We start from the raw sequence: 112080 nt of genomic DNA, 5'->3' as shown, positions 1-112080 counted from the left end.
AATTTGTTCTTTCTAGTTATGGTGCTGTTACTTGCTTTAATTTAAGTTAGATATCTAATTTTATATGCCATTCATCATTTAGTTCATCAGGCACATTAATCTTATAGCAGCTCATAGATTATGGATTAACTCTGACACAGCACAGTGGCAAACGCTCGAAGTCTGGGATGAAGCTGAACAGAGATATTAAAAAGAAGAGACTGACCTGTGGAAACATACCACAGTGATGGTGTGTGCAGCCAAAACTATAGGAATGTCATAGAGGATAAGTGCAAAAGATCATCAGTGTTTTACCACACTGACATCATGATCTAGCTTTAAAGGATGGCTTGGACAAAGTGCAATAAGTTTCTTCTTGTTATGTAATGTAGTTTTGATATATCACGTCATATAAAAGTTTACTTGGTAGTCAATTAAACATGTATTTATACTCGCTCTTGTTATGTTTCTTGTACAAAACTTCAAATATTTTTTATCATCATATCCACTAAAAGGTTTTGTTCCGTGTCTGATGAAAAAATAACAATGTTTCATATTTTTCTCATTATTACAGAGACTGTGGTCAAACTCTCTGTCATTGCGACAAGAATAGCATTATACACTGAACAATCTTCCTAAACCATCTGTTGGCATTTTCCCTGAGAAATTAAAGCAAGCATGCAGAACAGTCTTTCAAATAAAATGACTTAATACAGGTGATGCTTAATGGTGACCAAGGAATAGTCCATTTTTGGGTGATTCATTATTTCAAGAATCTGAGGATCAGATTTGTAAATTATTAATCCTGTTTCTGGTCGAAGTGAAAATATTTCATGATCCAGAGAAATCCCCAAGTGGAGAGCAAGCGATATCATTAATGATGAATCAATAAAACGTTTCTTGACCCGTCTGTGTCTAGAAAGTGTGGTATATGTATTTAATAAATTTTTTTTTAAGTGATGAAATGGACTTCAAACTGAAGTAAAAAGTTAGAATTAACCCTTTTGTCAACCCTGGTCGGTATAGTTTCGACTCAAAAGCTGAACACTTGTGCAGAACAGATAAAAGTGAGATTTACTCATAGTCAGTGTTCAGAGAAGTTGTCTGTGAGTCAACAAGAACAAACAAATAGGGAAAAATCGAAAACAGGTAGCCAGAAAAGGAAAAGCAGGCTGGAGCATAATGACAAAAGGCTTGATGATCTGACAGAGGACTACTGTTTGTGGGCAAGTATACACAATATACAGAATACTGAATTTGAAATAAGGAGGTGCAGGCGTGCTGGCAGCCCAGTTACATGGAAAGGCAGGAACACAGACGCCACTGCTGTACATGGACACAATCACTGTGTCACATTCAATTTCTGGGTTTCTTATCAATCTCCTAATAATCAGAATAATCTCGGGACCAGTGTTGTAAATGATTCACTCTGCTTCTGGCCAAAAGTCAAGGTTTCCAAATGTGATAAATGTGCTGCTCAGTAAAGTAAAAATAAGTCCTGTACTCGCGTCTGTGCAGGATCTTCTTGTTGCAGACATGACATACAGTATAGTGATTCTTGGATATGGTGCCCCAGACAGGAAAAAATAACACATCAGTACAATTCAGATTCATTGTTGTGAAACCTTTCATGCATTACGTAATTGTTGGAAACAAAGTTTACACATGACACTGTAACCACTGCAAATCTCTTAACATGCTTTAAAGAAAGGCTTTTGCAGTCAATTCGAACACTGTACTTCACCTCTCACCCTTCCACCTTAATAACATAACTTTAAAAAAAATAATTTCTTAACCTTAACCTCCACTAGTTTCATTAAAATATGTAAAACAAGTAATGGTAATATCTCAACACCACATTACATCCACAAATCATGTAAAGACACCCTTATAAAAACACATTACTGCATTTTAAGCTGATAAATTGACCATTATCTTGTCAAATTACCATTTGCAAGGTCAAGTGAGCTCCATATAAATCTGTGATGAACTATCAGGAGTTTCTCGCCCTCAGCTCAAATAAATCAAACTGATGTTCTCCATCAAACTCTTATATACCCACCATGTCCAAGTTGTTAAGGATGTATCAGTGCTTTGAGCCTGAGTAACACAGGCAAAGACCATGAGAAATAATAATTGCCTTGCCATTACATCAAAGCACTAAACATGCAGAGAACCACTATGAATTGATTTAAGAGAGGTTGACGTTATTGGCTGAAACCCACAAGTTCTATTAAGTGGAGAGCAGGCGCTCAGCCCCCACTGAGACTGAACAGTCACCAGGTTTTGTCACCTCTAAAATTGACAAGCTTTCAACTTGTATGCTGGATTTACTGATTTTCATATCTAAATTCCCACACGGGTCTCCTTAGCTGTCTATGAATAAGTCAAACACAGATCACATGCCTGCTTTAAAAATCACATTTCTGTTTCTGCAAGCAGAAAGGAAAGAGTGGAGGAAATCCATCGAGAGAGCACAAACAAACAATCTGTTTCAAGGATAAAGTGGGACCATGTTTATCCTTAGAGCAGGCATACACAGGCTACAATATGTGCCATTCATAAGGGTCACTAAGGGCTTCTTACCCCATTATTGCACTTGTACTCTTGACATTTATGTACATGCTAGTTGGAGAGATGTTTAAACTTGACAGCTGCAACCTCTTTGTGTTTGCTGTTTGAGCAGAGCAGTAAGTCTTTACTTCTGTATTTTCAACAGTTTTTCACCCACACCACGGCTTCGAGGGATATTAGTCCAAACATTCCAACTGTGAAATGTTCCCACATGATTAAAAGACTAGTAATTAACTAATTAAATGATTATCTTCCCTCCAACCGCGCTGTTCAACATTTCAATTTAGGTTCACATCTTTTTAGCATGCTGTGACTAATAGTAAACAACACAAATGTTTGCCTTTAATTATCTTTCTCTGATTTGAAGGCAGCATGAAATGTATTTGGTAACGGAATACTTACTATTCATTCTAAATCAAGTCGAAAACTACATTGCATTATGGTAAAAAAAAGAGCAATGCCTGATTGGTGTAAAGCCCCCTGTCGTTACGGTCTCCATGGTCAGCTCCAGTTTAGTGTAAATGCTCTGCCTTTATTTAGTCCTTTCTGACTAATAAACAACCATGTTTCACAAGCATCATGTCCAAAAGGTTGAGCGTAGGTTCTTGACATTTTCTATGTACATACTGTGTTTTGGCAAAATCCTCCATAGCAATGCTGTTCATTTTCACATATGCATGACGCTTAAATCTACACATAAATTAGACCTTGAAAGGGCACATATCATGCGCATTTAAGGTCCCCCTCCTTAAGGCCCCACTCTGTTCTGATTGGCCCGCTCCTGGAAGCTGAACCCTGGCAGACTTCTTTTACGTGAAATGGAAACTTCTCAAATACACCAATACATGTTTGAGCCCAAAGTTCGTGGACAATATGAAGAACACATGGAGTAACCTCAGCAAAGTACAGATCAGACAGCTGTTTTTGGGCATGCACGTACAATCTGATGTCATCATGAGGAGAAAGCTGAGATGAATTAACAATTTAACAAAGCATTCAGAACAGGTTGAAGCCAGAGCTTTTGACTTGCAGGGAGCCTTTTTACATATGTTAACCTCAAGTTTTGGAACTTTGACCATGTTTAACATCCGACATCACTTGGTTATAAAAAATAACCTAAAACTGTAAAAAGCATGATATGTGTCCTTTTAACTCGCTTGAATATCTCAAATTTAGAAGGTTGAATAAATTACATTGACTATGTGTGAACACTAAACTTATTTAAGTCTTTAAAACCAATTCAACACTATTCTACTACAAAGTTATTGCTTCTGGATATAATAAATTGTGCTTCATTCCCACAATCCTCTTAACATTTGTCCTCATATTTGGGCTTCTTCATTAATCTTCAAGTCATTATGACCAATCAGGAGGTTTTCAAAATCCTGCAAGAAGCATTCTGGTAAAGAGTTCAGCTTCATAAACACACAAATCATCATATTTAGGGCAGTTTATCAAGTATTTAGGTTTGTCATTTTTACTTTTTTTATTTCATGTTTTTAAAATAAGAAAAACAAACACAGCCTATTCTTACATGCAGTTGACCTATCTATGAAATTTCAGACAGATAAAGTTTATTAAGTTTATTAACCTCAAACAGTAAACAGTATTTATGGCACAGCAGTGGCTGTAGTAATTATGATGATTGCTGAGGCAGAGGAGTAGCCAACCAGCAGGCAGAAAGCCTATTAGCATCGGCTGTGAGTGAGCGGTGTGGTAATACTCGTCTAAATTGACTACACACAGTCGCAGCTCCATGCATGTGAGAAGGAAGGACAATGCTTTATTGTCATCAGCATGCAAATTTGCAGCAGCCATGGCTAAAGTTTATTCATGATCACCTCATTAAGATTCATACGAGACTCGTCGTCCTTGTAGATAAACAGATAAATACTGAAATAAACACACCCAAAGAAGTGTCCTTTAAGTGAAAACTGGACATTCATATTAATAAAAAAATACCTTTAATTTTTCATTGAGTCTTTAAATAATATGATAGAAGTATTTCATTTGACTTTGGAAAATGTTTGTAGAGGCCAATTTTCAATAAACTAAATCAAAAGTCAATTAATGAAAGGACCACTGATGCAGCATGAGGATGTGATGTACACAGGCAAATATGAACCCTTTGTCTTTAAGATTATTTGTCAGCCTCAAGCAAAGAGACAAAAGAATGAAGAAATCATGGCTCCTGCTGCCTCTCTTGCTCTGGTAAAAAAAACAACAACAACCCACAGATCCTCCCAGCTGCATGCTGATCCTAAACCTGCATACAAACATACCTACTGTATATAACCTGGTGCCCATAGTATTACTCAACTCTCACAAAATACCATAAAATAATCCAAAACACCAGTAAACTAAAACTGAATATGCTAAACAAGCAAATAATTAAACTAAACTAATAATTAGCAATAAAATACAAAATCAAAATCTCCAAACAAATACTAATTATTATTAATAAAATAAAAAATAAATTGCTTCTACAGCATTGGTGTGCAGTTAAAGGAAACTTGTGTTATTATGTTCTCATTAAGATGCAACAGTAACGCCTTAATGTATACCGAAATTGTTGCTTAAATATATAATAACAACCTCAACCTTGTCTGAATACATATTGCTTTATTTAACTGAATTCTTATCTGCATGATTAATATAACTCAGGAGAAAAAGTGTAACCACATAGCGAAAAGTAGAGCAAACGTTTTTGTGACGTGGACGGGGGTCTGCAGCTATGAAGAGGACAGGGAACATTTAGTTAATTTTTTTTTTTAATAGGCTATGATAAAGTATCCCTGACATATAGGCTCTGTGAAACTTAGCATATGAATGTCTGTGCTGTTCAGAATGATGAATGTGCCGCCGTCCTCTGCAGACTCTGTGTATGAGCCATGAAAGCTCTCGCAGGTATTTAGGTATGCTCCAGTCATTTCAGATATTGCTGGAGAACGAGTCCATTTAGATTGTGGAGATCAATAATCAGTCACTACTCTCTGCCGTCATGTTGAGTTACCGGTGGAGAACATGTTGTTGTTCAGTGCGGTGGCTGAGAGTTGAGAGTTGAGACAATGATTTCTACAACCCTGCACAAATTAAGATCAATACAAGATGTAACTAGAAAATAGATTTAGTCTTGTTTACATGTACATCCATGCACTAACTTTTCAGTGAAAAGGACATGATTATGAAGAATATACTTTTAATTCTTATTACAGCTCATGATCTGCTGTGTTAATCTGCTGAAGTTCTCCTTAATAATGAATTGTTCAATCATGATAAATGACTAATTCAGCCCTCTACAATTCTATAGACTCCATACTGTCTAAAGTTATAAATATATCATAAAATAGGTGTGAACATCTGCAGAATCCTGTTTGTAGCTGCACATAATAATTAGAGGATCCTCTTTTAAACTGCAATAGTAAATATTATTTTTTATTAACAATGGATCAAGTCACTACTTGCATGTGAAGGAAGTCTCACGAGTGATGAATTCACAGATAGTTATCATCCAACTACTCCTGTTGTATTCAGCTCTGTGGACCACTGTAACATATTTTGGCCAATTATTTAGGTTTTATGGGCAAAACAAGTGTTTTAGTTCATTCTCACTGCAGGCAGCTGTTTTTATTGTAAAAGATCTAAAGGCCCACTGAAACAGACAAGTCACCAATTAGCTGGTGAACACAGTGGAGAATTTAGCAGCTAAAGACTTGTCTGCATTGGTTATTTGTAATAATGGCTTCCGTGTCAGGATTTTTTGGGATGGCAACAGTGGCATTTGTAGCTGACTGTTAAACAGATGAGCTCATGCATATAACTGACCATTACAGCATTGTTGTTGCAAAGAGAAGATGTAAAGGTGAGATTAGAAAAGCGGTTTTGTTGTCTTTGAACATGTGTTATAGAGGAGTGAGTTTTGGAAAAATGGGGAGACACAACTGGAGTTGGAGAAACTTTGGCAGACGGTTACTCGAGGTGCGGAGCCAGATTGAGTTGGAAGAAATTCAGCAAAACAATGAAAGATTGAAATTGAAGTTAAAGCCGTTACTAAGTTACAATTAATCAGAGAGTTCAAGCTTCCTCCACGGTGGTCGAGTATGGAGGATTCTGCTTTTGTTGTTTCTGCACTGGGTGGTGTTGATGTTGTTACATTTGGTTTCCATGTTTAATGTGCGAGACCCCAACACTTTTTTTCACTCTTCCTGAACGTATTGCTGATGCAAAAAAATAATAATTCGGACAGAGTGCTGATGCTTCAGTGTGTCATCACTCAGAGAGTTTAGAGGGTGTATTCAGCTGTATGTGCTGTATGAGGATTTGGATTAAGGTACAGAAAGGTCGGCTGTATTAAAAGCATACAAGTTGGTCCTTGAAGTGTATCGCCAGAAGTTCAGGAATTGGATAAAGGACAATGAGCAAACAAATGTGGAGTTTGTCCATGATTTTGTGTCCCCTTTTCACAGTTGGTGTGCAGCTGCAAAAGTTGATACTTTTGACACTCCTTGTAAGATGACTGTGTTAGAACAGTTAAAATACGCTATCCCTCAATGCATTGCTAGTAATGTAAAAGAGCAGAAGTCCTCCAATGCGCTTAAAGCAGCTGAATTATCTGATGATTTTGTGTTGACACATAAGAGTCATTTCTCAGAGACACTCTTAGAGTGACAAGAAAAGTGGGGATGACAACTGTGGTAACTTGTGGTAAATTTTCACCTGGTTCCTCGTATAAGCCTGCATACCCGGGGTCACCTGAGAGTACCAGAGTGTGTAATTACTACCATGACAAGGGTCACTGGAAGGTCAAGTGTCTGCTGTTGATGTCAAGAGCTAAGCATCATTCATCATTACCTCAATGTCAAATTGATTGGGTTAGGGTTAGGGTTAGGGTTAGGGTTAGGGTTAGGGTTAGGGTTAGGGTTAGGGTTAGGGGTATTGTCAGCTGGTATCGTCTTCTGTGACTATTTCCAAATAGTCCGCTAGTGTCTGTGGCACTGTGGCGTCTGCACAGAGCTGTGACGTGTCTGATCTACACCCGCCTGTTTCAGGGTAAAGTAAGGGTATCATGCAGGATGAAAGCCTGGTTTCAGTACCTGATCTTCCTCTGTCTGTGTCAAGGTAGGATTGGATGAAGGGTCAGAAGGCTGGCTCATCTCTATTTGCATAGCCTGAGGGTCCTGTTGGCAGTGTGGATGGTTAGAGGGACCTAAAAGCTCCTGATCCTGATCAGCAGGATGGGATTTGTCAGCGAATGCTAAAGCCTCGGATCCTCCAGCTGCATGCCAAACTCTTTGTTCCAGCCGGGGTTGGGGAGTGCATTAAGTGAGGGATATTGTGATATGTTTGGGTTTTGATTCAGTTTGCCATATAATCTGATTTGTTTGGACTGCTCTTGCCTCACCTGTTGTCTTAATTTACTTCTCAGGTATCAGATGGGTGGGGCAGGTGGCGGTCCAGGGCAGGATTGGAGTCATGTGTTTATACTTTTTCTTTTTTCTTTGTGATTACGTGACTAGTTTAAATTGAGTTTGTGGTGATTCCATTTTGACCCCATCTTTAGAGAGGGAATGGACGACCCCTGGTGGCATCTTTGTTTGGCCTTCTGATTTACAGTTTTTTCAGTGTGTAAATTTCAAGTTAGTGCAAAAAAAGTGGTAAAAAGCAAACACAACCTTGAACACACAAGTGCACAGTATTAAACTCCTCTGCAGTTAAATGTATTCTTCCTTGTAGATCACAATATGTTTGCTTTTGTCCACTGTTAAACTGTTAAACTTATAATGAAAGTGTGATTTCAAAATCTTGGTCTCTTTTTTTATTTTTTATTCAAGCCTAACAATGTTGTTCTGCGTTAATTTAATCAGCTGGAAATTACAATCCAACTCATGATCCTTCACACTGATAGCTCAACTGGTCAAGCTCTGTGTGCTCTTCACTGATGAATTTGTCTGCAGAGGGAAAACATGCTCTGTCTCCGTCTCCGCAGGTGTTTGTTAGGGTAACTGGTGACACCTGAGGGCCCATGATTGTCAGGTTATTATTGCTGGGCTGCAGCTGAGGCAGTGCTCTCTCCCTCCTCTGACTGCTGGTCATTGCTGCTGCTGCTTGCAGTTCTCTGCTGTCCAGATATTAGTTTTTGGTTTAGTTTAGTTATGCTGTCTTATTTCTTTTGCTTTTATGCACCTTCCAACATCCCCACACACAAACATCACATTCACCACTGATCCCACTGACATCCACACCCCATATTGTAAATATTTAGTTTACTTTGATTCAATAAATTATAATTTATTGACCAAACAAATGAATGCACAATGAACATGCCTTTTAAATAACAATGACAGCACACAAGAAGTTTTAAATGTACTTTTCCTGCCATTGGAGGCACCTTTTGATTTCCTTTTATTTCTTTGGTATAGTATGAAAACCTGTCAGCCCTCTTTATAGTTGAGTTGTGTAATCATCACAGTGAATGTCAAGTCTACATAGCCACTTTACTGTAGTGAGACCATGAATGCATAACAGCAGCTGCATGGAATGGAAAGAAATATACATCCCAAAATGTAAAATTGTGTAGCACTATATATTTGACGAAACGGTCAATATAGTACATACATTGTAGTTGATGAGCTGAAACCTGAAAATACTCCTTTGTTTTAAGGTATCCGTTGATAAGAAAAAGGAGAATCTTTTCTTGTGCTGACATTCAGGTTATAACAAGGACCTCAGTACAGTCTGCTCCACAGCCCTATAGAGGAAACTCTTAACATGCCCATCTATTCAGGGTTTCCTGGTTTTTTCATTACTTCACCATCTGTATAGTTGCACTATAATGGGCAAAGTGGGTTTTTGCCTAGGAGACTGCAAGTAACTCAATTTCCAATGGCCACATGGTGTCTTGCTTTATAACAGGGGTAATTAAATTACATGCCCAATTCCCAGCCAGAGGCTAAACAGTTTAACGCGGGTCAGCAACATTGTACCACATTTTTAAGTGTAAAATCTCCTAGTCATTGACATTATTATAAAGTGTCTGACCTTATCAATTGTCTCCAGTTATTGTGTTTGAGGAGGTCAGTAGGCATCAGGATTATACCTGTTGAGTTCCAGTTGGTGATGACTGAATTTTGCCTGCATGGACCAAAATCTTGCTGTAGTCTTTAACATTCCTGTAGAATAACCTTGTAATCAGCGTTTGATTCATATTCATGGAGCTGTAAATTGTTGATTGTGGCAGATTTGCACATTTCTTACAGATATTTTAAGACTCACTATGCCTAATAGTTAAGGGTCTTCTGACATATTTTTATACCATGGTCTGACCTTATAAGTATGCTGAATAATTATTTTTGTTTCAGTGTGTAACCTTGAGCACATGAGTGTAGAGTATTTAACTCCTCTGCTGTATGTATAATGTATTTTTCCGTGTAAATCACAATATGTTTGCTTTGTCCTGCTGAACTGCTAAACTTTTAATGTGAGAGTGATTTAAAAATCTTGGGCTAATTTTTTTTTGTTCCAACATAAAATGTGAAGGATGCTGTATTGTATTGTGTTATTTTAACCAGCTCGAAGTTATTATCCAAACCTTGATACTTTACAACGAGGAGTCAACTTTCCAAGGTCCTTACTGATGAATGTGATTGTTTTGATTTCTGTACTTTGGGTTGTGTTCAAAAAGCAGGAAAAAGCAGGGTGTTCCAACACAGTAGAACCTGGAATTTGAATGCAAATTCTCAATACAGCCTTGCTTCATATCTTTCTGCAACACTGCTGGCACAGGGAGGCGATAATATGACATTTGCCATCCCAGCATGCGTGGATATCGAGCAGACGCATACTCGCACGCGCGTTTCCTCCCTTTTACTTAACCCGCCTCATCTGTCGGTCTCTCAGAGTCTCACAGGGCAGGTAATGCACCCTTAACGCCAAACTCAGGAGCGCGCTGTGAGCACTGGCAAATGATACGCGCTTCCATATTGCGCGTTGTTCCTCCAAAAAAAAAAATATTTCGTAGTTAATATTATTTTGTTTCTCTGGATATCACAGCAACGAGAAGAAAAAAGCGCCTTAAAACATACATACATTTTACTGGAGGCAGAGACAACGAGAAGAACCTAAACATCTCATTCTTCAGATTGAGGTGAGTGGATCTTAATGTGAGAATTAAGCTTGTTGGAAATAAATTAGACATGGTTTAATTTGCTGATATGCATTTGATCTTTTGAACCGTACAGTTTTCCAGTGTGAACAATGCTGAGCTGCAGCCTGTTGTTGCACTGTCACCTTGAAAGTGGACTAGTGTAATGTTCTCTTTTTTACTTGCGTATTTGTTAAATTCTTAATAAAATAGCCTAATTATCAAAAACTGCAGCAAAACCGAAGCAGGGATAATCCAAGGTTCAAAAGGATTAAATTATTTGCACTTAATTTATACATTATTTTTCCAGCATGATATGATCGCAGAAAATTAAGAAAAATATAAAGACTGGGCGATTAGTAAAGGCTCGCTTAAAGTTTAGACATACAAATGCAAGATTTTCAGAGTCTAGCAGGTTTGCTGTTTCTTGATAATCAATTAAATATTGGTGTGACCTGAAGGATAAATGCATTGTTTGTCATTCAATGAGAAAATGTGGCATTGATTCATGCATTCAGTGTGTTTTCTCAAAAGCTCTTTTAAGTGGAAATCTGTGAAAGAGCGTGTATTTTGATGGTAGAAATTATTGAATAAAAACACAAACAGTAGTTATCCTTCAGGGCCGTAAACACAGCTTAAAGACTTGCATTGATGATCGTCATCAGGTGTCATTGTAGTTTAGAGCGGCAACAGTTTTCTGTTGACATAAAGCAACAACAAACAATTTATGGAGACAGCTGTGAATAGGAACATGTGCTCATATTGTTGTAAAATCACAATGTATGCTGTCAGAGAGGGTCCAAAGCTATTATCCACTGTTGTGTAGTTTCATGATTTGTCTCCTGAAGGTTTCAACTGCAGTCTCTCTCTGTGATGTTCTGCTCAATTTATCATGAGTTTTCAGATTTACATTCACAAAATGTATTGTAAATAGTAAAGATGTGGCATAATGTTTGTTCTGGTTCATGGCGGAATATGAAATATATAAAATATATTCAATGCACCCATCTCATCTGAGGCTTGTACATGTGTGGTTTTGACATTCATATTGTAATTCATAGTTAATCAAGTTAGATATTAAGTAATTATCAGTACACTCATTATTGAAATAACTGCCTTAAAACCCCCCACTTATATTAAAAATGCTGACTTTGAAAAGTTAGTTTTCATATGTTGAAACTATGTTTCATTTTACAGACACAGTGAAGGGAAATGTTTAAACTATTATTGGCAGATTTTTTTCTGTCGACTCATAGAAAATCGAACTCACTTTGTCTGGGTCACAGCATGCATATTCATGGAAAACTCATATCCATCTTTTCACAGACTGACCTATGGGGGCTGTTAACAATGGATACTTCAGATGAACTGAACATGACTCAAGTGGAAGAGTCTCAACTTGAAGTTAAATCTTCCAACTGCTGCTCATCCACAACCCTGACTAATGACGGGAACTTTCTGAAGCTGGATGACAGCACAAAGCTGATTGGAGTGCAAATTATTCTCATCCTCGCTTACAGCACAATCATATTGTTCGGAGTCATCGGAAACTGCCTAGTGATATATGTCGTCTACAAGTTTAAAAATCTACGCACCGTGACCAATTTCTTCATTGTAAACTTGGCTGTGGCGGATTTGCTGGTGAACACTCTGTGTTTACCTTTCACGCTGGTCTACACTCTCTATGGTGAGTGGATGTTCGGTCAGGTCCTGTGCTTCATGCTACCCTGTGCTCAAGGCATAGCTGTGCATGTGTCCACCATCACTTTGAACATCATCGCCCTGGACCGTCACAGGAGCATCGTCTACCACATGGAAACCAAGATGTCCAAAGACATGTGTGCTGCAGTCATTGTCATCACGTGGGCCGTCAGCGCCCTGCTGGCCAGCCCGCTCGCCATCTTCAGGGAGTACGGGACCTTCGATTTCCCACCGGATGAGTCTATTCAGGTGTGTACAGAAAAGTGGCCGGGAAGCAACATGAACGGAAGTATCTACAGCATATCAATGCTTCTGGTTCAATACGGTTTACCTCTGGCCATCAACTCTGTTGCTTACATCCGCATTTGGAATAAGCTGAAGAACCACATGGCTTGTGGAGGCCGAAATGACCGCAATCAGCGCAAGAAGAAAACCACCAAGATGCTTCTGACCATGGTGGTGGTCTTTGCCATCAGCTGGTTGCCTTTACACGCATTCCAGTTGGCTGTCGACATAGACAGCAGTGTTCTGTACATGAACGACTTTAAGCTGCTTTTCACTGTGTTCCACATTGTGGCCATGTGCTCAACATTTGTCAATCCCATCCTGTATGGGTGGATGAACAATAACTACAGGACAGCGTTTTTGTCCGTGTTTAAGTGTCAACAGCCCTTCAGTTTGAGGTCGAGACAGTCCAGACAGACACAGAAAGAGGAAGATGCGGTCTGTACAGTTGGCAAATCAACAAATGTCTAAGTTGCACAGATGGTTAAATAATAATCATTTGTGGAAATGTGAAGTCTGTATTTGGTTTTGTGTATAGGACTAATCTTCAACTGTAAAGTAGGCCAATTGCCATTACTATCACAGCTACAATTGCTGTTATTCCAATCAGCAGTGCGTGTCAACCTTATGTGTTTGTGAGTCACATTACGATGGCTATTCCTCTTTGTTGATGCAGTTTGTCTGCGTTTGACACGGGCTGTAATCATTTTTCAGTCTGTTCCTCTTGATGCATTAAATAATTGGAAACTTAAATTTGCACACAAATGGCTCAACATTTAGAGCTCGATCATTTGTGACAATGATAACTGGCAATGATTTATTTTAGAGGAAAAGTGAGGAAAAATTCTCCTTTTTGTTGCTGACAAATGTTGCTCTTATTCAATGTAACATGACTCACTTATGTAGCAGTTAACTTCTCCTCTCATAACTAATCTACCAGGACATCAAGATTAGTTCAGTTGAACTCTAAAGGATCATTCAAACACCAAAAACATTTTAGCGAACCATCAAACAACACATTAAATAAAAACATATATCCTAGCATCCTGCTGCACAGTTCCCACATCTCAGATCATTTATGCTTTTCTCTACCATGCCCATACTGTATGAATACATATTTAGGCTAATTTACATATGAATACCCCTTTACAATCAGTAATGTCCTCATAGCTTCATTATAAGTGACTGTAAGTCTCTGCATACTGATCTTTCTATACCTCCATCATAGATGAGCAACATACAGACACACAGTCAGAACAGCCAGAGCTTGATATCAGTAGTGCACATGTGGCATGAATGTTACACTGCATCAGCGTATAATTTAGTGTGTATCTATTAAATCATCAGTAAAATGATGATAGAGACATTTGACCTCACTGGTTCCTGCATATTGAATTCTTTAAATGCTCATTTTATGCACCCCTTCACCTATAATTATTGCTAAATAATTATTTTTGGCATCTGGTCCAATGTCAGCACCGTGCAGTATTTGGATGTTAAAGTCAAACGCATTAGACCTGTAGTGCAGGGAGCAAATATAACAAAACCATCTGTTCATGTAAAATGATTAAACAACAACCGCCCCCCCCCCCCCCATCTGGACATGTGACCACTTCATGGCTGACATGATTCAACACAAGCACCGAAAAACAAACAATTAAGATGAATTCCTGATTTTGGTAATTGGCAGTTATAGCCTTTAGAGAAATTAAAAGGCTCATATCCAATAAATCGCTTTCCAACTTTCTGTCAAGGCAATAAGTCTTCACAGTCCTCTCATTTTGTTAAATGAAGCAGAGAGAACATTTTAATCATTGGAGCATTTCTTGATCTTGAACAAGAGCCCGCCCCTAACTTTTTCAACCTTAACCCAAACCATATCTGCCTCTCAGAGCAGTGTGGACTTCAGCAACATATTTGCTCCAGCCACGTTTAATATTAAATGCTTTGTTTTTTGCAGTTTAGGAGTCACGTGACCATATCAAAACCTCAGTATTTTACTCTTGTCTGTTTTGCATTTTCGTAGTTTACATCTATACATGGGGAATCATCTCAAGGTAGTTTTATGATATGTACCTCAGTTAAACTGGAATACTTGATAATAACATTTTTAGTAATGTCTTAACAATTATCACTTATCATAGGTGATATTCTTGGGGGAATCTTTTAATGTCATAACAACTGGTACAGTATAAGCTAGTATAAGCTTTATTGAATGAGATACAGTTAATCAGTGTGTTTTTTGGGATGTATACGTACTACACTGAGGTATCTCACAACTGGAAGATTGCAGAAGTATATTGTTGCCATAAAATTTTAAATGTGTATGCCAGGACATTAATGCATTTATCTAAAGATGCAAAGACATTATTAATTTAGCAAACTATGGTTCATCAGCAATACAAATAACAACAACAAAACCTAAAAGGCAGGAGTACCTTAAATTAATATACGTATACGTCTTTTTTGTCTTTTAACATGTGCAGTATTTTTTATTGATACTAAACAATACCCAGCCTGTTAATGCTATCAGTCATTAAATATCCTAATAAGTGTATTAATTAGTAGATGTTTGTGTCCACAGGGGTCAATAATATGAACTAAACTGTATTAAAACTAAGGGTTACACAAGTGTTAAGAAAAACAGCCTTTCCACATGAAGCTGCTTGCATTTAAGTGATTTTTAAGCACTGTTATGCATCATAGCAGTGTACGCTTAACACATTAACTACAAATTAAAGGATTCTGGGTAGCATAAGTAAAATAATGCCAAAACAACTGATCGATTCACAGAAAATTAATCATTTATGTCATTTATTGAGCAAATATGCCAGTGAATGATGTCAGCTTGTGTTGAGAATGTTGGTTGGATAAAATAAGAGTTTGAAGATGCCATTTTGGGCTTGATGGACCTCTTTCACAATTTAAAATGTTTAACATATAACAGACTAAATAATTCATGGATTCATTGAAGAAGAAAAAAAATTGATCACAGCCTTATACTAATAATACAAAAGCTTAGTGGAGCCTGTATCAATAAGCAGGTTTTCCAAGTTATCTTGATAACTTTGCTGAGTAAAGTTATCCAGGAATGCCCTCAAAATCCCAGAATATGGACCATGACCTGGTTTTTACTCAGCAAAGTAGTAGTACATAGACAATTGTTTATACCCCATTAATGGAACTGTCCCCTATGTCATATTTTGTACAACCTGTTGAATGTGATTGCTTGGCAAATCTAGAGTTTGGATCTTTTTGGGCATCTTGTTAATTCTAGTTCCTGTTGCTGGAAGTGGCTGTACATGTTTTTTAAATGTAGGGTGAATGATAACTGTAAGAATTCAGACATAAGGACAGGGTAACTAGCCATAAGCTGTTGAGTTGTTGCTTGAGTCCCTTTTGTTCTCTGAAAGTTTGCTTTCCTTGAACTGAGGCGCACCTGATTCAGCTACATTTTTTCTGGAAGATGTGCAGAGAAACTTGTTTCACGGGGATGTGTGTTGATTTTCAGTGGGATCTAGTCAGTTCAGTGTTATTATACAAACATGTTGTTTAATGGAAGTTTATAATGGACACACCATAATGTCACACATGTTATGAGTCTGGTTGGACATGATAACATCTATATATTGTCAGCAATCAAGTTTTGATGGTAAATTTTTGTCAATGTTAAATTATCAAATAAATGAAGAGATAAATGTAAAATACATGACAATTGATGGCACATGTAAAATGGGCAATTTGACATATGAAGCAAAAACCACCAATTCATCTACTTTGTCTCTGCTTTGACATTTATTGGTGATCTTTTTTGTACGGGGGTCTGAGCGACAGTCACCGGGAGATCCAGATGATTATACGTGTTTGCATTATGGATTCAGCAGGAAGCTGACATAGGCTTTCTTATTAGACAGACTAGAGGAGTTCCTCCCCCTCCCCAATTTGTCTTTGTTTGCAGCAAGCATCCTACCACGATTTGCTTTTACAGTGATTACAGCAGTGTTCAGGTTTTGAAGAGCCCTTCCTGTTGACCAGGTCCTTACTGATTTACTTTGTGCGTACGTGAGGAGCCAGGGGACTAAGACATTAACTCTACATCTCCACTTTTAGTAAGCTATTCACGACGTATTCAGCACTAAATCAATAATTGTTTCTTCAACTGTCTGACATTATTGGGCAGCTGCTGCTATAACAAAGTGTGCCCTCAGGAGGACAATATTTACTAATTAAGTAAGATGAACAAAAGCTTTGAAACTAATTAAATTTATCCTTGATTTCTGACAGTCTGGTCTTTTGGCTTTCATAGGGGAAAGCATTTAAGTCAGTCCCCGTGTCAGACTCTTGGCTCTCCATCTATATGTAATAATATTTGATTAATGCCATTTTGTCCACCGAGGGAGTATTGATTTTGTCAATTAATTGTACGTCTATTGTGAAATAATTAAGTGGACTGGTAGTGAATCATCAGTGATGACTCACATAAAGAACATTGTCATTTTGGTTAATGGCGGCTCATGGTATTGCTTAGCCAATCAAGTGGGATGTTCTTAGTATGCATAGTATTTATATTATATAGTTTATATTACAGTACAAATTATATGATATATTGTGTAATATTATATAATGGTGGAGTAATACTGAAAATATTAGTTGCATTAACCAATTACGTAAATTGAAAACTTAACATTAATGATAATTTATGAAGTAAAACAACTGAACATTCAGGGCTTTAACTTTTCAAATGTTTGGATTTGCTTGTTTTTTGTGTGTCACATCACATTAATTTGGATTTTCTTTGGACACCTCAACTGACAAAATATGTCAATTTTAAAGCAACCTTAACGTTTGGCCACTTGGAGGCAGAAATATACCAAAATAAGCGGACACACGCACAGCACTGACGCAACGCCTGGTAAAATAGCTTAATTACACATCCGGCAGTCATGAAGTAATGTGAGCATTTAGAGTATATGGGTCAATGACGTGACTATGACATTTTCAGTCTAACTGCATTTTTTTCAGTTAGAAAAAGGTTTAAATTGATTTAAAAAAAACACCATATATGTGTAGTACCTTTCCTTTATATGTAATCACTTTAACTTTTCAAAAACCACAAGTTATTAGTAATTTTTCTGTTATTTAAAGTGACAAAACATCATGTGGTGCGACCAATAATACCAATAACTGTATTAAATTCAGAGTAACACTAGTATCACTTTTAATATTAACCACTGATACAGTATGCTTAACTGAATTGTATTTTTACATTTTTTTTAATCATTTTTAAGCAATTTAGAGGAAAAATAAGTCTTACATACATTTCAGAAGGCAACTGTGACATTATAGAACATAAATATGAGATTATTATTTACAAAAACTTAAAAGACATGCAAATAATTTGTTTCGAAACACTTAAATTCATTTATTTTAAGATAGATCCTGGTCGCACCACATGACTTTTTTAAGGTCCGTTCTAATTCATCGAGATGGGAAAACACATAAAACACCTAATTTACTATTTTAATATGTATTTATGTGTACTCAACCTTTCTTAATGTTTGAATTACTGCAATAGATATTCCCATATTTATTATTTTTAAATAAATCCTTATACGTCATTGACCCATATATATATTGAAGAGTATATTCATTGACTTGTTGGTTGTGATTTGGTCCAACTTTTGAGTTTACTAGATCTTAAACGTTCTTCCCCAATTTGTTTTGTCTGTCTTCAGTTTGGTGTCGCAGATAATGTACAGTTATCAGAGCTTTTTTAATGTGATAATCCTCCATGTATTTGTCACTATGACAAACCTTTTCACTAATGTTAATAAAAAAAAAGATGATGTAGCTTTAAGACATCACTTTTGACTCTGTTACTGTGACTTTTGATTGGATTTGCCTGTTTTTGTTTTGTTTATTTCAATTAATAATATATTGACTTTCAAACATACTAACTCTCAAAAATAAGGTTGATCAGCAAACAGAAACACAAGAAAAATCTCTTGGTTTTTGATATTTTATAAACTTGCAGTATTAAAACTCAATATGGCATACAGTCATGTTTACTATGTGTACTATATATACAGTAGGCTATTTATAATGTTACAAGCATTTCCTAACTTCAAAACAAATAACTCATTACCAATAACACAGTTTGACTGCAGTGTTTTCCGTTGTAATGTGTGAAGGAGCTATAGAATGATACTGCAGCTCCCCCCTCTGTCTCAGAAGGGTCTTATGAGAGCAGCAGGGGCCACTTCTCCCAGTATTATATACACAGTAGAACAAACTAAGTATTATATTGATGCCACTGTTGGTTCTTAATTTTATTACTGAACAATGTACCTGTATGTGTATTTAGCCCACAGCTGCAGTGCAACTGCCGGAGACCTGTGTTTGACAACCAGTACAACTGTATGAAGGCTGTATGAGTATACAAAATGTAGTTCCTGTTTCAACACTTTATTGCAGACTGAGTAAATGATGGTAAACCTGGTAGCATGATGGTAGTGTGTTTTTTTTTTTTTTCATGACTGCACCATTACATCAAATGGAAATCTACTTTCTTCTTCTTCTTGTACCTCCTCCCTCAGTTTTAGTCTGACACATGGAAGACTAATATTCAAAATAAAGTTCTGCACTTTTTAAAATAACATGACGTGTGCGTAATGATGGACCCGTCAGTTCGTTCAGCTTTATTCTCAGTAGACATACTTGTTTAATTATCTGAAGCAGAGGCATGGTTGGCATGGCTGGGCCCACCATTGGTGATATTTGTATCCCCATCAACCATTCATTCTGCCAACAACTCATTCAAATATTAGCACCTACGTCTTATCAGACTTTAACTTTAGCTTTATAACACTTACTATCTTTGTTGACTTACTAGATTCTTGCTTGTGTTGTATTAACTCTTAGATGCAAGTTGCTTTGGGCAAAAGTGCCTTCTAAATTAAATTGTTAAATGTAAATACTCACAACATATAAATTATTGTCTGAGTTATTCAGGGGATTGATACTCTTTCAAAGTAACCCAGACAAAGAAGAACAGGGAAAGAGCAGATTCTCACAGAAGATTAGACCATTAGACAGACACTGTCTATTGCTAATAGCTACAGGATCAATTCCTTCTATTTCAAGAGCTGTGTTACTTCAGCTATTATCCTCTTTTCTTGTTTCTAGGAAATTCCTTGTCACTTCATCAGGGCTCCCATTGTCAGTAAATTGCATCCTGGAGTCCAGTCCTCCCCTCTGCTCAACATTGGTGGTCAAATGCATGACTGTAGGTAGTCTCACATGGAGCTGCTGGCCAGTGCTGATGTCTTTTTCCAAAAAAAGAACAGATGACTAAGACCAGGCAGTACACTTAAACATGCCCTTTTGTTGTCCTTTTGCCTCAGCTACATGTATAGACTAAGTAAAGTCAAACTATTGTCTTTAGAATCTGTGTACATAGCAAAATTTGATATGTAGTTTCTTTACCAAAAAAACACCAAAAGTAAACCGATTTGCCCCCTCTCGTTGTAAGCATGACAAATCTCAGATGAAGAATTTAATGCACTGCACACCCATAGTGTTTTCAGTTTTGTGTTGATTACACTCCTGCTAAGGTAGAAGGTGGGTGGAACTGTACAGTGAAATTCATGGTCACCCACGTAGTAATTAGGATGATAATGGATTAATTATTTCTGTCAATCACATGCAACAAAGTTAAAGGGAAAGTCAGGGAGATGTCAATGGTCAACAGTCTGTACACGCCCACATAGTCCTGATAAGAGGTCTATTCAACCAACTAAGTGATATTACCTTCGTGGGTGTACCATGGGTGTGCAGGGCCTTCAAATTATACGCATAAATATCTGGATGTCAGATGTAATGCATTTGATAGATTATTAAAAAAAACTTGCCCTTTTAGTATTACATATTCTCCCCTCTGTGGGCTTGAAAGGTGGATGTAAAAAGTTGATCATTTTACTTCTCCACTGCGGTTCAGTTCAGTGACAGTAGATTACAATGAGCCTTTTACACAGCAAACATTTTTGTCATGGTGAGCACAGGTGTAATAACAGTAACAATGGTTCGGTTCAGTTTAAGATTCTTAGTAAGTCATGACAGTGTGACAGTGAGCCAGGATGCATAATGAAGCAGAATCAGCCATCACTCATTATTAACAACTGTTGTTTTTCTACTGTGACATTTCAAGACGTCTTCTGTGAATAAAGACTATGGTGACAGGTTTTCATGGTAAATCATAATGTATCAAGATATCCTTAAAATGTTTTGTTCCAGACACACTTTTATCAAAATATGCTTAAATATGGCTAAATAAACTGCTTCTGTCCACAGCTTGTTCCAAAGTTAGCTGCTTATAGTCAATTAACTGTACCAACTAGGGTACCTGCAGAGCCCAGAGGTGCTTTATTCTATCATTACAGTTTTTGATGACTTTGTCGATGTATTTGTTCCTAATGACTTCATATCATTGTTTCTGTTTTAGTGCTTTTTAAGAATACTGATGTATTCGAGTCCTTGGGCACCCAATTCCACCTATACAGTTTTAATACTTGGAATTATTTATTTAGTTCATGTTTGCGATGGGTCCTAATTTAACATATCACACACTATCTAAATAGCTTTGCTGAGTAAAAACCCAGACCAGGTCTTTGTTATACAGTTTCCTACAGTGGTTTATTCTTGGATTCCCCAGGGACCACAGTCAGAAGTCCTTGTATTCTAAATCTGTTGGTAGGATTAGGGTTAAGGGTTAGGGTTTCTTTCAACATTTAACAGCCGCATTTTAACTCTTCAGTGGGTGACTGGTCACATTAAACACAACTAAATATTCTACAGCCATGCTAGCATCTCTGTGAGGATGCACATAGGCCCTGCTGTGCTTTGAATGTTAATGTTAGCATGTTAATGCTCACAATGAAAATATGATGTTTACAATGCACATATAATAGTCACCATGTTAATCTATTTTTTCTTGTCATGTGAGCATGTTAACATTTGCCAATACTAAACATAAAGTACAGCTGTAAGATGTATCATGTTAACAATGTTTGTATTGTGAATTAGCATACTGATATTTGCTGATTACACACTGTACTGTACATCTGAGGCTGATGGGAATGTCATCATATTTTTTTATTTTACTGAAATATCAGACATATTAAAAGTTAGACTTGATGATGGTGCTTCATCAGTGCCTCAACCAAATATCATGGCAATCAATCCAGCAGTTGTTTAGACACTGAAAGCACCATAGCAAAAGTCTTTGTAGATAATGAATATGTCAATACATACAGTCCATCAGATATTATAGCGTGGACTGACTTTGTCATGCCTTCAACATGCTGCTACCATGGCTAAATATAAAAAGCTCTGGTTGAGTCTTTAACGTAATGTGAGTTTTGAAAAGATGACCCATGAGTTTTTGGTGTGCATGAAAGTGAAGGACAAAAGTGTAAAGTGATGAATATATTGGAAAATAAACTTGTAAACATTCTCTTCTCCCTTCTCTTCTGTGCTTATAACTATACTAATACTTATATTCAGCTTTTTATAGTTGTTATCTATTAATACCCACTGGGTGTTGCTTTCCATCTTGAGACTCCACATACAGATGCAATCTTACAATATGAACAGAGGTCTTTATTGGAAAGACATCAAGTTGTGAGAAACTGGCAAGATGAAAGTGGCATGTCTCAGTCTGTTTTGTTGCCATTACTGCTGTGCTAGAGCTGTTCAATTATCACCTGCACAATGTTATACACAGAGGTTATTTATAAGTCAAAATATTATGGTGTTATGTAAATAGAGCAAAGTGTAGCCTATTCTTAATGAAATATTATTGCACACAAACAAAAGATAAAACAGATATTGAACCTGGAAGTGTTTGGCAAAGTGTTTCTCCATATGCATGCGTGTCAGTAGCTTATTTGTATGTATGTTCGTGTCTGTTCTCATAACATGGTAATTTATGCAGAACGATAAGTGGTGATAAGATCGTGTCCCTCCGGTGGTCTTGTTCTGGCACGAGCATGAGTCTCACAGTACAGCTGACCCTCCACGAAGAAATAGCCTTTCTGTTTGAGGTTGACGTCGCAGTCAGAGCACACAAAGCAACCAGGGTGACGATATTTATCTCGTGCTTTTACCACTGTCCCGCTGTAGTGGGAAAAAAAGATAGAGAGTTGATGTGAAACATTAAAATATTATGTATGATGTGACAAATAAACTTGATTCTTGTAATCACGCACACACTCTTTACGTATGATTAGAATCTGATTTACTAAACATAAAACAGTGAAAAAACAAAAGCCTTCATCAGTATTCAAAAACAGGTAATTTGATGCTTACAGCAAAAGCAGTTTCCTTTTCCTTCTTTTCTTTTTGGTTTAGCTTTATGTGGGGAACAATCAAAAGGAAACTGCAGGCATATAATGTTATGATTGTTCAGAAGAGATGAGGTCTCAATTTATATCTATGGCAACATTCGACGCTGTAGTCTGTAAAGTTGCTGTCGTGGACGTATTGTTCCAGTAATTTTGTCCACCCTCTGTTTGTAATAATGTATTGAGGGTCTGAATGTGAATCACAGATGATATATTCTATTTTTACTCACACAATCCCATTCCCACACTTGTCGCAGACAGGCAGTTTCTGCAGGTTTCCTGTGGGTGTAGTAGGTTTGGTTGTCGGGGCTTTTACTGTCCTGGTCACAATGGGACGAGTGCCTGTCCACATGTGGGAGAAACCACTCAGCACAACAACTCTGTACTCATTCATGATTAGAGCACATACGTAAAAACAAAACACTCAAGAGATGCTGTATGAGGCAGGGCCACTTTGAACCTCTTGAATCCTAAATGAAACTTCCTCTTGGGTTACAGGCCACTGTTTACAACTGTGTCAGGAAACATTACCACCCAGCCAATAAAGGAAACACATGGAGAAGTGCTTTCGTAATGACACATTGTGTAGCTTATACACCCCAGCACTCTAATAGTAAAGGTAACTGGGGCATGTCGTGACATATTATGTAGCTTAGTGTTGCTTTAACTGTGTTGTTCATGGTGTGAGTTGTCATTAATCATACACTGTGAAAACATTACATAAATAATGTAAATACTTATGCATTCATTACAGTGTATTTCTGCTTCCTGTTGTCATAATGGATGTGATTTAGTGGAATTACAAGTATCGCTAAAATGGGATTAAAGGAGCAATATGATCCTTCATGAGTATTATATGGAATATGTATGTGTATTTACTCATGAAAAAAGCAACAAAACATCTTAATTTATTAACCAATATGCTCCTTGAGAATGGTATGGGTGTGTTTTGATCCAGTTTTATCAAAGTGACCAATTATCATCCGATATTGAATCAAATGTTGTTATCTTGATTGGTTTGCTGAAGTAGGTGACGTCACATTTTTCCATGTCCAACCCACTATGAACTAGTACGAAGACCGCAGAGAAAAAATGAATAGGCCTACATACAGCTCTAAAGTCTAGTTCAGATCAATGATTTGCAACAAGACAAAGTGGTTTTAAAATGTTGCAGAGAAAATTGCAACGGTCTGACCTGGTTAGTTGCAGAGCATCTGAACCCGTTGCCTGGGGTCTCAAAAGACCTACCTTGTCAACTTGCCAAGAACACTTTTGGAACGTAAGGATGTAGCTGTTTCTCTTCAGCAAATCAGGAAATGGCATAGGCCTCGACGAAAACATGGCAGAACTTTCAAAATAACCTGAATACCTGATTACCTCATTGCATTGTATTATATTATATTGTCTCCTGGGCCTGTGCAATATGCAATATACACTGTTCTCACCTCTCCCTTTATATAGGTTGTTATACACTTTTTTTATAGAAGTATGTGTTTTATAGATTTATGTGTCTTTCTTGTGTGTCTTTTTAACTTGACTCTTTGAACGACCGCACAAGAGTTTCTATGTGTGTATGCACCAATGGCAAATAATGTTCTTGACTTTTTAATCATCCAACTTTTTGAAAACATCAATCACTTTACGATTGTAGCTTAAAAAAAAAAAATCAATAAAATTAGTAAGAACATTGCCCTTTGTTTGATTGCAAGCATCCAGGGTGTGCCTGACAAGTTACAATGCATCAACATAGAAGTAGTGGGGTATACCGGTGCGTCGTTGCTATGGAAACGGACATTTATGTCTATGTGCATGCTTCATTGTGAACGGCGCAACATTTACGATCAGAAGACTGAGGATTCTTTTGCGAGTTTCACCCATACTCGTTGCAAATCATTGATCTGGACCGACCCTAATGGAAAAAGATTTTTCTAACTTTGGAAGAAAAGTGTCTTCATATAGGATCCCATCACTCATAGTGAGCTGTGAGCATTCAGTAAGCTGTTCTGTTGCTTTTGCTACCAGTAAAAGTACAAATAAATCCCGCCTACGCTTGGTGATTTGAAGAAAATGCATCATCTGGGAAAGAGCTCACCATCACTATCAATAAAGTCCTGTAGGGCTTTGAAAGAGCCAGACTGCCGAGGCTCTTGGGGCTCCTCCTGGTCTTTCAGTAACATCCGGTACACATCAGATTCTTCAATGTTGGTTAAAGTCCTGGGGCTGAGCAGCACAATCAACCACACAAAGATTCAGACACACATATGCAGTATGGGAAGCAACTATAAATACACACTGCTCTGGTCTGTAGGACTGTGACAAATTAAACCTTTGGCATCTTTTTCACAGACCACCCAAAGTCCAGTTCATCAGGACTGGGTTGCACCAGCTGTTCATAAATCCATCAGTTTTTGTTTAAAGTCCTTCCCAAATTTTCAGTAAGCTAATTGCAAACTAGTGATTTACTACATTGGGTAGCACCAAAGAACTTTGGGAAATGACATAATCTAGTAAACACTTAGGTAATGTGTAAATCAGTCACTAGAAAACATCTACAATGTGTAGTAAGGAGCAACAAACTGTGTAAACAGGAGGTCAACATAGCATCACAAGCTGTAGCATAACTTGAAAAGTATGAAATAAACTTAACTGCCAATCCTTTGTGAATGTATGACTTTATTTGTATGTACATACCTGAAGAAATAGCACTAAGCTATGTGATTTAGATAAGAAAAAATCCAGTTATGCTGAGCTAGAAGTCATTTGGTCATTTAACTGGCCGTTATTCTAGTTAATGGTGTAAAGTTTTGTAATTTAAAGTTAAGTGTTTTTTTCTGTGAAATTTAAAATATCAGGTAAGAAATATTGACCATATTCCACATTTCCTCTTTTACTTTTCAATTTAGTCTGTGTAAAGATTTAATAGCAACTCATCTCTATAAAAGCTAGTTTGTGTGGTGCAACTGGTATTAATATATTCATTCGTAAACCTCTACTTAATAAAGACTTACGTTATAATTAGCCAAAGTTTGAATTTATGAACAACTTGTGCAACCTGCTTCATGCTACTGCCAGAAATGATGCATCACAGCTGCTTAGCCTTGAATCTTATGGTTAGTAACTGCAACATCAGGTGAGAACAAGCAGCTGGAGATTATGGAGATACAACATGTTGAGTTAGCCTTAAAAGGAGAAAAAAAGTTAGATGCTACATGTATGTGAGTAAAGAAAAAAGAGAACGAGAAAGGTTGTTGATTAATGAATGCTTTTAGCTATAAATTACACTTTACTGATTTATCAACTTGCCCCTTTTGAGCATATTGTAGTAGTTTTTCTTCATAATCATGTTATAATATTTCCATCCAGTCTGTTAATAGTAGTGGTTGTGAATGCATTAAGTCCATGTAAAGCAGCTGATGCAGAGTGAGTCTATGTTTGATGTGATTTATGTCGTTTTCAGAATTTGTGGTTAAGCCATGGAAAGATTCATTCCTGTGTGTTTCGGTAATATATTGTGAGTGCAACACACCATATATCAGGTAGCCTAATGAAAACCACATGACTGTACTGGAAGGCTGGAGGCTTACATACTGTAGCACATCTGTGGCTGCATCAAGCTATCCAGTTCAGTTCAGATATTTTGCAACATCTGCCCATAAAAATATCCGCTGGTTCCGACAGCACTGCACAGTTGTGAATAGTGACATATTCTCTATTCCTGTTATAGTTAGCCATCGCAATAACACAAAGAAATACTGGTACTCTTCACTACAGCTCAGCCTTTCACATTTATGTCACACTGATCCTTCATTATGGTAGAAATGCACACAACCTAGTGAAAATTGGTCTGACTCAGTTCATGTGAGGCACAGAATCCAGCCAATGAAGTTAGCATTTTTAAATATCGGACCCTTATTTAGCAAGACGTTTTATATTGATTATATATTGATATTATATTGATTTTATTTCTGAGCATGGTCGTAGCTTTTTATTTCTTAAATGAAGCCTGGCTTACTTCAACTGCCTCAGCTACTTTGATAGAGTCTTCTCCTCTTAAGTTCACCTTTTTATTCTCCAGTAGACCAAATAAAAGAGAGGTTATGATTGCTGCTATTTTCTCTAATAATTCAACCTGTACTCAATGTTTTTTTGGCAATTTTCTACCATTTAGATACTTAGCAGTTGTTATCAGAGCACACCAACCTGTACTCACTTTGACTGTCCATCAACCCCCCAAACATGACAGAAACTTCTTATCTAAGTTTTATGAACAAGCACACTGATTAGAGGACTGTATATCTCTTGGATCTTGTTTTCTTGTCTCAGTTGTGTTTAGCATGTGCAAAGTGCCACCTACCATCATGGAAATACACCAAATTTAGTTATTACTAGGGGTATTGATGTTGACATTTTATCCATTGCCAGGGTCCCTATTCCTGGTCATTTTTAATGCATTTTTTTTATAGCCAAAGTTTTAATAAAGTTATAAATCCCTGGTGTTTATTTTATTGATTTTTATTTAATTATTTGTAAAATTTAATTGTAACTTTTTAATGTTTTTTTTAAAAGGGAATAAAGATGAGTTGAACTGAGCTGACATCTGCAATTCTACAGAAATTGGGAAACTGCATCAGCTGAGGAAGATCAAGTGGACCTTGTTATGGTTAAATATGTTTTAATAAAGTTCGGCCTGAGGGTGGCACCAGAGGAAAGGGAATTTAGGACTGAATAGACAATTAAACTATTACTCAATCAACTGAAAATTAGTTTTTTGATCAGTCATTTATGTATTTTCTCAATATTAAACAGTACAGGTTTTTCTCTGGTGTTTGACTGGTACAGTATCAGTCAAAAATATAGACACAGTTGAGAAAGTGTGCCCAAACTTTGTACTGTATGATTTAAATACAGAATATAGTTTACAAAAATGCATCTTTGTTTATTTTCCACTATTTTCTACTATTTCATAAAAGATTAATTGTTTTTTTGAAAATAGGCTCAATAATCAGCAGTGATAACAATCAGTAGTTGCAGCTTTAAGCTAAGCTGCGGGGGGAACATGATTTAAGTTGGGTGTTTTTGAATTTATTAAATACCTGCAGTGATTCCCCCGCAGAGACTCTGTGCAGATTTACGCACGAAGCACAGCAGTGTAACTTCATTGATTATTTAAATATCCAGACACGCAGACAGGATCAGTCAGGCTCTAATGGTAATTCATTTTCTGTGTTCTTCTACACATACAAAAGGTCAGCTGTTACATAAACACAGTCCAGGTTCATACAGTGAAATTGTTTAGGCAGCCTTCCTCCTGATAAGCTCTGATCTCCATCAGAGCTGTCTAACAATTTTACTTCAGAGGCCAAAAGTTTAATTGTGTGTCCCCTGGGGAGTTTTCTTCTGTTCGTGTTTGTGTAATGATTTTTTTACAATCATTTTTAGCCCAATTTAAGCACAATACATGACCTACAATGCACAGTAATGTTACTTTGGAACCAGAAATGTTTGTACTCATTTTTAAAGATACTGTGTGGATGTGGATTTGGACCCAATACCAATAAATAGACTGATGGGTCCAGGGTGCAATGTTGCTGAAAACACAAAGCTTTCACAATCAGTTACAACTCACATGCTGTTAGTTGCTATGGTGCAGGGCTTTGAGTGAACCTTAAGCTGTGGATAGCGTGAAGATCAGTCACCTCTCAGGCTTGGGGTGGACAATGCCACGGATCTGGCCCTCCATGGCATCCTGGATGTTGCCTGAGGAGTAGAGCCCTATGGGAGTGTTGTAGGCTGTACTGACCACCTGACGATTGTCATCGAGGTTGGCTGCTGCAATGAACGGCTGAGCTTTGCGATTGTGAGCAGTGCCAATAGGTTTGAACTCCTGAAAAGGTAAAAAGGGAGCAGTGTTGAGATAATGATGTGAAGCTGAATGGCCGTAATCGTTAATCACACACTCTGACAAACCTGCTGCTCTGCTTCCAAGTTGATTTTATATGGGTGAGCTTTACCCTCCTCCACCACACGGGGTGACCACAGGCTTGTCTGATTCCTGTGTACAATAAACAGATCCTGGTCAGTGTTTGTGTGTGTGTGTGTGTGTGTGTGTGTGTGTGTGTGTGTGTGTGTGTGTGTGTGTGTGTGTGTGTGTGTGTGTGTGTGTGTGTGTGTATTTTAGGTAATCCCAACCCATATAACATTAAAACTGTGGTTTAAACTTCTGCTTACATATTGTTTTTTTCTGGGAATACCATAGCATACTGTGTGAAGTGGGTTTTGAGTGTATCTGAACTGAAAAAGTAACAGGACCACTAAATTCACTTTTGAATGTGTTGTTATTGTCCGATAAATGAATCCACAAAGGAAACTACCAGTGATAAAAAGTTTCAAGTAGACATTTCCTTTCAAGAAACAGTGATCTTGTGCAATACTGCTTCTATTTATTCTTTTATTTATTCTATTTTAGATTCGATGTTATTAAGTGCAATAAACTCCTACTATGTCATCTTTTTTTAGCTGCGTGTTTGTCTTGTTTTCATCTGGTTGTCCTGTTTTTATTGTCTTAAAAGTACAAATGAAGTGGCACCTTTAATCTCATTATATGTTAAATATAATGACAATAAAGCTTTCTATTCTAAAGCATCACATGCTAAAACAAATGGCTGTACAGTGTTATGATCTAGCTGTAATATACACTTATAGATGGACCTACTGTAGTACAGAAGGTGGACACAGTAAAAACAACACTTGTGCTCTAATCTAATTCAGCACCACAACAATGACCTTCCACTTTACTCAGAGATGAATCAACAGCTGCCTGACACAAAAATGGAACGATATAAGCTTCACAAACAGTAATTATTGTAAGGCTAATGTATTAAATTCCATTATGATGTGCAGGCATTGTTTTTATTGTGGCCTGCACCTTATGTGCCATGTGTATGCTTGTAGAGTCTGCAGACAACCTTTCAACCGTCAGACAGAGCCGACTGGTGGATTCCTTTATCTTGTTTTGGGCTTCACAGTGCAGCAGGTCTGCAGCTGGGACTCCCTCGATGGCCAGGATGAGGTCACCAGCGCACAAGTTGGCAAGGGAGGCCTTACTGCCCGGAGTGATCTGGGTGGGAGTAGATGCAGGGGAGATGAAAGAACAACAAATTTAGGATTGTGTTCAGATGAGATGCAGATCATTCCTTACGGGGCATGAGGGGTGGCGATGAGTATGAAAATGATGTTAATCACAACACTACGGTCTTCACAGTCAGCAGATTTCAACTGTGCTAATATGAGAGACTTTGGAGTGACATGTTAGACAGTGCAGCACTGTCACCAATGCATAACATTAAAGGATATGGCTGTTGATTTTCCATATTTTTCTTGTTGGCAACAAATCTCATGTGCAGAGCCAAGCCGACAATGAATGATCCTTCTAACAAGTATATAACGGCTCCAAAGACTAATAATAGCGATCACGTTTTCATTCCCCAGAGAGTAGTTCCATGTAAGGCAGAGTTTAACTAAACAAACTACTGTGCAATTAGTCTTTATGATGAAGGAACATGTCACCCAGTGCAACGCCATGACTCATTGGTGTGATTTTAATAGTTTTTGGACAACGACAGAGGTCTACAGCACAGAGGAATATGATACACACGCAATACTTGTAATTAGGATTAATTCATTGTTGGTTTGGCTCTGCGCATGAGATTTATTGACAGTAAGAGAATGGACGATCACCAGCCATATCCTTTAAGGAATGTGCTGGAAGAAAAGAAGAAGAGGCTCGTGGTAGCCTGACACTCTAACTTGACACAACACCAGATTTTCCTTGAAGTGGTCAGCCTACTGTATACTTAGAAAGCAGAAGCGCTGAAAATGTCATCAAAAGAAAAGGAAGTAGACAGTTCTCTTTATTTTATTTTCATTCCTCCTTCTGTTACATTATGCTGTATTAATATTTGTTTAATCCACTGAAACATAAATCAATAAATAAATCATTTATATATAATTAAATCCGCCCTCCCAAACAGAAATATCTCACAAAACAACACTTACAGTTAGCAAGGGCCATGAGAGTTTTTGGGACCAATAACAGGCTCATGCGGCAAAAAATAGTTGACAAACCTTGAACTGGCACATTAGTAGAGGAGACATAAATGTGAAAGTCTGTTGCTAATGTTTTTTTCTTTTTCTCAGAGCAACAGCCAGGAAGCAGAAAAAGCCTTGCTGTCATTGTCTGTCTTTCTCCCCATCATTTCTTCTTCCTCTTAAACCCATTCAGACATCCAGAGAGTACTGTATGTACAGATGGAGCAGCCTTGTGAAACGGTTTGGCCTGCTCTCCATCACTGACACTTCATCTCTTAATGCAGTGCTCAGCTGCATAGGCCCCCTAGTTCATGTTCCCCTGCTGGGATCATAGCTTTGTATCATTTTGTTTTTTCTTTGTCTGAGTCTCACCTGACCTTAACACTCTTCTTGCGAAACACTCAAGAATTCAGCTATTCAGCCGAATCGATATAACAGGAAAGATTTTAGTCATGAATTGAATGAATCTTTTTATTCTATTTTATTTACTCTTCTGCTTTCCTTTTTATAACCAACTTTTAATATCAGGTTTAACTTACATCAGCACACCTCTTTTTTAGTGTTTTATTTCTTCCTTTTATTGTCATAATTTTTTCGTTAACTATGTTTTCCTTTTTTTTAGTATTTTATTATGTTATATATATAATTTTATTGGACTACTCTAAATTTGATCGCGTTCCCTCAGTTTTCGAGTCCAGCACTTTGTATACATTGTATTTGTACCAAAAGTGCTTTTCAAATAAAGTCTGACGGATTGACTAATTAAATTACGTGAATTTGCCATTTTTTTCCTCTGCAAAAACACTGGATGCTCCCTGAGATACAGCAGCAGGGTTCCCATTACAAAGATCCATTGCCCTGGTTGGTATGCCTGCATATAAACTGTCCGTCCCTTGTCATGGAGATAATATAAACATGCACTGCTTCCCAATCCGTGACAGCATCCAGATGGAATAGGTATGTTGTCGGCCAGGAAACGATTAAGATCAATAAGGATTCTTAAAAAGCCATTGAGCTTGCAGGAATACCTCAGGAGGCATCTTCAAACCGAAAAGAACATTCCTACTTACACTACACAGGGCATGACCTATGCTTAGCCATATTGCATTACTGGACATAGGAAACTTTGCTACACTGGGATGTTACATAGAAACTTGAATTAGATCATCTGCCTATAAATAACTGTGGATGAAAGTGCTGAGGGGATGTCTCATGCTGCCAAAGAGGGAGCAGTAATTTACAGTGGAGCATTTGTTGGACCGCTGCTGTGACCGTATGTTTTACTTCACTGATGTCTGATACCTGGACACAACTCTGGTCTTTATTGGATTCTTTTGTTTTCACGCAGCCCGGCTGTCATGTCAAACATTTGTCTTTGTTTAAATTACAACCAGCTTTTCCTTCACGCTTTCTGTCTGTGTTTCCTTATGTCTCTCTTTCAAGCTTTCCTCTGTCGTTCCTTGTATCTTTCTTGTTTCCTCCTGCCTTCGTGTTTTTCTTTTTTCTTTCTCTTTTTTTCCTTTCTTACATCCGTGTGTCTTCAGTTTCTCTTTTTTCCCCTCTGTCAACTAATCTGAAAGCACAAAGATCCCCTAAACTGAAGAAGGAAGAAAGAAAAAGAAGGTTTTCATTGAACAAAAAACTACTCTTCCTCTTTATGAGTATGTTGACTTTTTGTACCTGATATGTATGTTGACATTTTACTTCTAAACTTTTCTTCAAGTAACATTTTGAATGTAAGGCTTTTACTTAACAGCCTACTTACTTAACAAAATTACTACTTTAAGGTAGATAGGTTGAGTATTTGAGTAATTCTTTAACTACATATTATAGCACATAAATGGATTTGCTAAAGAGCAGTAACAAAAGAGGAAGCCAAGAGTTAAGGAAGGAATGAAAGAGTCCACTTAATAAACTGGAACTGGTACTAATAAAGGCTGTCTTGGAAGTAAAATGAAATCCTCCTGCATAAATCAGTATTTTCATACTCACAATGGATCTAATGTATATGTCGAATGTGAAAAGTGTTGCTAGTAGTGACAAATAACCCTGGAGATCTCCTCAGCTCTATGTGGAGTGTTTTACTGTCTTTCAACTCTTTGTTTTGGTTCACATCCCTGTTCTCCTAAACCTCCTTTGCAGCAGCTGCAGCAGTCGGCAGCTGTTTTGAGTGAAAAAACTGACTGTACTGACTGTAAACTACCTGTCCAGTACTCAGCAGCAGACAGACAAATTAAGCAACAAGCTGGTGAGCACAGTTGAGCATTTAGCAGCTAAAAACACACCTATTTCCATCAGGAGCTGGTGGAGACACAACACAGAACTAAAAATGATAGTGATTTACTGGGTGGCCCGAAACATGATTCTAAATCAATGTTGATGTTACTTCATATATGCTGGATGTGGTAATAGGCAACTGTTTGCTGACAATTTGACTTTAAAAAGCTAATAATATGTCAATGTCATGTTCACAGCTTTTTTTTTACACTGCCCTGAAGGGGCCGAAAGTCAATTCATGCAAGAAAAATGGTCAAGATTGATGCCAGATCCTTTACTTTCCACAGTTTAACAAGCTGAGCTCACCCTAATGACATGACCAGTTATTTTCTCACATTTGCTGTAACAAAGCTCCTCCAGAAACACAGAAGGCATTCACAGGTTCAACAGGACACCCCATTACAAGTAAACTGACCCTGCTGTGTAAATTCAGCGGAGTGTCCCTTTAAGACTGCTGTCTGCTGAAGAAAAAGATGATAATCACTTGTGTTTACTTTCCCCGGACCAGCTGGAAACACCAGCGGGTCATAAGGAAGGAGGAAGATGTTCCTGACCAAAAATGGCAGTGAAGGGAGACACTGGATTCACATGTGCTTGAATGAAGCTTGTGCAGCAAACAGTTCCTTCACTTTGTCACGTAGACAGTGAAGTAAGTTTTTGTCAGATTTATCCAAGCTCTGTCAGTCCCTTCTTTAATTCACATCTCTTTTTCACACATTGCTTCTTGTATTACTGCTCACATATCGTTTACCCCCACTTATTCCTCTCTCTCTCTCTTTCGTTCCTTTCCCACTTTGTCCATCCCAGTCCTCTCTCATCACCACTCTCATATAGACCACTGAGTGTCTCCTAACACAACAGGTGTGAGGTTATTGGACAGAGCCCCTGGTTGGGAAACCTCACTATGCTTTTAGTCAGTAGTTCCTGAGGTCTTCCCCTAAATATAGATATACGTAACCCTAACAGAGCAGTATAACTGAAGTCTGATCCTGTGTGATACTGCACATTGTATAGAAATGAGTCTGGACGCTGAAAATGGAAACACAATATTAAATATTAATATTCAAAAGTTTTGTGGTGGTGAAGAAGTTTACTTGAAAATGTGGCCCTGGAACTGTAATAATGAATGTTGGTAGATTGCTTTTTAAAAATGTATTTGTAGGTACATCTGTTTTTGTATGTATGTGTCATGTAATGTATTTTCTTGTATTGTCTAATTTTTTGTGTTTTTTCCCTTTCTTTTGTTTTCCCCCCCAGATTTATATATGTTTTTAAATAATTTATTGATGGGATTGGCTTCTTTTAATTTAATTAATCTGTATAAAGGCACAACTATTAAATTAGTACAAAAGATGTGAATATTAGTTTTAATGTCACCAGTAAAAGTAATGAAAATAAAATAAAGTTGACAAAAAAGCATGTACATACGGGCATATGTCATGCATAAACAAATACTGGAGGGTTGTTGCAAGTATGGAAATATGTTTTGTTTATTGTTTTTAACTGAAATTAATTAATTACAGTAATGTTTACTTTTCTTAAATATTATCACCTTATTTTCACCTCCCAGCTCCGCCTGTGCTGTTAATCTGCCATAATAATAACCTGCATGATGCTGTGAGTTGAACTCAAGCTGGAGGTTTACTATCTCCTGAACAGCTGCGCTGTTATAATAGACATGTCATGATGCTGAGTATAACACAGTGCTCATCATCCATTCTTCGCTGTCTTACCTCAGCTGCCAGCAGGAACATCAGTTCAGTCAGTTGTCAGTTTATCCACACGTATAAACGGGATTCACACACTCTTAAGGGCTCCTAAATTCCTCTGTCTGAAGTTCACTGAGTGAGATGTGTGTGTGTGTTCATGTCACAGTATACTGTAAGCTGCTATTTGTATCTAATCCTGTTGCATTTACTGTTGCACAGGTGCAAGCTCCATAACACACCAGAGCCCAGACAGACTTTTGTGAACCCTCCTGGGAAACATTTTTGACATTTAGCTGTTTTTACAACAGTAGATTTAGTTGATCAACTTATTAAAAACAGCTGACGCTGAAGACATTTCTCTCAGATAATATCATAACCCAAAAAACTGTGCAGAGAAATAAATAATAAATAAATACACACAAAAGTTTTGTTTTGATTAGGTTACTCTTATTAAGAAGAAAACTGACTCTTCTGTTCTTCTACTAGAGACATCATATCACACACACACACACACACACACACACACACACACACACACACACACACACACACACACACACACACACACACACACACACACACACACACACACACACACACACACACACACACACACACACACACACACACTTACCCTGGAGATTGTCAGGGGCTGGCTGAAGTCCTTCCCTCCTGCCAGCCGAAACCCCCAGGGGGCCGGGCCGTCCAACACGACATTGAGTGGCATGACCCTTTAATGTCTCCCTGCTGTTAGACGACAGCAGCACAGACTATAAACTGCTCACTGCGGGGGAACAGAGTTGGAGAGCAAAGGAATATCAAAGTGATGGAGATTTTGAACCATGTGGAGGGGGAGGAGAACGCACAGACCCCACCCCGGGAGTGAAGTAATTGGTCAGATTTTGGGAACTGGCTCCCAGTCTGTTCTACCAGCCCTTGCTTGCCATTTTTCCTATTTCTGTTTTCTTATCTCTTTTTTTTACTCTTCTCTGCAAACACATCTCAGTATTTTTCCTTTCAAATCAGTTGCTGTTAAAGCTTCCAGCGTGTTACTCACATCCAGTTTTGGCTCACCGTCTGTTACATGTACACTTGCAGACAGAATAAAGATGTAAAGCAGCCCCGTCATCGCTACTCATCCCTGGGCAGCTCAGAGTCTGGCTGGCCTCCTCTCGCTCTGGTTGACGGGTCTTGCTGCTCCTTTCCTTATTTGGTCTGGAGGCGCAGCTCCACTCTGAGGCCCTGGAGGTCCCACAGGCACATTCCAGCCACTATTGATCTGGATAGTACCCAGGACTCTCACTCCTGAGCTTATTAACAGTCAAGTTCATTTTTAGTTGGGCTTATTCACCATATCATGTCTTTTTCTGTGTTGATACCACAAACTGTGTCTCTTCAGTGATAAAATGACTTATTTTCAATTTGTCAAAACACTTCCTCTTCCACTATTTGGCATACAATCCCTCATACACTGTGTACTCAGTGATTTGTTTCAAACAGATTGCTCTCTTCATTGCTACATGCCCTTGATGACTGAATAATATGCAAAATTATAAAAACAGCAAATGGGTTTGTGTGACTAACAAAGCACTATGTCAACAAGCTGTGAGTAAGGCATGTTAATCCGTGTCAGCGCTTCTCTAGGGCATGTTTCCAGCGAGTAAATACAACAAGTGCTAGTTTAAACATTTGTGCAAATTAGGACTCACATCACAAAATCCATCATCTGTGTAAAACCTTGAAAATAATTCCCCACTTTAGTATTTTGAAGTGGAACAGATTCATAGTTCCTCTCTGCTCTGTTGATAATGAAGTGCTCAAACTCTCAAAATGTTTTATCTCTCTCTCTCTGCACAAAAATGTAACAGTTTGTCTGCAATAAGCACATAAATTAAAGTATTCAACACATATCTATCACACAGTTGTGGTGTCCACTTGTGTATGTTTAACTACTTAAATCAGTAACTAAGGCCTGTACATTAAAGACCCACAATATGTAACTTTAACACACCACAGACCATTAATGCAGCTTTTTATAATGGCTGATAGCTGCCCTGCAAATATTTCAGCATATTTCTTCCTGCAAACATTTAATTGACCAATCAAAACATATTTCTATAGCACTTCATTTTACAGGTCCTTTAATTTTATACTGATTATAATGCACATTTTTGAATGATTTGTAGGGTTTCAAAGACATTTTAAAAAGAGGGTGGTGCAATTTGACAAAAATTATAAGAAACGGTTTACTTGACAAGTGCTGGTTTATTATATTTGGATTGATAAAATGTTAATTTGCAGATTTTTTAATACATTAGACTCTTGACAGTTTTTCGACTGACAGAAAGTATTTGGTTTTCAGTGTGTCCACTCATGTGTCAAACTATTATCTTGTGTTGCAAGAAGGAGCCAACTTGTAATGACCCATGTTAAACTGAATAAGCCCTTTCAAAGAAATGTCCAAACTACACACTGAAAACTAAGTAATTTCTGTCAGTTAAAGAATTATCAAGAGTGTAATTTGTTACCAGATTTGTCAAATTAACGGTTTCCTGTACAACCAAATATAAGGAATCAGCACTAAGTAAACAAACTTACACTATTTTCTGTTATTCCTCAGACATTTCTTATACTCTAATATTTATGATTTTTGGTTTAATTTAAAATTCAATTCTGAGTGTAGCCAAGATTAATGTAATGACTGTTGCACCTCTGACTGCATCCAACATCACTGATGAGTGTGGACAGCTGTGGTCAGAGGCGTGCTGTGTTGCACCTGTGAAACGACACCTAACAGTGATGTCACCGCAGCAAAGTGTGACATTAAAACCACCGGAGGTCAGCATAAACAGGAATTTGAAGCTGCTGTTAAGAAGCTGATTGATGAGACTTTCCATAAAGATGTCGTCAACGCTTTAAATGAATTTCCTAAGAAAATCAAGGCAATGAAAACACATGTTCTCAATCAGCTTCATACTGAACCATACTGGTTTGAAGTAGGCAGGGCTAAGGTGGAAAAAAGTGATTTTACATACATCTGTGTAACATTCAGAATGCACCAATATTTAAATCAGAATCAAATCATGACTCGAATATTATGATTGACAGGCCGCATGAAGCAGATTAATTTTTCTTGTTGTTTTTTTTACTTTAATAATTGCTTATGTTGAGATAAGTATTTGTTTTAAATTGACTGTATTGAATAGAAATACCTAAATTTGACAAGCTTTTTAAGGGGCTTTCATGTTTTGAAACCTGTATTGTTTACATCAGCATGCATTCATTTCTTTTATTTGCTGATTACTACTCACCACCTGTCATAACAACTGCGCTCCTGTGTGAAGTAGAGGGACACATATATTAACCTCTGTACTGCCACAGACCAAAACATCCTGCAGAATACCTTTAAACTTCATAAATAACATTTCCTACACAAGAAATTGTATTTTTTTTTGTTTAGCTGAAAGGAAAACATAAATAAATAATAAATTTCATCTAACAGCTGGATTTTATTAGCAATACAGCCCCATAAAATCATCCAACAAATGCTAAGATACTGTAGAAATACTTCAAGTGTGTGCATTGAATTTGATAATAACATGAATAACATATAAGATTTACAGTTTTGTTACATGTATAAACATATCAGGAGTCAAATTCACGTCTTCGTTCCAAATCTGTTCATATCGTAGTATCAAAGGCAGACTAGAGGCTCGCTGTACGCTTCAACACTATGGAGTTATGTTCTGTGCACACTTTGACACACTTTCCTGATGTTTTCTAGACTACATATATGCATAAATTAATTTTTTGCATCACAGAAGAGGTTTACATATACATGGCTATTAAATTAGTGAGTTGGCTATAAGGCAGCAATCACCAACTCTACTCAGTCTACCTAACAGTAACTTTTGTTTAAATACGTCACTGACTCTTAAACAACTGAATCACAAAGAACTGGAGGAAAAAAGGCCTACATGCCCGGCTACGATAACAGCTTTTCAAAAAAAGTGAAAAGTAGCACCACTGATGAAGAAAACATGAAGGAAGAAAAAAAGAGAAGAAACCAAATGTGATGGTGGGTGAGAAAAAGCTGACTTTATAAAGCAAGTGGATGTTGGCCATTTTACAGCTCTCATACAAAAGGCTTACAAAAACCCCCACAGACACATACACACACACACGCACACACATAGCAAATCGGCTGAAATAGTGAATGACAGGAGGTGACGTGAGGGACAATGAATGATAAAACAAAATATATCTTAAGGTGCTTTAACAATAGCTTTGTTGTCAGTGTCCATTCTATGTGAAACATGTAAAATGAGAAAACAATAAATCATACTCACTGAGCAAGACAAGCTAAGATGGAAATTACCAATAAGTAAAATATTATATAAACACATGAAACAGTGACACACTACCCTCTCACTCTGACAGCAGGGTAACAACATGCCACTGCAATCTAATGGAAAAACTGCAGTTACATGAGCGGAGTCTCTGAGAAGATACCATTTCATCCTGCGTCTGACATAAATAAATTCAACATAAAACATGGCAATCCATTATAGCCCATTGACAGTGTGTTATTGGTACTTAATGTAATAATAAAATAACAATCCTTTAAATGTGGGTTCGCTGCTGTTGAAAGATGTTCACTTCCTCAATACAGTACAACGCATAATATTGTCCCATCCTTTCTACAATCATCTTTTAACAGTTTGACCAGCGTTCTTCCTCTAATAAATATAATACCTAAAAGGCCGTTAACCTTTTTCTTGCATACACTTTCCCCACATGACCAAGATCCCCCGAAAGCCCCGCCGTCAGAGTAACCTCTCTTGTGTAAAAATCCAAAGTGAAATTTTGACATAAAACAAACACAAATTTGTGTTAAAGAGTCATTAAAGTGCATCAATCCTAGCGTGAAGATGACAGAACATTGAAACCAACAAGTTGAAAATATTTTTTTTGTATTTTCTAATGTAAAACTTTATATCTAATGTATTCATTTTAGACAGCAGGAAAAAACATGTCAATGATCTTTTTTTTTCTCCACTTCTCATTTGCAATATTAGCAGTAATTCATGATAGTGTTTCAGGATAAAATATATCCACACGCTTTTATCAACCAATCAATACCTTGGGTAACACATAACATTGACACATGCATGTCTTTCCACATGTAACTGTGGGAAGTAATAACCTTTTACCTGACATGGCTGCACAACAGACCTACTGACAGAATACTGTTTTTACAACACTCTCTGCACTGAATGTCTTTGGGGATATTTGTGATTAAACACTGAAATGAATTGTAACAAGTGTTTTTTTTTTAAAATATGAAGCTGAAATTTAAAAAAAAGAAGAAGAAAAAAGGGTGATTGTGGTGATTTTACTGCCTTTAAATGGTTGAAACAAGAAGAAAAGCACGACAGCCGTGCACAACGGTTTACTATCATTGAGTGTTTGCAAAGTTCCTTCAATATCCCTCCATCAGTGTCAAAAGTTAAAGGTCACTGACTGGAGCACAAAGTTTGGGTTCTCCATGATAGAAAAATAAGGATAAAAAGATAAGATTAAAAAAACAACATTATTTTATAGAAGTCTTCCGTCAAAGATGGCTAGTTAGAGCTAAACGTTCTGTCTGTGTGAAGCCGACCAGCCACACATACGCGCAAATACATAAATGTGTGACGGGGTCTTGGGGCGGCAACTTTCGGGATGATGGTGGCCTGCGGGTGCTGTGCTGACGGGCGGGTGTCACAGAAAGAGGCGGGGCCAAAGGGGTCTGGAATCATCATTATAGCTACTTCACGTAGTTTCCTGGGAACGTTCCAAACAACTTGCTCCTTCGAGAGGTCCCTGCGTACACGAAGAGCGACAGAGAGAGATTGTCAGTGCTTGATAGTATTCTTGACTTACTAAAACAATTTCAGCTGACTGCAGTCTGGTGATCAGCCAAACCTGGAGATTAAAGTCAACATTAAAATATTTTTAGACAGCAAAGATTTCCATACAAGGAGGTAAAGGTCAATATGAAAAAAACATTCTCAGGGTTATCAGAGTGTAACTGTGAAGAATATGTATCTATATGACTTCTACAGGGGACGACTGTGTTAGAAAAATGTAGTGAGAACATACTGCCATCTAGTGGCCGTGGTCTATTATTATACTTTCAAATACATCTATAGCAAAATACCAGCCAGGCCACATACCATATACTGTTATACACTACATAATACAGTATAAATTGACCTGTATGTTTGTTTAAAAAAAATAATGTATCTATTTTCATACCCACTTGGTTTTATATAATAGTTATATTATGTGGTGGAAGATATGTTCAGATTCTTTAATTCAGTAAAAGTAGTATTACTTCACTATAAAACCTGAAATACAATTAAAATTCCTGCATTTAAAATTGGAGTATTAGTATTAAAGTTTTAGCAGCAACATGTACTTAAAGCATCACAAGTCAAAGTGCTTCTTTATGCAGAATAGCCGCTTCCAGAGTGTCATTTTATTATATTACAATATTGGATTATTATTATAGATTTATTGACATAATAAGCATAATTTTACAGTTTGAGTTGGTCAAGGTGGAGCTATTTAAACTACTACAACTTAACTTCATTTATTGCTTCATATTTTCTCAGCGATAATAGTCTTTTATGTAAAATTGTAATCTACATAGGTACAATCAACTATCTACTATATGTGAGATAAATGAAGTGGAGTGAAATGTAGGCGATGAAGTAACCGTAAAATTAAAGTACTCAAGTTTGAGTGTGCAGTACTTGAGTAAATGTACTTTGTTGCATTCCACAACTGACTAAATGTTTAATTCTGTTTTTCTTGCTTTGGCTGTATTTATTCATTCATGTACATTTGCTCTCAGCACTGATTATATGTATGTTGGCAGTTTAAAGTTGTTTTTATATGTCAGCAAAGACTCTTACACTCCCTGATTCTTTCACTGACTCAGTTATAATAAGTCTGTCTGTCACCTTGTGGCTTTTAGGAGATCTATCATGTCTATGACTATATCACTGACAGACACGTCACCTTTATTTTAAAAGAAGTTGATATATTCCTTCTCCTTACCAACAAACCAGCCATCATCACACTTCTCCATCACATCCACAATGTCTCCTTCCCTCAGCTCCAGCTCGTCTTCGTTGCGAGGCTGGTAGTTGTACAGGGCCTGGTACCTGTGTTGGAAAAATGTATGATCTGCTTAAGTAATAAAACTGGTTTAACAACAATTAGCTTTTTCAGTTACTGCTTACATACTTTATAAATTGATTGAATTATGCATACACAGAGAAGTTTTTTTATTAGATAACAGCTGTTCAATGGAAACATCATGATTGTAATGATAATAAATATTACTTACGGGTCTCCTCCACCGTGGAGTGCATCCTGGACTAATCGCTGAGAAAGAAAGAAACAGAAACAGACAACAAATCAAACTGTTGGATTTGTGGAGCTTTGAATTACAGTTTATTGCGGATGAACGGATAAAGATATAATAGTAAGGGATGATTTTATATCCAGAGGTGAGAGCAATTCCTTTGAAAACAAACGTTATTGAAAGACAAACCAACCAAACAATCGGCCCTAAAATCAATACATTTAGCAGAAATAACACAATTTCCTCCGTTCCCTATGGACAAAATGACACTATTAAGTTTAACAGCACACTTCTTCATGCATCTTATACTGTAGTGTGGTGTAGTATGTGGTGAGCCATTATGTATGAGATGTTTTTTGGAAGATTTCGATTCTTTCCTGCACAGAGACATGAGAACAGTACGAGCATGGTTGAATGAAGACATGCCCCCCTACCCTTCGACCTCTAATGGGTGACAGATAGGACCTCCGGGATAAGATGGGGCTACGAGGAGGTTTACCACCAACAACTGGATCCTGCTTAACAAGCAGAAAAAACCAGAAGCGACACACCTATGATCGTCAACAGTAACCAATTCAGCTGCCTTCACTATGAACACACAAGCGCACACAGTAGGCTAATGACATGCTGCAGAGCAACATCTATCAACATGCTGATAAAAAATCCTCCTAAACGCACCACAGTAAAACCAGCATGAACAACTCAAGTAGATTAAGTTTTCTGTCCATAAATCATCACCATAGCACCTCCGAGTTAGTGTACAAAATATGTTAGTGCACAAATCACGCTGTAGTCTCAGGCACAACTGCGTTTTCACAATTATTTCCATATTTGTTAATTTGTCAACACATGTCAATTAATGGTTTATTCATTTAGCTCACTAACATTCCAGAACTGAAGGAAAACGGCACATTTTTACACTGGAGACACTTGAAACATCATCTAATCATTTAAACTCCACTAAGTCAACGCCATTAAAGTTAGGGAAGTATCTTGTTAAAATAAGTTCCAATCATTGCAAACATCAAATCAGCACCATCATCTCCACATTCCAGGTTTACCTTCACCTTGGGAGACCTACGTCCCGGATGGGGTACAGTGGGGGGAGAGCGTGGAGTGGTGAGGGGAGGAGATGTGGGGAGCTGGGAAGAGAGGATGGGAAAAGGGATAGGCGAGTCTGATGCAGGCGGGGGTGGCACTGGATGAGAAAGGGGTGAGGGCTGAGAGGCGGTGGGCTGTGAGGGAAGGTTTGGAGAGGGCTGAGAAGAGTGGAGCGGAGGTGGTGAGACAGGTGGGGAGGGAGAGACTGGAGGTGGCGGTGATGTTGCGAGTTGAGGAAGGGATGGGGGGCGAGGGGATACCGGGGGAGAGGGAGCGATGGTGTCCTGCTCTTGTGAGCGGGAGACAGAAGAAGCAGGAGAAGAAGAAGAAGGAGGAGGGGGAGGTAAGGAGGTCAGAGGTGGTGTAATGCAGGGTGAGGGGAGACTGGGGTGAGGAAGCCATGTCAGAGTGGAAGGACAGACATCAGCCTATGGAGGCAACGACACACATCAATGCTGACACTGAATCATTGATGCTAAATGCTAAAGAACTTCAGAATAAAGAGAGAAATTTTAATTAGATTCTGGCAGAAAAGACTGTATTTTAAGGAACCCTGGAAGGGACGTCGAGAAAAATATTTTAGATTGAGATAAGACCTACTTTTGGGTTCTCTCTTAAATTGAGACAATGTCTGTATTGCCAAGAGCGATATTTTGATTGTATCACGCTAGTAAGAGTTTGGATCCTTTAAAATAAAAATGTCATCACCACAAAAATGTTATTAGAAAACGGTGTAATAAAAGAACCACAGGCAATCGTACAATGGTGATATTTCAAGACTTGAGTGTCTACAGTATACTTTCCATTTAATTGTTAATGGACACACTGTGTTTCCAAACAACTCCTCCTGACCTGTTCGGTACTTTTTCTTCACACTGGCTGCGTCCCTATTCACTATGTAGAGCACTAAAAATACTGTCCAAATTCTGAGTATGAAATTTACTCATTACTCAATAGTGCTTCCAAATATTCCAATAATAGGCCTTTTTCTTTGCATTTCAAAATGTCATAGTAAGACAAGCACATGTTTTACTAATAACATAAATGATAAGCCATGACACTGTACTAGTGAGCCAGCATGGACCACACCAGGACTCTGAAACTGAGACAGATACCTGGAATTGAGCCATCATTTATTTCTCTGTTAACAATCCAACATTACAAAGATGCAAAAATGACAGTCATGCGAATGATGAAGATGATTGGTAAGTGTCTGAAATCTCAATTTACTGCTCACTGTAAACTATTGACTGTCCAGTTTTAGGAAGGAGTGATTTGGAACAGAGTCACTGTCATTTAATGTATGTCAGTCCATTAATCTCTAGTTGTGATGATGTAAATTGAAGTATTTTTATGTAATTTAAATGAATGAGTTGTAAATGTATCTGTTGACTGACTTTCATCCACAGTCCCTTCTCCTTAGTCCTTCTCTACAGAGTTTCAATCTGCATGAAGTCACACTGGCTGCTGTGGAGGTACAGATACACTTTACCATGGACCAAGTACCATGGATATTGATAGAGGCCTTGATTATTCAGCTCTTTAATTATATTATGTACTGTTTCCTTGTAAATGCATATGCTTACTGTATATCCATATACATTATGAGTATATCTAAGTATTACTTTTGTGTGAATAAAGGCTAATGTAGGTCCTTTTCTCCCAACATTAAACATATTTACCTCCATGTCCGTTCCAGGGCCCCATAACAATAAAAGACTCAATAAATTAAGCTCACACCATGCTCTACCTGTGGACCGAGTCTGTCATTAAAAACATCCTCCTCTTTGTCCTCTCTAGCTTCATCCTCTTCCACAATGAATAACTCAGTATATTCCTTTCCTTCCACCAACAGTGGTCTTTCAGACTCGACTAGTTGATCATTCAGAGTTTTCGACTGCCCTTCCCATGTAATGGACAGTGGTTCCATCGCCACAGGCTTGTGAAACTGCACCTCTAACCGAACGCTGCCTGCCGATTCGCTGGCTGGCTGGATAGCAGGAGGTTTCACTGTAGGCTGATGGGATTCTTCTGCTTTTAACTTAAACCTGTCCTGAAATGTGTCTATCAGCATAGCTGGTGGAGAATGTACCGGCGATAAAACGTCATCATCGTCTGTAGAGCTGGAACCATCCAGAATCATGGACAACAGCTCATCATAAGGGTCTTTTACATGCAGCTCAATTTCAGGGGTTTTGCTGCTTCTGGGTACTTGCACAATGGACTTGTGCTGCTGAGGAAAGTGTGTGGGTGACTCTATTGGCTCTGGTGCTGTGCAGAATAAAACCTTTGGCTTAGCAATGGGTAACGTTTGGGCTGTTTCAGGGATGTTTAGCCCTCTGCCGCTGTTGTAACGTAACAAAGAGTCAGGCAGTGGAGAGGTTAATGAGAAATGAGGATGGGGAGGTTGGGAGGAAGGCAGAGCAACTGGGGATTGACCTAAATTGAGTCTTTCTTCTTTAAAAGGAAGGATTCTGGAAAAAGTCTGGGGCAGCGGAGTGAAGACTATATGTGACGGCGCAGGTGAGGATGGTTTAGACTCCTGAGCCTTTAGATAAGGTGTGAAGTCAGATGGAAGAGGGGGTGGTGTGGGAGGTATAGGGGTGGCCGTGAGGGAGGGAGCTGGGGTGGGTTCCATCGTGAGAGAGAGCCACTCACTGGTGACATCTTGCAGGTCAACCTTTCTCAACAAGGGGTGAGGGGAGGGGAGGTCACGGGGGGTGGAGGATGGAGGTAGATGGTAGAAAGGCTCCATGAAGATAAAGTGAAAAAGAAGGAACAGAATGTGACTTATAACAGAGAGGTACAGTGTGTGTGTGTGTACAGTGTGTCATTTAAGGACTGAACAGAGCTTCATGCATTATAAAAGCTGTATTTAATTTAAATGTTTACGACTGAAACATAAACATTTTTACTAGACTGGAGACAGTTTTTGCAATCTTAGGACATACATTTGTAAAGTTGGTTGACAGCATTACAATCTTATTTTTAAACTTAAATAAATCAGATTAGCCCAAATTATATTAAAAAAGTATGTAAAAATTAAATTTCAAACCAAGTACTGAATGTTTAAGTGATTTGACACCATTTCATACTGATTTATTATGCTGTAGTGGTTTCTTGTACTCTACATTATAAACAGTGTTGTAGTGATTCCCCTACCTTGATGGGTGTGGAGCTTGGTGTCCTGTTTCCTGGGTAACCATGTGGGTCTATGTGGTGGGCGGAGCTCTTGGACGGGGAGCGCTTAACGATGTCAATGTATGAAACGGGAAAAATGCCCTGTTTGGTTGTGTCTGGGATCTTCCCCTCATACCAGTTCTGGTCTACCTGCCTGATCACAATGACTCTCTCACCCTACAAACACACACACACAACAGAAAATATTCTTAGCTTCCAAACAGATACATTTTTTTCGCCACAACAATCAGGAGCAGCATAAACCTTCCAGCATGCAACTATTTACACACACAAACATTAAATAGTTTACCTTTCTGAGAGACAACTCCACATTAGTATCAGCATTGAAGTTGTAGCGAGCCACTGCCTCTCCAATCTCTCTGACGTGTGCTGGCGGAGGTGGCCGGATCGGTTGCTGCTTCTCTGAGGACGGCATCTTCTGTGTGTGCGCATGCATTAGTGCAAATGAGTGTTTAAGAGGGAGAAATCAGTCAAATGAACGCTTAAGTTGAAGACAGACAGTGATGCATATTTAGTACAATCATGGAGCTGCACAATTACCTCTACATACGATATAGGAAATATCCCCACCCGTCCACGGTGCTCTCCTTCATACCAGTTGTTGTCTATCTGCCTGATGATGTTCACTGCATCGCCTTTCTTAAATGTCAGCTCCCTGCAACACAATCATGTTATAAAAGGGCCTTTACTGTGCACCACCTCCACACAGGAGTGAGGAAGACATGAACTGGACAAGACGCCACCACGTCAATCAGCAGAGGTCGTGGCACAGCAGACATCAGCTTTTCTCATGCGTACATTTAAAGACGGCAAAAAAATAAAGCAGTTAAAGCCATACAAGTGTGGGGGGTAACATGTGATGATGAAGTTGTCTGAAAGCAATGTTCAAGAATCTGAAATAATAATATTAATGCAGCGAGTCAAGATGTGTGGATGCTCAGTTAGACATTCATGCTTTACCTCCTTGTGCGTGCACTGTGCATTTACTGTACTCACTTAGCTGTCTGTGCCTTAAAATCATAAATGGCTCTCGCGGGCTGGTTCTGATGGAGGAGAGAGAACAGAATAAGTTGTGTCATCTGTTTATGGGAGACCTAAGGGATGAGAGTGAGAGAAAGAAAGCCGGCAAGTTTTACCAGGCATAACGTAAAATACCGTGCTGTAGTATTGTGAAACTATAAAGACAAACAACTGTGCCTGTTGGGATTCGTTATGAAATATTTTTATAGTAACCAATCATCATATTTTTTTAAGGTATTAACTAAAAATGTGGATGTTATTTAGGAATTATGTGAAAGAAAATAGGACACACTCAATATTTCTCCAGCTTCTGCTAATATTCTACCTCTCTGTCTGGAGTAGGTCTTCTACTCTGGGGTGTGCGGCGTCCATCCATTGTGGAATAACTCCTGGAGACATCCTGGTCTGTGATTGGCAGAGACAAATGACAAAGGTCACCATAATAACTATGATTATGCCACAATCAATACAAACATGCTTGGGGAAAGTACTGTAACGGTACACTGATGATGCCATTCCAACAGGTAAATGAAGGAATGAAAGCTTGGGGTCAAAACATAATCGTGTTTTATTTCCATTTCATAGGAAAAACAAGGTGATTGTGATTCCCATAATATGACACAAAGAGACACATGCAATCCTACAAGTACCTGGAACACAAAATGGAACAAGGGGAAAACAGCGCAAAAACATGATATTCTCATTTACAAACATACAAACAAATGATCTGAGGGAAAGAAAAATATCAAATTAATCAAATACAACCAAACAATAATCAAATTATGAACAAATAGAGGAGCATTCGCATTTATGTACAACAACCAAAGTAAGGTACTATAAATTCTCAAATATTTCTTTACCTCAATTGCAGAGAAAATCAGGCCATTGTTTGACATGATCTCCTGGTTTCAAGTATATTTTATTACATTTTGCTAGGAAGCCTCCCTGTTTCCTGAATTGCTCCTGTTTTAATTTGCTATTTCATTCAGAACAACAAAGTGGTCACTCCACTCTGTCGCTCTGGATCTTTCTTTCTGACACATTTTTCTTCCTCACTATTCAATTCCAATTGTTCTTACGGTACTTTTCAATAGTTTTGTTCATCATTAAGCTACTGTCAATCAAATTCAACATTTCCTGCACATGTTTTTAAATTTAAAGCCTTCCAGTGGCAAAAAGTTTATAATCTTTACTGGCAAAGCTTTCATCATGACATTAGTTTAACACTGAAACGAAAAAGGTTTATTATTTAAGACATCATTATAAGGCAAGATTTTACTTGAGAATTTACAGTAAACAGGCCTCACTGAATGCCATTTAAATATATAAAAAAGCACAGTGGTGGGTGTATTGGATGACCGATGAGGTGAATAGGACGATGACTGCAGGCAATACTGAAAGAGACATTGGAGCAAAGGAATGTGCATGCATATTTGGATTTTGTGTGTATGCATGTACTGTATGTGTGTATGTTTGTGCAGAAAAAAAATATGTGTATGACTAGTTACATGACAAAGTGCCCATGTGTATATTTGAGGTGTTATTTGTGTATTATCTCCACCTGAATAACAGAGACCATTTCCATTGCCCTGCTCCTCTCCATAATCATTATTGTTTGAGGTGTCCGAATGGCGTTCATAACAGGCACTGATTGGTGACTGTAGCCGTGGTGACTGTAACTGTGGTGTGGATGGATCCCCTCTATATGAGGCATACCCAGTGGGGCTCCCATCTGGGTACAATGATGCAGAGGAGGAGGGACCTCCATGCCAACCCCCCCTCCTCCCCCGCAACGAGGAGCTTCGTTCAGGCACGTTTGGCAGCAGTTCGGACAGTATTCTCCTCAGGATGCTTTCATCAGGTGCCCTAGTGCCTCTGTGGCCTCTCTCTGCTTGGATGTGCTCATATATGTCTCTCAAGGCAGCATCTAGTGCTTCATAAATGGCCTGTTTGGACTTGGGTCTACAACCCCGACCTTCGCCACCACTGGTTCTTCTAGAGGTAGGTGGTGAGCCCTTTTTCCTGCGGAAAGGCACTGGGCTGACCAGGAAGGCCAGCTTGGACATTGCTTGTTGGGACTGTGAGCTCTGGATTTGGGAATGGCTGCTGCGACTCTGCTGTGAAGGTCTCTGGTGTTCCTGGCGCGCTCGTTCTCTCTCATGGCGAAGCATTGTTGTGAAACGGGTATAAGAGGCCGGACAGCGGCCTTTGCAGGTGCTGATGAGGTGGCGGTGTTGGTAGCCCTGGCTCTGGCCTAGACTTTGGTGGCCAGGGTGGTGGTGATGATGATGGTGATGATGATGACGGAGGTGGTGGTGCTGTTGGTGGAGGGTGGAAGAGCCGTACAAGCTCTCAGAGGAGGTTAGTGAGCAATGGTCAAAGTCACTCTCGCTGCAAAATGAAGAGCCCTCCACCTGGATGAAGTCACTGAGGTCTGACGCAACAGCGTCTTGTTCACTGTCAGAGTAGTCTGGGTTGGCTCGTGGGCCTTGAGGAACAGGAGGAGCAGGAAAGGACCGCCCACGGCCAGGCTCTGGCCCAACTCTGGGCTGGCCCTCAGGTGGGCTACGAGGTCGATGCAAGTGATCCATGGTGTGAGGTACTGGTGCACTGTTGCCGTTGTTGTCTTCCTCTAGTAAAGATTCTATGGAGAAACGCCGTTTTGGGAAACTGGGTGTGCCACCACCACCACTGCTGGCTCGAGATGACGAGCCACCTGGCGTGGTAGTGCCTGACGGCAACTCACTGTCACCCAAGTTGGGCATCGATTTGGACTTCTGAATTAGTTGCTCATATGTAGAAATGCGATTTGGCACCATATCGCGTGGCACATCAACACCCCAAGAGGGTGTCCAAGGAGAGAGGCGATGCCGATGCAAGTGAGGCTGTGACTCTAGCTCCAGGATGCGGGCACGAACTGAACGGATGACTTCAGATGGAATAAGCTGAGCTCGGTCAATGTGGTGCATCTTACGATACAGCTGGAGAAAGCCCGGAGAATCATGTGCCCGTCGCCGGTGGAGACGAGGCAATGAGCGAGTGGAGGTGGATCCAGTTGTACCTGAGGGATTAACATCACACACAAGTGACCCAGCACTTTCTGAGCGCATGGCATTGCGCCCACTTGAGCCAGGACGTCCATCATTGAGTAAATCATCACAGCTGCGTGACTTTAGTTTGCCAGTTGGGGGCAGTGCCTCCTCTGCACTGCTCCATGTGTCAGTATCCTGGTGTGTAGTCTGCCAACTGTTCGTACAACAGATAGTCTGCTGGGAGGAGGAGCTTCCGTCCTGGCTGGCATCCTCATGGCAATGAACAGGCTCAGCAGGGATAGGGGGCAGATAGGGGCCTTGATAAGAACCTGGGGAGGTCAAACTGTTTGAATACATGTTGCATGCGTCCCCACCTTTCAGATGTCCAATAGAAAGCAGCGTGGTGAAAGAGAAGAAGGAGGAAAGCATGTTAAGCAGTAATACCCAGCAAAAAGGTGGAAAAGCTGGGGAGAAGGAAAAGAATTGGGAGAGAAAAAAAGAAGGAAAAACAAGTTTTGTCCTTAGACTTTCACCAACACCAATCAGAGGGTTACGACCAGACAGACATTACAATAACAACAAATACTCTTTGATCCTCAGGTCATGTGGCAAGTACAGTACATGTATGTATGTCAGTGTGGAGCAGAGAAGGAGAAAGAGAGAAACTAAACACACAGAGAAAAAAAAAACAAGTGAAAAGAAGATGCTTGTGCGTGTGTGTATGTGTGTGTATACCTTTGGCTCTGGAGGGTGAGGATGGTGAGGAACGAATGACAGGTTTCTTTATGGTGCTGCTAGGTCTGTAGGCATCCACTGGTTTAGGGGAAGTCACAGTTCTGCCCTGATGAGATTGGGCATTAGCTTGAGAACTTGAAGGCTCAGACTTCCTTCTCTTCCTGTAGTCGCTGGCAACACTGCAACACAGTCGCACGTCAACACAACACACTGGTAAATGCAGATGGCAGTAGGTATGTTGTATTTACTTTTACCTTGTGTGTTATGCATACAATTACCAGTACCAGTACAAGTACCAATTAGACCACTTACAAACACTGTGCAAAGCAAATCCTAGTAAAAAATACCCGATTGAATAGTGTTATCACCACTGTGCAATATATGAAAATGAAAAAAAGGTTTTAAAGTCTTTTCTAACCCCAAAAAGTAAATTCAAAACAAATAAACCATGTGTACTTCTAAATCTTAAATTCTACTTCAAGATAATTTACGTGTTAAATTTAAATCAGACGATTTTAGGGTTGAGACATTTTTGCAATCCTTGGCCTCATTCAAACCTTGAAGGTATTTAAACCTGATTCTGCTGCTATTCACTTTTCATTTCCTAAAAATATGACACTAAACAGTTAAAATATATCAATTTTTTATAAAAGTGAAGACTATTATGAAATTGTGTACCTTCTCTACAATCATCAGATATTCATATCTATCATTCAGCTTTCAATCCAGTGAGGACATTGTGTAATACCTTAAATCACTTGTGTGCTTTCTATTCAGAGCAAACACACTCAGTGTCTCTTAAATGAATTACATGGCCTATTCATCACATCTCATTTCTGCTCTTTCTGTTCACCGAGGAAAATGCGACTGAATAAGCAGGGCATTGGTGAAAAGGAGTAGGACAAGAGAAGGAGGAAGGGGGGGTTGAGGGAAGGGTAGGAAGTGAAGGGCAGAATCAATAGGTTTGCTGGGTTAATTTATTCTGGCTCAGTTAGTAAGAGGGAGATGCAAAGTGTCCTGCCTTCAGAGACAAAAGCAAATAAAGACCAACATTAATCCTTTGCAAATTATCATAAATACTACACACAGAGGCTATATGCGCCAGAGACAGGACAAGAAAGGGCAGAGTTCTGGACACTGCTGAATCACAGCAAGGACCACTACTGCTGAGAGGATGGGGGAGGGGAAAAGTGGGATGCAGATGAAAATAAAAGAAACAGTGGTTACCTTGCAGGTCTCTCTGGAGCCTTGTCAGCAGGAGGGATGTGCAGAGATGTCTGAAATAGGGCAGACAAAAGAGAAAAGTGAGCTCCGCAAGAACAAAGAGTTGAGGCAGAGCAGCTCACAATGCACAGCCTGCATGCTGTTGTTGCTGTGCCACACTTAAAACGCTCCCCCAGTGTAAGGTGCGATGGATGCCGGTTCCACATGGCACACCTGACCAAGAAGAGGCCTACCGTTTTAAATGACGAGGATAAATTTCTGCTCTTTCTTGGGCTGCTCTGGAGGATGATGGCAAAGGTGAAATAGCAAAGGATGTTATGAGCATAGGGGGCAAATGTTGCCCTGCAAAACATGGCATGGATGAGCTGGAATGGGTCTTACTGATAAAGAATGGTTGTTATACCTTGTCACAGTTGCGGCTTCTCTGATGAAATACTATTATAACCACCAATGCAATCACACACCATGTCCAAAACATAAATATGACTTCTAGTAAATTATTTTTTGAGTTCAAAATGTTTTTAAAAAACCATCTATTCATGTTATTCATTTATTTACTTTCTTACTTAAATTTACTTTCAATGAGAGAGAAGTTGGCAGCAAATGAGAACATATTTTTATATACAGCACAACCTGCTGATTTTCATATAATCACAAGAAACTGGATGAATTACATTTCAAGTTATTCCTTCAACACACTTCACCAAGCAACATCACACTCATTTTGAGTGGATGGCTGACATGTTAACATGAGATCACATTGTACTGCTATTATACTGCATTATTTACTTAAAGCAGTCACAACTTACATTTTTCTTAACAACAATTTACTAGATTCCTATCATTGTGAGATTAACAACACTAAAACACTCATGAATGTGAGTTACCTCAATGCGCTGGCGAGCCGAGATGTCTGGATTATAATCCAGCCTTTTTTTAGGAGGCTTGAGCCCCAAGCAGCAGCAGTGAGCAGTAGGAGGAGAGGAGAGGAGGAGGAGGAATAGGAGGAAGGTGAAGATGAGGTGAAGGAGGAGAAGCAGTGGTGACATCATGGGGAGAAACCAAAAAACACAAGAAACATGTGGAGAGAGTGACACCCGTTAGAGAATCTGAGTAACCAGATATGGACTAGTTCACAAACGTTGCACATGTGCTTTGCATGTACAATGCATACTATACATGTGCACAAACTCTATAAACACCAACACGCTGACAAACGTACACACCTGCACATAATACTCACTCATTCATATGCAGATTCTAATATGATCTATTGATATATTCCTATGTTGTTCTTAAAACAACATTCAAACCACAGTAAGCCAAAATAAATCAACTGTTCTACCACACACTGTACACACACACATACACACACACCGAAATGTGCCCATGTACCACCACACACACATGCAGAGTGTGAGAGCAAGCTGTGAGCGGAAAGCCAAGTGAAGCACAAGCTGCAGTGTTGTGTTTATTTGAGAGTGCAATGACCTGCACCCTCAAATCTTGTGATTAAGTGATGGTTTACTAGTGCAGATAAACTATTGGTCATTCAGTCGGTCAAAACGTATTGTGACATGTCACCTCAATAAACACTCAAACACTAAACATATTGTGAGATACTGTCCTGGCTGGACCAGTCAGTACAGGGAGGTAAAACCATCTACTCTCTACGGGCTTATTCAGTGATGTGAAACATTCAGAATATTGCAGGTAGAAATCTCAACACACAGGTCACTCTGGTTCCACATGTGACATTTCCACCTGAACATTTCGAATAAGCCCAGTAAGTTGACACCTGATGTCATGCTCTAGCATGGACACAGGCATGTCCTGATGACACTTTGTAAATCAGTGAAGTTGGGGTAATTTGATCCCAGATATGTGGCTAGAGACAACCCCTGCCCTGAGCCACTTGCACGCTGTTACCACCACCATCCAGCAGAGGGCACTAAAGCCATTTCATTTAGCTTGTAGATAGGGAAGTCTGATTGCAAAGTCAGCTCATCTAAAGCCTTTGAACCCATTTTCCTGCTTATTTCTGGGCAAGAATTGATGCAATAATGAATCAAATGAAATAAAATGTCCAGCTTTTGTATATGAACATTTCAGTGCCTGTTAGCCACCAGACCAAAAAACCCAGCAACACAAAGACATAACACAGCCTGTCACAAGGGTTGGGGGAAAGGGGTCACAGCACCCAACAAGTACCACATGCCCAAACAACTGACCCCACCCCATCTTTTGGTAGATACATTCTTTAAAAAATATCAAGAGTGGGGTGGAGAAAGTGGGTGTATGCCTACGGCAGGGAAGGTTGAGGGAGTATCTAGGCCCTGACTTACCGGCCGCCCAAACTCCAGCTCGGAAAAGAACTTATACCAAGGCTCGTTCTCTAAATCTATGTCATCATAGGTCTGGGAAAGCATGACAGTGACAGAGAGAGTAGGTAGAAGAAAAGACAGAGGAAAGGAAGTGTGGAAAGAAGTCACACACAAAGAGAGACATGGACCTCATGGTTAGGAATGGGCAAAGTTGGCACAGGGAGATGGGCACAGGATGAACCAGGATGAGGAGATTGGGACTGGCTCATGGGGACAAAAGGAGTGATGCAAAACCCATTCATTATGGACAAATATATTGAGAATGTTTTGTTTCCCTTCTGTCACTGGTTTTAAAAGTAATTATAAAATTTTAGGATATCCAAACAATTTGCTAGGCAGTGCACAACAGTGTCATATTAACATTCATTAAAATTGTTAAAACGAAATAATCTAATTACATTTTTATTATGTATTTATTGTATTATTATGCAACTAGTTTCTAAAAGGTATTTTCTAAAATTATATTAATATTAATATTATATTAATTAATTTCATATTTATAAAAACGAGCAGGGCTAAGAACACCACAGAGAATCACATTATCCCTGCCTTATTCTGAGCCATAATGCAGGTGACAGCTAATGAAAATCAGCATGTTTCTATTAAACATTACATATTTAACACCCAACTTCATTATTCACACCTTTTTGCAGGCTTGGAGGGTTTGATTACTGAATACTGTATGTGAGAATTGCAAAGGAAGACAAAATTCCTACCACAGGAGCTCATTATGTTTAAGAGGATGATGAAGGGGCATATACTGGAAACAAGTTTGGAAAAGACATGAGGGGTTATTAACATGGGGTAAGTTTCACCTCTACAATAGCTAGAGTAGGGTGTCACAATCAAGTCAGCCAACTGACCCCTGTGTCACATAATGTTGTACTCTAATTTCTGCTCATGCTCAGTCATTATAACTGGAATATTTTCTTAATTGTAGCTTAGCTTTTATTAATTACTTAGATAACAAAAACGCCATCAGAAGAGGAGGACAGTGAACCACTAAACTGAAAATGACTTTTTCTATTTCACTCTATCAAATTCTATTCATGTCTTTTTATATCACGTGTTTCTTTTAAATCTGATCTTGATATCTTTATATGCCTTATATAATCCATCTAGCCATCACACAATTCTGCCATATTCTCCCTTTCAGACCATAGAGAGAGTTGACAGCTGTTATACAATGATGCATTATCGTTTGTTAATTATTACTGGCTGAGAAATACTGTATACCCCGTAATACTTAGCTTGCTGTATGGGATGTAAATGAAGGAGAAAATTACTTTAAGCAAGCAGAAGGTCATCTGTGTTGATGTCACATGATGGATTATAAATAGCTCTTCCTTTGTATCATACAGAGAATCATTTTCATATCCAATAAACCTGCAATAAACTGTCAACTAGGGTGGAAGTATTTACATGCATCAAATATTCTGACACAAGGCAAAACACTGGTTACTGCTGTGTAGGAAGTTAATCATCTACCCTGTTGTTTGGTTAAACTCTGACAAACGTATCTATTTGAGTGTGCTAGAGCCACAACCTGTACGTTCCCTAATTATTAGAAAGAATTTATTGTAATTTTCACTGTAGAGATGATGCAGTGCTGTATCACGTTGCTATTTCTAACCTCATTCCTACATGGAAATTGAGTTTTCACATCAAATGAAACACTGCCAGGGGATGTTTTGAATATGGTGTCGTATCACAGCTCTCTTGCTAAAAAGAGAATTCTGCTTTGAGACAAATGAGTCACCCTATAAAAAAAAAAAGAAGTTAGGCCTAGAGCACAGACTGCCAATCACACTGTACTGTACAATAAACACACACACACACACACACACACACACACACACACACACACACACACACACACACACACACACACACACACACACACACACACACACACACACACACACACACACACACACACACACACAATCACACTAGAAGGAGCATGAAGAAGAGCGCACTAGAAAGACATTTTTTGTTTGCTATGGTTTGTAAATGCCCAAATTCACAAGTCCAAAAGGGTGTTTATTGTGCCATTAAGACTTCTTTAAGAGCAAAGACATAAACGTACAAAATAATGACATGAAATGGGTACATGAAGTTTCTCAGACAGAAGATTAGCCAGCGTGGGTTCAGTTCTGTTCTCCACAGCTTTTTCCCTTTATTGCCTTTATCTATCAGGGACTGACTCATACATTATTGCCTTAGGAGAGCTCTCTGCAGTCATCACATTAAACATTGTGAAAAGCCTTTTCTTCCTACTCTTTCCCCACATTGCAGACTCCTCATCTATAACATATTATCCATTCTCCTGTCCATTTACACAGTAATTATCTCTGCTGTCTGCTCTATCATTCACCCCACACAAAGTGAACAGTCAGTGCAATCACTAGAGGATACAGCACTGGAAAGGTTTCTCTTTTAAACACCCACACTGTCTCTGACAGAAAATCCATCTTTGCCAATACCCATTATATGAAAGTATATTAAAACTACAAAAACTAGCAAGTAAGAAATATAAATATGTTTTCTTCATTCAACCATACAGGTATTTTTTGTAACCTCACACTCTGTGGTGTAATTTAAATTCATATGACTTTATGTTTAGTCATTTACGTCTCGAGAGATGGGCTTTCTTTTCACAGCAATATACTTATGGAACAATAACAAGCACAACTAAGAGGAATATAAATCACTATTTATAAATTTACTATCACAGTAATTTAGATATTTCTCCAAGCTGCTGGTGTGAATCCAGCTAGAAAAGTAAGCAACTCCCTTTATAATATATAAACGTATAAACGGTGCATTTTTACAGCCTGAGCTGATTCCAGATATACTCCTACAGCCCTGACAGGTCAGGTGTAATCGCATATGAGGGAAGGCAGCAATGTGATGAGAACTATCAACCTTTCAGTAGATTCGAACAGGAACATGTCAAAATTCATTATAATCAAGTGAAAGAAAATAATAAATACTCACTGGTCTTTCGTGTTCCAATATTGAGGACTTCCCAGGCTCGTATTCAAAAATACTCTTGGGCTCGGCGCGGTACTTTCGTGTGTCAACTTTCCTGTCAGGAGGACCCCATTCATTCCTGTCGCAATTAAATCAAAAACAACTTTCTTAAAAATCAGCTTGAGACTAACTAGTAAATAACAACATTTTAAATTAATATGACTCAAGGTGGCTACAAAAAGTGAATAAAAAATGCACATGTAAGAGGAATTTATATTCTAAGACAATTGCCTGTACTGATTGAGTTCCAGTATTTTATTACTCAAGAGGTTTACTGAATGAAGGCTAAGTTCCTTACATATCTGGTGCATCTTTATCACGGTCGCTGTCTCTGGCTCTCAGCTGGAGGAGGGAGGGCATGGGTGGCGGTGGTGGAGGTACAGGGGATGGCGAAGGTTCCCGAGGACCCAGATGCCCTCCGTTGTCCGAGGGGCTCTTAGCAAGTGGTCTGTAGGTATGTGTCCGTGGTGGGGGGTGTGCCATGGTGGTGGTGGACGATGGGCTGTAGTCTTCTGTTAAGGACGGAGGAGAGGGGATATCGGAGGGAGAGGTAATGAGGCAGAGCATGCCAGAAAGGAGGAGACAAGTAGGTTGGAAGACACAACTTTTTGTTACTTGTAAAGCATCTCTCACCATTGTTAATGACAGCGTATGTTGCATTGTATGTGTCAGAATAGTCATCATCTGCAGAGGAAAGGAAAAAAGACTGATTGGGATGCATGCACACACACATACAGTACAGTACAGTACATATTATTATTCCATGCTGGGCACATTTTTTATTGCTAATTTTGCTTTTTTTTATATCCTTTTTTCTACTATGTGGCTGAATTAGTCTACTAATGTCAAATAGCCCTTGAAGCCACACTTCACTCATAATATATGTTGTCAAACACTTACACCCTGATGACTTTAAAGATAGCTCTACACAGCACCTTTAGTCAGCTATAATGTAGTGTGTTATAAAGTAATTTTCCACTAATGACCATTTTTCACATCCAAGAAGTATCAAAACCACTCATGGAGCATAATCCTCTTCTCATCTGTCCTTCCACAAGCTCAGCATGTTCCAAACAATTGTTTTTCTAGGGCTGGTAATGTCGGGTCTGTTGGTCAGTCCACCACTGTGGTCCAGACTGAAATACCTCTATAACTATTGGATGGGTTGCCATAACATTTTGTACAGGCTTCTACCGTGACCAGAGGGTGATTTTTTTTGGTTTTAGTTATACATGTCAGCAATACTTGGATTGTAAAGGAATGTGGGACAGATATTCATGGTTCCCAGATGAGGAATACAACTAACTTTGGTCATCTCCTAACTTTTCCTCTAGTGCCACCAGCAGGTCAAAGTTTCCACTTATCCGGTGACATATCTCAGCATTTACTCAATTGATTGGTCCAAAATTTTGTAAGAACATTCATGGTTCCCAGAGGATGACTCACTGACTGCACTGCCATGAGGTTTTTTGGGGGGCTTTGAATTTAAAGTCCCAACAACTATTAGATGAGTTCCAGTGAAATTTTGGCACATCAAAGTCCCCAAAAGATTAACTGTAATAACTTCGATTCCCTGACTTTTATCTACTGTCATCATCAGGTCAAAACTTGAAAATGTCCAATACTTTGTTTTATGACTAAAACTAGTGACATTCCCATCAGCCTCAGCTGTAGCCTATGTGTATAATTTTAGAATTCTTACTCACTAAACTACGATGGTGTACATGATAAACATTAAGCCTGCTTAGCGTTTGTATGTTAGCATGCTGAAATGTGCATTTAGCTCAAAGCACTACTGCACCGACATACAGCCTCACAGAGATGCTAGCACAGCTGTACAATCTTTAGTTTTGTTTCAGTGTGTCTCTTTTTTAGTTTAAAAGGAGGTAAATAGCACCTCACAGAAACAGTGTATTAATCCTTGCTTTATAAATCCACTAGACTATGTGAATATTCAGAGAGTCATGGGAATTCTCTTGGATGCCTAAAAAACATCAGAGGCACACACAATGATGAAAAAAAGTATGTGTGTGTGTGTGTGTGTGTGTGTGTGTGTGTGTGTGTGTGTGTGTGTGTGTTTGTTTGTGTGTGTGCTGCAGTAGAAAAAAGCCTGAGCAGTTTAGAACAAACAAGCCTTGTACTGACGTGACAGTGATTCTGTCAAGCCCACAAAATTAGAGCAGATTTCCCAGGACAGCTCTGTGTCTATTAGAGGTTTCTCTCAATTTCTCTCCAGACTCTCCCATCTAATGAGTTCTGGCTCAGAGGTGCTTTGGGTCTTTTGGTTTAACGAGAAACGGTATGCACAGACACACACACACACACACACACACATGTGCACATGCACCAAGAGCACGCATGCATGAACAATGCCCCTCATATTGTCTGACGATCAAATCACAGGAAATAATGAGGATGGGAATTTTTGTCTTTCAGTGATTCGTTTGAGGCTTACCTGCTTTGTGAACCTTGTGGATCTGTTTGAACATAGTTTTGTACCAATCCTTGGGCCGATCCACCGTCTGAGAAGAGAAAAATAATCATATAATCAAGATTTATGTGCTGTGAAATTCAACATAAACTGGATTGCTGAATTTAGAATCTGGAAATGATTTCCACTGTTTTATGGGACAATACCGAGCAGAGAAAAACACTCTCAAGCCTTTTTGGATCCATATTTCACTCACAGAGAATTTAACCTATTATGCTGAGACACAAATAAATTCAGTCTAATTTTTTTTTGGAGATATTCTCCATAGTCTGCTTTTAGGAATGTGGATGCAGCTTGTTCACCTCAATAAGGAAAAGCAAACGGTATGTTACTTTAAGATGACAAAATCTATTTTTTTCTCATTCAAAATCTTGTCAAGCACAATTTGCGTCAGAGTATTCAACTAAGTAGATTACATGGCTCTCACGTTCATACCCTAGACATCTATCAAAGAACATACATACATACATACATATATATATATATATATGTATAATTAATCTTTATAGCACAAGTGAAGCATATTACAGTTAAATCCTTTCATTTTATATTAAATAACAAAACCCAGATTCTCCAGAAAACTGTTTTATTAAATAAAAAGCCCATACAATATAACATAAGTCAATTAAATAAGTTGGGATAAGATACAAAAGTTATATAAACAGACTCTACATTACATATGTACATGATCCTATAGATAGATCTGAGCTGATTAAAGTGTTCCATGTAGGTGTATAGTGCCTCTCGTTTAGTTTGTTCTCATCTTCAAATAAAGAAAAAAAACAAAAGATATGTACAAATCCAAAGTATTAACATCATAATATAAAAATTAAAATACATTCTCAAATCATCTACAATATGTACAATTCATGCCATTGCTAAAATGCCACATTGACACAAGACCAGAAGCCCAGATGTGTAAATGCAGTTTTTTGATCTGTTTCCTAAGAACGCCTCAGTGCTTCCAAAAACTCCCCAAGTACCTTGATTATAGTTTCCCTGTAGATCAGGAGGTACAACACAGATGATTTGAGACTTTTGGGAAACCTCATATTTAACACTACTCTGCTTTTAGGAAACAAGCCCTCGTTATGTCACTTTAATTTTGTACATAGCTGGTAAACTTGGTTGTGGTGTTTTTGGATATCTTTCATTCATACTGTATGATTACTGATTTTTACCCTGTTATCCTCCTGATCTAACAACACAGCTGATGGAGATAATGGGTGAAGGCCAACAGTCTTCTACAGTTCCGTATCCACTAGCTAGTTAATTTTTTGACTTAAATATCACTATACAAATATACAGTATAAAAAGCCCTAACCCTAAGGTCTCAACAATGATCTGACCTTTCAACGCACATTTAAAAAATTACCCATTGACATGGTCAATGTTCCAATGTCTTGAGGCAAATATGCAACATAACTACATTAAGACTCTTGTCTGCCTATAAACATTTACATTTTCATACATCAATGTCTGCAGCTTTGGTTTAACAGAAGCCACGCTGCTACAAAAAGCTCCTGGTATCCTGCATGGAAAATCCAGGAGAGACCTTGGTATGTGTGTCTTTGTGTATACAGTATAGATCTAACACCCACTTCAAAAAAGAGCTATCAAATGGCAGAGAGACTTAATCCTCCTCTTTATTCAGTAGCACTAAACACTGTGTCTGGAGTCCGGTCAGAGAAGAGGCAGTTTGGCTGCACAGAGATGGGCGTGTATGTGACTGTGCATGTAGCACTGGCCGGGCCAAGAGACGGGCCAATTACCACTTCACTCTCCACGGTTACCAAATAGAGTGTCCACAAAAATGTTTGTCCGCTCACAACAAGGCTCATCTGTTTTTCTTCTCTCCCTCTGTTTTTCCCCCCACCTTTTCTCTTAGCTTTTATTGCCTGTCACTCTCACTTTTCCTGTAACTGGGTTTCTCTTGTGCACTCAATCTGGATAAATGAGTGGAGCGTTCATACATGTAAAATCTCAACAGAGATAACAGACAGACCCACTTTGATAAGTAAGCAGCTAGGAACTAGCAGCAACACAACAAAGACCTAGTCAGAGCTCATTATTATAACTAACACACATAAGGAGAGCAACAGAGATAGTGAAAGTGAGAGAGAGAAAAGGCTTTTAATATGGGGTCAAAAGCTGCTGACAGTTGAAAGTAATCCCCTCTCATGAGCCTGATCACATATCAGGACAACAGAAATGGGTCAAAAGCCACTCCTGTACAACAACTACAGTCAGTCTGCTGCAAACAAACATGTTCAGCTCTGCTTATGTTTGACCTCACCGTGCGGATGGCGATAGGGATGCCAGACTCATCCACAGGGCCGATGCCTTCATAATGGGGCGCTTTGATGACAGAAACCTTTTTCTCTTCCTCTGAGAAGCGAGCGATGGGCACTGTGTTGCTGACGGTGGTGTAGCCGGACACCACAGACTCTCTTGTGAGTGATTCACTGCCTGCTGGATACAACAAGGGAGATGAGAAGAAGAGAAAAAAACATAAGAAGACGCTTTAAATAGTCAAAGAGAGATCAAAGTACACAAACTGATATCAGCTTAACAAACAAGCACTGATCCACTGATGTATTTTTAAGAACATTGTGTAACTTCTATTTTTTATGCTTTACGGTTTGAGCAGTGTAAGAACAAGCATTATCTGTTTCTCTGTTGTTAGTAATTAATTTCTGACCGTGCGCCACAACTGAATGGTTTTATGTTCTGCATGTCTGCATAAACAAACCCATTCCCAAAATACACATCAACTCTTCAACTGATGTAAGCAATAATGATTAAATAAATGTTGGCGATATCCATTTCAGCACCAACATTATGAGATTAACTCACAAAAGTCCCTCAATAGTGCTTAACAGATTTAAACATTCTGAGCAGGCTTTATTAATATGACACAGAACCATTAAAAGGTTAAATGATTTTCAGTTTGGGCTGTTTGCAATTTCACAAAGCAATTATCTAACAGCATGTAACGGTGTTCAGAGAGTGTTGCAGGGTGTCGATTAAACGTAGTCTGAAATTTAGTACTTGCACTTCAGAATTTGTAATTATTTCCATATCCATGCATTTAGATTTTTTTATGTTTTCTTCATATCACACATGAATCATTCCTAAAAGTCAGGGTATCCTTCCCTCATACCAAGGGACAAAAGGTCAGTGTCTCACCTGAGCTCCGGTTCTGTCTCTGGAGGCTCGTGTGGAGTGAGGCGGGGAGAGGAGGATAAGATGGGGGAGAGAGGGGCCTCTGCGGATGGCCAGTACTTCCATTCATAGCGTGAGAGAGGACCTGGCCCTAGGAGTGATCCACAAGCCAGAAATAGAGATAATCAGTCACTACCAATCACAAACATACAGCAAAATGTACTTTCTTCCATTTACTATAGTGGACAATGCTGTAGTTATTCCATACAACATTACATCAGGAGTGTAAATGTAAAAAAAAAAAAACAATTAGCGAAACAACAGGATGATTAGTTTAATAAATCCAACATAAGTCATCATGTTGCTACAAAGCTTAAAGGTTCAAAAGGTGCTAAGGAACCAGCTGTGATGGAAATGAATGTACATATACAGATATTTGATCTGGCGTGATTTATAGAAATTGCTGAATCTGAGGTGACATAAGAACAGTTAGTGAGTGAGAAAGGGGCGCACAATGAATCATTTCACTTCACAGACAGAAAAGATTAAAACAGTGACAGCTCTCTCAGATTAGCATACATTCAATTATAAATTAGTTTTGATTATGACATCGACAAGACAGCAGACATGATAGTTATAATGGGAGGCTTGTCTGGGGAATGCTCTCCCATTCAACAGGACACACTGACAAACGATTTCATGTGATAATGGATTAAAAAAAATGCAGCATATTAATTTCAAGGCCTTCACATTCAAATCAAATATTCATGATAACTCAACAACCAATAACTGACCAAGATCCATTACAGCGACAAGCAGACACTCTCCTTGCTACTTTACAACACTTACTGCCAATGTATCTATCTTAATTCTTTTTTTTATTCAGTACTTGGACGTGAGCAAAATGAATAATTCAGTGACAGTGAGTGCATTACTGCTGCTTTTACCAGTCCAAAAACAACTTCAAGCCAAGGATTTGAGGCTAGCCATGATAAAATATCCTGGTTCCATCTCTGAATCTCTGTTTTTGTTGAGGCGTCTCAAATTTTTTGCAATTGATTGGCTTGGTCATGACATAATGGCAATTCAGTTTCAATAGCAATCCTGGGAAGACTGATGCACAAGCAAATTCATGCCATAATCTAGAAATATAGATTATGGCATGTACTGTATGTGCCAGCTATGGGTCCCTTACATCTATTCTCAGGGTAATATAATGAGCTGAGTGGAACTATAACTGCAGTCCTGACACGAATAACCTTATAAAACCCACCACCTCTCACTGGACAAGTTAAGTCTTTCACATACCAACAACTTCCAACAGCATGCTTCTTGTCTTGTCAAGAATTTTTGATATGAGCGGGCCTTGCAAAACAGTATATTGAGTTTCAAAAAAGGCGTGAGAGAAACACAGACAAGCACACATAGACACAGAGTGTAATGAGTACAGACACATTAACATGACAAGGGAACATATGGCCTTTTTCCATTGGCACTTTGGGCCGCGCTGAGTTAAACCATGCCGCGTTGATTTGCATTTCCATCACCAGTTTATACACCGAGTTGGCCCAAGTCGCGCCAAAGATGGACCAGCTCCAAAATTGGGTCAAATGCGCCCGACCTTCCTCCAAGCAGGGTGCGGTGACATCAAATGGGCTTCGTCATCAATCAGGGACGAGCCGATCAACTTCCAGTTTAGCCCTGCGCTAACTTGAATGGGGATATAGTGATTTAATTGTGCAGCTTTTCTAGACTTTTCCAAATGTTATCAGACCAAAACAATCAAATTCTGATAGTGAAACAAGTCATTTTGCGGGGGTGTGGCGCTCAAAAAATGTGTCCACTGTTTTACAGCCTGTCCTTTGGCCACTTGTCACAGCCTGGAGCAATTCCTGAAGGCTTGAGAAAGCAGCGCTAAAGAGGGTGCTGCTTTTAAGCGGCATCAACTCAAGCGAAGCACATCATCAATTAAAGCAGGTAGCCCTGTTGTAATGGAGATGCAAATCCCTGCCACGCTGGGCTGACGCGCAGAGTCAAACCGTGTTAAGCAAAGCCAGGGCATGTGTATGGAAAAGGGCTGATAGTCAGCTGAGTTTAATTGTGGCACAGGACAGGTAGGTTGTAGCTGATGGTTAGTGAAAGGTAAAAATAAGTAGCTATAAAACATTTTGTGGAGGTCTGGTTCAGCCATCCAAGTGAGTTGGGGAAAGGAGTGAACCATTTTTGTTTTTGGTGATGATGTGTGTTACAGCAGTGACTTGTTGGGATAATTACGTTAGTGACAGTGGCTGCTGCAGCAGTGGAGGCCACAGAGGTTGTTAGCACATCATCAAGGCCAGCAGTGGATGTGTAGGTGGAGACATGGCTGAGGGTGGGCGATGGTGTGGGTGAGGCGTCAGGTGAGTCCAGGCTGCAGATCTGCAGCTCGTCCAGCAGACCCGCCGTGGACGAAGAGTAGTGGCTGAGAGCTGACACCGTCACGGGGGAAGCGGAGGGTGACACGCCACCGATGTTCACATTGCTGACTGTAGTAAAGCTCGGCCCACTGACTGCACCAGCAGTGCTGCCAGCTCCGCTAGGGACATATGGGGTGGGCGATAGAGCCTTGGGCATAAGGCCTGACAGGTAGTCGAGTGAGTCAGAACTGTGGCAGCGATAAGGGGAGTGCTGTGCTGTGGGGTCGGGGGAAGGAGGTCCCTGAGAGGGAGTTGATTGGGAGAGGAGGAAAGGAGGAGAGTGCTTAGTGATATCGCTCATTAGCCACGCTGTCATATAGGATGTGTGGATGTAACACGAGAGCCTAACAGAAGGTGAAATGCTGTTGTGAAAACACACTGAAGTGTCATCAGACTGCAGCACAATCTTCTGAAACATGACTAACACTGTGGATTGAAGAGGCTCTGTTAGTTCAAACTCTGTGAAGGGCAGCAAATACAGTATAGAGACTGTAACACTGATATACAATGATTAAACTGCTGGTTATCACACATAATTTTCACACATACAGAATCACAGTTAGTTAGTTTGGTTGGCTGAATGGCAGCATCAAGACTAACTAACTAAAGAGCAACACACACTAATAGCATTCGATGCATATCAAAACACCTGTGCTTACAGTGTGCTATGTGAGGCCATAAACAGGTTTTGTAAATGAATACCACTGTCGGACTTTGCATTGCCAATGTTAACACCGCAGTACTTTGACTATCCAATGTGTGCTACAGGTGTCAAATGATGAGGCACAGTTAATGTGTGTTGCCCTTTATTACATCTTGATGTCACCTAGCAAAACTTTGGCAATTTAGTGATCTTAGAATATTGCTCATTGCTGCCTTTGGTTTTGTTGTTACAGTATGTAGTCAGTTATGTACCAACAGATCTGCAGGAGAAGGTCTCGGTGGTACCGCAGGAGGAGCGTTCGTCATCTCCACCTGGGATGGAGCTAGACTTGAGGCTCGATTTGGGACCTTGGGCGCCACTGTAGGGTTGGAAGGCTGAGGCTGTGGATGTTTCAGGTTTTTGGGGTCCATATTGACAGAAAGCAAGGCTGTCTGTGTTGAGGGTTGAGAGGGGGTGGGACCGCTTTGTGTAGGTGGGGATTTGGGTGAAGGGGAACCGGTGGTCTGGGTGTTAGGTGTGGGATCAATGTAAGAGTTGAAGTGAGCCGGGGGGTCAGGGATGGTGACAGGGGTGAGTTTGAGGGAAGAAACTTTACGCTCCTGAGCCTGTGTATTAATGGTGGCAGATGCACTACAGTTGCTAATATCATTCGGGACAGTGGACTGTTCAACCTGTTGGGCTGGGTTTGAACTGGTCTCTGTATAGGAGTAAGAAGATGTGCTCTTAATAGTGTAGGACTCTTTCAAAACTGCTTTCTCATTCTGAGTGAATGTTAGCGTTCCAGGGCTCAAATCATTAGCCAGAGCAATGAGGGAACTGTAAGCTGGTGGATCAGTGCCAGTGGACGAGAAGTGAAAACTATCTCTTCTAGGGGGTGGGGATGGCACGTGATTAACATCCTTATCAGCCAATTTGATAGAAACAGCCAAAAGAGGTTCAAACAACAACACAAACAAAATAATCAGTTCAAAGCTTGATACAAAGCATCAAGTTGTTCTAAATACATTGAAATACAACGTGGTTCTTTGTAAATTATCCATAATTATGATGGTCTGCAGTGTCATTCAGAATACCCCTTTCTCACTTTTACAAGCCAAACCCTCAATCTTACAATTCAACTCAAAATAGAAGTAAAAACAGTAGAAATGCAATTGCTAACATCTGTCAGTGTGGTGTGTGAGACATTTACCTGTGTTGGTGACTTTTTTTCTTGCAGGTTGGGTCTGACACTGCGGAAGCCTTTGGAAGCAAGAGATGAGCTGCTGGCATCTCCATTCTTAAGGCCATCTGTTGCACTGCGTGACCGCCAAGAATCTGGAGACAAAGTTAATAATATTAACATCACACCCTGCAGTGGTTTATGGCATATTTTCTGGTCTCCTGTGAAGTGTTTAAGCTTCTTAAATTTATGCAATGTTATGAGTCCCCACATAATTCATCAGAAAGAACAGAGACTCACCCAAGTCTGATGAGTGAGACTCACTCCCTGAGGAACAGAGAAGACACAGCAACAATAAGTGATATGAGTGAATGTGTGGTCTCATAATCCAAGAAACAAATGTCACAACCACTGCAGTGGATTATATTTTAAGTAGTTGTCATCACATAAAAAGTGTGTGACCATGAGAAACTCAGTGGTACTGGTGAGGGAGTAAACTTAGGTCTGTGTAAAGATACAGATACAGACAGTGGAGAAAAAATGCTTTGAGGATGATGTGACTTATCCTGATTTGATACCAGAGGTACTGCAATTTTAACATCCACAAAACTCTGAAATAGCAACCACCTTGTTATAAATTTGCAACCACCAGTTCTTGTATTCACTTACCTACTGATCACTGCTTTTTTAAAAAAAATTTTTTTGATGATAGAAAAATAAATGCCACACTAATTCTTAGGGCAAACTACCAATTCATTAAAATTAAAAGGTTCAAGATGATGTTGCCACAGACACATATGTAAAGTGTACATATCAAATATTTAATATTATTTAATATCATTTAACATCAAATCATTAATATAAAGCATAATACAATCTGTATTATCTGCATACTACTTCACTCCAAACACAAACAGGTCATTTTTAATATGAAGATTAAAGTCTGCACATAATATCAACTGTGAAAGAAGACATCCTTTCTTAACCAAATTCTTCTTAAGTTGGCAAACACTGGGGGTAGTTTAGGGGGGGGGGGGGGACTAATGCCTGTCTCCTTTAAAGGTTTGTTCTAGTAGTGGCTGCACACAAGGCCATAAGTTCCTCTGGGTACTGGTCCAATCATTACAACCATGCTTCAAAACCTTCTGCATCTAACAACAGCTTATGAAACAGACTGTTTCTCATTATTGTTAAAAGGAAGCTGACACAGTTAGAATCCCTATATGGGTGCAGCTGTTAACCTGGGTGCTGACAAGGTACAAGGCTGCGAGGCATAAACACTGTTCTTTCAGCAGAGGAAAGGAACAGGCAGCTGGTTACAACCATCTGCTATGTAAAAAGCTTTTCAGTTATTCATCTTGAATTGTCCTGTAAATTTTAAGTATATATGAAAAGAAATACGTAACAATTTTTGGATTAGGGGCTTAAACATAAAGTATATTTTCTGTGAGTTTGCTTGCATGAAACCAAACCACTAATCTGGAAGAATTAAGCAGATGTCATTTTAGTCACCACACAAGCCCATCCAAAAACATTTCCACATTTCTCCAAGATTTAGGGTCCAGGGAGCTCTGCCATGTCTAACCATTAAACGCTGACAGAGTAAAAATAGCAGTAGAACGAAAAACGGGCGGGGAAAAAACAAAAAACTTAAGACGACAGGAAGAGTTCGATAAACATCACATGAAGAAAGGGAAATGGCAAAGAGCATTGTGAGAGCATGACATATGAGAGCTGTCAGGAGGAAGATTAACATCAACAGCTGGGAGGCACCACATAATTTATGACTGATTTAGGAAGCAAATCAAGGCCAAGGTGGAACAGAATTGACAAAAGGAAACAAAATAATTATACAATGAAAGGATTAGAAAAAACAGCATCTTGCAGTCCAAATATTGCGTAAGCATACTGGGGCAGCCACAGACCATTGGAAAGTATTTCAAATATGCTCGAGCCATATCAAGTTGTTGAAGACCAAACATGATTTTGAAAAGCAACAAAGCCACTTTTTGAAGACTTACCTCATGCTTTAACTGACTGTCTAGACCATTTTGTGACTCAAGTGGCCTGTATTTAAGGTATTAAATTAAGTGTTAATTTACCATGTGTTTGTGAGTGTTAGTACCTGTGGCTAGATTTGGTGAGCTCTGGACCCTCTTCACGGGAGAGAGTATGAGCGACAAGGCCACACTTTTGCGAGCGTTTCCTCCGCTATCTGAGAAATCACAGCCAGGCAGGTGATCATAGTGGCAGAAGCGGCAGCACACATGCACATGCAAACAAACAAAGACATGGATATATACACACACACACACAAATGCATCCAGCCGGAAAGAAAACCCAAACAAGTTGAGGCAAAGCACATGCAATAAAAGAGCCTGATTTTTACAGCAATAGATCAGGTGACAGCTATTAAAAATTGTGTAAAACTGGTTAAAATTTGATAAATATAACTATGTTTGAATATGCTTTGTATTGGCTTACATCAACTATTTCCATCTGGTGAGAAATAATGACAGGAATCCGATAATCTTCAATTTTATAACCTTAGATGACTCTCAATTACATTTCAAATATCATATAGTGTCACAATTAACATAGGAAGCAGATGCTAACACTTGAGAAACCAAGTGTCAATAAGACTAAAAATTATCAAATCTGTTTACTGACTTGTACCTGATGCTTACACAGCTAAAGTTAAGGTCTATGAAAGCTGCAATTATTTAACAAACACCAAGATCAGGTCTTTACAATCTGAGCAATTGAGCAATTAAGTCAAACGTGCCTTGTTTTCAGTTCTAGCACAGTTAATTGGCTGTTATTTACATCTGACAACCACCAACTTCTCATGATGAAGCAATTTTTGTGTAGTATGCCATATTATAAATATACGGTGGGCAAACGACCAAGATGAGTCAAGCAACCACTGGCAGGTCCACAGACTGTTGGGTGGCATGTGGAGAAGGCTCAAAGACTGATTACTCATCATTGATTCACAGGCTGAAATACACACTTCAGCTCAGGATGACTGCCAAGTTCAGGACAGAGCTTTGGAAATATATTGAGGGAGGAATACGTCACTGTGGTTAAAAGCACAAGGCTTACTATACTTATTGATGCTTTTAGTCACAATAACCCAGGCCCAAAATGGACCGACACCAAAGTGGTGAAACAGGGTCAGGGTTAGAGTTACAGACTCATGCCTGTGGCAGACAGAAACCAGCACACATAGCAGCTTTTAAAATAGCTATGTGGCCTGAAAAGTGGAAACATATTCACTGGGTTATTTTAAAGCATTAGAAGAAAACAATAGTTGTATGCCCAGTTAATAAACAAGATAACTCCAAAACATTAAACCTGATATTCATTCATATTCTGAATGGACATGGACTGGATGGATGGATGGATGGATGAATACCCCAGCAATCATATATAGTATATGTTTTGTGTATGTATTTATGTGCATACCTGTACCTGTATTCATATTGAAGAGCACTTCTTACTGGTCTACTGCAGGGGGACACACTTTCCTGCAAAACAAAAACAACATTTTTCAGACATAGAATCATATCATACAAAAATGTCTTCATGAACAGAAGTTTAATTAATTCTTTTGTATTAAATCTCAAATATAAGCAAATATTTTGTCCTGCTCCCCACTAGTACATACGTTTCTCTTTGATTCAAATCACACTGCTTAGAGAGTCAAAAACCTCTGTGCAGGGAGAGTCCAAATAGGTGAATGATGTTTAGCTGTATGAGGGCTACGGTATCTGCCTATAATGATATACTGCAAATAGATGTTGAAGTTGTCAGCCCCATTTCAACTCCTTTCACACATTTTATTTTGTTCCATCTTAAGAAAAAGTGTGATATGGTGCAGACTTCCTCGACATGAAATGTGAGATAAACATTTGATATATAAACTTCAGCATTCACTTCTGGATTTCAAGGGGAAATAAAGTGGCATAAGCCCAATGCTGGGCCACTGAACAGGGTAAGTGTTTTTAAAAAAATGCTGTGATGGATGGCATAAATGTGAATGATGGACAGCTATTAACCAAAATGAATTTGAAATATCCTGAGAGTATTTAACTACATAAATAATGAGGAAAAGAATATTAGATGGACATCTAACACATAAATATTAAATCAAAACTGCATTTGTTTTTGATGTGAACATAAATCAAACTATTTGTTATTCAATGCAGTTCAAAATCGAAATAAGTTATAATAAATCGTTGATAATGTTTTCCATTAAGCATTGTTGAAGCAGTAAATAGCACTATAGGCATTGTCACTTATACACTTTCAATTACAGCACTGTACTGTAGAAAAAAATAAATTATATTTAACTAAATTAAATCAACACATAGCACCTGTCATGCTTTGAAAAGATACCATAGCCATAATTTCTTCCAGCTGAGTGAGAGACTTAATGTCCTCAGCGAATGCTTTACAGCACATAGATGAAACATAAATAACGTAAATGATAATGATACAGAATGCCATGTTTACTTAACTGCACCCATACTGTATGTGATGCCTGTCTCTTGCTATATGGAGACCTTTTCTTGGAACTGTTACACTATGGGTGCATGATTGATATGGATGGGGCAGACATCAAAAGACAAAGGCGCAACACAAACTGTTGCATTGCTGTGTGAATGCATCAACATGTGTGTCATCAGGACTTAAATTATAAAACAGATACTACAAGCGAGAGTCTACAGTGGCTGCGGTAGGGATCACGCACAGTCTGGTATGTAAATAACTATGACATACACATCACTAACATTGACTTACACACATGTATGTAGATACTGTTATGAAACTTTGGGAACGTGATTAGGTTAGGTTATCTTTATTGTCCCACTAGGGGAAATTTGATTTGCAGCCAGCACTTACATAAAGACAGAATACAAAAGGACAACATCAATAACACATCAACACGATAAATCACAGAACTAGTGAAGGTAAAATGGAAATTCATTCCAAGTACAAATGTGCAAGGAATGCAGCCAGAGTGTTATTTACCATTAAGGATATCAATAGCACTTGTGATAAGGGAGACATGGAATATTTGAGTCCTCCACATGGGTACCATGGAGCGACGGCCTGAGGGCAATAGCTTAAACTCCCTCCACAGTGGATGGTCCTGGCAGTCCAATATAGCATAAGCCCTCCTAAGAACCTGTCTGTTATAAATGACCAAGAGCTTGGCCTGACCCCTACTGAAATTTTACTGACCATTTTAACAAGACTTCCAAGTCTATTATTATTGGACATATTTAGGTTTCCAAACCAATCAGTGACACAAAAGGTTAACACAGATTAAATAAAACTTCTGTAAAAGAGAGTCATAATATACTGTATATAAATAGTAGCTGTTATTTAAATGTTAGCACGGATGGCTCCAGAAATCTTAAACTTAAGTCTGAACGTTATGTCTGGGATAACTTCAGTATCTGAACAACCACAGATAACAGAAATAAATAAGAGAGGAGGGATTATATAAATATAAATACCCAAATGGTCGGTGTACACTCCCAGAACACTTAATGCATACTTAAATTAAGCCCCATTTGGCAAGATTTTTTTTTCTCCTGAGAAGGTTAGGTGAATTTAATATTGCATGTGCTGATCAGAACATTTAATCCCAACCAGAGAGCATTTGTGTTTATTTGGGTGGGTTGAACCACATGATTTTCCCATGAAATATTCTTGTCGAATACAAACGATCTCATGTAATTCAGCAGTTGTTGATACTGTATAACATTAGGTTCAGTAAACACATAACCCACCTTCTCCAGTGTGATTAATCCGGTCCAATGTATGTTAAATATAGTATAAAACATATATTTCAGACACTCATATCAATCAGAATATGCTCTTTTAATTGTTTTCTTTCAGTTTCTATGTTGAGTATAATTCAGTTACGTAAAACATTTTGGATGTGTTCTTACCAATCAGGTAAATCTGTACAAAAGTGATGTTGCCTTACACATTAAGTCTATGTAAACAGTTGTATTTGCATGTAGGTGGGTAAAGATCCCTACTAGGCACAGAAGCTGTGTAATAATGTAAGTGCATACCTGTGTGAGACAGTCTGTGTTCAATTAAGTTTCACAGCTGTTGATCTGAACATATTGAAAAGGCGCTATAGGACATTTGCTTCAACACAAAGACAACTTGAGGCCTCATTGCAGATTGACAGGTTAAGTCTTGATAATTGTGGCTAACATTTAGTGGGGCTTATTTTGGAAAAGGCATGCAACCATATTCTGACACGAATGTGGAAAGTGCCTTAGCAGCTGGCTGACGTGATGAGAGGCACTAGATGGATGGCATAACATTAACATATATTAGACCTTGCTGACAATTTTACAGGCTTGATTAGGATGAGAAGATGCTAAAGATCAAACAAATTGAGAACAGTAGTTTCTGAGATCTCCTTCCTGTTTTAACAGTGGATAAAGTAAAATAGACTTTCTTATGAAACAGTCTCATTATACTGTCAAGTTTTAACAAGAACATATTTTCATTGAAGCAAGAAGCTGTAGAAATTATTCCCGCTGTGGCAGTTCTGCTTTTCCACACGACACAGAACAAATAGCAGCACTTCACACAGTGTGAAGCATCATTACGAGGTTTCTCATTAGCACTAGAAGCTAAAAAGGATTGGAAGGTATCTGAAGTATTTTGTTTGCTCACCTTTTCAAAGGTTTCTCTGATATGATGTAATACCTGGAAGTATTGTAGCATGTATTAAGAGCCCTGGTTCAGAAACCTAAAACTAACTGAGCTAAGTCGTAGTTATGTATAAGGTGTCAATAGTTATGCATGAGAGGAATGTTATGTGAGACTGTACAGAAAATGTGATACCTCCTGACACAACTCGGTTCATGTAAAAATGTGAAAAACTGAAACTGAAGTCCCCCTTTGATGCAAACTCCTGCCCCCTTGCCCTATTCTATCTTCACATGAAACCAGTTGGCAGTGAATATAGCAACTCAGATAAACTACTAGAAAATGATCAGAGATTATAGAACAAAAGTCCCACTTACATAAATCAAAAATGAATCTACTGCTAACTTTAAAAAAGAGAAGTGAATTTAACTTTTAGCTTTTGTGTTGCCAAATATAATACATAATATAATGAACAACTGGTTAATGTATGACTGAGTTTGTTAGATAAAAGTTTCTTCAAGAGACAAATAAATATAAGCTTTTGTAACTATCTCAAGAAAAACCCATTGGAATACTAGTAAATTCACCGAATAATCTTACTCAAAATAAGTGTAGAGCACTACAAGCTCTTTATATTAGACTTTTATTTTAATGTACATATGTACCTATTTTATTAAACTATAATTTACCCTTATTTTTATATGGCTGACACCATGAAGAGTTTGGGAATCCTTCATGGTGGCAAAAGGAAGTGTAGTAAGGACTACATCAAGCCATGCATCGTGGGATTCTTTCAGTCCCTCAAGACCTAATCCTCACCCTCATACAGTACGTCCTCGTAAATCTATCTCTGAGAAACACACATACACACACACACGCTGGGGTAAATCATGAGCCTGGCGTCGCAGGCTGTCGGCGTCCAAATGATGGTCAGATTATAAACAGGATCATGTTTCTTGGGGACAGATCAGCGGCGACACAGCAGCTGTGGCCATGGTGTAATGTTATGGCTGGACCCTGGAAGGAAACCCACCATGGCTCTACACCTCAGAGGAACTCTGACTATCTTTCCCATAGACCTTTTTAAGCTTTTAAATACAGAATCTACAGCACTCTCTAAGGCTGGTGATAGATCATTAGCAGTGTATGCATTTCAGTACAAATATCACGTATACAGTACTTAATATTCGATGGGTGCTTCTTCAAAATGTAACACTTAATGTACTAACATGGGACGTAGTGGGAATAAACTAACAGATCAAACAGTTATCCTATCATTTCTTACATTTGAACTGAACTTATATGTCCTTATATATGTGTTATATGTGCCTGACCTTTTCCCTACACTGAACTCTACTATATCTTGATAGAATGAAAATGAAATATGCTAAATTAACAAATAATCCACAAGAGACTTCAATTTACAAGGAGTTGTTTTCAATTCCTGTCCTAGTTTAGCTGACCAAAAAGATTTGGTGTGTTAAATTTCTTTCGAGTCATTTGATTTCCTTGCTTTGCCGTGGTTTATCCACCGACTGTAATTTAGGCATTGGTAGGCCACCATGGAGACTAGTGCGTATATAATTACTGAGTGTAATAGCTGGGACTGCAAATACACCAGTCACAGCTATAAGCCACAGAAAGCTGTGATGTCCAACAGCACAAGCCCATCAAGTCTCATTAGTCTGTTAAGTGACCCACAGGGACCCATTTGGTTCATATCAATGGACAAATAGGGTTTGAGCATTGAATCATTTTGAGATATAAAACGCTGTAGTCAATACGATAGGAAGTTGACACTCATCCCCTTGACAACATGTCGCTTTTCCACACCAAAGGGGTTTTAATATTGATATTTAATATTGACCTTTTGGGCACAAATTCCATTAGAAAAATGGAAGATATGTAACAGCAACTTCTTTATTGGAATGCCATAAGTAATCTATGTCTGTGTGTGCATTAAAATTATCTGATAAAATTATTGGAGATAGCACTTGATGACAGATCAGGACTTGAGACTGAGTTGAAAGGATATTGGAATTTGGCAGGAATTTTTTTTTAAAGATTTTCTCTGGCATAGACGCCTTTATTTGAAAGTAGAGGGACAGGAAATTACGGGAGAGAGAGGGGGGTGTGACATGCAGACAGGTCCGCCGGCAGGGACTGGAACCGGGGTCCGCTGCGTACATGGCATGCGCTCTTAACCACTCGACCACCTGCGCGCCCAATTTGGGGGGAATTTATCCTCCACTATTTTTGCTCTAATCAACAAGAACATTTTCAATTTCAAAGTTCTAACACTAAAATAATGTCCTGAAAAACAATAACATGTAGAAAAACGGCTATAGATACATGACAACTATATATGCTCATGTTGTTTTTGAAGGCCATCCAACCAACCAGTCTTACACTGCAAATCAGATGAATGCCAGTTAAAGAGACCACTTCCGTACCAGAAATACTGTATTTGTTCGGAAGGTCTATAGAAAAAAGATAACGACTTTTACAACTCCTTTTTTTAATGCTGTTTTGTTTCTATCCTCCATCCCTAGACCTTGATTTTCATTTGAGTCCAACATATTTTAAGATGCTGCAAACAGTACAATGCCTTAAAGAGGACTCTAAATCTCCATTTATGGATGCAATCCTCCTTCACTTGCATTTCTTCCTTACTTAGCTTGTTGAGGGAGAGACTCAAGGTATGTTGCATCTATATCAGCAATAATACTCTAAGATAGCCAATAATATGAAATAAATTATCTTTTTAATAAATATTGCAGAATATATGAATCCTTACATTCAGGATGACAATTTTAATAAAAATCAGTATTTATACACAGTACCAGCACAAAGTACACACTTTCTCCATTTCCTTGAATGACGAAGTGTGTCCAAACTTTTGACTGGTTTGACTGTATATTCATAATAATGTACTAGCTGTAAAGATCAGATCACAGCTTTTTTTTTATTTTATTGCCTTACATCATTTGAGCTCAACATTTAAAAGCCTTTGTCTGTGTGTGTGTGTGTGTGTGTGTGTGTGTGTGTGTGTGTGTGTGTGTGTGTGTGTGTGTGTGTGTGTGTGTGTGTGTGTGTGTGTGTGTGTGTGTGTGTGTGTGTGTGTGCGCATGTATAGACAGCAGAAGAGAGTGAACAGTTATTGGAGATAAGCCGACTATGGCCTCAAAGGTTTTGACCCTCAAGTGGTCACTCAGACTGAGACATACTCACAGGATGTCAACAGATTAAGCTCCTTAGCAAATCTATTTAAAGACCCTACCCAAAAGTGGTCTAATAGTGGACATTTTCTACTCAGGTATTCGTACACAGAAAAGTCTATCAGCTGTTGCAAGCTTTATACAATTCTGGTAGAAATATTAATGCACACTAGGTGCAATAATATGTGAAAAGGGTTAGGGGTTAAGACCACTTATTATCTGTACTGATGACCTGAAGTTACAAGCTCAGACTGATTGGGATGAAAATGAAGTGCACAGCAGAGCAATTTGTGTAAAATCTTACTCCAGGAATCAGAGAAAATCTCTTTTCAATAAGTCAACAGAATGTCCCTGGAGATCAAACATAAATCTCAGTCGAGACATGGCAAGTCTGAAACCCAGCTGACGGGGAGAATGACCCTTCCAAAAAAGGGAGAATTCAGAATTGCTTCATTCCTTAATCATTGAATTGGAGCCAAGTTATTTTAGTGGTACGTTTTTGTGGCAAAAATGTGGGGAGTGCAGGGGTTGTGGTAAGAGGCTTGGGAATCAAAACAAGAGTCTAGCTTTAAGGAATTATCCATTATGTGCTTTAAATTGACACTGTATTTCACAGATTCCAGTTCCTCCCGTGCTACGAGTATTCATGTTAGACAAAATCCAGACATATGTAAAATATGTAAAATAAGCAAACACATTTCAACAATATATAATTCAGTGCTAAACAATACAAGAAAATGATTATTTATGTCAGTGTAATTCATACTAAAGCTTGTTCATTTTATATTTTGAATCACAGGAAGTCAGCAAACATAGTCGTGATGCATATAATCCCCATACATAAAGCTATTATAAGTAGAAGAAACTTGAGAACTTCTGTAACCCTCTTGAGTCCTTCAAGAAGCCCATATACTCTATCAGGACTGCTCATTGGACAGTAAAACAGCTTCGGAAAAACCCCTACCCACACACACCTTTCCAAAGTCGGAACAGGAGGGAGAATGAATCCAAACGTAACGTAACTTCGCTCCTGGCTTAAAAAGACAGGAGCTAAGACTGCCTGTGAAGAGACAGAAGCTGAACTGAGGGGCTGCATAAGGGCCAGAATAAGATAAAAGGCTTTTTTTAACTGTGAATCATGCAAAGCTACTCTAGTGGAGTCCCAGAATAAAAATATAAAGGATATGAGGATAATAGGTCCACTTTAAAGCACTATCTGTGTACCACAGCTCTGTGTAGTTGTTCCAAATCATATCCTGTGACAAACAACAGAACAAAAGACCAAAGCACAACTCAAACTATGCCAAGACTGTGTAATCATACAGGGAAACAATGACAACTGAAATCAATTTGAGAGTGTGGTCTTAAGTCCTAATCAGCAACAATGTGGGTTAAAGGATTTTAATACACAATGGAAAGCCATGTGTTCAAATCCTTGCTGAGTTCAGATCTTAGCTGCTTCTTAGTGCTAAAATCCTTTAATGCACAGTTCAGAATGATTATACTGCTTACACCTAGATCATCTGCAAAATATCTAAAACATCACACAATTTTGGTGATGGTTTTGGACTCTTAAGCTTATTCATTGAGTTGCTGACAATTCAGCACGCTGCCATGGTTAGGTACTGTAGGTTGGTTAACAATGAATTTAGAACAATGACTAAACCTAAGCACTAAACAGTTTAGGCCCACACACTCTAGCCATTAAGAAATATGGTAAAATTAAATCAAAATAAATACTTCACATATGAATTCTTTAAAAGTGAGAAACAGCTACGGTAGGTTAGGTCAGGTCTTTTTATAAAGGTAGGTTTTATCAGCACTGTGCAATTGTTTTAACACCACATTACTGCCACTAGCTGAACAACAGCCACTTCCAACAAAGTCTCTGTTATCAGCCTTGTTTGTTCAACCTTGCCACTCATTAGCCGACCCCCCTCTGGCTGTATGAATGGGTAGGGGAGGTCAATACACTGACCCTGCATGCCCACTCACTGCCCATACTGCAAATAACAGAGGCCCGTGTGTTCTGCAGATTGCATCACAACCCCACTAACGAGCAGAGCCATTGGCCTGAGAGCGCTAATGCAATTATGCAACACAAACCCCCGTACTGTGAGTCGGAGCTTTGGGAGAAGAATGAATTGAATGTGACAATTCGAGGGGTTGTTATCTTACCATGTCTACATAGAACTAAAGATGCACTAACTGTACAGTGCTATGATGTTCATGGAGAGGAAAAGAGACTAAAAGAGAATAAAAAGGCAAATGAAAAACACATAGATGAAAAGATTATGCAGTCTACAGAGAGAAAGAGAAATTACAAACAGGAAAACATTTGGAGGAAGCCCACAGAATAAATGACATGCTATTGAAAACAGAAAGAAGCTGATATTAGCATGCAGTATTATGTAAGCTGTCTAACTAAAGCTGTCTGGGGACACAACATCACCAGTAAACAACACACTGCCACTGTTTCCTCTCTTCTTCTCCAAGTGCTCAACATGTAGAGCCCTGTAATGAAGGCTAGTGATTACAGAATTAGAGAGCCCCGGGCTACAAATGGAGACAAACACAACAAGCTAATGCGGCACAGTTACAATGGCATGATAGGATAGGATGAGAAAAAGGATGACTATGTTGACTATGTTCATGGAGGTGAAAGCAAAGCCAGATTTAAATAGCGAAGCTTGAGTTCTTCCTGGCCAGACATTTTGACTTTCTGTGCAGTAGCTGTGCTCCAGTTGTTGCTTTAACTTTTCCACATGGCTGATTTACGTGTTGATCGCCAAGAAAACCTATCAGAATCACCTCAGAACCATTTTTAGCTTAAAATGTGATTATTGAACGGTCTCCTGAAGTCAAACAAAACCACTACATTTAACACATTATCAAGCTCACAAGACAGAAACGTCAACTTATGTCAAACAGAAACATTCAGTTGTTTCTTTCCTCTTCATGAGAGTGGGAGTTCAAGACACAAATTGCCTAAAACGAGTAACTGGAGAGGATCTGAGGCTGGCACTGTAATATAAACAGGTTATATAAAAACACATCACTGAGAGTAAAGACATGAAGCTGTACATGTCAGCGTTTAAATATGACTTTTTGAATTATTTCCAAAGTTTTTTCATGACTAACAAAAGCAGATTCAACTGCTGTACAGTCCAGCATGACTAAATACTTAATTTACCTTCACTTAAAGGTGCAGTGTGTAGAGTTTAGTGGCATATAGTTATATAGACTTGGTGGAAATTGAATATAATATTCATAAGTATGTTTTAATTAGTGTATAATCACCTGAAAATAATAATTTTTGTGTTTTCATTACCCTAAAATGAGCCCTTTATATCTACATAAGGAGCGGGTCCACTTCCACAGAGTCCGCCATGTTGCAACGCCATGTTTCCCGATTGGACAAAGCAAACCTCTTCAACGCTCTAAAGAGGGCGTTTTGTGAGTTTTCATGAGTTTTGTGGCCATCGTAGGTTCTAAGGTTTAGTTTGATGCAAACTGAAACCTCACTGCTAGATGCCACTAAATCCTACACACTGTACCTTTTATGTGACCCTAACAAGTAATAGGGATTTTTATATACAATGTCCTTAGCCTCTAACATGAAAACAAATGCAAAAGGCTTAATGATTTAACTGTACATGCCACGGTTTGTTAATTAAGAGGCCTGCCTCAAATATGTTGAAAGAGACCTAATGGAGAGGAGATATTCAGGGGGAGGCAGAAGTGAGCTCTTTCAAACACTTGAATAAAAAACACTCCTATCTAAAGAATGAGGGAGGATAGTCAAGTAGTAGCAAAAAAATTGCTCTTTGCACTTCCAGCTAAATTCTTTGTTAACACTGTTTATTATTCATCACTTTTGTGGGGAAGGTTGTTCTCTGAAAAAAAGAAAAATAGTTCTAATGACTGTGAAGGTCAAGTTGGCCATCTCGTATGATGATTTGATGAGTTAATTAGCTGTAAATTACACCCCAATTTAACACTGCACATGCTTTACATGCTGTTGATTTCTAACATTTTCTACATCTAAGGGAGAAAATAAGCAAAATACTTGATAAGAGTTTGTCATCTGAAACGAGGCGTTCATTAAAAGCAGAATGGCTATCAGTGGTGGCTAAGATTACATTCCCCATACATAGTCTGGATTCCCCAGGTACCAGTGTTAAGTGTCGAGCATGAAGATAAGAGGAACTTGATTAGCAGGGGTGCTATATTTACTGCCATTACACAGGACCCTTTACCCTCTAAGGTGGTCTGGAGCAACAGGAAAATCTATCTGAGGAATCTTTATGTGCTTGGGGTGTAAGGCAAGAGGAAATACTGTAATTTTAACATTTCTAATTACATATATTTATCAAGGGTTAAAAAGGCATGGTTTCTCAGAAAGGTGACGGCTTATGTGTTTTAATCAAGTCGTCAGTTTGAAAAAGAGGAACAAAACATCACTCGCTTTGCATAAGAATGTTTTTGTGTTTATGTGTTAATAAGTATATGATGGTCGGTGAACAAAACCATTAACTATGAACCTTTTTGTAGATTTGTTGGTGTATGGGTGACAAACAAAACAAGCAGCAAACAGATATATAAAATGAACAAATTCCTAAATACAAAGACATCTTTAAAAAGGGTATTATCTATCTCAGACAGAGATAGAAAAGACTCCTGTTTACTGTGAGTATCACACATTCACAAGGAGACTGAAATTCAAGCCCTTTGTGTTTGCTGTTATTCTGTAAAGGTTACTCTTAAATGTCTTTGTCCTTTTGTACATCAGCTTTTAAACAAATAGCCAGTATCAGGAAGGAATGAGGAAGAGGAGGGGCGAAACAGAGTGACAGTAACAAGGGAATTGAAGTTTTAAAGCGGCTGAAAACTGAAACAATGGTATTTCTGTACAGCTCTGTTAAGCTCCATGACTTGCAGAACCAAATACCTCAAACATTTTGTAGTTCACTGTAGATGTAAGGTTTGTTCAGATGTTATTTTTCTCTGTCTCTTTCAAAGAGTAGCTACTTACCTACTGTACATCACCAGTGATACAGATTCAGCCAGGCAATCAATCTCTGTCCCAAACATTATTTGGGACAGAGACTGGAAACACATTAAGTTTTGGAAGGACTAGAATTATTGATTAATCTGTATTAATAATGACACATGTAGTACAGATAAATGGAGTGTGTTCCCTGTGATGTTTACAGGGAACAAAGTGTCTCTCGGTATAAGTCCGGGGGAAAGGGAACCAAATGAACTGAGCCACGAACCGAGGCTGGGAACCATCCCTAACTGTGTACCAAAGGGGTCAAGGTGACATTCCACAACACCTCTGAGACTGGTCTAATGGAGGGATTGGTGCATGGCTATTGTTGAGTGGGAAAGAAGAAACCATGAAAAGGGGTGTAACAAAAGATAGAAGTATGTAAAAAGGACAGAGGGAGGAAAATTAAGATTCTTGGGCAAAATTATGGGAAGGTATGTGGTAAACAGAAAAGGAAAGTAGGACAAGGCAGTTTTGGGTGGCTTAAATGAAACTTGTTGTCCACATTTAGTCTAAAAGGATACAAAACATATAAAACAAAGTTCAAGGGGTGATTTTTTGTTGTATACACAGTACATTTTCATTCTAACTTTCCCTTTTCAGATATCTTTTTTTCCTGAAGCCTCAATAAATGTGCTTGGGTTCATGCAAAAAAACAACAATAACTTTTCAACTCTCAAAACTGTAATCAAAGTTATTTACTGATGCTATTTCCGAGGTGGTAGCGGTTTTAACCACTGTTTTATTTGACACCAATTCCCCTGTCCACTGTCACAAAAGACAAAAAATATACTCTCAGCCTATAATTGTGGGTTATGGCAGAACCGAGAAATATAATTCCCTTTTGGTATTCGGGCTGTAAAAGTTGTCTAGATCTCTTCTAATTTGCTTTCTATTTAAAGCAAAGATGTGTTCATAGAAAGTAACAAATGAAAAATAAGTAAACAGTGTTATATGATTTGTTGGTGTGTATTGCCACATTTAAGATTTCTTGCAGCACTTTAAAATGAATTATACAAATAAAATTTGATATGGATACTCTAGGAATTAAACCTGTATTGGTAAGTCTATAACGCACTGATGCTTGCTTAAATCCATTTTTAAAAACTGAAATTTAATAAAGTTCTGCTATGTTTGGTGGGGAAAAAATAATCAAAAAATCACATGAGTACATTATTCACTTGTTATTCTCAGTCTCTTTTTTTTCTCAGTGTCTTTTGTGACATTTAACCCCCCCAAAGCCTGACCTCTCAACCGGCAAAGTGCAGGTGCAACAATCCATCAAGCAGTAAAACTTTAACTCTTACCGTCATAAAACCAAAAGACTGAAGACTTGCTAAGAAGAGTCAGGTGTAGGTGAGCCGTGTGCCCAGATGCCTTTTCCTTCCTCTCTCTCTTCTTATATTCAGTTTTTCCCCGTTTTTTCTTCCCACTGCTCAGAATAAGTCTCTCCTCCCGGTCAAGCTTTATTCCGAGATGTGACCCTGTTTAATGCCTGGGAAGCACAGAGACAACAGAACGAGGAGAAAGTTAGAGAGCCAAAGAGAGGGAGTGACAGGGAAAGAGAGTTCCCTGTTTGGGTCAAGCAGTGATCAGATACGGCTATTTTCAGACTCAGGCATGCTCGTCTATGAGACTGGAAAGTTACCCCCCAGTGTAGATGGGTGGGGGCTAAGTGACAGGGCTGACTATCTCTATTTTACCACACGCACACATGTTTTCATGCATGCATACCATACAGTGTGCACACAGAAACATGCAAAGACAGGCTATGTCTATACACACTTTCTTTCACATACTGTCAACAGAGTCACATCACATACACACTGTCATCCTATGGTACATATTACACCAGGTAGATTCACCTTGGGCAAATTATGCATAATTAAATGGAGTCAAGTTAGGAGCAGCAGTGGGTGTGAGCAGACAGAGAGAGGCTCCACATCTCTCCTCCTGGGCTTTAATATCACACAGTAGCTGATGTCGTCAGTGCTCGGCTATGTAAAGTGGACAACTCCACACGGAAACTGACAGGAGTGTCAAACTGTTCTCACACGAGATTTTCATTCACTTTCTGTTGCTGACATTTTGATTGCCTGTCAAGACGGGTGAGGGCCAGCTTGCTCAAGAGATTTGCAAATGTGCACGGACACACATGAGCAAGCAGGCACACACACTTTCTGTTTTTATCACAAATAAAGCATGTGCAGTCAGTGTCACATCTGACTGTAAATATATACAGACTAATTATGTGTCCACTCACCTGTGTCATTAATAATTTTACTGTGTAATCCATATGGGAATGTATATTTGGAAATGACCACACACATACACACACAGGCTGAATATACACAGGGAGAGAGGTCAGCCAGAAGCACCTAGACCCCAGACTCCCTGCTATTCCCAGAATGATGATGTAACTACTGCTATTAGCATCTCATATTTAGAGCCTGGACACCTAAAACCAGCTAGGAAGCTACTGTGCAATATGCTATTTGGACCACTTCCACACCTCCTCCCTTCCACACCGATACTCCACAATAAACAGTGGACACGAAAATTCGCAACTGAGAAAGTACTGCATAGTAAGGGTTCAGCAAGAGTTCAGCAGTCACTACTAAGGAAAAAGGAGAAGATATTCATTAACTTATGCTAATGAAGCTTCATTAATGAAAAGTGAATGCTGATAAGATGACTTACTTTTTTCAACAAAAAACAAAAGATAGAGAACTAACAGCAACCAATGATTTTCTTGATCAATCAGTCTGTCTATGTCAGATACAGAAAATGTCCATTAAAATGTCTTTAAATTGCTTGTTTTATCTGACCAAAGCCACAGATATTCAGTTTTTTAAGGATATATAAAAGACAAAAGCAGCATATACTCACTACTGAGAAGCTGGAATGTGGGAATTGTTCGTTTTTTGCTTAAAAAAGGACTAAAACAAATAATTACTTACCAGAATAGGTGCTGATCATTTTTGTTGTTGATTGACATATCGACTCACCAACTGATCCTTTCAGCTCTAATCTATAACGGCTGAAATACACCAGGCACAGATGCAACACATCTGTCGCAGCATGGCCGTAGCAGAGACCACTGACCATGGAGGCCGACATCGAGCTGCCCAAGTCTATTTTTATGGGGGTGGTCAATTTTTTTCCCTCTGTGCGTACTGTAGCTACACATCCCTCCAAATGGTAAAAAATACATAGAACTGTGTTAAAAAGAGTACAATCTGTTTAAAAATGACTAAAATAAATAACTCATTGCTCCAGAGGCAATGCAACACAGCAGAGCAACCTTGTGGGTTTTTTTTCATTGTACATTAAAGTAAATCAACCAAATCAATGTATAACTGTAGTTATAATGATCTAGTGACTTAATTCAGTACCAGTTAATGTAGCATATGCTTTTAAACCCTGTATAACCAACTGCATTATCATTTGGCAAACCTTAATGGCTGGCACACAACCAGACGCTACAAAGACATAATCTGTGTAGCAGGTAGGCTAAAAAACGCAGATCCACCCCACCGACACAATGCGTCCCATCATGTCTGGTGTATTTTATACTTTATTAGATGAAAACAGTGAAGTGGCCTCCATTGTTGTGAGTGTATCAAGCTCAGCGTGGTGTCAACATGTTACCAACCTTTAAATCAAATCAAGCACGGACGCACTCGGTTGAGTCAACACTATCCGCGTCTGCTGTCATCGTGCCAATGATGAAGTGGTAAAGTAAAAATCCCATCTACACGGGCACAGATGGCTGCAGTGATAAGTAGAACTCCTGCAACTATGTCCCACACAACACCCACAAGCCCTCAGACCTCGGGGTGCGCTAGCAGTGATTGGTGTGTCAGCAGACACGATCAAACACCAGCTGCCCCCCACAATCTTCTGGTCACGTGCCACGGATCAGCGAGGTATGGCGAAAAGCTGACAACTGACAGGTGCTAATTATGTAACCTTGGGGCCAGAATCAGGGGAGTATCAGAGGACCAATAAAGTACTAAATGAGCAAAGCACCTGAGTTTAGTTCCCTATTAGAGATAATGTCTATCCACTCCAGTCTTTATCCTTCAACCTGCATGAGACTTTACAGGAGATAACCCACAAGATCTCCTTCAACATCTGAACCAAACATCTCACAAGCTACAAAGTTCCTGACTTTTGGGTCACATCCGCCTCCCATTTAAGCTAAATTTTGACTTTGTTAAGCATTTCTTTGCAAGTTTTGTGTGTGAAGGAATGATCCATAAAAACAATTAAACTAACATGACACAGAAGCAGCTTAGGAATGATCTCATTAAAGTACCAGAGAAAACTATTTTTATAGCGGTTGACACACGCTCCCGTTCAAACACACCGACACTTTGACCTATGAGCCACTTCGGACTACAGTGGCTGCGTCGACATGGTCTCGCCCGTACAGTTTCAACACCTAATTCATTATCAGCGTCTGCAAGGCTCTGCCATTCCCAGTTAAGTAAGTGGCAGGATATAAAAAGCAGAGGAGCTGTGCATGTACACATTAGTAAGTGTCACTTACTGGAAAACACTTTAACCTGGGACCAAATCTATGAAGGAAAAGAGAAACATCCACAAATACAGTGTTCAACAGAGGCAGTCCAGCGTTTTGATGCCTTGCTACGACAAACTGCAGTGGACTATAGGCTAGGAACTGTGTGCTTCTGTTGGTCCAAGTTTTCAGAGAAGATCAAGACTATAGAAGTAAAACATACCACAGTTCAAACCATCTATAATGCATTTTTATACTTACATTTTATCTGCTTTATATGGAAGTAATTTATTTTATTTGCTTGTATATGAACTTATTTCTATTATTGCACTTTCATCTGTTTTGTGAATGGATTCACTAATGATTCATACTCTAATGTTCCTATTTCTTGTATGTAATGGAGGGGGCATTTTTTTCTCGAAAAGTGCTATATAAATAAAATTCCCATCAATATTATTACCATTATAAATATTTAGCTTAACTAACAGACCCTTCGGAATTACCTGTTTTGATCAGTGATGGGCTGCGCTGAAAGTGCTGCACAGAACGTGATGCAATTTTTGTTTATAATGAACAAAAATGATCAAAACAAAGTTGTCACCATTCTGCAGGTGTTGCTCAATTCACCATGATCTTCGAGCACCAGGCAGTACACATCTTTAATGTAATCTAACATGACAGATTGTATAGATTGTTTTGTGCACCCTGATCTACACATGTACTAAAAAGGAAGTCTACTAAAACTTTCTCCTCGATTAGCAGGACACAGGTCTTAATTCCTCTGTGTTGTGCCGATAAGCAGTTTAAAGCATGGCCCAATCCTCTACTACTTAGAGCCTTTTTCAAAAAAAAAAAAAAAAGCCTATTATAGCATTGTGATGAACTCACGTTTGCTCTTCAGCCCACTAAAAAAGGATAAATTACAACCGTCTGGAATGGAATAGTAATTAAATGCCATTTAAATCATAAAATGAGGGATCCAGGTTGGGAATGACAAGTTAAACTAATGATGTGCCTGCAAATGGATTTAATCACTTGTCACTGTTTATTTTGCAAGTTTCATGAAATTATAGATTGTTAATGTTGTATTTATGTCTTAAGTTGTTTTTAATTGTCTTAAATGTTGTTATGGCTCAGGGACTGCTATCTAAATTTTGTTATATTGTTGTCTGACCCTCAATATAATGACAATAAAGCTACTAAACTCAGGAGGTCTATTGGTTGACTAAAAGGTTTTTTGTTTTTTTTTTAATTTTAAAACACATTATAAACGAAAAGCATCTAAAAGAATAAGCAGTTTAGTTTTAACAACATACACTTTCTTAAATTGCTTATTTTTCTGTCTCCATGCACCAGTATGCTGCTATGGTCAATCCACATAGGAGACGCTATCACTTGTGTTTATTGTTAGTTTTTGCAAAAAATAATTGTAACTTTTAAAAAATGGCATTTGCAAAACTAACAGTTGCCAAAAATCTTGGCTCATCATCCCTGCCAATGTCAACTTCCAAAAGCAAATCATCATTTTCCAAAAAAATAAACTGGCTAAGCAGTTTAACTAAAAAAAGTCCCCATCAACTAACAGCACGTTAAGCTCATAAGGAACTGACCCTTGAGAGAGCTCAGGGGGGTAAGCATGTCCTGCAGGCGGCCCCTTTTATCAGTGAGACTATAAGAATTAGGCGAGCTTTTCACACATCACTTGAGCCATGACATCAGCCTCTGAAGAAAGGCAGAGGAGGGGAAGACGTAGGAGCAAAACTCAACAGAGGGACAATGAGAAGGGAGAGGGCACCAAAACAAGGAAATAAACATAACAAAGGAAAATTAAAAGGAATGTGTGTCTGTGTGTGTGTGTGTGTGTGTGTGTGTGTGTGTGTGTGTGTGTGTGTGTGTGTGTGTGTGTGTGTGTGTGTGTGTGTGTGTGTGTGTGTGTGTGTGTGTGTGTGAGAGAGAGAGAGAATTAGTGAACTGTGAGAGAGTAACCCCCTTTTACACTCTGTACTTACAGAAAATGTATCATATTCTCCTATTCCCTGATGGCTTGCCTTGATCCCCTTTCCTCCTCTCACTCTCTCTCTCAAACATTCACACACACACACACACACACACACACACACACACACACACACACACACACACACACACACACACACACACACACACACACACACACAGTCTCTCTGAGCAACAACTCCAAACTGGCAGGTGCAACTGAGTTAACACTAACAGAGACATACTTTCTGGCTCATTTCCCATCAATCAACTCAAAAAATGCTATGATCGCCCATTAAGTGTGTACATTTACGCCTCTACGTAATGCTGTTTAAGCCCCTCATGAGACAGATAGCAGCCAACTGTTGCTCGTCATATTACTCGTCCTCCTTTCCCCCCCTCCAGACACAAGCATGCAGTCATAGAAACACATTAAATACTGCATCAAAGACACCATTCAGTGTAGCCTATAGCACACACACACACACACACACACACACACACACACACACACACACACACACACACACACACACACACACACACACACACACACACACACACACACACACACACACACACACACACACACACAGGTAGGCCAGGTAGGCCACACTGGGAGTGGTATGAGGTTCCCGGAGAGATAGTATTACACTTTGTGCATCCTGGACACCCAGCATTCAAATGGGTCTTACAGATAGCATCCATCTAGGCTGGCCTGCTCTTTTTTTCCCCTCTCATGACATCATCTCTTTATACCAGTTAGCAGGTAGCACCAATGAAACAAAGGGGGTTGACTATTCCTCACTGTTTTCTATGAGATCTGGATTGTACAACCTTATATATAGATATATATAGATATATAAGACAGGCAACACAAACATGACAATAAAATGCAGTATTGGAGTAGCACTCAGAGCCCTAGAGCCCTCTAAATGTGACATCCTGAGTGATTTAAACCCTTGGTGGCACTAACAGAGCCCCTGTGAAGCATTTACAATACACCATAATCATAAGGTGAAGCAAATATATTGTTGGTACACACAGTAGCTCCTAGGCCACAAACTCAAGCATCTACAGCTTTACTAAGAATTAAAGAAACCTACAACAGAGTCAAATTAAGCTTTTTTTTCCTGTTACACTTAAATACATTGCCACTAATACACAAACAATAGAGATTATCCTAAGCATTTGGGATTTAGGTTAAAACATGCATGTCTCAATGTATGTTTATTGCCACAGTATCAAGCTTAGCTCTTAATTACTGTAGACAGGCTCTGCATGCTGTGATGGTCCTCTCTGTTAATGTTAAGCAATCTTTCCACAGCTAACAAGCTTGTGGTTTCAATATTTAACAACTCCAGCCCTGACCGCATCTTCTTCTCTCCCCTTCAAAGCACTGGGAACAGAAATCCACCACCGGAATGCACTTTAGGGGGAAACACAGGCGACCTTACCGCATCCCGGATGAGCTGATTCATTAGTCCTGGCTCCTGATCCTGGTCGACAATAACAACGGGATCATTGTTGTTTAAAATGCACTCAAATTAACCTGTTTACCTCCTCGTACCCTGCTCAAATAGTCAGCTTTTGAGTCAGATACGCTGCAGCTGCTACACAAAAAAGCGGCGCGGAGGGAGAGATATATAGCCTCCCGAAACAACAACACTGCTGATATAGCCTACTACTGTGTGTGTATGTGGGACTTACCTTACAACGACTTCATGCATGCTCTGTCGACTAATTCCGCAACATCGCCAGGTAATCAGCCTCTTATTCTTCCATGTGAAATGACTGAAGTCCTCACACATGCACACACAGACACAGGCAGCTACAGAGAGGCTAGTGCAGTGTCCGTGTGATGAAACCGTACACCTGTTTTTTTCAGACACGCATGGATGTTGCCGGTGTCGGTCAGCTAAGTAAAGGCAACTCCCTCTCTCGGGGGTCACTAGGGCTCTCACATAGCAATGCGGCGGAGCTGTACTGCCCCCTTTTTTCCTCACTATACCCGTAACCTCCAAGGAAGGAAGGAAGAAATTAATTTATTTTTTGAGAAGCGCCAGTCGCACACCACACCACACCGCTCTGCCCACAAATGGACTGAACCTGCCTCCCGTTTCCGTTTTTTGTAATATATATATTTTTTTTATTATATTATTATTCAATGATGCCCTTCTTGCGCAAAATGGCCTCTGTTATTTTCATTCAGCAACAGTCCACCGCCAGTTTCTCATTGGGTCGTGGTGTAGCCATGGCAACGCCAGCGGCTCAATCTGTGCTGGCAGAGGACGGACACACACACACACATACACACACACACAGTCTGTTGGTCTGTGTGTGTACAGCTCACTGCTAACAGGAAAGTGCTACTTTAACAGCTGTCTCCGGTAGAAACGCACAAAAAGACGTCAAAAAACTAAACAAAACCCACCCCGGATAGATATGAGCTGTTGTTGTTGTGTTTGGAGACGTCCAGCTATTAATTCATTCTACGAATAAGGTATACCCTGCCAAAATGTGTAGCATATGTTTCCTTGGCAGCATATCATGTTGTCATCAAACTGTTTCAAGAGAAATGTTGAGCTATTAATAAATGACAAGTGGGCTAAGTTATTGCTTGACTTCCTTAGAATAACTGGACAGTTGTGGAGGCCGGTTTAACTTGTGTTTTATTAGCCTGAAAAGCCAGCAATGAGAGACTAATCTACTAAATTTTAATTATTTTATTTTTTGTGTGTATGTGTGTGTTTTTTTCAATTACCGAAGTTCAATCTTTGGTAATTGAGAAAGATAATCCTCAAGTATCGGCCCAAACCTGCACATCCAATGCATAGATGATACACTGTATTATCAATACTCAAATTTATGTCAACTATCAAGTAGGCTATTGAAGATGTTTTCTTTGCAGACATTGTTGCTGATATCCTTGTAGATTTTTGCAGACCACAACCTGCACAAATGGGACTTATAATGGTATTCGTTCCCTAGTATAAACTGAGGTGTTGTTATTTTAATTCAGGTGAGGTGCTTTGGATGAATGAGTATAGTTAGGGTTTGCTGCCAATGATTAATCATTATGGTGGTTGGTCTGACTTGGCAGCAAATACTCCAGTGTTTGCACTACAAGTGTTGATTTTTCAGTTGTTGACATAGGACTGACATTTTATTTTGGTGTGGATTTATATCATGATGTAGGTTTTTACACATACTATTTTATATTAAATTTGCTGGGTAAACACCGTAAACTGAATTATGGGTTTGTCTCCCTGTTGTTAAACTGTATTTATTTTCATTCAGTAAAGAAACTGAACCTTGTCTTGACTCTGCCTCTTTTGTGTCTGTCTCTTCCACCTCGTGCTCACACACTGAACTCTTAAATTATTTAAACCCTGGCTGGTAGCCCCCAATAATCTATGCTAGGTATATTTTGACCATGCCAGTAAACATGGCTTTTACACATTTATCACACAGTTTTTCATCTGTTTTAAAAGAAATAGCATGTAATCTAATCTTGAGCCATTATGATCTCTTGCTGTGCTAAATACAAATCAATTCTTTGTACAGAACAGTCAGGACATAAATCTGCAGACTTCGAGTGAGAAATTGAAAGCAGGCTCATTAATTCTTAAAAACCTTTGCAGGCCTGTTATAGATGGTCTATTGAGTTGATATGGAATCAGAGACAAAGCCAAGATATGGCTCTTTTGCCTGATGAGAAAAATCACTTCAGGAATGCATCAGTTCTTACAAACCTGATAATGCAAAGCTATAACCCATATAATCAACTAAATACCAGCATAACCTGAGCTGCTTTTTGTAATTGTATGTATGTATGTATTTGAATTGATAAACTATCTTGTTTGCCATAAAAATGATCAAAAGTATTCACTTTTATTATATTTTTAATCAATGTTCCTGTCAGTTGACTATGGTAGATATTACTGCAATGACATGACCATGTTTTTACTGTTCAATGCCACAAATGTAGGGAGCTTCTCATTGACATCAATTAACATGACAGTTTAGATATAAATAATACCAGGGAGGACATTAAGAGCAAATATTAAAGTAATGTACTTTTAAGCTGCAGTGTTATTTTGTTGCATGCAATAAAGAACTGTCTCTTTTGTCAGCATTAAAGGTGTACAAATTTAGACTGTTATTGATAGCTGACCTTTCTGAGGTGTCAACGAAACCACTTCTGTGTGAGCTAGTGTGTGAATGTGTGTGTGTTTGTGCGTTTCTGTGAGTGTGTACCTATGTATTCATGTGTTTGGTCTTTTATCGCCAGCTCTTATGCGCAGTATAGGCAGCCCTTACTGAATCTTACTGTTGTCAAGTAGGTGCCTTTTTATAGGTGGCATGTTATCCACAGACTCTCAGCTATCCATTCTAACGGGGCCCGTGAAGACGATGACGATACTTTATGTCTGGTATTCAGGAATCCATATGTGATACAGGTGCAGACATACTAAGGGCAGAGTTTAGGACATTACAGCACAATATAGAAAAAGAAAACCAGGATAGCAAGGCCTGCTGGACTGTGTCGCTACATATAGTCACAGGAATCTGTACCAACCCCCCTGAGAGCCAAGAATGGGCTTTAAGCATTGGTAGTAGAGGTGGCCATCACTGTTCAACATTCACTTGTAGTATAGTGAAGTGTTGACATGAAAGCAATCCAAAAGCTGGCCTTGGATACAAGATATACCAAGCGTGACCCTGATTAAGAAAACCACTACATTACAATCTTCACATAGTATTTGGATGTATGCCAGACCTTCATCCAAATGCAAATACATAATAATACTTCCCATAATAGTATTTCCCTTTTAGGATGGCAGCACAAACCTTATCTTAGAGGGCGTGACATCATCGGGCATGTGTCATGGTTTTATGAGCATAGCCACTTATCTTTGTCCACATCAAGCCTGCAATTATCTAATATCCAAGCACAAATGCACATTATCACAAAACCCTGCTCTTGGCCTCTCATGGAATAGCCCACAAAGGAGAGCAGGCTGGCACACAGATCTTGTGAGAAAATAACTCTTTTATCTGAGCAGTGGCACCCTGTCACATCTTTCCACTGTTGCTTTCCAAAGAGATCCACATTTGGAACAGCTGATACTGAGGTTCACTCGTCTGGCCAATGTTAAAGTAGCACAGTGGTGCTGAATGAGTGGATGGCATATGAGTGCATGAGGACATTGTCTGGCAATGACATCATGCCACTTCCACTTACGTTCCAGACTGGCTTTGATTTCTAGGAGCTGACCAGGTGAAATGTGTAAGCGAATCTCTGAAAGGGCCAGGCTGCTGACGTGGAGTCCTGCATCATCTCTCTGTTTAACAGTGTCACTGAGGAAAGTGCTTAGATAGATATACGTCAACCTTTCACCTTCTCTCTGTTAACTATTGTATGCTTGTATTTTCTTAATCTTTTTTTCAATTTGCTTATCAGACTCAGTTTCACTCCATTAATTGTTGTAAGTTGGATGTCTCATAATTTTACGCACTACTGGGAGCTGCTAACATTTCAATTAGTTACAAGACCCATCCCCCGCCTTACACTGCGTGCTTGAAGAAGACAAAACAATGAATTTGTCAACCAACATCCCTCAACCTCCAAAATACAAATTACCTTACATCTAACCCAATAGTCACCATGGCCTCTGTCCTCTTACTGTGATGTATCAATCAAAAAGAGTGAATATTGCCCAGTGAAACATCACTCATGCCTCTTCACTTCGCATTAAACGCTGGTACCGCAGTGTCACGACAGATGTTGGAGAGAGGCTGACATAACACAATAGAGAAAAATTATGGAATAGAAAAGATGAAGGATAACAGAATAACAAATGACACTGTGAAGGACATAGAGGAACAGGGAGGCAAGATAAGAGTCACAGGCTACATTTTGGCTTACACAAGTTGACATCATCATTCGTCTATCTGCCCAGAAAGGATTGCCTCATGGAAATCTTCACTGTATGACAAGGCGTATTATGGCTAAAATAAAGTTGGACACTATAGCAATGCATTTTAAATAAAAGGTTCATTGTAGAGTTGACATGCTCAGCATGAATCACACAGGTTTCTATATTAATATTGATCCATCTATCAAGCCATTTATTTCCTTTACAACTTCACAAAGCAGTCATTTTAATTCACTAAAATTCAGATGAAATTTTGCCTGAATTGTTAGGCAAAATTGTTACCTGAAAAATCCTAATGACAAACTGATACAACCATGCATAACATATAATAAATAATGCATTATTCTATGTAATATTGCAGTAATTCCTTGTCTGAATCCCTGTTAAAGATGCCGACTGCAGACCTGCTCTTAACACTTTTCAACTACTGGTAAACCATTAGTCCGGAAGATGTTTGACAGGGTGAGACTTGAGGCTTGGAGAGGAGGAAATTAGTTCTGTAATGTGTGTGGTGTAAATCTTTTTCAGTATTATAACATATACACATAAATGTGCTGACCTAACTGGTTCAAAGTAGTCCACACAGTTGGTGTTAATGGTCCTGACAGGTTCCATCTGTGGTCTGCCTGAACTGCTGGCATAGTCTTTAAAGCTCCATTAATCAGTATTTTCCATAATAACAGTAGATCAAATGGGTGTGTGTAAGGTGAAAAAGGGTTGCTTGTAGGGACAAAGCTGCAAAGAATCAACCAACTCTGCAGCTCTACTGAGCTTTTTAGCCTCTTTTAGCTCATTGTTTTGGTTGCAAAGCCCACTGAATCAGCTGTTGTAATCCCTTGTTTAAAGCAGGAGCAGGCAGGAATTTTCACCAAAAAAAAAAAACGTCTGACCTATCCACTGTACGCTACCTGCCCACCACATGTTGAACACATAAGTCTGACAACTAGCTAGCTAAGGAAGTCAAACAATGAGCAAAAAAAACCCTAAAACTAAAATATTCATTGTACACCTGTCCAGCACCACACGTTAAACATACAAGGTTAACAACTAGCTGGTTAAGGAGGTCAAACATCCAGCATAACAAACACCCAGATATTTTTCTTAGGAGTTGATGAAACCAGTACAGTGTGTAGATTGGACTTTGATTCATCAGACAGTCTAAAATGTTAATGCTGCTCTGTCAATACTGGATGAGTAAATAATAATATGAGCTAATTGTTAGCTTTGACAATGTTGTTGGTGTGTGAAAATCAGAATAGCTTTAATCACAACAGTGGTGCAAAAAAAAAACCTTCAAAAAACACAATGCTGTAAAACAGACACAGACTATATTTTTAGTTTTGTTGTGAGTCAGATATTGCGGTTTCTTCATTTCATACTGAGTTGACTATTATTTTTAAGCTGTCAAGATGACAACAACGCTCACTCTCAAATTAGTGACACTATTTCAAGTTCAGCAGATCTGCATGGAACAGCAGGGCAGACCTCCCTGGTTTTTTCTCCCTGGAGTCAGCAGCTGTCAAACATTCAGAGGCAGCGCACACCAACAGAGGCTGTAGTTGTATAATGAGCAGAGTCAAACACTGTAATTAAAACAGCAGGACACAGAGATGCGTATATGCTTCAGTACCAGAGAGCTAATATTCCTGTCTATCTCTCCTTGCACTTTGAAGTGAAAGGCTACACTAAGGTATCATATTTGCAAGACAAAATCACCAAATGTGTTTTCATCTGAGGGCTCTTACATGCCATTGAAATTGCCTTTAAATGGAATATGTGTTGCAATAAATTCCAGTGGTATTACATGCTTGACAAATAAATAAAACTGAACATTTTCACTGTCAGACAGATATAATCTCTAACAACATTCCACACATGCCTCTAAATATCCCAAATATTAGAGATGTCCTCAGGTAGTCAGGTAACTCACTTTTCTTAAATTACTTGACTTTCTTGATTACTTAAACATATAGTCAAGTGTGAATTTTTACTTTCATCCAACTTAATTGCTAGAATTATGTATGTATGTATGGATGTACTCATTATTAATATTTTAATGTTACTATGATCTTACATTTCTCTCCCTTTTTGTCATATATTTGAGTGATTATGTTCAATCCTGATCATTTTAATTATTTACATATTTAGACAACATTAAATATAGTGTGTTACCACTCCACTCTGATACTGGAATACTTAATCTCACTTTTGCAGCTCACAACCTAGTATGCCTCCCACCTTTTCCTTATCAGGTCATGGAGCAAAGGCACAGTAGCTTGTTCCTGTTATGCAACATTCCTCTCCATGTTTCCCACGTGTGTCTTCCAAACACAATTACTGATAGACAGTCCCTCCCGAACACATTTCTAATATTACTCTCGCACTTCATCCCCCTCAATACCGTTCAGTGTGGGTAAGCCAAGCCTCTCCTGTGTGTGCTAAGTGGATTGATAAGTGGCGTTGCGGCTGATGAAATAGCATAGCTGGATGTGATGTCTGCCAGAATGCTCACTAGAGGAGCAGGATGAAAGATGAGACAAAGCCGACATAATCAAAATCAACACAGAATAGGAGAAAAAAACTGATGGAGAAACTCTGAGAAAATTAAAACAATGAGACGGTGAGATAAGAGTATGCAGAGGCAGACAGCATGTAGGAAACAATTAAAAAGGATATGACTGAGTGAGGGGCATCTCCAAGAAAATGACAGTCAACTAAGCGATATGCTCTTTATCTATTTTAAATTCATATTGTGTTTTATAACTGATGAAGAACACATATCCCCTACAGGAAAATAGTTTGTGGGTTCAGTCTTGTTTTTTGTAAATGTGACATCTTGACTGTGTATGAAGGGAATTAGAATATATTATGATAATAAGTATTATAATTAAGTATTATATATTAAACCCTCATTTCACTACACTATGCACAACTACAGTAACTAGTGACAGCATCAAACAAACCAACACACAAGCAAACATGCACGAATAACACTGGGAATACTGTATGGTGGTACAGGAGATAACATTATTGTTTGTCTTAGAGGGAATAAAAGACAGTACAGGGGGCTACATGCTGCAATCGGTTAATCTTTGTTTTGTTTTAAGACATTCTCAATCTTGAAGTGGATGGAGAATCAAGTTGTTTAGCAGACAGCCAGTAGAGGGCAACATAGGGACAAGCTCCTCAGAACTTAATTTCTTATATCTCTTTCTTTATTCTATACTGTATTTCCTTTCCAGTCCTTCCTAGCATGCATTGGGGAAAAGGCTGAGAGACAGCTTGGTCAAGTTGCAGCTATTTTAGCAGTAGGTCTGTACAGTAAAGAATGTTAGTATCTTTAAGGCACTCACTTGCACTTTAATTTATCATATATAGTATTTTATTAGTAATAGTTTATACAATTTGTATATCAAATTTGCACTTGAAGAGAAAACCAATGGACAGCTTTACAGTGGTACTTATTTGCGATCTAGTGATACAAATTACTTGTATCCCTATTAAACACATTTATTGACCCCAATTTTTGTGTGTGGCATATTTAACATATATTTGGGATTCAGAGTAACCCATATTTTGATGTATTTTTGCGCACACCCTTGTTCAAATGAGTAATTATGTGATGTTCAATGACAATGGAGAATCCAGTTGCGGTTGCCTGTACTGAGTTGACAGAATCAACCACATTACCGGCTCTATCCTACTTGCTAATTAGCCTGTTAGTGGAAAGTATTTATGAAAAAAAAAATCTGCTTCAGAATTCTGTCCTTGATTTGTGAGTAAAGCTGCAAATCCTCTTCATAGATTTTCAGCTTCTTCTTGGGCCTGTAATTAAGTAATGGGTCAATTAATCCTATCAAACCTTCATTTACAGAGGGGAGAGCAGGGGACCAGCAGGAGGGGATTAATACAGACCACACAATACAATAGTAGTGGTACACAATAGCGTACAGAATGGTGCACAGTTCCTAGTGGGTGCTACGATAAGTTATGGAGATATAAATAAATGAATAAACAACCTGTCTGAGCCTTCACAGTCATCGTCAATAATGGATCCAAACAGTAGTAAAGATGACAAAAAGGGGGAAAAAATCCAGGAAGATGTTTGTATTCAGAAAAATCATGAATACAGAATAATTCATAGGTTGATGGGAAAGATAGGCTAAAGTAAAGAATTACTTCACTGTTTTTCTTCCTCTAAACAAGATGAACTACAGAAAAAAATGCTAATAGGCTGCCACAATCCTTTACTATATTTCAGTATCCTGTGGCGTAATAAGTACATATTTAGCACAAACTTTGGACAGGAAATGGGAATAATGGTAACGTACAGCAGCAAATTGTTCTGATGTCTTTGGGGCAAAGCAATCTGTCTGAGTTTGAATGTTTTAGGATGAGGAATGTGACCCCTGAATCCGCCTCTTCCTTCTTTGGTAGCAGCACTCCTCTGCTACATCAAAAGAGGCCTAAATCGCTAAATCAGTTCTCACCACATGACCCAGAGAAGTATTTGTGTGTTTAGCCAAGGGGAATGAACTTATAAAGAGGACGGAATGAAAGAATAACATCGCAAATACATTTATTTATTTATCAGCTGGAAAAACTCACACTAATTTTCAATCTACTAAATCCTGTCAAAATAGTGGAGAAGGGATACTTTGCTTTGGTCCCATATTTTTTCCATGTCTCTTTTATTTTGTTTGGAGATACTGTCCTCTGTTGGGCAATAGCAATATTCTAGCAGCACCCACAAATCATGTAAGAAAATTCTAGGAAAGTCTGCAGCCAGATGTACTTGAATGTCTTCAACAGCATCATAATGCTCCTGAATGAGGATAATGAGAGACAGTTCACTTCTGTAACTAGACTTTTTCAATTCTGCTGGTATAAAGTTTATCCTATTTGTATGTCGAAAGCGACCATTACAGATCGCCACTCACTCGATCCCTATGGCTTAAGGTCCATCTGTTAACTATCACTGATAGGCTGGGTTGTTGGCACTACCAGACTATTGTAGCCAAAGCTTAAGGTGCTGGCACAAAGATTTGTCTGTCTTACATGCACCCAGCCTGGTGTTAGAAAAGTGTAATCTCCCTCTGAAAAGGCCACTTGTCTCACAGCTTTTAGCACATGGCCAAAGCCTAGAGGTCTTTGCTCTTCACACATGTCCTTGACAAATTATAGGTAAACAGTTTAAGGCAATGTCTGTATACTGCAGGCACATATCACTGTTGATATCATCACATAGCCATTCCAAGATGATCTGTTCATGACGATTAAAAATGAAAACCATTGTGCATACAAACCCTAAAGTTATTTCTTTGTTAGATGTTGACAAGCATGGTGTGAGTGGAGCAAATCATTATTAATCAAATGTAGATTTGCTTGTTTCTCCCTATTTCATACCATTGTATATTTGATACATTTGAGTTTTGTCATAATTCCTTAATTAGACAAGGTTATTTTAAATCCTCCCCTTGGGCTCCCCAAATGTGTTAAATCGATTAATCACAAAAAAATTATCATATTCCAGCAGCACACCCTACACACTGAACTGTCTCTTTGTTATATTTTAGCGGGCTGCAGAGGGTTAACAGTACCGTAGTAGATCTACACTGCTGATTCCAGTTCAGTATTGATGTCCTGTCACCCCTGGGGACCACTTATAGTGAGAAGAGACTTGAGTCAGCACTTAGTGGGCACTAGCCAGTGATGAGAAGCACATACCATCAGCTAATGCTAAAAAAAAAAAAAAAATACAATGAATATGCCAATACTTGAACTGCATTTGCAGCTGAAGGTGTATATTTTCACTGATGATAAGCAAATACCTCTACAGTGTTCAGAAATGCAGCAAGTTTGTTTTTCCTATCACATGGGTTAAATTACTGTAATCACAATCAGTGATAAAAGCCTGCATGTGGGTCAAAACGGAATCCTCTGGGATGCTTCACCTCTGTCATCTGACACTGACTGCTAATACATCTGTCATCTTGTGTGCAGTGTGACACATAGTGAAATCATCCATGTAGTGTGTGTGTTGTAAAATCATCCATGTAGTGTGTGTGTGGTGTTTCCTTAATTAAGGGCAGCGTCCAATAATGAACCCTAAGCTTAATACATCCATGTTCTGTATACTCTCCAGATTGTGACTGAACACATATATTGCTTTTCATCATGCTCCCCTCCCTTCCTTGAAGGTGTAATAACCACTGTTCTTGAACAAGCTGTGTGTCAGTGACAGAGCTGGGAGTCTGACCTCTAAACATCATTGGTCAGCAATTTACACTGCAGTGTCTTTTTTTTCTGCAGAGGGCAGAGAGAACATGCTACAACATTGCTGCTACAGTACTGCCTGCAGCTCCTCTGTATGTGTACTACCCATTCCCTCTTCCACTTCTCTTCCTACCCTTTATCTAAAATCTATTCATCTCACAGCTGTCCTTTTCCCCTCCTTCTTCATCTTCACCAGCTTTACTGTGTGTGGAGATGAAACAGGAAATGCATCTCCCCTCTTCTTGAAATATCAGCGCAAATTCAAGCTAATAAAGATTTCAACTATCGCCACTTTACTGCTTTTTGGAATTCTTGCTCCAGTTTCTACCTCTCACACTTACGCTGCACATAAACAGTAAACACCTATCATGTCAGATAATGACAATGCACGGCTGTGAGATTACAATCAACTCCATTGGCCACTTAATAATGTTTATAGGGTATAAACAGATGAACATACACAAACACAACACTGTCTATTGTGTACAATTGCCATTGATAGATTAGTGTGAAGTGAAGATTTAGACATATCGATAATCAAGTACTATGTGAGTTATTTTACATAATTTCACATTATAGGTTAATATCCACTATATTTAGCAGTGAAGGGCCAAAAGGGCAAAACTCACCTTTTGTTTCGAGGCATTCCAATGCTCCACAGATTCGGTCTGCAAATGAGGGAGAAGAGATTTGCCCAAGCTGGTAAGATGAAGAATGTGGCACACACACTCCCATTGATGGAGCCCCCCTCCTCCACCCCCAAGTTATCCCTTTTGCATGAGTGCATTCAATCACACGGACGCATGACACGCACTAGCCACTCTCCGGCTAAGTGAAACGTGTACAGCAATGCTTGTCACTCAGGTCACAGTAAACTACAGCGGGGGGTGCTCTCTTTACTCTTAATCCCTCATTCCAGTGCCAAGTTGTTTCTCTGCAGGAATCTGATCTGCAGCTGATTCCTGTCAGCTTCCGTGTCTCTGTTTGCCTCCTTCCCCTCCTGAGATGTTCACAGTGCACCTCATGATTCAGCCACTGTTACAGCAGAACAGCAGTTCCCTGCTGCATCATTTGCTCTGCTTCTCATCATGGCCCTTTTGTTTTATCTGTGACTTTACTGACTTGACCACCATCTCAGTGCTGAACATGCTAGCTCTCTCCACTTTTTACAGGTTTTCAGCAATACAGTCATTGGCACAAAGCCCTGTAAGCTGCCTTGGCTTAGCACTGACCTAAACCAATCAGGTGCCCTGAGGTCTATCCCAGGAAGAACCTGCTCTATTAATCTGAGGAAAGGATAAAGAGGAAAACAGAGTGGGTGCAAAAAGTGTGTATACATGTTTGTGTCGGTATGACTATGGAGGATGAGGGGGTGCATAAATCAGAGCTGTCCCCAGAGTTTTAATCCAGTTACCAGAGAGAGAAAACATACTGTGATGAAAGGTCACAACGGGGTCAAAGTCCATCCTTCATAAATCTCCATCTCCACATAATCAATCTATTACCAAATGAGTGTGCAAGAGAGCTGGTAAATAAGAGGAAAAGCAGAGATGATACTGTCAAAGCACTTTGATAAGCAAATGTTTGATATGTTATTGATTAAGGAAATTCTATCACACTTCTTATACTTACATTAGTCACAAATATTCATGTAAAGCATAATTTAATGCAAGTCTGTATTTTGCTCATTTTGGTGTTAAACAGAGGTTTGCAAAGATAGAATCTGCATGAAAGTGGCGAAGTACAGATGATATAGCCTGAAAAATGACTGGAAATACAGTCTTCTAATTAAAGTTCCTCACTGATTCCACTGAGATAAATTCTTCATTTCAAAAGCATTTTTGAGACAGTGCAGACTTCAACCCTGCCTTTTAGGATTAATGGCATTCTTGGGGGACCATAGGAGATGTGATCTGCTGTATGACAGCTGACGTAAAGCTTATTAACAGACTGTGATTTGAAGTGGTTGATTAAAGATTTGAAATGACACCAAGATATATGTAAGAGATATGCCAAGTGAGTCAATTGTCAACAGGATGTTAAAGCAAATATGAAAAGGAGAAGTGTTTCTGTGTGAGATACGATTCACTTGAATTGAAATTACTTACTTTGTCAATTCATGACAATGACAAAATGACATAATACTCACACAAATCAATAACAAGACATTTCTTTTGCAGGTGGAGGCTTTTTTAATTTATTGTTATTCAGATTCATGAGTCATTTAGTACCAGCAGGTAATTTCTGCTTTTACATTACTGCTGAGTACTGCTGTGCTGGTTTAGCCATGTGGTTATCTACAGATTTATTGGTGTTTGGTAATGCACTTACATACAGCCATGAACTCCAATGATGCCGGTATTCACTGTTCAATAAATAAATTTGCCCCACTACATTTATTTACAACAAATATATATACAATTATATCTGCTTCAGCCTTTAGATTTATACATAGTAATTACTTTTAGATAAAACAATTATTCCAAGAGAAAATGTCAATGGTATTAGTCACTGCCACTATTATCAATAAAGCATTATGTTTTATTAATGACCCAAACTCATTTGCATAAAAGCTAAAAATTAATGACCACGGACTAAAATGTGTCCATGACTCACATATATCTACCAGTAATTTGTTGTTGTTGGGTTTTTTGGGTTTTTTTTTTCACATCACCTTATTTTATTTAGCCAGCCCTTAGCATTTGGCAAGTCACATATAAGTTTTATTTCTTTGTGTAAATGGATACGAAAACATTAAATCCTCATTGTGTCACTCCCAGCTGTGTATTGCTCTTTAGAGTTCAGGCATGATTAGTCTAGGCTTGGTAACTCATGTTGAGCAAGTCCTAATATAGTTTCTATGAAACAGTCACATACATCATGCTGTAAATCCCAGAATAAGTGCTTGAAATGTAGTTTGTTGTGCTATAGAGTCTATATATACCTATTTATTTGTTGTGTGTATTTTTTATATAAAACTGCTTCATATGAAAAGCACTCCACCTATAAGGAAGGCAAATATTGTTAAATAGGGATTTAATGTTGCAGGAGTGTGGAGTGGCATGAAGAAAATGCGTTGCTGCCCTCTAGTGGTTATTTTAAACAATCCCAGATATTATTATTATTATTATTTTTAGCTCACTTAAGGCCAGTAAAACAGCAAAGGCTGTTGTGCTTAGCAGCTCCCAAATAAAGGTTGTGAATGCATTTGCAATAAGTATGTTCTGGAGTTTAGATCTACTGATCCCATTATAAAGTATGTTACGATACTGAATAGTAGGCATGCTCAAGGGAACTGGGGAAATACAATCCACATCTGATTGTAAAAGTATTGCTTGAGTTTTATATTCCCTCAGTATGTATTAAAATACACTGATCTTCAGTAAGTGATGAAAATCTAAACTCCTATGTACAGTGGATTCTATTGAGCACCCTGAGCACCCAACCAGTCTTTTCTGTGATTCACCTTCTTCTGCATTTTGACTGCAGTCCACGTGAAACAGGTGAGCAAATTACTCACTTCCGTCTGCTAGGAAAAAATGTTGAGCTTTAAAATGTAAGTATAGGGCAGCTGCTGATATAAAAAAAGACATGTACTTACTGGTCATAGGTCAATGATCATACTCACCTCCCAATGTGACTACAATAAATGTGTGAATTATGTCTGCGTCACCTCATAGTTGAACTATGGAAGACACAAATAAAATGATACCCTAATTGTCATTGTCCACTTTTATTTCCTGAATTGTTTATTATTTGTTGAGCAGTTTTACACTGAATGTGTCTATTAAAGCCCATTTTCCAAATGTGTCTTTGCAGATGCAGATCCAAATACTTTTGTACTTTTTAAAGGCACAGTCAATTATACTGTTTTAAGTCCAAATAATATGTCAAAAATCATGAAAACATACCTTTTTATGGAGTGGATGGGAGCAGCTGTCATTTCTAGTACTCTACACATCAGGGTGAGAGGATGGATGACTCATCATGGACTCCAAACAAGTTCATTCTTGTTAACTACATAACCAGAATAAAACAGGTTTAGTGCAGTCATGCAGTTTCATGGAAGATACCTGCCTCTCAGAGTCATACAGTTATAACTACCAAAATACATACATTCTTTTAAACTTATCAGAGTTTTAAAAAATATATTAAACAACTCTAAATTGCAGCTAAAGCTTTGCTCTTCCACATGCACAAATGTATTGCTCGTCTACTCGTTGTTTTACGGTAGTTGTTCTCAGTGGTGTAGTGGTCCCTGGAGAAGTGGGTTTACTCTCAATTTTTGCCCCTTTTTAACGCAGCCCAGAAAAACGCCCTGTTTTAGAAACAGTGACATGTAAGACTACTCTATTTAGTTTACCCAAAAATCCGTCAGTAATATTTGCTCATTGTCACATAATTTCTGCTGCTTGATCTCAGGGAGGAAGGATTATGAAATTACTAAACCAATACTAATAATAATCCACAGTGTGGATGGACTAATAGTTCACTCAAAATGCATAGTTGTCTCTCACTAGTCTGTGGGCCAGTATTGGTTTAATAATTTCATAATCCTTCCTCCCTGAGATCAAGCAGCAGAAATTATGTGACAATGAGCAAATACTCATTGTCACATACAAATACTAAGGAATAAGGAATGACACCTATTCTCTCACTTGGCAAGTCAGTAGTTTCTTATGTAAACTGTCTCTTTGAACAGCTGATTTGCAATATAGTGTGGGCCAGAGTGTGACACTATTATAAAATTAACATGACTTGATCAGGAGCAGTTTGTAGGTATTAATGGTCACACAGGCAGCCTGCATGAATGTAAAATATAAATGAGGCAAACATGGTGTTTCAGTTATTTTTTGAACATTTATTTAAATAAAATACTTCAGATCTCAATATGACAATGCATCCTTGTTCATATTTCACCTTAGATTAAAAAACACATATCATTCTCTTCCACACATCAAAATCAATTAGATAAACTCAAAAGTGCTTTATTCTTGAATTGATGCTTTAATAGAAACTGTCATGACAGCTTTGTGACTTAAAGAAGATGCCTCGTCAATTAGGACAGCTAATTTAAGGATGATGCACTAATGCTACTGACATGTTGCTCTGCATCTCACTGGCAACATGTTGTATTATTTGTGTTGCACTGTTCTCTGTGTCCAATGTTTCAGAAGTTACCCAAACTAGCATTCTACCTAAATGTACCGGTTCATTGCATATCCTAAAGGCAAATCATTTAAAGTAAATTTGTAAAAGTTAATTTGTCGGTTAGCAATATTTACCTCGGCATGGCCCGCCCTTCTCTGCCTCCGATTGGCTCATCAGTTTACTGATTAGATTGACAGCGAGTACTGGCCAATTAGAGGCAGAGTAGCATGGGTCATGGCTTCACCGTCCTAGGAAAAAAATGGGCAATTTAGCTCGCAGATACTACTAAATGGTGCGCATCAGGGGGGATTAAGAAGTGGGTATACGCAATGCTGACTGAAAAATAAGTGGGTATACGCCGTATACCCGCGTATACCCTGCCACTGGTTGTTCTTCACAGTGTTGTTTTGTGTCAACACGCATTCGTGTGAACTCTTACTAAAGGATCTCTGCCATCTGTCATATTATTAAAACATATTTACCAGAGTTTGGATATAATTGGCGATTGGAAAGACCCAGTCCCTATTTAAAACACACACACACACACACACACACACACACACACACACACACACACACACACACACACACACACACACACACACACACACACACACATTACAGCATAGATCCTGCATTTCCTTAAAGTTCAGGTTCGTCCCTCGCTGTGCGTCAGTGTAAAAACATTGCCTGTTTACACCACATTGAAACCATTACCGATGCCGATGTGATCACTGATCACTGATGTATCGCAAATTCACCAGTTTGGTTTGTAGGGTGTGAGCATTCATTTAAAGTTGATTTCCCTAACTCTGTGGACATTCTGCATGAAACAGTTAATTCTCCAGTTGTCAGGCACTGTGGAAGTGAAACCGGAGTTACCAAATTCTCATTTCCTTATTTGCTAGCTTTGTCGCCACAAATGCCTGACTCGTAAGGTCCTCCAGGGACTATTGGGGAAATATTTAGACTGTGGTGGTGGAAGTGGATGCCCTCTGCTCTGAATGAAGTCTAGATGCAAAAGGCTATACGAAGAAGACAAAATCTGGTAAGATCCCTGCAGCTATTATCCAAAATCTTTGAACGTGTGGAATGCTAACGTGCTGCCTGTAATTAATAATTATATACTGTACTTGGATAGTACCAGGCTATATGACTTTAAATCATATTGGGAATGTTAAGTCAGAAATGGAACAGGATGATTACTTTTTTTCCTCACTTGAATAACACATTGATGTACAGTAAAGCTGCATTAATCAATAGTGTTACGACTATTATATCAATTGACTCTGTAATGGAAGAGTTGTGACTCATAGTGGCAAACCCACAGGGCATCATCACTGGAATCACTTCTCCCCAACTCTATGAAGCATATAGATAGATACTTTTAAAAAACGAGTTATAACGAACACAATTAACATGATACACTAATGACAAGCAGTGTTGGGGAAGCTACTTTGCAAGCATAGCTTGTAAAACTACATGTAGTTCAGCCTGGCAGTAGTTTGAACAAACTACATTTCTACCCCTGTAGTTTGTAAAACTACAACCAAAATTGTAGTTTGTAAATTGAGTAGTTAAACTACAAAAATGACCCAAAAAGTAGTTGAAATATTTGACACAGCACAAAATATGAATGTAGTTTAACTACCAGCAAGTTACAGCATATTGTAGTTAAGCTATGTCGTTCAACTACATGTAATTTAAGTCTCCCCAACACTGCAAGCAGCTAAATGAGGACAATGTGTAATCGGAGGTTGTGCAAATAGAAGTTAAAAGGGACATAATGTGTTTTTCTTTAATTTTCTGTTCCAAAACTTGAGGTGAAACTGTGTAAAATGTAGAATATTCATACCCACTAATGGTCATCTGTTCTGTAGCCTTTGTTGCATGGGTTGTTCACATTGTCCACTCGCATATTTCAGATCTGATTCAGGCTCCAGCATGTACAGATGTATTTGAAAAGTTTAGATTTTGAGTAAAGAGAAAAAGAAGTGAAATCCTACGACCACTGTTTACTAAGCCCCCAGATCTGCCGGAAGCCTCTTGAGGCAGAGTTCCTGTGAGATAACCATTCAGAACAGAGAGGGCTCAAATGGCCTGTTTCAGGCAGAGGCTGAAATGAGGGGGTGAGATAAAAGACCAGTGTACAACAGACAGAGTTATTAAAACTAAATTACACAAAGATTCCAGTAGAACTCCAGGATTTAAATGTAGACCTAGAAATGTGCATGATAATTGCCTTTTAAGTAGATGGTAAGAAATGGTGCCATTAAATGAGTTCAGTTTAAACAGAACAAAGTCCAGCACAGGACATCAGGGCTCACCTCCTCTGCGTCCGTTTGGAGGTGTCAAAGAGCCCAATGGCACTGGGGATGAAAGACAGTGGAGATGGTTGGCATTGTCCATGATGGTAATTTGTTCAGAGTCCTTCTCTCTGCAAACCATCACCAGAGAGTCCAGCTTCAAGCCAACTATGGAGCCTGTCAAGCTGTTTACACACACTGCCTCCCCAGCACACCACAGCTTAGAGGATAACTCTGGCAACCACTGACTAGTAGAGCAGACTTTGAGGGACTCTTGAAATAGTGCCATCTTTCAGCTCGTTGTTTGGGTCATACTCCCGCAACTTTATTGTTTTGATTCCGTAAAGAAGAAGAAGAAGGTCTGATAAAAACACTGCACACTATCTGGCCAACTCCAAATAACAGACAGACAAAGCTTACATTTAGCCAGAAACCTGTGTCTGTTCAATGTGTAAATGGGCGCCCGTTTGCTAACAAGTTTGCCTTATCGACTTTTAAGGTATGTTATTTTTCCAGCTTGTTTTGCTACCCACAAGTGGCCAGAAAATGTGAGTTAATGCAGGTTTATGACTTACACAGATTTTGTTCTGTCTCTTTCTTTTTTTAAAGGTTTTTGAAGCAATGGGCATCCCTCATTTCCCTTTCCTCCCTGCGGTGATCATATTATGTTATTTTATGTTAGGCCATTGTGTGGCATCCCCAAAAAAGACCTCTTGCACTGTCCAAGACGGCAGAGCTGACTGCAGCCGCCTCAGCCTCCAGGCGGTCCCTCCAGATCTCCCAAGGAACATCACCAGCCTCGATATGTCTCACAACAGATTGGTGGGGATTCCCACACCGTCACTAACCCCATATCAAGGCCTCCTCCACCTCAATGTTGGTTTCAACAGTATCACCAGGCTGGACCAGGGTTTGTGCCAGACACTGTCTCTGCTGCAGACACTGAACGTGGAACACAACGAAGTACATGTGCTGGAGACTGGGGATATCATCCACTGTACCAATCTAACGGGGTTGAATCTGGGTAGCAATAGGCTGAAGCTAAAAGGAGAACCCTTCCTTGTACTACAGGTACATGTCTCCATAAGATGTTTATGTTATGTCACTAAAAGCTGGAGAGAGAAATTGATCGAAAGTGTCCTGAGCTAGGCTGCAATGATGGTGACAATGAAAAAAATGATGGGTAATGAAGAGAAGATTAATATTATTAGCATATTAGCATATCACAATCCAAGTGCTTCACAGGTTAATATAACATGAAAAAAATACTTAGCAACAGTAAGGAAGAAAAGAAGAAAAAGTATTGATTGTGATGCAGATTAATTAATTTCTGAAAATGCTAAACTGAATTAAAATACCTCAGGTTTGCTTTTAAATGAATATATTGTAGGTACAAGACTCAGTTCAATATGTAGGCTGCCCATACTTTAGGTAGTTGGGTAGATAGCTGGATTTTTAGATGGAGAAGATGTCTGAAATATATTGTGGAACTAGACATTGAAAGCAAGAAACCACACTTGATCACACATTGCATTAAAATAACTGTTGCATTTTTATTCTCCTTTCATAATTCACAGAGCCTGAAATTTCTTGATGTTTCACAAAACAAACTGTTGGCTGCCAAGCTTGGCTCTCAGCCTCAGCTACCCAGGCTGGAAAATCTCAATTTGGCCTCGAATATCTTCACCACTTTGAAGAAAGACGACTTTTTCTTCCTCAACGATTCATCTCTGCAATTCCTCAACCTGTCATCTGTATCTCTAAAAACAGTAAGAAACTAACTAAGAAACAGGAAATGAAATGGTGTTATCTAAATGTAATAGTTATAGCAGCACCTTGCTTTCAGTTGTCTGTGTTGCTTCCCTTTTTGTCTCACTGCAAGATGTGTTTGTTTTGTTTTGTTTCAGTTGGAGCCTGGTTGCTTTGAGCCCATTTCAGGTCTACATACTTTAATCATGGATAAAAGCAATATGGGCACTCTGGTTATTTCTAAACTGTGCTCCCAGCTGTCAGGAACAGCCATTAATGCCCTGTCTCTGCAGAAGATGAAGCTGGTCACACTCACAAAAACAACATTTACAGGGCTAGAGAAAACAAATCTAACCTCTCTGGATCTGTCCAGTAATGGCATGGGTAAAATTGAAAATGGCTCATTTCAGTGGCTGTCCAGACTTCTGACTCTAATTCTGGCAGACAATAACATCAAGCACCTAACAAAGGGCACATTTGAGGGGCTTAAAAGTTTGAAAAAACTCAGCTTGAGCAAAGCTCTGGTGAAAAGTCATACCTCCTCCACCCCAATTATTGATGATTTCTCCTTCCAACCATTAAGTGCCTTGGAGAGTTTAATTTTACAGAGAACTTCAGTTCGGGACCTCACAGAAAACACCTTCACAGGCTTGACAAGTCTTAAAGAACTTGACATGAGCTGGAGCAGTTATTCATCACTCAAAAACCTCACCAAAAAGACCCTAGCCTCTCTTGCAGGATCACCTCTCAGAGTGCTAAATCTGACAGCAACAGCTATAGTACAGATTAATCCTGGAGCCTTCTGCAATTTGGGAAACCTCACCACTCTTCTTCTGGATTTCAATTTTATCAAGCAAACTCTCACTGGGAAAGAGTTTGAAGGCCTGGGTCAAATTCAAGAGATCCACATTTCCAATAATCGCCAGAGTGTCAACCT

The 112080-nt window shown here is 38.8% G+C and overlaps 4 protein-coding genes across 4 annotated transcripts in view; 2 read left to right on the top strand and 2 right to left on the bottom strand.

Moving 5' to 3' along the window:
- Nucleotides 1-12031: 12031 nt before the first annotated feature.
- Nucleotides 12032-13150, top strand: npy2r (neuropeptide Y receptor Y2). The gene has a single exon (XM_062437133.1). The coding sequence runs from the start codon at nucleotides 12044-12046 to the stop codon at nucleotides 13148-13150; it is 1107 nt and encodes a 368-aa protein (XP_062293117.1). The 5' UTR covers nucleotides 12032-12043.
- A 9039-nt stretch (nucleotides 13151-22189) lies between these two features.
- Nucleotides 22190-35960, bottom strand: LOC133991941 (PDZ and LIM domain protein 3-like). Its single transcript, XM_062430560.1, has 7 exons — nucleotides 35788-35960; nucleotides 30045-30196; nucleotides 29047-29131; nucleotides 28776-28963; nucleotides 25172-25299; nucleotides 23310-23421; nucleotides 22190-22852 (listed from the first exon to the last, which is right to left on the bottom strand). The coding sequence occupies exons 1-7, from the start codon at nucleotides 35878-35880 to the stop codon at nucleotides 22663-22665; spliced, it is 948 nt and encodes a 315-aa protein (XP_062286544.1). The 5' UTR covers nucleotides 35881-35960; the 3' UTR covers nucleotides 22190-22662.
- A 2701-nt stretch (nucleotides 35961-38661) lies between these two features.
- On the bottom strand, nucleotides 38662-91754 carry sorbs2a (sorbin and SH3 domain containing 2a). Its single transcript, XM_062433920.1, has 27 exons — nucleotides 91430-91754; nucleotides 84507-84694; nucleotides 71713-71768; nucleotides 70364-70453; nucleotides 68539-68565; nucleotides 68269-68393; nucleotides 67331-67978; nucleotides 66234-66698; nucleotides 63984-64110; nucleotides 63091-63266; nucleotides 60759-60825; nucleotides 58937-58987; nucleotides 58602-58815; nucleotides 58268-58382; nucleotides 55229-55300; nucleotides 53771-53827; nucleotides 52887-52936; nucleotides 51660-51838; nucleotides 49454-51298; nucleotides 48218-48297; nucleotides 47869-47966; nucleotides 47413-47527; nucleotides 47162-47290; nucleotides 46834-47028; nucleotides 42553-42590; nucleotides 42261-42367; nucleotides 38662-41018 (listed from the first exon to the last, which is right to left on the bottom strand). Exons 3-27 carry the CDS (start codon nucleotides 71720-71722, stop codon nucleotides 40963-40965), a joined length of 5136 nt encoding a protein of 1711 aa, XP_062289904.1. The 5' UTR covers nucleotides 71723-71768; nucleotides 84507-84694; nucleotides 91430-91754; the 3' UTR covers nucleotides 38662-40962.
- Nucleotides 91755-107810: 16056 nt separating this feature from the next.
- Nucleotides 107811-112080, top strand: part of tlr3 (toll-like receptor 3) — a 6648-nt gene continuing 2378 nt past the window's right edge. The window contains exons 1-4 of the mRNA XM_062433674.1: nucleotides 107811-108136; nucleotides 110004-110465; nucleotides 110972-111163; nucleotides 111302-112080. The exon at nucleotides 111302-112080 is cut by the window's right edge and continues 1077 nt beyond it. Coding sequence (XP_062289658.1) covers nucleotides 108104-108136; nucleotides 110004-110465; nucleotides 110972-111163; nucleotides 111302-112080 — 1466 coding nt within the window. The 5' untranslated portion in view covers nucleotides 107811-108103. The remainder of the gene's footprint in view (nucleotides 108137-110003; nucleotides 110466-110971; nucleotides 111164-111301) is intronic.

This window comes from Scomber scombrus, chromosome 2 (assembly GCF_963691925.1).
Source record: "Scomber scombrus chromosome 2, fScoSco1.1, whole genome shotgun sequence".
Classification (NCBI taxonomy): Eukaryota; Metazoa; Chordata; class Actinopteri; order Scombriformes; family Scombridae; genus Scomber; species Scomber scombrus.
The sequence above is the reverse complement of the archived record's forward strand: the minus strand, read 5'-3'. Positions and strand labels throughout refer to the sequence as shown.

Excerpts from the sequence above, each read along its gene's own strand:
- sorbs2a (XM_062433920.1), bottom strand. Across the intron at positions 68,566-70,363 it reads CTCACCAAATCTAGCCACAG|GGAGTGAGTCTCACTCATCA; the intron begins GTACTAACACTC and ends TCTGTTCCTCAG. Across the intron at positions 52,937-53,770 it reads CGGCTCGCCAGCGCATTGAG|ACATCTCTGCACATCCCTCC; the intron begins GTAACTCACATT and ends GCCCTATTTCAG.
- npy2r (XM_062437133.1), top strand. The coding sequence starts at position 12,044 with ATGGATACTTCAGATGAACTGAACATGACTCAAGTGGAAGAGTCTCAA.
- LOC133991941 (XM_062430560.1), bottom strand. The coding sequence starts at position 35,880 with ATGCCACTCAATGTCGTGTTGGACGGCCCGGCCCCCTGGGGGTTTCGG. Across the intron at positions 30,197-35,787 it reads AGCCCCTGACAATCTCCAGG|ATCACTCCGGGCAGTAAGGC; the intron begins GTAAGTGTGTGT and ends ACTCCCACCCAG. Across the intron at positions 23,422-25,171 it reads GGACTTTATTGATAGTGATG|GCACTCGTCCCATTGTGACC; the intron begins GTGAGCTCTTTC and ends ACATGTGGACAG.